At 43.6% G+C, this 144,179-nt stretch overlaps 5 protein-coding genes, 1 non-coding gene and 1 pseudogene across 9 annotated transcripts; 4 read left to right on the top strand and 3 right to left on the bottom strand.

Annotated features, from left to right (window-relative positions):
* Window positions 1–32,282: 32,282 nt before the first annotated feature.
* On the bottom strand, window positions 32,283–58,810 carry LOC129818233 (V-type proton ATPase subunit B-like). Its single transcript, XM_055873976.1, has 4 exons — window positions 58,715–58,810; window positions 36,166–36,248; window positions 33,534–33,963; window positions 32,283–33,458 (listed from the first exon to the last, which is right to left on the bottom strand). The coding sequence occupies exons 3-4, from the start codon at window positions 33,625–33,627 to the stop codon at window positions 33,328–33,330; spliced, it is 225 nt and encodes a 74-aa protein (XP_055729951.1). The 5' UTR covers window positions 33,628–33,963; window positions 36,166–36,248; window positions 58,715–58,810; the 3' UTR covers window positions 32,283–33,327.
* Window positions 58,811–59,000: 190 nt separating this feature from the next.
* Window positions 59,001–82,373, bottom strand: LOC129819164 (RNA/RNP complex-1-interacting phosphatase-like; annotated as a pseudogene).
* Window positions 63,403–63,476, top strand: trnaa-ugc (transfer RNA alanine (anticodon UGC)). The gene has a single exon. It is a non-coding gene; the product is annotated as a tRNA-Ala (tRNA).
* A 10,393-nt stretch (window positions 82,374–92,766) lies between the features above and the next one.
* On the top strand, window positions 92,767–96,708 carry LOC129819105 (caspase-7-like). The gene is made up of 3 exons (XM_055875674.1): window positions 92,767–93,701; window positions 95,049–95,212; window positions 95,317–96,708. The coding sequence occupies exons 1-3, from the start codon at window positions 93,464–93,466 to the stop codon at window positions 95,764–95,766; spliced, it is 852 nt and encodes a 283-aa protein (XP_055731649.1). The 5' UTR covers window positions 92,767–93,463; the 3' UTR covers window positions 95,767–96,708.
* Window positions 96,709–98,675: 1,967 nt separating this feature from the next.
* LOC129818231 (transcription factor 7-like 1-B) lies at window positions 98,676–130,395 on the bottom strand. 2 transcript variants are annotated; one of them, XM_055873972.1, is made up of 12 exons: window positions 129,406–130,395; window positions 129,188–129,266; window positions 128,147–128,298; window positions 102,291–102,374; window positions 101,538–101,655; window positions 101,282–101,375; window positions 101,058–101,144; window positions 100,800–100,916; window positions 100,553–100,718; window positions 100,307–100,414; window positions 100,136–100,223; window positions 98,676–100,004 (listed from the first exon to the last, which is right to left on the bottom strand). In XM_055873972.1, exons 1-12 carry the CDS (start codon window positions 129,589–129,591, stop codon window positions 99,424–99,426), a joined length of 1,860 nt encoding a protein of 619 aa, XP_055729947.1. In that variant the 5' UTR covers window positions 129,592–130,395; the 3' UTR covers window positions 98,676–99,423. The 2 variants fall into 2 exon arrangements, with proteins under 2 accessions (XP_055729947.1, XP_055729946.1); XM_055873971.1 differs by having other exon boundaries at window positions 129,188–129,269; window positions 129,406–130,394.
* Window positions 129,141–141,512, top strand: LOC129818232 (drebrin-like protein B). Of its 3 annotated transcripts, XM_055873974.1 has the most exons (17): window positions 129,141–129,333; window positions 132,280–132,425; window positions 132,556–132,611; window positions 132,818–132,930; window positions 133,159–133,233; window positions 133,333–133,476; window positions 133,556–133,642; window positions 138,373–138,450; window positions 138,697–138,848; window positions 138,950–139,004; window positions 139,125–139,190; window positions 139,478–139,580; window positions 139,806–139,991; window positions 140,377–140,451; window positions 140,556–140,689; window positions 140,843–140,912; window positions 141,136–141,512. In XM_055873974.1, exons 2-17 carry the CDS (start codon window positions 132,343–132,345, stop codon window positions 141,270–141,272), a joined length of 1,614 nt encoding a protein of 537 aa, XP_055729949.1. In that variant the 5' UTR covers window positions 129,141–129,333; window positions 132,280–132,342; the 3' UTR covers window positions 141,273–141,512. The 3 variants fall into 3 exon arrangements, with proteins under 3 accessions (XP_055729949.1, XP_055729950.1, XP_055729948.1); XM_055873975.1 differs by lacking the exon at window positions 132,280–132,425 and having other exon boundaries at window positions 129,142–129,333; XM_055873973.1 differs by lacking the exon at window positions 129,141–129,333 and having other exon boundaries at window positions 131,987–132,425.
* Window positions 141,513–141,889: 377 nt separating this feature from the next.
* On the top strand, window positions 141,890–143,772 carry LOC129818230 (cytochrome c oxidase subunit 5B, mitochondrial-like). Its single transcript, XM_055873970.1, has 4 exons — window positions 141,890–142,040; window positions 142,490–142,560; window positions 142,834–142,933; window positions 143,197–143,772. The coding sequence occupies exons 1-4, from the start codon at window positions 141,944–141,946 to the stop codon at window positions 143,307–143,309; spliced, it is 381 nt and encodes a 126-aa protein (XP_055729945.1). The 5' UTR covers window positions 141,890–141,943; the 3' UTR covers window positions 143,310–143,772.
* Window positions 143,773–144,179: the final 407 nt, after the last annotated feature.

Below are 144,179 nucleotides of genomic sequence, written 5' to 3'. Positions count from 1 at the left end.
AAAATCTGAAATATTGTCTGGATTCACAAGATGTTTGTCTTTCATTTGCCGTACACCATGTATTTTTCATAAATGTTTTATGGTGAGTATTTAGGTATTTCACGTTGGTCTCTGTAATTGTTCTAGCTGCTTCGGTGCTATTTGTGATTGTAGCTGCAATGTAAAACTATGATTTATACCTGAAATATGCACATTTTTCGAACAAAACATAGATTTATTGTATAACATGTTATAAGACTGTCATCTGATGAAGTTGTTTCTTGGTTAGTGACTAATTCTATCTCTATTTGGGGGTTTTGTGCAAGCTACCTGTGCTGTGAAAGAAATGTCTGTGCTTTTTTGTATTTGGTGGTGAGCTAACATAAATATACGTGGTGTTTTCGCTGTAAAACATTTTAAAAATCGGACATGTTGGCTGGATTCACAAGATGTTTATCTTTCATTTGCTGTATTGGACTTGTTAATGTGTGAAAGTTAAATATTTCCGAAAAATATTTTTGGAATTTCAGTGGAATGTGGGGGGGGTTCCGCTAGACAGGTTAACTCCATCATCAAATTTGCTGAGGACACGACGGTGGTGTACCTGATCACCAACGGCGATGAGGTCAGAGAGGGAGGAGGTCAGAGACCTGACAATTTGGCATGGCCCATCAGATCCTTGGGAACTTTTACAGCTGCAGCATCGAGAACATCCTGACTGGTTGTATCACCGTCTGGTATGGCAACTACACCACCCTCAACTGGAATGCCCAACAGAAGGTGGTGCTGCTGGCCCAATGCATAACTGTGGGTGAACTCCCAGCTATCCAGGATGTACATGCCAGGCAGTGTCTGAGAAAGGCCAGGAAAATTGCCATTGACTCCAACCACCCTGGACATGAACTGTTCTCCATGCTCACATCAGGCAGGCGGTAGCGGTTTATCAAGGCTCAGACCAACAGACTCCTAAACAGCTACTATCTCCTGGAAAGAAGACTGTTGAATTGCTAATACCTACTGCTCCACCTCACACCCACGCTGCTGCTAAAATGACTGTTGATTAGATTTATTACTACCACTACGTTAATTGATTATTGACTTCCAAGACCATTAGTATCTTTCTATTTACCCTCGTACTGGTCACTATTACTCCTGTTTACATGTATATATTACCATTAGTATGTATCTATTTATCCTGCTACTGGTCATTATTACTCCTGTTTACATGAATATATTGCCATTAGTATATATTTACCCTGTTACTGGTCACTATTACTCCCGTTTACATGTATATATTACCATTAGTATCTATTTATCCTGTTACTTGTCACTATTACTCCTGTTTACATGTATAAATTACCATTAGAATATTTATCCTGTTGCTGGTCACTATTACTCACACAAACACACTCACACTAACACATACACTAACACACTCAAATGAACACTCTCACACTAACACACTCACACTTACACACTCACACTAACACACTCACACAAACACACTCACACTAACACACTAACACTAACACACTCAAATGAACACTCTCACACTAACACACTCATACTTACACACTAACACTAGCGCACTCACACACAAACAAACTCACACAAACAAACTCACACTAACACACTCACACTAACATATTCACACAAACACACTCACACAAACACACTCACACAAACACACTAACCCACTAACCCACTCACACTAACGCACTCACACACGCACACAATAACACACTCACACTAACATATTCACACAAACACACTCACACAAACACACTCACACAAACACACTAACCCACTAACCCACTCACACTAACACACTCACACAAACACACTCACACTAGCACACTAAAACTAACACACTCACACACACTCACACAAACACACTCACACTAACACACTCACACTAACACACTCACACACTCACATTGACACACACTCACACACTCACACACTCACACAAACACACTAACACTAACGCACGAACACAGTCACACTAACAAACTACCACACTACCACACTAACACACGCACACTCACACTCACACTAACACTCACACACTAACACACTCACACACTCACACAAACACACACTAACACACTAACACACTCACACAAATACACTCACACAAACACACACTACCACACTACCACACTAACACTCACACACTAACACACTCACACACTCACACACTAACACACTCACACAAACACACAATACCACACTAACACACTCACACTAAAACTCACAGACTCACACACTCAAACACTAACACACTAACACACTCACACAAATACACTCACACTAACACACTCACACACTAACACACTAACATACTCACACATACACACTCACACTAACACACTCACATACGCACACTAACACTTGTACACTAACACACTAACAGACTAACACACTCACACTAACACTTACACACTAACACACTCAAACACTGACACTCATATTAACACACTCACACTCACACTAACACACTCACAAAAACACTTGCACACTCAGACTAACACACTCACACAAACACACTCACACTAACACACTCACACGAACACACTCACACTAACACACTCACACTAACACACTCAAATGAACACTCTCACACTTACACACTAACACTAACAAACTCACACTCACACAAACACACTAACACATTCACACTTACACATTCACACTTACTGTAACGATTTTCCTCCTCCTCTCCATTTTCGGAGAAGGAGGAGTATTGAGGGAACCAAGGCGCAGCGGATTGTGAAGACATAATGCTTTATTAAACATAAGACGAAAACACGAACTTACTATAAACTAACAAAATAACAAAACGAAAGTAGACAGACCTGAATGACGAACTTACATACAACGTGAAGAACGAAATGAACAAACCGTATACAGTCCCGTATGGTGCAAACATAGACACAGACACAGGAGACAACCACCCACAAACACACAGTGATAATGCCCTACCTAAATATGACTCTTGATTAGAGGAAAATGCAAACCACCTGCCTCTAATCAAGAGCCATACCAGGCAAACCGAAACCCACATAGAAACAGATAACATAGACTGCCCACCCAAAACACATGCCCTGACCATAAACACATAAAAAACAACATAAAACAGGTCAGGACTGTTACAGTACCCCCCCCTCAAGATGCGCACGCCGGGCGCACAAGCACAAAGTCCAGGGGAGGGTCCGGGTGGGCAGTTGACCACGGTGGTGGTTCCGGCTCAGGACGCTGTCCCCTTACCACCTTAGTCACTCCCCTCTTCTGTCTACCCCTTCTAATGACCACCCAAACATTAGCTTCCCCTAAATAAACAGCTAGCACCGGGACAAAGGGCAGCACCGGGACAAGGGGTAGCACCGGGACAAGGGGCAGCACCAGAACAAGGGGCAGCACCAGGATAAGGACCATCACCGGGACAAGGGGCAACACCGGGACAAGGGGCAGATCCCGGCTGAAGGACTCTGGCAGGTCCTGTTTGGACGGCTCTGGCAGGTCCATGCTGGCTGACGGCTCTCTACGCTCATGGCAGGCTGACGGCTCTTGACGCTCATGGCAGGCTGACGGCTCTCGATGCTCATGGCAGGCTGACGGCTCTCGACGCTCATGGCAGGCTGACGGCTCTCGACGCTCATGGCGCTCTGACGGCTCTGGCTGCTCATGGCTCTCTGACGGCTCTGGCTGCTCATGGCTCACTGACGGCTCTGGCTGCTCATGGCTCTTTGACGGCTCTGGCTGCTCATGGCTCTCTGACGGCTCTGGCTGCTCATGGCTCTCTGGCGGCTCTGGCAGATCCTGTCTGGTTGGCGGCTCTGGCAGATCCTGTCTGGTTGGCGGCTCTGGCAGATCCTGTCTGGTTGGCGGCTCTGGCAGATCCTGTCTGGTTGGCGGCTCTGGCAGATCCTGTCTGGTTGGCGGCTCTGGCAGATCCTGTCTGGCTGACGGCTCTAGCGGCTCCTGTCTGGCTGACGGCTCTAGCGGCTCCTGTCTGGCGGATGGCTCTGTAGGCTCATGGCAGACGGGCGGCTTTGCAGGCTCATGGCAGACGGGCGGCTTTGCAGGCTCATGGCAGACGGATGGCTCAGACGGCGCTGGGGAGACAGATGGCTCAGATGGCGCTGGAGAGACGGATGGCTCAGATGGCGCTGGGGAGACGGATGGCTCAGATGGCGCTGGGGAGACGGATGGCTCAGATGGCGCTGGGGAGACGGATGGCTCAGATGGCGCTGGGGAGACGGATGGCTCAGATGGCGCTGAGGAGACAGATGGCTCTGGCCGGATATGGCGCACTGTAGACCTGGTGCGTGGTGCCGGAACTGGAGGCACCGTGCTACTGACAAGCACCTTCCTACTAGTGCGGAGAGCAGGGACAGGGCACACTGTATTCTCAAAGCCTACTCTATCCCTGATGCGTGGTACCGGCACTGGTGACGCCGGGCTGAGGACAAGCACATCAGGATTAGTAGGGGGAGAATATACAGTGTGTACAGGGCTCTGGAGACGCACTGGTAGCTTAGTGCGTGGGCCCGGAACTGGAGGCACCGGGCTAAATACACGCACCACAGGGAGAGTGCGTGGAGGAGGAACAGGGCTCAGGATACGCACTGGTAGCCTAGTGCATAGTGTAGACACTGTAGGTACTAGGCTGGGGCGGGGAGGTGGTGCCGGAAATACCGGACCGTGGAGGCGTACTGGCACTCTTGAGCATTGAACCTGCCCAACCTTACCTGGTTGAATGCTCCCGGTTGCCCGACCAGTGCGGGGAGGTGGAATAACCCGCACCGGCCTATGTAGGCGAACCGGGGAAACCATGCGTAAGGCAGGTGCCATGTATGCCGGCCCGAGGAGACGCACTGGAGACCAGACGCGTTGAGCCGGCCTCATGACACCTGGCTCAATGCCCAATCTAGCCCTCCCAGTGCGGGGAGGTGGAATAACCCGCACCGGGCTATGCACTCGTACAGGAGACACCGTGCGCTCTACTGCGTAACACGGCGCCTGCCCGTACTCCCGCTCTCCACGGTAAGCCCGGGAAGTGGGCGCAGGTCTCCTACCTGCCCTTGGCCCACTACCCTTTAGCCCCCCCCCAAGAAATTTTTGGGAGTTACTCACGGGCTTTTTCGGCTTCCGTGCCAGACGCGTTCCCTCATAGCTCCGGTTCCTCTCTCCGGTAGCCTCTGCTCTCCGCAGTGCCTCCAGCTGTTCCCATGGGAGGCGATCTCTACCAGCTAGGATCTCCTCCCATGTGTAGACACCCTTTCCATCCAACACATCGTCCCATGTCCATTGCTCCTTCTTTTCCTGTCCCCTTCTCCTTTGACTCCGCTGCTTGGCTCTGGGTTGGTGGGTGGTTCTGTAACGATTTTCCTCCTCCTCTCCATTTTCGGAGAAGGAGGAGTATTGAGGGAACCAAGGCGCAGCGGATTGTGAAGACATAATGCTTTATTAAACATAAGACGAAAACACGAACTTACTATAAACTAACAAAATAACAAAACGAAAGTAGACAGACCTGAACGACGAACTTACATACAACGTGAAGAACGAAATGAACAAACCGTATACAGTCCCGTATGGTGCAAACATAGACACAGACACAGGAGACAACCACCCACAAACACACAGTGATAATGCCCTACCTAAATATGACTCTTGATTAGAGGAAAATGCAAACCACCTGCCTCTAATCAAGAGCCATACCAGGCAAACCGAAACCCACATAGAAACAGATAACATAGACTGCCCACCCAAAACACATGCCCTGACCATAAACACATAAAAAACAACATAAAACAGGTCAGGACTGTTACACTTACACACTCACACTAACACATTCACACTAACACACTAACACACTCACACTAACACACTCACACAAGCACACTCACACTAATGCACTCACACACTCACATTGACACACACTCACACACTCACACACTCACTCACACACCAACACATTAACACACTCACACTAACACAGTCACACACTCACACACTACACACTAACACACTAACATACTCACACAAACACACTCACACTAACACACTCACACACGCACACTAACACTTGCACACTAACACACTAACAGACTAACACACTCACACTAACACTTACACACTAACACACTAACACACTCACACTCATACTAACACACTCACACTAACACTCACACACTAACACACGCACACACTCACACAAACACACACTAACACACTCACACAAACACACTCACACTAACACACTCACACGAACACACTAACAGACTAACACACTCCCACTAACACACTCACACATTAACACACTAACACACTCACACTAACACACTCACACACTCTCACACTCACACACTCACACAAACACACTAACACTAACGCACGAACATAGTCACACTAACACACTACCACACTAACACACTCACACGAACACTTACACACTACCACACTAACACACTCACACTAACACTAACACACTCACACACTCACACACTAACACACTAACACACTCACACACTCACACACTCACACACTAACACACTCACACAAATACACTCACACTAACACACTCACACACTTACACACTAACACTTGCACACTAACAAACTAACACACTAACACACTCAGACTCACACTAACACACTCACACTGACACTTACACACTAACACACTCATACTCACAGACTAACACTTACACACTAACACACTCACACTAACACACTAACACACTCACACACTCACACAAACACACACTAACACACTAACACACTAACACACTCACACTAACACTCACACACTCACACACTAACACACTCACACACTCACACAAACACACACTAACACACTAACACACTCACACAAATAGACTCACACTAACACACTCACACTTACACACTCACACTAACACACTCACACAAACACACTCACACTAACACACTAACACTAACACACTCAAATGAACACTCTCACACTAACACACTCATACTTACACACTAACACTAGCGCACTCACACACAAACAAACTCACACTAACACACTCACACAAACACACTCACACAAACACACTAACCCACTAACCCACTCACACTAACGCACTCACACACGCACACACTAACACACTCACACTAACATATTCACACAAACACACTCACACAAACACACTCACACAAACACACTAACCCACTAACCCACTCACACTAACACACTCACACAAACACACTCACACAAACACACTCACACTAGCACACTAAAACTAACACACTCACACACACTCACACAAACACACTCACACTAACACACTCACACACTCACACACTCACATTGACACACACTCACACACTCACACACTCACACAAACACACTAACACTAACGCACGAACACAGTCACACTAACAAACTACCACACTACCACACTAACACACGCACACTCACACTCACACTAACACTCACACACTAACACACTCACACACTCACACACTAACACACTAACACACTCACACAAATACACTCACACAAACACACACTACCACACTACCACACTACCACACTAACACTCACACACTAACACACTCACACACTAACACACTCACACACTCACACAAACACACAATACCACACTAACACACTCACACTAAAACTCACAGACTCACACACTCAAACACTAACACACTAACACACTCACACAAATACACTCACACTAACACACTCACACACTAACACACTAACATACTCACACATACACACTCACACTAACACACTCACACGAACATACGCACACTAACACTTGTACACTAACACACTAACAGACTAACACACTCACACTAACACTTACACACTAACACACTCAAACACTGACACTCATACTAACACACTCACACTCACACTAACACACTCACAAAAACACTTGCACACTCAGACTAACACACTCACACAAACACACTCACACTAACACACTCACACTAACACACTCAAATGAACACTCTCACACTTACACACTAACACTAACAAACTCACACTAACACTAACGCACTAACACACTCACACTAGCACTTACACAATCACCCTCACACACTCACACAAACACACTAACACATTCACACTTACACATTCACACTTACACACTCACACTTACACACTCACACTAACACACTAACACACTCACACTAACACACTCACACAAACACACTCACACTAGCACACTAAAACTAACACACTCACACAAGCACACTCACACTAATGCACTCACACACTCACATTGACACACACTCACACACTCACACACTCACTCACACACCAACACATTAACACACTCACACTAACACACTAACACAATAACACATTAACACACTCACACTAACACAGTCACACACTCACACACTACACACTAACACACTAACATACTCACACAAACACACTCACACTAACACACTCACACACGCACACTAACACTTGCACACTAACACACTAACAGACTAACACACTCACACTAACACTTACACACTAACACACTAACACACTCACACTCATACTAACACACTCACACTAACACTCACACACTAACACACGCACACACTCACACAAACACACAAACACACTCACACAAACACACTCACACTAACACACTCACACGAACACACTAACAGACTAACACACTCACACATTAACACACTAACACACTCACACTAACACACTCACACACTCACATTGACCTACACTCACACACTCACACAATCACACTACCACACTCACACACTACCACACTAACACAGTCACACTAACACACTACCACACTAACACACTCACACGAACACTCACACACTCACACACTAACACACTCACACACTCACACAAACACACACTAACACACTAACACACTCACACAAATAGACTCACACTAACACACTCACACTTACACACTCACACTAACACACTCACACAAACACACTCACACTAACACACTAACACTAACACACTCAAATGAACACTCTCACACTAACACACTCATACTTACACACTAACACTAGCGCACTCACACACAAACAAACTCACACTAACACACTCACACAAACACACTCACACAAACACACTAACCCACTAACCCACTCACACTAACGCACTCACACACGCACACACTAACACACTCACACTAACATATTCACACAAACACACTCACACAAACACACTCACACAAACACACTAACCCACTAACCCACTCACACTAACACACTCACACAAACACACTCACACAAACACACTCACACTAGCACACTAAAACTAACACACTCACACACACTCACACAAACACACTCACACTAACACACTCACACACTCACACACTCACATTGACACACACTCACACACTCACACACTCACACAAACACACTAACACTAACGCACGAACACAGTCACACTAACAAACTACCACACTACCACACTAACACACGCACACTCACACTCACACTAACACTCACACACTAACACACTCACACACTCACACACTAACACACTAACACACTCACACAAATACACTCACACAAACACACACTACCACACTACCACACTACCACACTAACACTCACACACTAACACACTCACACACTAACACACTCACACACTCACACAAACACACAATACCACACTAACACACTCACACTAAAACTCACAGACTCACACACTCAAACACTAACACACTAACACACTCACACAAATACACTCACACTAACACACTCACACACTAACACACTAACATACTCACACATACACACTCACACTAACACACTCACACGAACATACGCACACTAACACTTGTACACTAACACACTAACAGACTAACACACTCACACTAACACTTACACACTAACACACTCAAACACTGACACTCATACTAACACACTCACACTCACACTAACACACTCACAAAAACACTTGCACACTCAGACTAACACACTCACACAAACACACTCACACTAACACACTCACACTAACACACTCAAATGAACACTCTCACACTTACACACTAACACTAACAAACTCACACTAACACTAACGCACTAACACACTCACACTAGCACTTACACAATCACCCTCACACACTCACACAAACACACTAACACATTCACACTTACACAGTCACACTTACACACTCACACTTACACACTCACACTAACACACTAACACACTCACACTAACACACTCACACAAACACACTCACACTAGCACACTAAAACTAACACACTCACACAAGCACACTCACACTAATGCACTCACACACTCACATTGACACACACTCACACACTCACACACTCACTCACACACCAACACATTAACACACTCACACTAACACACTAACACAATAACACATTAACACACTCACACTAACACAGTCACACACTCACACACTACACACTAACACACTAACATACTCACACAAACACACTCACACTAACACACTCACACACGCACACTAACACTTGCACACTAACACACTAACAGACTAACACACTCACACTAACACTTACACACTAACACACTAACACACTCACACTCATACTAACACACTCACACTAACACTCACACACTAACACACGCACACACTCACACAAACACACAAACACACTCACACAAACACACTCACACTAACACACTCACACGAACACACTAACAGACTAACACACTCACACATTAACACACTAACACACTCACACTAACACACTCACACACTCACATTGACCTACACTCACACACTCACACAATCACACTACCACACTCACACACTACCACACTAACACAGTCACACTAACACACTAACACACTCACACGAACACTTACACACTACCACACTAACACACTCACACTAACACTAACACACTCACACACTCACACACTCACACACTAACACACTCACACACTCACACACTCACACACTAACACACTAACACTTGCACACTAACAAACTAACACACTAACACCCTCAGACTCACACTAACACACTCACACTGACACTTACACACTAACACACTCATACTCACAGACTAACACTTACACACTAACACACTAACACACTCACACTAACACACTCACACTAACACTCACACACTCACACACTCACACACTAACACACTCACACACTCACACAAACACACACTAACACACTAACACACTCACACAAATAGACTCACACTAACACACTCACACACTCACACTAACACTTGCACACTAACAAACTAACACACTAACACACTCAGACTCACACTAACACACTCACACTGACACTTACACACTAACACACTCATACTCACAGACTAACAATTACACACTAACACTTGCACACTAACACACTAACAGACTAACACACTCACACTAACACTTACACACTAACACACTAACACACTCACACTCATACTAACACACTCACACTAACACTCACACACTAACACACGCACACACTCACACAAACACACAAACACACTCACACAAACACACTCACACTAACACACTCACACGAACACACTAACAGACTAACACACTCACACATTAACACACTAACACACTCACACTAACACACTCACACACTCACATTGACCTACACTCACACACTCACACAATCACACTACCACACTCACACACTACCACACTAACACAGTCACACTAACACACTACCACACTAACACACTCACACGAACACTTACACACTACCACACTAACACACTCACACTAACACTAACACACTCACACACTCACACACTCACACACTAACACACTCACACACTCACACACTCACACACTAACACACTAACACTTGCACACTAACAAACTAACACACTAACACCCTCAGACTCACACTAACACACTCACACTGACACTTACACACTAACACACTCATACTCACAGACTAACACTTACACACTAACACACTAACACACTCACACTAACACACTCACACTAACACTCACACACTCACACACTCACACACTAACACACTCACACACTCACACAAACACACACTAACACACTAACACACTCACACAAATAGACTCACACTAACACACTCACACACTCACACTAACACTTGCACACTAACAAACTAACACACTAACACACTCAGACTCACACTAACACACTCACACTGACACTTACACACTAACACACTCATACTCACAGACTAACAATTACACACTAACACACTCACACTAACACACTCACACTAAACCTTACTCACTAACACACTAACACACTCACACAAACACACTCACACACTCACAATAACACTTGCACAATAACACACTAACAGACTGACACACTCACACTAACACACTCACACTAACACACTCACAGACTAACACACTAACAGACTAACATACTCACACTAACACACTCACACGAACACACTAACAAACTAACACACTCACACTAACACACTCGCATGAACACTTGCACACTAACACAAACAAACTCACACTAACACACTAACACACTCACACATTAACACACTAACACAAACACGCTCACACACTAACACATTAACACACTAACACTAACAAACTCACACTAACACACTCACACACTCACACACTCACACATTAACACACTAACACAAACACGCTCACACACTAACACATTAACACACTCACACTAACACACTCACACACTCACACACTAACACAAACATACTCACACACTAACACTTGCACACTAACACACTAACAGACTAACACTCACACAATCACACAACCACACTAACACAGTCACACTTACACACTCACACTAACACATTCACACTGACACACTAACACACTAACACACTTACACACTCACATACTAACACACTAACACACTCACACAAACACACTCACACTAACACACTAACACACGCACACACTAACACATTAACACACTCACACTAACACACTAACACAATAACACATTAACACTTATACTAACACACTCACACTAACACTCACACACTAACACACGCACACACTCACACAAACACACACTAACACACTCACACAAACACACTCACACTAACACACTCACACGAACACACTAACATACTAACACACTCCCACTAACACACTCACACATTAACACACTAACACACTCACACTAACACACTCACACACTCACATTGACCTACACTCACACACTCACACACTCACACAAACACACTAACACTAACGCACGAACACACTAACACACTCACACTAACACACTCACACACTCACATTGACCTACACTCACACACTCACACACTCACACAAACACACTAACACTAACGCACGAACACACTAACACACTCACACTAACACACTCACACACTCACATTGACCTACACTCACACACTCACACACTCACACACTCACACAAACACACTAACACTAACGCACGAACACAGTCACACTAAGAAACTACCACACTACCACACTAACACACTAACACACTAACACACTCAGACTCACACTAACACACTCACACTGACACTTACACACTAACACACTCATACTCACAGACTAACACTTACACACTAACACACTAACACACTTACACTAACACACTCACACTAACACTCACACAATCACACACTCACACACTAACACACTCACACACTCACACAAACACACACTAACACACTCACACAAATAGACTCACACTAACACACTCACACACTCACACTAACACTTGCACACTAATAAACTAACACACTAACACACTCAGACTCACACTAACACACTCACACTGACACTTACACACTAACACACTCATACTCACAGACTAACACTTACACACTAACACACTCACACTAACACACTAACACACTAACACTTACACACTAACACACTCACACAAACACACTCACACTAACACACTCACACTAACACACTCAAATGAACACTCTCACACTTACATACTAACACTAACAAACTCACACTAACACTAACGCACTAACACACTCACAGTAGCACTTACACACTAACACACTAGCACACTCACACTCACACACTCACACAAACACACTAACACATTCACACTTACACTTTCACACTTACACACTCACACCAACACATTCACACTTACACACTAACACACTAACACACTCACACACTCACACACTAACACACTCACACAAACACACACACTCACACAAACACACTCACACTAACACACTCACACACTCACACACTCACACGAACACTTGCATACTAACACACTAACAGACTAACACACTCACATTCACACGAACACACTCACACTAACACTTACACACTAACACACACACTCACTCACACACTAACACTCACACACTAACACACTAACACAGTAACACACTCGCACTCATACTAACATACTCACACTCATACTAACACACTCACACTAACACTTACACACTCACACTAACACACTCACACTAACACACGAACACTTGCACACTAACATACTAACACACTAACACACTCACACAAACACACTCACACTAGCACACTAAAACTAACACACTGACACAAACACACTCACACTGACACATACACTCACACAAACACACTAACACTAATGCACTAACACACTCACACTAACACACTAACACACTCATACTCACACACTAACACACTCACACTAACACACTCACACACTCACACACTCACACTAACACTTGCACACTAACACACTAACAGACTTACACACTCACACTCACACTAAAACGTACACACTAACACACTAACACACTAACACAAACACACTCACACAAACACACTCACACTAATACAATCACACACTCACACTAACACTTGCACACTAACACACTAACATATTAACACACTCACACGAACACGAACACTTACACACTAACACACTCACTCACACACTAACACTTACACACTAACAGACTAACACACTCACACTAACACTTACACATTAACACACTCACACACTAACCCATACATACACACCCACCCACCACTTCTGCTGCTACACCATTTGCTGTTATTATTATTATTACTATTATTATTATTTACCCTGCCACCAGTCATAGCTCCTAATCCCTACCTACAATACATACACATTTCTAACTCATACACTCCATTATCCCTACATATTGTACCTGTGGTACTGGCACTGACCTTGTAAATAGCTTCTTCTCTTATTCCTTATGTCTCTTTATTCTTTATTCATTACACTATATTTAGAATGCTGCACTGTTGGGTAGGGCTTACAAGTTAAGCATTTCAATGTACTTGTGAGTGTGTCAAATAAAATGAACACAGACACACAAAAAACGCACACACGCACACACACATGTACATGCACGCGCATGCACACACACACACAGGTACACACAAGCACACATGAACACACACACAGAGAGCAGCTATAAACAGCGCTGTGTTCTAAGGTAAGACAGTAAGATAACAACATGTGGAGATTTGTACCTGCTCTGTGTATCTCTGAACCAGGTGCTGCACTCAGGTGTTGTGACCAGGCCTGTTGCACTGAGGGAAGTTATAGCCGGTGTTGTGACACCTTCCGTTCAGCTGATAATTTCAGTGTCGAGCTGGTGTTTAATTACCATCAGGTTTAAATGCAGCAGCTGTGGTTACAGCCGCACACATGCACGCACAAATACACACACACAAAGAGAGAGAGAGAAGAGGGGGGGGGGGGGGGGGTAGAGAGATAGAGGGAGAGAAAGAGGGGGCAGACCGAAAGCTATGATTAGAGTCAGGTGAGAGTTCAGACAGGTTAAACAGCTCCACTGATTAGAGTCTTTAAACTGTCTCTTTACCTTGTCAGGGGTTAGACCTGCTGAGGTGTGTGTGCATGTGAATATGCCCATGTGTATGTGTCTGAACTTAGCTCCAACTTGAGAAAATGTTGGCAAAAATGCAGTAAACTTAAATTGATATCTTTGTCTCATATGTTCATTCAACTAGAAATTCATATTCGGCATCTAACCTAAAAATGACTGTGGAACTAGTTTCACACACAGCGCTGTTAACATACAATGTTTTCAACTGACATATTTTACACATATATTGCTGAAATACATTATTACAGTAATTAATATTCAACATGTCCTCACCTCAGATTTGAACTCACAACCTCTTGATTCACAGCAGTCCAATCAGTCCAATCTTCCTGCCTTGTTGGTGTCAAAGACTGATTTTTCATGTATTGCTTCAATTCTCACTTCAAAGTAAATCTCAGCTCTGTTAAAAGTACACTCAAGAAAAAAAGTGTGTATATATCCTAGTGATTCAGGAGTACCATTAAAACAGAGTAACATGCCCCACCAACATTAGACAACTACAGAGAAAAAATACAATTTATGAAATATGTCAATCAAATCAATGACTGAGACAATAGTCAGATGAACTAATAATTGACACAGACATGGTTGTCCTCTCCCTAGGAGTTCATATCCAAGGTGAGGACATGTTGAATAATGATGAATGTATAAATTAAAATGCACAACGTAATCACAACATGGTAGCAGCAAAAACCACTCAAACTTGACCGTTTTATCTTCATTTTCATTCAAAGACTCAGCCATGGACACTTGTACTGACAGTTGTGGCTGCTTCACGTGATGTATTGTTGTCTCTACCTTCTTGCTGTGTGTTTTATCCTATATCCTATATTATTATTTTATTTTTAATCCCAGCCCCGGTTCCCACAGGAGGCCTTTTGCCTTTTGGTAGGCTGTCATTAATTTGTTCTTAACTGAACTGTCTAGTTAAATAAAGGTTAAATAAAAAAATAAGAAAACCTGTGTGTGTGTGTGTGTGTGTGTGTATGTGTGTGTGTGTGTGTGTGTGTGTGTGTGCGTGCGTGCGTGCGTGCGTGTGTGTGTGTGTGTGGAACTACATCGTTCCACAGCCTTTTTTAGGTAAGATGCCAAAATATGAATTTCTAGTTGAATGAACATTTGAGACATGTTGAGCAAACACATCATTTTAGGTTGACTGAATTTTTTCTTAAGTTAAACTAATTTGTTTAAGTTCAGTTAACTCTTGTACTGAAAAGTCCCGTAAACAAAAAAAGTCAGTGAAACCAATGACTTAATAATAATTAGCTGAAATTTTTATTTTTATTTATTTTAACAGCATGTGATGGCCACACACAAGTGCAAACGTGACACACATACACACACACACACATACACACACACACATGCACACCAGTCCTCCTCTGTTGTCTTTGAGAAGGTCTTCATCCAGATATAGAGAGCCAGCCTGAGGACAGACGGAAGGAAGGTCGTCCAAACAGAATCCACTCTGGAAGACAGAACTGTCTAAACCACCTAAAATAACCAGACACAGACAAGGTGACACACAGGATCTGGTCTACTGCTATGTTATGTTCCAGACAGCCAGAAAAGGCCTGCATCTCTTTCCCTCACCAAACATTGTGTACGTAAATGTGTTTTTGTGTGTGTATTTGAACTAGGACCTCCAGACAACACAACACCTGAGGGAAATCTGGGTTGGGTTCAGTCGAGCACACTGTAGCAGAGCAACACAGAACAAAAATATCTCTGTTCTTATTGATCAACTTCATGTATTTGCTTCTTCTTCTAAGTGTTTTATGCCGTTTCGTGCCTACTGAACATGATGACTGAGTAATCTGGCCAATCAGTAGCATTTATTCACAGTAATAAACATGAATTGATTGGTAAATTGGCAGAGTGAGAAGAGAAGACAAGCTTCAAATCAATACAAGTGTTTACATTTCTTCACCAGTTACTTTCAATCAATGTTTCGTTATTTAAAAAGAAAGAATTTGAATGTGCAATTCAAATGGTTTGCAGCAATCAAATCAAATATGTTAGTCTACTGTAGCAGCCAGGTCACTCAAGATCCACAGCGAAATTTGACGTCTGTCCAGGTGTCCAGGTAAGCAGGAATGTCGGGAGAAGACTTCCGGCCACTACGGGCAACAGTGAGCGTTAATACCAAGTAGGCTTGGGGTTTGCTAGGGCAGGGTGGACAGGGATGGCTGATGGGCGTAAGCTGTGTGCCCCAGCTTTGAGGGTTGCGTGTTCAAACCTAGTGCTAGAAAGTCATTTTTTATACATATTTTAACCCATCCCAAACCTTAACCCTTACCTTAACCAGGGGGGGGTGTCATACCAAGAATTAAGATGGTCATACCAAGGATCATTTACCTATTTGATTTAGCGTAGGATCAAATAGGTAAATTAGGATCTCTTAAGGTATACAAAATAAAAAAAAAATTATTTGATGAAACATTGAATTTGAATGTACTGCTATTAGCCCAGAGAAACACACTGAATAACAGCTTCATACATGGATAATGTCACGTTCCTGACCTGTTTTCTGTTGTTTTGTATGTGTTTAGTTAGTCAGGACGTGAGCTGGGTGGGAATTCTATGTTGTGTGTCTAGTTTGTCTGTTTCTATGTCAGCCTAGTGTGGGTTCTCAATCAGAGACAGATGGTAGTCGTTGTCTCTGATTGAGACTCATATATAGGAGGCTTGTTTTGTGTTGGGATTTTGTGGGTGTTTGTTACCTGTCTCTGTGTTTGTGTTCTGCACCAGATAGGTCTGTATCGGTTTTGCACATTTGTTATTTTGCATGTTGTTTGTAGTGTTTCATTTGTTCTGGTATTAAACATGTTTAACACTAGCCGCGCTGCACTTTGGTCCTCTCCTTCACCCCTGGAAGAAAACCTTTACAGAAACACCCACCAAACCCGGACCAAGCAGCGTGGCAACGGGCAGCAGCAACAGCAGCAGCAGTACAAGGAGGAATGGACATGGGAGGAGATTCTGGACGGAGAAGGACCCTGGGCAGAGCCAGAGGAGTGTCGCCGTCCCAAAGCGGAGCTGGAGGCATCAAAAGCGGAGAGGCGTCATTATGAGGCGCTTGCAAGGCAGAGTGGCTGGAAACCCGAGAGGCTCACCCAAAAATGTATTGGGGGGGGGGGGGGGGGGGGCTAAAGGGGAGTGTGGCGAAGCCGGGTTGGATACCTGAGCCAACTCCCTGGGCTTACCGTGGAGTGAGAGGGCGTCGTACTGGTCAGACACCGTGTTATGCGGTAAAGCGCACGGTGTCCCCAGTACGCGTGCTTAGCCCAGTGCGGGATATTCCACCTTGCCGCACTGGGAGGGCTAGGTTGGGCATCGAGCTGGATGTCATGAAGCCGGCCCAACGTATCTGGCCTCCAGTACGTCTCCTCGGGCCGGCGTACATGGCACCAGCCTTACAGGTGGTGTCCCCGGTTCGCCTGCATAGCCCAGTGCGGGTTGTTCCACCTCGCCGCACTGGCAGGGCTACGGGGACCATTCAACCTGGTAAGGTTGGAGAGGCTCGGTGCTCAAGAGCGCGTGTTCTCCTTCACGGTCCGGTATATCCGGCGCCACCTTCCCGCCCCAGCCCAGTACCACCAGTGCCTACACCACGCACCAGGCTTCCAGTGCATCTCCATAGCCCTGTTCCTCGTCCCCGCACTCGCCCTGAGGTGCGTGCCCTCAGCCCGGTACCTCCAGTTCCGGCACCATGCATCAGGCCTATAGTGCGTCTCAGCCGGCCAGAGTCTGCCATCTGCCCAGCGGTGCTTGAACTGTCCGTCTGCCCAGCAGCGCCTGAACTGTCCGTCTGCCCAGCGCCGTCTGAACCGTCCGTCTGCCCAGCGCCGTCTGAGCCATCCGTCTGCCCAGCGCCGTCTGAGCCATCCGTCTGCCCAGCGCCGTCTGAGCCATCCGTCTGCCCAGCGCCGTCTGAGCCATCCGTCTGCCCAGCGCCGTCTGAGCCATCCGTCTGCCCAGCGCCGTCTGAGCCATCCGTCTGCCCAGCGCCGTCTGAGCCATCCGTCTGCCCAGCGCCGTCTGAGTCATCCGTCTGCCACGAGCCATTAGAGCCGCCCGTCTGTCCCGAGCCATTAGAGCCGTCCGTCAGTCAGGAGCCGCTAGAGCCGTCCGTCAGTCAGGAGCTGCCAGAGCCGCCAGCCAGTCAGGAGCTGCCAGAGCCGCCAGCCAGTCAGGAGCTGCCAGAGCCGCCAGCCAGTCAGGAGCTGCCAGAGCCGCCAGCCAGTCAGGAGCTGCCAGAGCCGCCAGCCAGTCAGGAGCTGCCAGAGCCGCCAGCCAGTCAGGAGCTGCCAGAGCCGCCAGCCAGCCATGAGCAGCCAGATCCGCCAGCCAGCCATGAGCAGCCAGATCCGCCAGCCAGCCATGAGCAGCCAGATCCGTCAGCCAGCCATGAGCAGCCAGATCCGTCAGCCAGCCATGAGCAGCCAGATCCGTCAGCCAGCCATGAGCAGCCAGATCCGTCAGCCAGCCATGAGCAGCCAGATCTGTCAGCCAGCCATGGGCCGTCCCTCAGTCCGGAGCTGCAGTCCCTCAGTCCGGAGCTGCCATTCCTCAGTCCGGAGCTGCCATTCCTCAGTCCGGAGCTGCCCCTTATCCTGGTGCTGCCCCTTACCCTGGTGCTGCCCCTTACCCTGGTGCTGCCCCTTACCCTGGTACTGCCCCTTACCCTGGTACTGCCCCTTACCCTGGTACTGCCCCTGACCCTGGTACTGCCCCTGACCCTGGTACTGCCCCTTACCCTGGTACTGCCCCTTACCCTGGTACTGCCCCTTAGTCCGGAGCTGCCCCTTAGTCCGGAACTGCCCCTTAATGCAATGGGGTTAATGTGGAGGGGGGTCATTTGGAGGAAGCTAAGGAGGTGGTTAGAGACTGTGGTGACGTGGGGACCACAACCAGAGCCGGAGCCGCCACCGTGGATGGAAGCCCACCCAGACCCTCCCCTAGACTGTGTAATGGTGCGCCCGGAGTTCGCACCTTAAGGGGGGGTTATGTCACGCCCTGGCCTTAGTATTCTTTGTTTTCTTTATTATTTTAGTTAGGTCAGGGTGTGACATGGGGAATGTTTGTGTTTTGTTGGTTTTGGGTGTTTTTATGGTAAAGGGGTTGTTGGGTATAGTATATGGGTTTGTGTTGAGTGCATGTGTCTAGCGTTGTCTATGTATGTTTAGTTGTCTAGGAGAGTCTATGGTTACCTGAATGAGTTCCCAATTAGAGACAGCTGATTTCGGTTGTCTCTGATTGGGAGCCTTATTTAGGGTAGCCATAGGCTTTCATTGGTTGTGAGTAGTTGTCTATGTGATATGTTTGTAGCCTGTGTATGTGCACGACGTTTATTAGCTTCACGATCGTTTGTTGTTTTTTTGTTAGTTTGTATTAAGTGTTTCGTGTTTATTTTTCGTCGTCTTTAAAATAAAAGAAGATGGCTTATTTTCCAAATGCTGCGTTTTGGTCCGTCAATCTGCCACACGATCGTGACAGGCTAATTGGGCCCAATTTGGACATTTTCACTTAGGGGTGTACTCACTTTTGTTGCCAGCGGTTTAGACATCAATGGCTGTATGCTGAGTTATTTTGAGGGGACAGCAAATTTACACTGTTATACAAGCTGTACACTCACTACTTTACATTGTAGCAAAGTGTCATTTCTTCAGTGTTGTCACATGAAAAGATATACTCAAATATTTACAAAAATGTGAGGGGTGTACTCACTTTTGTGATATACTGTATATCCATTTAAATCAGGAAATAAACAAAATGACATTGACAAAATTATTGACACCATAGACTTAATATTTGTGACTCGTTTCAGGAAACCAGGCGTATGTCGCAAGTCACTACTTCACAGAACAGCCATTTGAACCTAAACTATTTTTGTGTGAAAATGTATTTTTTGGCAGAAATGCCTTCTGGAACATGTGAACTTTCATGTGCCTTAATAACAAACTTGTATTCCGTATGTAAATAAAAATACAACATTTAAATTACGAGCCTAGTTGGTTTAGCCACAGAAAAAGTCAGGAACCTTCATGCTAGCCATGATTGACTGAGATAATTGGTTCAGATTCTTTTGTTTTGTTCAACTGCACCCCAAAGACACCTACAGTACCAGTCAAAAGTGTGGACACACCTAATTTCAGGATTTTTCTTTATTTTTACTATTTTCTACATTGTAGAATAATAATGAGGACATCAAAACTATGAAATAACACTTAATATGGAATCATGAAGTAACCAAAAAAAGTGTTAAACAAATCAAAATATATTTTAGATTTGAGATTCTTCAAAGTAGCCACCCTTTGCCTTGATGACAGCTTTGCGCACTCTTGCATTCTCTCAACCAGCCTCATGAGGTTGTCCCCTGGAATGCATTTCAATTAACAGGTGTGCCTTGTTAAAAGTTCATTTATGGAATTTCTTTCCTTCTTAATGCGTTTGAGCCAATCAGTTGTGTTGTGACACGGTAGGGGTGGCAGACAGAAGATAGCCCTATTTGGTAAACGACCAAGTCCATATTATGGCAACAGCTCAAATAAGCAAAGAGAAACGACAGTCCATCATTACTTTAAGACATGAAGATCAGTCAATCCGGAACATTTCAAGAACTTTGAAAGTTTCTTCAAGTCCAGCGGCAAGTTCAATTGACAACTCTATAGCACTCAGGATATGCACAGGTACATGTTCGCGTTAAATAATTGATATTCATAAAAGTATTGAGTGTTAGTGCACGCTTGAACGCTTGAAGTTGTAACTTCCTACTCCATTGAAAAACTGTGGATTATGGGTCGCATATGGAAGACTACTTTGTGATAGAACCCTGTATGGAAGATATCTACATTACTTTGTGCTAGAACCCTCTATGGTAGATATCCATATTACTTCGTAAGTGAACCCTGTATGGAAGATATCCACATTACTTTGTGCTAGAACCCTCTATGGTAGATATCCATACTACATTGTGCTAGAACCCTGTATGTAAGATATCCACATTACTTTGTGCTAGAACCCTGTATGGAAGATATCCACATTACTTTGTGCTAGAACCCTGTATGTAAGATATCCACATTACTTTGTGCTAGAACCCTCTATGGTAGATATCCACATTACTTTGTGTTACAACCCTCTATGGTAGATGTCCATATTACTTTGTGCTAGAACCCTCTATGGTAGATATCCATATTACTTCGTAAGTGAACCCTGTATGGAAGATATCCACATTACTTTGTGCTAGAACCCTCTATGGTAGATATCCATACTACATTGTGCTAGAACCCTGTATGTAAGATATCCACATTACTTTGTGCTAGAACCCTGTATGGAAGATATCCACATTACTTTGTGCTAGAACCCTGTATGTAAGATATCCACATTACTTTGTGCTAGAACCCTCTATGGTAGATATCCACATTACTTTGTGTTACAACCCTCTATGGTAGATGTCCATATTACTTTGTGCTAGAACCCTCTATGGTAGATATCCATATTACTTCGTAAGTGAACCCTGTATGGAAGATATCCACATTACTTTGTGCTAGAACCCTCTATGGTAGATATCCATACTACATTGTGCTAGAACCCTGTATGGAAGATATCCACATTTCATTGTGCTAGAACCCTGTATGGAAGATATCCACATTACATTGTGCTAGAACCCTGTATGGTAGATATCCACATTACTTTGTGCTAGAACCCTGTATGGTAGATATCCACATTACTTTGTGCTAGAACCCTGTATGTAAGATATCCACATTACATTGTGCTAGAACCCTGTATGGTAGATATCCACATTACTTTGTGCTAGAACCCTGTATGGTAGATATCCACATTACTTTGTGCTAGAACCCTGTATGTAAGATATCCATATAACATCATGCTAGAACCCTGTATGGTAGATATCCACATTACTTTGTGCTAGAACCCTGTATTGAAGATATCCACATTACATTGTGCTAGAACCCTGTATGGAAGATATCCACATTACTTTGTGCTAGAACCCTGTATGTAAGATATCCATATAACATCGTGCTAGAACCCTGTATGGAAGATATCCACATTACTTTGTGCTAGAACCCTGTATGTAAGATATCCATATAACATCGTGCTAGAACCCTGTATGGAAGATATCCACATTACATTGTGCTAGAACCCTGTTTGGTAGATATCCACATTACATTGTGCTAGAACCCTGTATGGTAGATATCCATACTACATTGTGCTAGAACCTTGTATGTAAGATATCCACATTACATTGTGCTAGAACCCTGTATGGTAGATATCCACATTACATTGTGCTAGAACCCTGTATGGTAGATATCCACATGACTTTGTGCTAGAACCATGTATGGTAGATATCCACATTACATTGTGCTAGAACCCTGTATGGTAGATATCCACATTACATTGTGCTAGAACCCTGTATGGTAGATATCCACATTACATTGTGCTAGAACCCTGTATGGTAGATATCCACATTACTTTGTGCTAGAACCCTGTATGTAAGATATCCACATTACATTGTGCTAGAACCCTGTATGGTAGATATCCACATTACATTGTGCTAGAACCCTGTATGGAAGATATCCACATGACTTTGTGCTAGAACCCTGTATGGTAGATATCCACATTACATTGTGCTAGAACCCTGTATGGAAGATATCCACATGACATTGTGCTAGAACCCTGTATGGAAGATATCCACATTACTTTGTGCTAGAACCCTGTATTGTAGATATCTATATTACATTGTGCTAGAACCCTGTATGGAAGATATCCATATTACTTTGTGCTAGAACCCTCTATGGTAGATATCCATATTACTTTGTGCTAGAACCCTGTATGGAAGATATCCATATTACTTTGTGTTAGAACCCTCTATGGTAGATATCCACATTACTTTGTGTTAGAACCCTCTATGGTAGATATCCACATTACTTTGTGTTAGAAACCTCTATGGTAGATATCCATATTACTTTGTGTTATTACCCTCTATGGTAGATATCCATATTACTTTGTGTTAGAACCCTGTATGGTAGATATCCATATTACTTTGTGTTAGAACCCTCTATGGTAGATATCCATATTACTTTGTGTTAGAACCGTCTATGGAAGATATCCACATTACTTTGTGCTAGAACCCTGTATGTAAGATATCCATATAACATCGTGCTAGAACCCTGTATGGAAGATATCCACATTACATTGTGCTAGAACCCTGTATGGTAGATATCCACATTACATTGTGCTAGAACCCTGTATGGTAGATATCCATACTACATTGTGCTAGAACCTTGTATGTAAGATATCCACATTACATTGTGCTAGAACCCTCTATGGAAGATATCCATATTACTTTGTGCTAGAACCCTGTATGGAAGATATCCACATTACTTTGTGCTAGAACCCTGTATGTAAGATATCCACATTACATTGTGCTAGAACCCTGTATGGTAGATATCCACATTACATTGTGCTAGAACCCTGTATGGTAGATATCCACATGACTTTGTGCTAGAACCATGTATGGTAGATATCCACATTACATTGTGCTAGAACCCTGTATGGTAGATATCCACATTACATTGTGCTAGAACCCTGTATGGTAGATATCCACATTACATTGTGCTAGAACCCTGTATGTAAGATATCCACATTACATTGTGCTAGAACCCTGTATGTAAGATATCCACATTACATTGTGCTAGAACCCTGTATGGAAGATATCCACATGACTTTGTGCTAGAACCCTGTATGGTAGATATCCACATTACATTGTGCTAGAACCCTGTATGGAAGATATCCACATTACTTTGTGCTAGAACCCTGTATTGTAGATATCTATATTACATTGTGCTAGAACCCTGTATGGAAGATATCCATATTACTTTGTGCTAGAACCCTCTATGGTAGATATCCATATTACTTTGTGCTAGAACCCTGTATGGAAGATATCCATATTACTTTGTGTTAGAACCCTCTATGGTAGATATCCACATTACTTTGTGTTAGAACCCTCTATGGTAGATATCCATATTACTTTGTGTTATTACCCTCTATGGTAGATATCCATATTACTTTGTGTTAGAACCCTGTATGGTAGATATCCATATTACTTTGTGTTAGAACCCTCTATGGTAGATATCCATATTACTTTGTGTTAGAACCGTCTATGGTAGATATCCACATTACTTTGTGTTATTACCCTCTATGGTAGATATCCATATTACTTTGTGTTAGAACCCTGTATGGTAGATATCCATATTACTTTGTGTTAGAACCCTCTATGGTAGATATCCATATTGCTTTGTGTTAGAACCGTCTATGGTAGATATCCACATTACTTTGTGTTAGAACCCTCTATGGTAGATATTCACATTACTTTGTGTTAGAACCCTATATGGTAGATATCCACATTACTTTGTGTTAGAACCCTCTATGGTAGATATCCACATTACTTTGTGTTAGAACCCTCTATGGTAGATATCCATATTACAGGGATATATTGGGGTAGTGTGGCTGTTACGTAGCTTTGCTTTTGTGCAACAAATGTATACATTTTTCTTATTTTCTTTTGTACAAGGTTAATGCAAGAGCCTTCTGCTCTTTCCAGCCTATAAAAAACCCTAAACTTAGATTCCTGGAGCCACAATTCCCTTCTTCCACTTCACTAACACCTGCTAGTCGCCATTGCCGTCTAATACAACACTGTCTAGGTCTCTCATTCTTACAGGAAACACAAACTTCAAAACATTATTGTTGACATTGTTTTTACCAGTCCCTTTCCATCAATGTTTTGAATGTTGAATGTGTTATTGAAATGGTTGCATTTCAAAGAATGTGTTACTATACAACATGCTAAATGTTTTAGTCAAGTGTGTCTGTGTGCATGTGTGAGTGTGTATGTCCGTGCTTGCGCGTATGTTATGCTGTGATTTGTGATGTCACAGCTGTATTGGTAATGTGTCAGTCATTACTGTCTCCATTGACTCTTGCTCATCACGCTAAATGGGTGTTGATTAGTTGACAGAAGAGCAGTGCTGTGTGTGTGTCAGCATGGCTTCCAGCATGCTTTGTGTCACACTGGCAGTAATGGGATGCTGTCATCTCTGCTTGCATCACTCTCTCTCTCTTTCTCTGTCTCTCTCTTTCAGCCTCTTTTTATCTATCTTGGAGCGGCAGGTAGCCTAGTGGTTAGAGTGTTGGACTAGTAACCGAAAGGTTGCTGGATTGAATCCACGAGCTGACAAGGTAAACATATGTCGTTCTGCACCTGAATGAGGCAGTTAACCCACCGTTCCCCAGTAGAACGCCATTGTAAATAAGAATTTGTTCTTAACTGACTTGCCTAGTTAAATAAAGGTTAAATTAACCTGTCTAGCCCCAGCGTTCCGCTAGCGGAACTCCTCCCACATTCCACTGAAAAGGCAGAGCGCGAAATTCAAAAAATATTTTTGAGAAATATTTAACTTTCACACATTAACAAGTCCAATACAGCAAATGAAAGATACACATCTTGTGAATCCAGTCAACATGTCCGATTTTTAAAATGTTTTACAGCGAAAACACCACATATATTTATGTTAGCTCACCACCAAATACAAAAAAGCACAGAGATTTTTCACAGCACAGGTAGCATGCACGAAACCAACCAAACTAACCAAGAACCAACCAAACTAACCAAGAAACAACTTCAGATGACAGTCCTATAACATGTTACACAATAAATCTATGTTTTGTTCGAAAAATGTCCATATTTGAGGTATAAATCAGTTTAACATTGCAGCTACCATCACAGCTACCATCAAAAATAGCACCGAAGCAGCCAGAGTAATTATAGAGACCAACGTGAAATACCTAAATACTCATCATAAAACATTTCTGAAAAATACATGGTGTACTGCAAATTAAAAACAAACATCTTTTGAATCCAGCCAATATTTCCGATTTTTTAAGTGTTTTACAGCGAAAACACAATATAGCATTATATTAGCTTCCTACAATAGCCTACCACACAACCGCATTTATTCATCAAGGCACGTTAGCGATAGCAATAGGCGCGTTAGCGATATCGAATAAACCAGCAAAAGATATAAATTTTCACTAACCTTCATAAACCTTCATCAGATGACAGTCCTATAACATCATATTACACAATACATATATGGTTTGTTCAAAAATGTGCATATTTAGAGCTGAAATCCGTGGTTACACATTCTGAAAACTTAGCATCTTTTTCCCAGAATGTTCGGATATTTTTCTGACACTCACCTATTCTGACCAAATAACTATTCATAATCTTTACGAAAAAATACATGTTGTATAGGAAATGATAGATAAACTAGTTCTTAATGCAATCGCCGTGTTAGAATTCTAAAAATAACTTCATTACGATATGCAGCTTACGTTATTGCGAGAGAGCCCCCAAAATCTGGGCACTAACTAAAAGTAAACATGTTCGACAGATATATGAAATACCATCATAAATGGGTCCTACTTTTTGATGATCTTCCATCAGAATGTTGTACAAGGGGTCCTTTGGCCAGAACAATCGTTGTTTGGTTTTAGAATGGCATTTTTCCCTCTCGAATGAGCAAGCAAAACTAGCTAAGTGGCGCTAAGCTCTCCTTCGTCACCTTACGCAAAGAACCCAACACGCCTAAACTCCCGAAAAAAATTCAATAATCTAATAAAACTATACTGAAAAAACTAACTTCACGATGATATTATTACATTTATCAAATAAAATCAAAGCCGGAGATATAACACGTCTATAACGAATGCTTTTCAGAAGCCAATACTGGTGACCTTTATGCGCTTCCTGAACAAAGGAATTCTGGGGTCATGTCATTCTAAGCTGTCTCTTTTCACCATAGAAAGAGCTAGAGACCCCATTTCACCTCTCACAGCCTATTGACATCTAGTGGAAGGCGTATGAAGTGCATGTATACTAATAGAATTCAAGCAAACGATTAGGGAGGCCCTGGAACAGAGCCTGGATTTCAGATTTTTCACTTTCTGACAGGAAGTTTGCTGCAAAATGAGTTCTGTTTTACTCACAGATATAATTCAAACGGTTTTAGAAACTTGAGAGTGTTTTCTATCAAATAGTAATAATAATATGCATATTGTACGAGCAAGAATAAAGTACGAGGCCGTTTAAATTGGGCACGATTTTCCCCCAAAGTGAAAATAGCGCCCTCTATCCTCAACAGGTTTTAAATAAAAAATAAAAAATAATAATATTTTGCTGTCTCTCTCTGTCTCTCACCCTCTCTCTCTCTTTGTCTCTCTCTCAGTGAACATAAGATAACCACTAATGGACATACACACATTAATTGCTACTGACTCATACAAACATTTTCCATTTTCAGTAGACTATCTCAGCGTTGATTGACTCTGTAGTTATGATGAAGCTGTAAATATCACCCAACTTTTCCTCAATTCTGCTTACAGCCCCATCCCCCCCCCCACACACGCTGACACAGCTGTTTAGCTGAATATGTAAATTCCACCTCTCCTCTTGCATTTCTCTACTCTGTCCAGTTCTTTCCTCTAACTCTCTTGTTCTCTTTATATTACATAGTTACATAGTTACATAGTTACATAGTTAAATGTGATAAAGCAGCAGCAAAACATGAGTTCTGGAATGTAAACACAGAGAAGAACACACAAACAGCGAGGCCAAAGATCAATATTATTTCTCTAAAGCCACTTAACTGCTCTTCTCTAATTGGTTGTCCTGGGTGAAAAGGAAATACCTGATTATCAGATGAGTCACCAGATAGAGACAGCATGAATGGAGGAAAATTGAAGAGCAATAAGTGGAAAGGTAGGTCAGAAATGATTCACCAATCATGCGCTGTGAGCGGGTGTCAGGAGAAATTAAACTCTGGTCAAGTCACAGTGGTAATAATATACCTGGATAGAGAGAGATAATTATTGTGATAGAGAGAAAATAACTAAATATTTTTAAGTTACAAACACAACTTGATGTAAGGGGCATGTTTCCATATGGACTTCATTGTACACTTTCGCCTCCTCTATCGCTGCTTTCTCTCTCTCTCTCTCTCTCTCGCTTGCTCTCTCTCTCCCTCTCACACTCACACTGACACACACTCTTACTGTCGCTCACTCTCTTTGTCCAGGGTCTACTTGTCATGCAGTGAGGGAGATGTGTAACCTCGCCCTCTCTCACTTTCCTCTCCAATATGTTCATTTCTTGTCATTTACCATCCTAACAAGGCCTTATTCACCACTATCGTCCCCAAGGAGAGGACGACTCCTATTTACATAATTGAAGGAATCAGGACAGACAATACATTACTTAGAGTGAGAGTGAGAGTGTGTGTGTGTGTGTGTGTGCGCGCGTGCCGAGAGTTTCGAACCCTGCTCCTTCAGCACTTGCGGTTCAAACACAGGTCACTCAGACACTAACACACGCACACACACCATGCTAGACACAGACACCCCAGAAACACACTATGCTAGACACAGAAACCCCAGAAACACACCATGCTAGACACAGACACTCCAGAAACACACCATGCTAGACACAGACACCACAGAAACACACCATGCTAGACACAGACCCCAGAAACACACCATGCTAGACACCCCAGAAACACACCATGCTAGACACAGACACCCCAGAAACACACCATGCTAGACACAGACACCCCAGAAACACACCATGCTAGACACAGGCACCCCAGAAACACACCATGCTAGACACAGACACCCAAGAAAAACACTCTCCTGTCCTCTCGTCTCCTTTCCTCTCGTCTCCTTTTTTGCCTACTCTTTCATCTTCTCTCCTCCGCTCTCGTCTCCTCAAATTTCCTCTCCTCCTGTCTTCTCTCATTTCCTCTCCACCACCCTCCTCTTCGCTCCTCTATTCTTGTGCTGCACATTGTCTTTGACCCCTTCAATACAGTGAAAAGCCCATAGAGACTGTGAAAAGGGTTAAGGTTGACTCAATTAAATGTTGATTAAATAGATAATAATAATAATAATAGTCCTCTGACTATTTCCATTCACACTCTACTGCTCTGTCACGTTTTGCCATTTTAGTGGTGTGTGTGTGTGTGTGTGTGTGTGTGTGTGTGTGTGTGTGTGTGTGTGTGTGTGTGTGTGTGTGTGTGTGTGTGTGTGTGTGTGTGTGTGTGTGTGTGTGTGTGTGTGTGTGTGTGTGTGTGTGTGTGTGTGTGTGTGTGTGTGTGTGTGTCTATGTTATCGTCATTACTTTAATTATGTGTGTTATCTTTTTTTCATCACATGCAGACAGCTCATGAATAATTCCATGTGTGTGGGAAAATCATAAGAGTTTATCTACCCTGAAAAACACTTATTGACACACACACACACACACACACACACACACACACACACAAACACAAACACGAACACTAACACATACGGCTGATTAATAAAAAGATACGAGTGACAGAATGGAGGAGAATCTCAGCATGTGACACACCGCATAACAACACTCCTCACACACAGCCATTTGTATGTGTGTGCGTGAGGGTGGGTGTGTGTTGTGATCTATGAGATGTGACAGTGTGTGTCATCATGGCAGACACACTCAGGCTTTGAGGAATGATAAACACACATGCCCTCTGAAAAAGCCACACCACGACAAGACTTACTCTTGTGTCTGTATGTGTGTGTGTCTCTTCTTCTCAGCTGGTATGGCTGATTTACATGCAGTGATTCAGCTCCCTCTAGGACTCAACTGACCCCCTACACACATGCACCTACGTGGACACATGCACACACACACACACACACATACAAACGCACACACCCAAACACACCAGGGAGGATACAGCCCATTTCCGTCCCATAGAGAGGTGTTCAGTGAAGGTGTGAGTCTGGCAGAGCAGGGAGGAAAGCGAGAGGGAGACCGATAAAGAGAGAGAGAGAACAAACTGTCTGTGTGTATGAGGACACTGTGGAACACACAGCACTCTGCACACACATCTCCTCTCGCTCCCCCTTCTCTCCTCGCTACCTTCCTAAATATCAACATTAACCCCTATCCTATCTGTTCTCAGTGGGATTGAAGATCAAACCAGCTTGTTTCTCAGCACGTGTTCAGTAGAGTGCAGTTGTCACGACTTGCAGACAGTCTACCTGTTAGGTGTAGACGTGCCAATTGAAGAGAGAAGAGGTTCATCACATCCGTTATTACACAGACCAACAGCACTACCCTGTGGCCTTATACTGCACTGCATCTTCTTTCCTGTCACAGAGGATTGTGCCTGTAACTGTGTGGCGAGTATTTTCTATTGGGGTATGCGTAAATGGATAGAGAATGTGTGTTTTTTTGTCAGGCAATCATCTCCATTGCATTGTCCATCATCCGTCAATGTAAGACTTCCATTGAAAAAACATTGGCTCAATTATTTTCAGACACAAAATATCTGTATGGCATAAAGAGCCAGGAACCACAGTAGATGGCAAGCAGCGTATTTTCCTTTACTGTACAGACACATTCCAAAAAGCTGAGCTGTCATGTGTGCATTTAGACCGAAACTACACTAAACAACCATACTGAAATGGAGACATATACCAAAATATATTCCAAAGAATATCGAGAAACAAACAGAAATATATCCATCTGCTCTAGAAGTCTTCACTGTAAATAACAAGACATCGTCATTACTAAACCACAGTGTGCATGTTGAAGGAGCAGCTACAATATCACACACAATATAGAGAAATATATAGATGGCACATATAGTTAAATAGGCAGGAATAACAATAGGCATCTGTTAAGTTGCGTGTCTGGTTTTAGTTCATATACGAAAGTAAGTTTAAGCATTTGGATTGACACTGCAAAAACAGCACTGATCTCTTCAAAACATACCAGCAGCAACAACACACAGGCAACATTCTGGTCATAACAAAAGACCATTGAAAATGTCAAAAACATCACTGAGTGAAACGTGCTGTTCGGCGTAATCTCATCTGTCATACACATGCATCATCACTGCATCATCACTGATCTACAGTGCATCTACATATCGTCTTAAATACACACCACACCATCCCTCTGACTTCTGACACGCCATTCACCGACCATCAATTCATCCATCCATCCATCCATCCAGTACATCCATCCATCCAGTACATCCAACGGCTAGGGCCAGGAGGTTTTCCTAACCATGTGATCTGACCAGGGAAACCTCCAGGTCCTAGTACCAGGCTACTTGGCTCTGCTGGTCAGAGAGAATCTCTCTGGCTTAGAAACTAAGATCTCCATCATGTGCTTATCCTACTTCTCTGGTTCATACAGGCTTAATGGTTAGGGCAAGATGTTGTCTGTGTGTGTGCAGAAACATAGCATAGTGTAGTCTGCTGGAGTGACAGTATCGGTACTAGTCATTACGATACAGACAGTACAGAAATGTCAATGTTAGAACAGATACACCCATATATAGAGAGAGAGAGAAGAGGGAAGGGCTTGAGTGGTGTGTAAGTCACTGTGCCTCTCTATGTTGTCATCATTACTTCAAGCGGGGGTAGAACTCTGCCAGGGTGCTCTGAGGGATTCTCTTCAGCATGTCTTTGGGGAAGATTCTCATCAGCTGCCAGCTGATGTCCAGCGACTCAAACACAGTCCTGTTCTCATAGGCTCCTAGAACAGAGAGTGAATGAGATGTTATAAACACACACACACAGCCCCACCCACCGCCCCTATACACCAGTGTACCCTGGGCGATGAAGTTCTTCTCAAACTGCTGTAGGAACTCCAGGTAGAGCAGATCATCAGGCGTGAGAGCCTCCTCTCCCACCACAGCCTTCATCGCCTGCACGTCCTTACCTATAGCATAACACGCAAACTATATATACAAACACACATACACGATCACAGATTTTACTAGCAGAAGTGCTGAACGTTGTTTAGCAGTGAGTGTGTGTGTGTGTGTGCGTGCGTGCGTGCGTGCGTGCGTGCGTGCGTGCGTGCGTGCGGGTGTGCATGTGTGCATGTGTGCATGTGTGTGTGCGTGTGTGCGTGTGTGTGTGTGTGTGTATGCCAGCTGGTTGGAGACATCCGAGTGGTCTATGCGTTTCATCCCTTCTACGATAGCTGACTTCAACAGACGAGAGAGAGACGGCAGAACGTTGATGGGAGGATAGATCTAGAGAGAGGAAATATTCTGTGCCATCATGAACAGCAGATTACGGCACTTTCTCAGTGAATACAATATCCTGAGCAAAAGTCAAATTGGATTCCTACCAAATTATCGAACATAAGATCACATTTATATCCTACACACCCTAATATTCTGATTAATATCTAAAAAATAGCCACCAAATGTTATAATAATTTTAAAACAAGTGACCCCCAATCCAACCATTACCAAGCCCTTAACTGCCAAGAGGTGACCATAGAGAGAGTCCCGTCAGCCAGCCAACAAAGCCTAAGGACAGCACTCAGAAAATCTGGCCCAACCAAATGATCACAAAATAGAAATCAAAATATATCACCTATTGGAAAGAAATCACAAAAAATCGAAGTACTCTAACTTCAATACTATTTGTCTCTAAACAGACAGTACATGGTGGCAGACTGACCACTGTAACTGATTGGAAAATGAGGAAAGCACTATGTACAAACTCAGTGAACACAACCTAGCCATAGAGAATGGTCATCACAGGCAAACCTGGCTGACCAGAGAGGACAGGCTGTGTTCATTCTGCCCCCAGGAAGAGATACAGACAGAGCTGCATTTTCTGTCAAACTGTGACAGATATTCTGACATAAGAAATACATTCTTCCCACAAATTAAAAAACAATACGAAGAATTAGACAACCTAAATGATGAAGACAAACTTAAATAAATAACTTTTTAAGTTTTTTTATTTCATATTTAAAACATACAATCTATTTGCACTGAATCCACAAAACATCTACATCACATCTGTCATTTAACAGACTCCCATCCAGAGAGACCCACAGAAGCAACCAGGGTCAACGCCCTGCTCAAGAGCACGTCGACAGATCTCATACAAGGTAAAAAATGGGGACCTGATCAGCCACCGGCCCAAGCTACCAACCCCCAGGCCACTAGCCCTCCAAGATCCCCTCCACAGTTCCCCCAAGAGCTGCTCCTCAACCATCTGAGATCCCCCCCCCCCCCACACACACACACACACACCAACAACCATAAAAATGAACAAAAGAGAAAAAAGACAAAGACAAAGGAAAACCGAAAACAACAAAGCAAAAAAACAAAAGACATCAAGGACAACAAAAAGCATAACAGCAAGGCCAACTGTATCTGTTTGAGTGCATGTATGACACTATTTACATGTGAGTATATGTGTGTGTCCGTGTATTTGCTCGTGTGTGCATTTGAATGAGAGTGTGTGTATATGCATGTGTACAAACACCTGCGCAGCATCAGCCTCGTGCAAACAGGTATTAGCTGTAACAACACTGCTCCTCAGTGTCATTCAAACTTACTTTTTCTTTTGACTTAATTTTACTTTTATCTTTGACCGTCATTCTAACCCCCACCCAGCAACTCCACTCCCACTTGTCTCCAATTCCACATCCCAACCCTCAGCTTCCCTCAGCCCATCCCATTTATCTCTGTTGGCCACCTTCTTCGGATTTCTATGCACCATATATCTTTCAACTATGCTGTGATTTTAAACATACAATTTGAATCATCTATCTAATCGAATAGATTCCACAGATTGCAAGTTGAAGACAAATACTTTTACTAAGAGTATTAGTATATTAGTAATTGACTGACCCGGTCACTCCAGATCTCCCAACAATACTATTTCTAAGGTCAATTTCAGATTAATGTTATGCATTTTCAGCCATTCCTGAACCTGAGACCAGAAACAGGCAACCTGAGGGCAATACCAGAACAAATGGTCTAATGATTCTGTATCCTCACAACAAAATATGCAGAGCTGCGATGATTGTATGCTCTAAATATTCAACATTTTGTTGGTGGCAAGAATTCTGTACAATAATTTTAACTGAAAAGCACGAAGTCTTGAATCTTGAGTCGTTTTATATATCAACGCATACACCCTGTACCATGGAATTGGTACATCAAAAATCTCATCCCAACTAATAAACAATTTAGAGAAAAAACTAAATGCTGTGTTTTAGCAGCCACATTTGTGGCCTGTCACAACCTGAGAAACAGCCATTGAGAAGTATAGCTTTATTATTCATATTTGCCTATTCTTTATTACAGTCTGAACATCACTTGAGAGAATCGATTTGCCAGACACGTTCAGCTAGTATCCTTTCAATACCCAGAGGAGCTGTTGAAGGTAACACAATCATACTTCTGTGTGTGTCTCTGTGGTGTTACCTGTCTGTTATGCAGCTGTCTGTTCACGTAGATCTGTCCCTCGGTGATGTATCCTGTCAGGTTAGGGATGGGGTGAATGATGTCTGAGAAAGACCACGAGAGAGAGAGAGAGAGAGAAACATTGTCCATAATTGAGCAGTCAGGTAAGCAATGCATCTGGTTCTTTGGTTCTATAGTGTTGAATCTGTGTGCACCATGTTTGGGCATAGTGCGTATAGGGATCTGGGTGATAAACATACCATGTTTTTTGCATAGTGCGTATAGGGATCTGGGTGATAAACATACCATGTTTGGGCATAGTGAGTATAGGGATCTGGGTGATAAACATACCATGTTTGGGCATAGTGAGTATAGGGATCTGGGTGATAAACATACCATGTTTGGGCATAGTGAGTATAGGGATCTGGGTGATAAACATACCATGTTTGGGCATAGTGAGTATAGGGATCTGGGTGATAAACATACCATGTTTGGGCATAGTGAGTATAGGGATCTGGGTGATAAACATACCATGTTTGGGCATAGTGAATATAAGGATCTGGGTGATAAGGGGTGGCAGGTAGCCAAGCGGTTAGAGTGTTGGGCCAGTAAGCGAAAGGTTGCTAGATCGAGTCCCTGAGCTGACAAGGTAAAAATCTGTCAGTCTGCCCTTGGACAAGGCAGTTAACCCACTGTTCCTAGGCTGTCACTGTAAATAAGAATTTGTTCTTAACTGACTTGCCTGGTTAAATAATTTTTTTTTTTTAAAGATAAACATACCATGTTTGGGCATAGTAAGCATAGGGATCTGGGTGATAGACATACCATCATTGGGAACAGGGAGTATAGGGATCTGGCATTGTCTTACTCAACCGATCGTCTTGTAGGACGAGGAGGTTATTATTATTATTATTACTTGACCTGCGCAGAGCCAAGATGGCGTCGCTGTGAGGGAGTGTTTTCTCGCTTGTCAAAGCAACATTGAGGGTTTTTCTTTTCACCTTTATTTAACCAGGTAGGCTAGTTGAGAACAAGTTCTCATTTGCAACTGCGACCTGGCCAAGATAAAGCATAGCAGTGTGAACAGACAACAACACAGAGTTACACATGGAGTAAACAATAAACAAGTCAATAACATAGTAGAAAAAAAGAGAATCTATATACAATGTGTGCAAAAGGCATGAGGAGGTAGGCAATAAATCGAATAATTACAATTTAGCAGATTAACACTGGAGTGATAAATCATCAGATGATCATGTGCAAGTAGAGATACTGGTGTGCAAAATAGCAGAAAAGTAAAAAAATAAAAGCAGCATGGGGGGTGAGGTAGGTAAATTGGGTGGGCCATATACCGATGGACTATGTACAGCTGCAGCGATCGGTTAGCTGCTCGGATAGCAGATGTTTAAAGTTGTTGAGGGAGATAAAATTCTCCAACTTCAGAGATTTTTTGCAATTCGTTCCAGTCGCAGGCAGCAGAGAACTGGAAGGAAAGGCGTCCAAATTAGGTTTTGCCTTTAGGGATGATCAGTGAGATACACCTGCTGGAGCGCGTGCTACCTGTGAGTGTAGCCATCGTGACCAGTGAACTGAGATAAGGCGGCACTTTACCTAGCATAGCCTTGTAGATGACCTGGAGCCAGTGGGTCTGACGACGAACATGTAGCGAGGGCCAGCCGACTAGGGCATACAGGTCGCAGGGGTGGGTCGTATAAGGTGCTTTAGTAACAAAACGGATGGCACTGTGATAAACTGCATCCAGTTTGCTGAGTAGAGTATTGGAAGCTATTTTTAGTAGATGACATCGCCGAAGTCGAGGATCGGTAGGATAGTCAGTTTTACTAGGGTAAGTTTGGCGGCGTGAGTGAAGGAGGCTTTGTTGCGAAATAGAAAGCCGACTATAGATTTGATTTTGGATTGGAGATGTTTGATATGAGTCTGGAAGGAGAGTTTGCAGTCTAGCCAGACACTAGGTACTTATAGATGTCCACATATTCTAGGTCGGAACCGTCCAGGGTGGTGATGCTAGTCGGGCGTGCGGGTGCAGGCAGCGAATGGTTGAAAAGCATGCATTTGGTTTTACTAGCGTTTAAGAGCAGTTGGAGGCCACAGAAGGAGTGTTGTATGGCATTGAAGCTCGTTTGGAGGTTAGATAGCACAGTGTCCAAGGAAGGGCCAGAAGTATACAGAATGGTGTCGTCTGCGTAGAGGTGGATCAGGGAATCGCCCGCAGCAAGAGCAACATCATTGATATATACAGAGAAAAGAGTCGGCCCGAGAATTGAACCCTGTGGTACCCCCATAGAGACTGCCAGAGGACCGTACAACATGCCCTCCGATTTGATACACTGAACTCTGTCTGCAAAGTAGTTGGTGAACCAGGCAAGGCAGTCATTAGAAAAACGAGGCTATTGAGTCTGCAGATAAGAATATGGTGATTGACAGAGTCGAAAGCCTTGGCCAGGTCGATGAAGACGGCTGCACAGTAATGTCTTTTATCGATGGCGGTTATGATATCGTTTAGTACCTTGAGTGTGGCTGAGGTGCACCCGTGACCGGCTCGGAAACCGGATTGCACAGCGGAGAAGGTACGGTGGGATTCGAGATGGTCAGTGATCTGTTTGTTGACTTGGCTTTCGAAGACCTTAGATAGGCAGGGCAGGATGGATATAGATCTGTAACAGTTTGGGTCCAGGGTGTCTCCCCCTTTGAAGAGGGGGATGACCGCGGCAGCTTTCCAATCCTTGGGGATCTCAGATGATACAAAGGAGAGGTTGAACAGGCTGGTAATAGGGGGTGCGACAATGGCGGCGGACAGTTTCAGAAATAGGGGGTCCAGATTGTCAAGCCCAGCTGATTTGTATGGGTCCAGGTTTTCCAGCTCTTTCAGAACATCTGCTATCTGGATATGGGTAAAGGAGAAGCTGGGGAGGCTTGGGCGAGTAACAGCGGGGGAGGGGGGGGGGGGGGTCGGGGCTGTTGGCCAAGGTTGGAGTCGCCAGGAGGAAGGCATGGCCAGCCATTGAGAAATGCTTGTTGAAGTTTTCGATTATCACGGATTTATCGGTGGTGACCGTGTTACCTAGCCTCAGTGCAGTGGGCAGCTGGGAGGAGGTGCTCTTGTTCTCCATGGACTTTACAGTATCCCAGAACTTTTTGGAGTTAGAGCTACAGGATGCAAATTTCTGCTTGAAAAAGCTGGCCTTTGCTTTCCTGACTGACTGCGTGTATTGGTTCCTGACTTCCCTGAACAGTTGCATATCGCGGGGGCTCTTCGATGCTATTGCAGTTCGCCACAGGATGTTTTTGTGCTGGTCGAGGGCAGTCAGGTCTGGAGTGAACCAAGGGCTATATCTGTTCTTAGTTCTGCATTTTTTGAACGGAGCATGCTTGTCTAATATGGTGAGGAAGTAACTTTTAAAGAATGACCAGGCATCCTCAACTGACGGGATGAGGTCAATATCCTTCCAGGGTACCCGGGCCAGGTCGATTAGAAAGTCCTGCTCGCAGAAGTGTTTTAGGGAGCGTTTGACAGTGATGAGGGGTGGTCGTTTGACCGCGGACCCGTAGCGGATACAGGCAATGAGGCAGTGATCGCTGAGATCTTGATTGAAGACAGTAGAGGTGTATTTGGAGGGCAAGTTGGTCAGGATAATGTCTATTAGGGTGCCCATGTTTACGGATTTAGGGTTGTACCTGGGGGGTTACTTGATGATTTGTGTGAGATTGAGGGCATCAAGCTTAGATTGTAGGACTGCCGGGGTGTTAAGCATATCCCAGTTTAGGTCACCTAACAGAACAAACTCTGAAGCTAGATGGGGAGCGATCAATTCACAGATGGTGTCCAGGGCACAGCTGGGAGCTGAGGAGGGTCGGTAGCAGGCGGCAACAGTGAGAGACTTATTTCTGGAGAGATTAATTTTTAAAATTAGAAGTTCGAACTGTTTGGGCATAGACCTGGAAAGTATGACAGAACTTTGCAGGCTATCTCTGCAGTAGATTGCAACTCCTCCCCATTTGGCAGTTCTATCTTGACGGAAAGTGTTATAGTTGGGTATAGAAATCTTAGAATTTTTGGTGGCCTTCCTAAGCCAGGATTCAGACACGGCAAGGACATCAGGGTTGGCAGAGTGTGCTAAAGCGGTGAGTAAGACTAACTTAGGGAGGAGACTTCTGATGTTGACATGCATGAGGCCAAGACTTTTTCGATCACAGAAATCAACAAATGAGGGTGCCTGGGGACATGCAGGGCCTGGGTTTACCTCCACATCACCAGAGGAACAGAGGAGTAGTAGGATGAGGGTGCGGCTAAAGGCTATCAAAACTGGTCGCCTAGAGCGTTGGGGACAAGGAATAAAAGGAGCAGATTTATGGGCGTGGTAGAATAGATTCTGGGCATAATGTGCAGACAGAGGTATGGTGGGGCACGGGTACAGCGGAGGCAAGCCCAGGCACTGGGTGATAATATGAGAGGTTGTATCTCTGGACATGCTGGTCTCAATGGATGAGGTCACCGCATGTGTGGGAGGTGGGACAAAGGAGGTATCAGAGGTACGGAGAGTGGAACTACGGGGTCCATTGCTAACCAAAACAATGATAACTAGCCTGAACAGTATACAAGGCATATTGATATTTGAGCGAGACATACAGTAAGGCATAAAGTGATTGCAGGTCTTGATTGGGAGAGCTAGCTAAAACAACAGGTGAGATAACAGCAGCTAGTCAGCTAACACAGCAACAGCAGGTAAAAATGGCGACGACTAGGCAGAGAGGGTCGGATTAACTACACACAGAGCCTGAGTTAAAACACAGAGCCGACAGATAAAACACAAATAAACAGAATGGAGTACCGTGAATTAATGGACAGTCCGGCAGGCATCAGCTATGTAGCCAAGTGATCATAGTGTCCAGGGGGCAGCCGTAGATGAAGCACACTAAGCTAGCACGCGGCATTTAAAGTTAGTAGCCCGGGGGGTGGTCTAGTCAGACGGAGGGGGTCTGCTCAGACGGAGGCCGGTTGAGGGCACAGCGGATGGGGTATTCGTCTGCAGACCAGACGTGGTCATGTCGACAGAGAATCCAAGCCGGATGGCGATGGCGAAAGAGAGGTTGTGATTGTAGAATTGTGTTTGCTAACTGGTGCTAGCTTCGTGGCAGTGGCGCTAGCTGCGCTAGCTGAGCTAGCTGCAAGCTAGCTGTGAGGATCAGAAGTAGTGGCTCAGGGATTACGGCAGGAATCCGGCGTTGTTGTCGATTGACAGTCCGATGCTGGTAAATTGGTGAGTAATATCCAGGTTAATAACGGGGCTGGTGTCTGTGCAGAAGGTAAAAGCTGCTAGCAGCGGCTAAAAATGGCTAAATAGCTTGTAGCTGATTAGCTGGTTAGCTACTGGGGGTTCTTGAATGTGTTCCAAAGTTAAAAAATAATAGCGATTCCGTATCACATTGGGTGAGGTAGGTTACCGGAAGGTATAATCGAATTAATAATTGAAAAGAGATAGATTTTTTTTTTTTTTATATATATATACAAGAAATACGAAAAATACAAACGTACACGAGAGGACTAAACAAACACGTCTACACTGCTACGCCATCTTGGAACCATGATGACTGCCATCTTGGAACCATGATGACTGTTAACCACCAGGGTTAGGTGGTTAACAGTCTAATATTCGCTATCAATGTTGAAAGAAACTAACTATAACTTGTTTTAGTAACATAGGGCAAGTTTAGAGATAGTTTTTGTCAAGTTGAATGGAAAGAACACGACAGAAAGACAACAGTAGACGGAATATCCAAGCCTCACAGAGGACGGCAGGCATGCTAGCTAGCTACGACGAGAGCCAGAGCTGTATGGATACACCAGATGACGCAAGCTCAAGCAAGAGAAAGAACAAGACAGACCAGGATGAAATCCTTGCAACCTCTTTACCTCAGACTCCTATTAAAAACCACCAGTGAAAAAAGTGAAAGAGAACATTTCCATGTCCGAACTTTTCTCTGCAATCCAGTACCTGTCTACTAAACAACAACATTCTCCAAAGTGTCCATCATAGAGCGGGCTACCGACGAAACATCATAGAAGATCGATAATTTGTCAGAGACTGTGAGTCATCTTCACAAAATTGTGAGCGAGAACAAGGAAAAGATAACGTTCCTAGAGAATGAGCTGAAGAAACTGCAATCCCCAAATAATGACCTGTGTGAGAATATAGGTGAATTTCAAAGGTACTCTGAAAATCCAAGGTGTAAAAGAGGTAGAGGGAGAGGACATTAGGGCAGCAGTCATAAAAAATCCTGGGAAATGTGACTATGTGCATCAAAGACAAGCTAAGTGACGTGATCGACGTGGTACATCAACTTGGGAAACGAAAATATGATGGACCCCCTCGCAAAGTCATCCTGCGCTTCACTATGCGCCATTACAGGGACATCATCTGGAAAATGGCCAGGGGGAACAAGTTTCTGGATGGGAAGAAGCTTCGCATCAAAGAGGCTCTGATACCACAGGATCAGACTGCCAGGGAGAAACTGTGGCCGCTTATACAGAAGGCATGACAAGAGGGAAAGAAGGCTGGGTTCAAGGGCCCACACGCGTTTATCGAAGGAAGAATGATTACTGGGTAACTCTGTTGACATGAACCATACTGGAACTGTGAGTACTGCCAAGAGTTGTTACGGCTTTCATATTCCTCCTCCTCGGACGAGGAGAGGCGAGAAGGATCGGACCAATACGCGGAGTGGTTAGTGTCCATAATTTATTAGTATCGAACTGAACACTATATGAAGCAAGATAACAAATAGAAAATCAAACCGACAAACAGTCCCGTGTGGCACAACGACTACACGGAAGACAAACACCCACAAAACACACGTGAAACCCAGGCTGCCTAAGTATGATTCTCAATCAGGGACAACGATTGACAGATTTCTCTGATTGAGAATCATACCCGGCCGAACACAAACATCCCAACATAGAAAATCAAACATAGACAAACCCACCCAACTCACGCCCTGACCAACTAAATAAATACAAGAAAAAGGAAAACAGGTCAGGAATGTGACATAACCCCCCCCTTAAGGTGCGAACTCCAGGCGCACCAACATACACTCTAGGGGAGGGTCTGGGTGGGCGTCTGTCCACGGTGGCGGCTCTGGCGCTGGTCGTGGTCCCCACCCCACCATAGTCAAACCCTGCTTCCGTGGCCTCCTCCCAATGGCCACCCTCCATGTCAATCACACTATACCAAAGGGCAGCACCGGACTGAGGGGCAGCTCCGGACTGAGGGGCAGCTCCGGACTGAGGGGCAGCTCCGGACTGAGGGGCAGTTCCGGACTGAGGGGCAGCACCGGACTGAGAGGCAGCACCGGACTGAGGGGCGAATCCTGGCTGGCTGGCTCCGGCGGATCCCGGCTGGCTGGCTCCGGCGGATCCCGGCCGGACGGCTCCGGCGGATCCCGGCCGGACGGCTCCGGGCGGATCCCGGCCGGACGGCTCTGGCGGATCCTGGCCGGACGGCTGAGGACAGACGGGCAGCGCTGGGCAGGCAGACAGTTCAGACAGCGCTGGGCAGGCAGACAGTTCAGACAGCGCTGGGAAGGCAGACAGTTCAGACAGCGCTGGTAAGGCAGGCAGTTCAGACAGCGCTGGGAAGGCAGGCAGTTCAGACAGCGCTGGGAAGGCAGGCAGTTCAGACAGCGCTGGGAAGGCAAGCAGTTCAGACAGCGCTGGGAAGGCAGGCAGTTCAGACAGCGCTGGGAAGGCAGGCAGTTCAGACTCAGGCTGTGCTGGAGAGGAGGAAGGCTCTGACAGCGCTGGACAGGTGGGAGCAGCTGGAGAGAGAACCCGGAGAGACAGCCTGGTGCGGGGGGCTGCCACCGGAGGACTGGTACGTGGAGGTGGCACCGGGTATACCGGACCGTGAAGGAGGACACGGCTCTTGAGCACCGAGCCTCCCCAACCCTACCAGGTTGAATGGTCCCCGTAGCCCTGCCAGTGCGGCGAGGTGGAATAGCCCGCACTGGGCTATGCTGGCGAACCGGGGACACCATCTGTAAGGCTGGTGCCATGTACGCCGGCCCGAGGAGACGTACTGGAGGCCAGATATGTTGGGCCGGCTTCATGGCACCCGGCTCGATGCCCAACCTAGCCCTACCAGTGCGGCGAGGTGGAATAGCCCGCACTGGGCTAAGCACGCGTACTGGGGACACCGTGCGCTTTACCGCATAACACAGTGTCTGACCAGTACGACGCCCTCTCACTCCACGGTAAGCACGGGGAGTTGGCTCAGGTATCCTACCCGGCTTTGCCACACTCCGCGTGTGCCCCCCCCCCCCCCCTCCCGATACATTTTTGGGTCTGACTCTCGGGCTCCCAACCGCGTCGCCGCACTGCCTCCTCATACCAGCGCCTCTCTGCCTTTGCTGCCTCCAACTCCACCTTGGGACGGCGATATTCTCCTGGCTGAACCCAGGGTCCTTTGCCGTCCAGGATCTCCTCCCAAGTCCACGAGTCCTGTATCCTCTGTTGCTGCTGTCGCTGCCCTTTACCACTCCGCTTGATCCTTTGGTGGTGGGTGTTTCTGTTACAGCTTTCATATTCCTCCTCCTCGGACGAGGAGAGGCGAGAAGGATCGGACCAATATGCGGAGTGGTTAGTGTCCATAATTTATTAGCATCGAACTAAACACTATATGAAGCAAGATAACAAATAGAAAATCAAACCGACAAACAGTCCTGTGTGGCACAACGACTACACGGAAGACAACCACCCACAAAACACACGTGAAACCCAGGCTGCCTAAGTATGATTCTCAATCAGGGAGAACGATTGACAGCTGTCTCTGATTGAGAATCATACCCGGCCGAACACAAACATCCCAACATAGAAAATCAAACATAGACAAACCCACCCAACTCACGCCCTGACCAACTAAATAAATACAAGAAAAAGGAAAACAGGTCAGGAACGTGACAAGAGTACATTTAATGTACTGCCACAAGTACATTTACAGTTCAAACTACAACTTATGAACCCTTGCCAACTAAAAAAAGGACAAAAATAGATTTTTTATACCGATAACCACCGCTACCTTAGCTGAGCGTAGTTACCGTCGGAGTAACCCCCTCAAGGTTGTTTTATTGTTCACATTACTACTTCTGTTATCTAGTTTGTGTACTTTCTTTTTTTAATGCAGGAATTAATTTTCAACTCACTCCATATTGTTAGTCTGAATGCTAGGGGTTTGAGAGATCTTACAAAAAGGAAAGCCTTATTTTTATATTGTAAACGCAGATGTTGTCCTTCTTCAGGAAACTCATTTGTGTTAAAGTTATTTGAAATTTTGGAAATCACAATGGGGAAAAATGGCCTATTTCAGTCATGGATCAAACCATTCTGCTGGTGTTTTGACACTTATTCACAAGTTTAAAGGCGACATCATAGAATCCACATCTTCACAGGATGGGAGATGGGTCATAGTAACTGTTTAACTTGACAATGCTATTTTCATCATTTGTAATGTATATGGACATAACTCACATGCTCCAAATAAGACCCTTCTTACCCAACTTACCAGAAAATTACAGGATTTATGCAACAAACACTCAGAGGCTTTTCTAATTATTGCAGTGTATTTTAATGAAACACCTGATGAATCTGTTGATCGTTTTCCTCCTAGAACGAGTCAAATCCCTCAAAATAGCAATATCATCACTTCATTACGCATGGATCTCTCCGTTGATGATGCCTGGCGTTATTTCAATCCGGATGCAAAGGGTTATACCTTGACCAACAAAACTATGCCACATACATCTATAATAGATTTATTCCTAATTTCCCCCCTTCTGTTACAATTTGTTATAGATGTAGATCATCAGTTGGCTCCCTTTCTTGATCATTGTAACGTCTGCTTCCAACTCACACTCTCAATCAAACACCCTGAACGCAGCTCACTTTCCAGCCCACTTTCCAGCTCACACTCTCAAACACGTAGATCCCGTGAACGCAGCTCAATCTCCAGATCTCAATCACCTGAATTCTGATCCCCTGTTCACACACCTGAATGTCATTATCACACACTATTTAGTTCAGTTCTTTGCACCCCGTTATTGTGAGGTATTGTTTGTTTTGTGACACACTTCTATTCAGAGCTCTGTTTTTCCCATAATTTAATCCTTTCGTGTATGATAGTTTTTGCCTGCCTCACTAACGACACCTTTTGCCTATTCCCTGTCTGTACTTTAGCCTATCAGATTTCCTGTTATCAAGCCATTGCCTGATTTCCCGGATGACGTAACTAGCCTTTTCCCTGCCTGTACTGTTGCCTTTTAGGACCCCCTGTGTATGACCTTCTGCCGGCCCCTGGACCCAGCTACCTGCCTTCTTCTGTAGTCCATCTCTGGCGCAGGCGCAGGCATTCCTCTAGCAACCCACCTCGACAACATCCGGTGAAATTGCAGAGCGCCAAATTCAAAATACAGAAATAGTCATAATAAACATTCATAAAAAATACAAGCGTTATACATCGGCTTAAAGATTAACTTCTTGTTAATCTAGCCGCCTTGTCAGATTTCAAAAAGGCTTTACGGCGAAAGCATACCATGTGATTATCTGAGGACAGCGCCCCGCTTACAAAAGCATACAAACATTTTACAACCAAGTAAAGGAATTACAAATGTCAGAAATAGCGATAAAATGTATCACTTACCTTTGAAGATCTTCATATGGTTGCAGTCACAAGAGTCCCAGCTACACAATAAATGTTCGTTTTGTTTGATAAAGTCCCTCTTTATATCCCAAAAACTCTGTTTTGTTGGCACGTTTTGTTCAGTAATCCATGGGCTCAAAGGTGGTCAAAACATGCAGGCGAATACATCATAATAGTACCGGTAAAGTTTGTCGAAACATGTCAAACGATGTTTATAATTGATCCTCGGGTTGTCAATTGTCTAAATAATCGATAATATTTAAACCAGACAATAGCGTATTCAATAGAAAGGAAAAACAACGAAGGGCAGGCACTCGGTCACGCGCACAAACCAGCTCTGCATGATTCTACAATCCACTGACAGAAAGGTCTCAGTCTTCTTAATTGTTCAAAAAACAAGCCTGAAACAATGTCTAAAGACTGACATCTAGTGGAAGCCATAGGAACTGCAATCTGGGTACTAACCCATTAGATACTCTATAGGCATTCAATTGAAAAGTACCCACATCTAAAACATCCCACTTCCTGGATGGATTTTCCTCAGGTTTTCACCTGCCATATCAGTTCTGTTATACTCACATACATTATTTTAACAGTTTTGGAAACGTTAGAGTGTGTTCTATCCAAATCTACCAATTATATGCATATCCTACTTCTGGGCCGGAGTAACAGGCAGTTTACTTTGGGCACGCTTCTCATCCAGATGTCGAAATACTACCCCCAAGCCATAAGAAGTTGTAACAATAAACACCTTCTGCGCCCTGCGCTTGAAACCAGCTCTCTGTCTCCCATCGTGTTCATTATAATCATCACTTGATTTCCCTGAATTTACAAGCCACTAAAAAAATCTAAAAGGTACTCGAGGATATTGGAAATTAAACAACACACTTCTTAAAGATCCTATTCTCATTGGAAACATCAAATTGTTAGCCAAATATATTTTTGCAAGAAAAGACTTGTGTCATGGAAGTAGATCAGAATTTAAAAAAATATAAAGTCAGAGTTGTAGCCATTAAATGTGCCAAAGCGGGGATGCACTTAAAGAACCTTAGAGTAAAAGAGTTGATGAGCAAGCTTGACAGTTTTCTAAAGAAATATAATTATCTCAAGAAGTCTCTATTTAAATCTTTACAACTAGAATTAGAACAGTTCTACATGGCTCTGGGAAAGGGTGCCTTTGTCAGATCAAGAGCAAAATGGATTGAAGAGTGGAAAAGAAACATTAGTTACTTTTTTGCACTTGAAAAGAGAAACTACAAAAGAAAATCTATAACTGCACTCAAATGTAATGTGTTATGCAAAGACCCCATTACAATATCAACATTTGTCAATTCTGTAAAGCCTTTGACACAATTGAACATCAATTTTTCTTTGGGTCACTAAAACTCAAACAACTCACAATTTCAGGAAGATGGTTGTGAAAGCTACATTCACCACATTCAGAATTATGTCCCTGTAACTGAGGATGATTTCCACTCAGTTTGCCGATTCACCTGTGTCAACTGAAGAAGTTAGAGAGGCTCTGAATTGAATGAAAAAAGGGAAATCACCTGGCCCTGATAGCCTGTCAGTTGAATTCTATAGACAGTTTTGGGAGTTACTATCAAGGCACAAGGCGAGACCCAGATGCAGACACAGGAGGCAGATGGTTGGAGTCTTACAATGTTTATTAATCCAAAGGGGTAGTCAAGAGAATGGTCGTGGACAGGCAAAAAGGTCAAAACCAGATCAGAGTCCAGGAGGTACAGAGTGGCAGACAGGCTCATGTTCAATGCAGGCAGAATGGTCAGGCAGGTGGGTACAAAATCCAGAAAAAGACAAGTGTCAAAACCGGAGGACTAGAAAAAAAAGAATGCAAAAAGCAGGAGAACGGTAAAAACGCTGGTTGACTTGGAAACATACAAGTCGAACTGACACAGAGAGACAGGAAACACAGGTCTAAATACACTGGGGAAAATTGGCGAAACCTGGAGGGGGTGGAGACAATCACAAGGACAGGTGAAACAGATCAGGGTGTGACAGTAACTAGAAGACCCGATTTTGAATATGTTTCAAGATTGCATTGAAAATGGGGAAATGGTCTCCACTATGAAACAGGGCCATATTTCAATGATTCCGAAGCCCAATAAAGACCCTTCTCTCAATGTTGATTACAAATTTATTGCTCTGGTTTATGCCAAAAGATTAAAGAAAGCAATAGATACCATTATAAATGAACTCAAACAGGATTTATGAAGGGCTGTAACATAAACTCTAACATTCGTTTAGTCTTGGACCTTCTAGATTATTCAGATGCAATTGACTCAGATGCGGTCGTCTTATTTTTGGACTTCTGTAAAGCATTTGACATAATTGAACATGAATTTCTCTTTAGGCCACTTAACTAACGAGTCACCCTCCCGGATCCGGGATCCTCCTCATCAAAAAAGCTGACTAGCATAGCCTAGCGTAACGCGACAGGGATATCATATAATATAATTTCATGAAATCACAAGTTCAATACAGCAAATGAAAGATAAACATCTTGTGAACCCAGCCATCATTTCCGATTTTTAAAATGTTTTACAGCGAAAACACAATATATATTTATATTAGCTCACCACAATAGCCAAACACACAATGCCATGTTTTCACCATGTTTCCACCGCAAAGGTAGCTTTCACAAAACCCACAAATAGAGATAAAATGAATCACTAACCTTTGAAAAGCTTCATCAGATGACAGTCTTATAACATCATGTTATCCTTTTCTCAATAGGGGGTGCTGTTGGCACTTTGTAATAATTTCGTTCCCAAATTAAACTGCCTCGTACTCAATTCTTGCTCGTACAATATGCATATTGTTATTACTATTGGATAGAAAACCCTCTCTAGTTTCTAAACCCGTTTTGAATTATATCTGTGAGTAAAACAGAACTGGAGTTAGAGCAATTTTCCTATGAGGAAGTGAGAATGCTGAAATCTGCCTGTTGTTCTGAGGTCCCTTTATAAATTTGCCTGTCTTCTATTGGTTGAGATGCACTGCATACGCCTTCCCCTGGATGTCAGCGAATAGTGAGAATTGAAATGGTGTTGCTAGGCAGATCTGAGAGCTTATAAATGGGCTGGCAACGTGGGGTCCGTCCTTTCTTCTCTTCACCATGACGCAAAAAGGACCTCTGGATGTCGTTCTAGAAAGCTCCCGTTATAGCCCTTAGATATATCCGGCTCTGTTTTTATTCGATATAGGTGTTAAAGACATCATAATGTTGTTATTTTAAACCGAGTTATATCAGTTTATATCAGTATATTGCGATTTTCAGATATTTATTAGTGCTGCGTTTTAGTGAGTTGGACACGTCTTTGCCACATGGCTAATGTTTACTGCTAATTCCAACGTTGAAGACGACAATCTACAACCGAGCAACGATTATTTTGGAAACAAGACAACTTGCCCAAGATTCTGGTGGGAGTTCATCAAAAAGTAAGAACTATTTATGATGTTAATTCGTTGTTCTGTTGAAAAATGTTAAACTCATATTCCGCCATTAATCTCGGTGCGGTCTCGCTTTAACGCACGCTGTATGTCGTAGTAACGTTAATTTTAAAAATCTAACACAGCGATTGCATTAAGAACTAATGTATCTTTCATTTGCTGTCCAACCTGTATTTTTTAGTCAAGTTTATGATTAGTTATTGATTAGATTAGGTGCCTCTCCCAAGATTTCTCCTGACATATTGTTGGCAGCTTGGCTACTTTTCTCATTGTATAACCACGATTTGTGCCGCTAAATATGCACATTTTCGAACAAACTCTATATGTATTGTAACAAACTCTATATGTATTATAGGTTAGTGAAAAAATGTATATCTTTTGCTGGTTAATTCGTTATCGCTATTGTTGGCCTGAATCAATGCTGTTGTGTGGTTGGCTATTGTAGTAAGCTAATATAATGCTATATTGTGTTTTCGCTGTAAAACACTTAAAAAATCTGAAATATTGTCTAGATTCACAAGATCTTTGTCATTCATTTGCTGTACGCTGTGTATTTTTCAGAAATGTTTTATGATGAGTATTTAGGTAATACACGATGGTCTCTGTAGTTATTCTAGTTGCTTTGGGGAGAGTTGTGATGGTGGCTGCAATGGTAAACTATGATTTATACCTGAAATATGCACATTTTTCTAACAAAACATATGCTATACAATAAATATGTTATCAGACTGTCATCTGATTAAGTTGTTTCTTGGTTAGTGGCTATTTATATCTTTATTTGGTCAAAATTGTGATAGCTACCTATGCAGGAAAAAAATGGTGGGGAAAAAAAGTTGTGTCTTTTGCTATCGTGGTTAGCTAATAGATTTACATATTGTGTCTTCCCTGTAAAACATTTTAAAAATCAGAAATGATGGCTGGATTCACAAGATGTGTATCTTTCATCTGGTGTCTTGGACTTGTGATTTAATGATATTTAGATGCTAGTATTTACTTGTGACGCTATGCTAGGCTATGCTAGTCAGCTTTTTGACTGATGGGGGTGCTCCCGGATCCGGGATTGTGATGAAGTAGAAGTTATACAATACATTTATGTTTTGTTCGAAAATGTGCATATTTAGAGCTACAAATCGTAGTTTTACATTGCAGCCAACATCACAAATAGAACCAAAACAGCCAGAATAATTACAGAGAGCAACGTGAAATACAATAATACTCATCATAAAACATTTATGAAAAATACATGTTGTACAGCAAATGAAAGATAAACATCTTGTGAATCCAGCCAATATTTCCGATTTTTTAAGTGTTTTACAGCGAAAACATAATATATATTTATATAGGCTCACCACAATAGCTAAACACACAACACCATTTATTCACCGTAAAGATAACTTTCACAAAACCCACAAATAGAGATAAAATTAATCACTAACCTTTGAACAACTTCATCAGATGACAGTCTTATAACATCATGTTATACAATACATTTATGTTTTGTTCGAAAATGTGCATGCTTAGAGATACAAATCCTGGTTTTACATTGTGAATACGTTGCTATGATCCACCAAATGGTCCGGAGAAATTTTGGACAGTCACGTACTCTAACCAAAAAACTCATCATAAACTAAATCATACTCATCATACTAAAAAATGTGTTGTGCAGCAAATGAAAGATACACTGGTTCTTAATGCAACCGCTGTGTTAGAATTTAAAAAAGAACTTTAGTACAACATATAGCATGCAATATTGTGAGACAGCGCTCACCAATTCTCCGCCTTGTTGGAGCCAACACAAACCACAAAAATACAAAATAACATCATAAATATTCTCTTACTTTTGATGATCATCCATCAGAATGTTGTGCAAGGAGTCCTAGTTCCAGAATAAATCGTTGTTTTGTTTTAGAATGTCCATTTCTTCTGTCGAATTAGCAACTTTGGCTAGCCATGTGGAGGGCACATGTCCAAGAAATCTTTGCGCCTGGAACGAAAAATTCCAAAATTCCCAATAAATGTTGAATAAACTGGTCAAACTCGGTTGAAAATCCTACTTTATGATATTTTTCTCATATGTATCCAATAAAATCAGAGCCGGAGCATTTCGACGTGTATACCTAACGCTTTTCAGAAGACAATGTGAGGTTCCCTGGTGCGAAGTTGAATACTGACAAAAGAGCGGACCTGTCCCTCCAAAAGCTCTCATTCGGTCTCACATCAAGCTAGACACCCCATTCAACATTCTACTGCCTGTTGACATCTAGCGGAAGGCGTATGAAGTGCATACAGATCCATAAATATAAGCCAGTTGAATAGGCAGGCCCTGACACAGAGCCCCATTTTCAGAATTTTCACTTCCTGTTTGGAAGTTGGCTGCCAAATGAGTTCTGTTTTACTCACAGATATAATTCAAACAGTTTTAGTAACTTCAGAGTGTTTTCTATCCAATAGTAATAATAATATGCATATTGTATGATCCAGAACAGAGTATGAGGCCGTTTAATTTGGGCACGATTTTTTCCCAAAGTGAAAACAGCGCCCCCTATTAAGAAGAAGTTAAACTTTTTGGTTTTGGTGAAAATGTTATCAGTCAATTGCATGTTTTAAAAATATATAAATAGTTATGGGTTACTAAACCTTAATACATCCAAAAGATTCAGTATCAATAGAAGTGTATGACAGGGATGCCCAATTTCGCCATTTTTATAAATTTTGGTTGTGGAACTTCTATCTCTAGATATTCTGAATAATGCATATCTGCATGGCTTAACCATTTGAACAAATAAATCAAAATTTCCCAAACTGGCTGATACTACTCTTTTTTAAGAGACAAAGACCAGGTCGCCCATGCCCTTAATGCTATCACAGCATTCTCTATTGCATCAGGATTAAAACTGAATGTTTCAAAATGTCACGCCCTGACCTTAGAGAGCCTTTTTATTTCTCTATTTGGTTAGGTCAGGGTGTGATTTGGGTGGGCATTCTAGGTTGTCTACAGTGGGGCAAAAAAGTATTTAGTCAGCCACCAATTGTGCAAGTTCTCCCACTTAAAAAGATGAGAGAGGCCTGTAATTTTCATCACTTCAACTATGACAGACAAAATGAGGAACAAAAATCCAGAAAATCACATTGTTGGAGGACAAAGAATGCTGAGTTGCATCCAAAGAACACCATACCTACTGTGAAGCATGGGGGTGGAAACATCATGCGTTGGGGCTGTTTCTCTGCAAAGGGACCAGGACGACTGATTCGTGTAAAGGAAAGAATGAATGGGGCCATGTATCGTGAGATTTTGAGTGAAAACCTCCTTCCATCAGCAAGGGCATTGAAGATGAAACGTGGCTGGGTCTTTCAGCATGACAATGATCCCAAACACACCGCCCGGGCAACGAAGGAGTGGCTTCGTAAGAAGCATTTAAAGGTCCTGGAGTGGCCTAGCCAGTCTCCAGATCTCAACCCCATAGAAAATCTTTGGAGGGAGTTGAAAGTCCGTGTTGCCCAGCAACAGCCCCAAAACATCACTGCTCTAGAGGAGATCTGCATGGAGGAATGGGCCAAAATACCAGCAACAGTGTGTGAAAACCTTGTGAAGATTTACAGAAAACGTTTGACCTCTGTCATTGCCAACAAAGGGTATATAACAAAGTATTGAGATAAACTTTTGTTATTGACCAAATACTTATTTTCCACCATAATTTGCAAATAAATTTATAAAAAATCCTACCATGTGATTTTCTGGATTTTTTTTTCTCATTTTGTCTGTCATAGTTGAAATGTACCTATGATGACAATTACAGGCCTCTCTCGTCTTTTTAAGTGGGAGAACTTGCACAATTGGTGGCTGACTAAATACTTTTTTGCCCCACTGTATTTCTTTGTTGGCCGGGTATGGTTCCCAATCAGAGGAAGCTGTCTATCGTTGTCTCTGATTGGGGACCATACTTAGGCAGCCCTTTTTCCCACATTCAGTTGTGGGATCTTGTCTTTGTTTAGTTGCTGTTTAGCGCTACAGAGCTTTACGTTCGTTTGTATTTTGTTTGTTTTTTTGGTGTCATTTTAAATAAAAGTAAAATGTACACCTACCACGCTGCACCTTGGTCTTCATCTTTCAACGAGCATAACAGAAGATCCCACCACAAACGGACCAAGCAGCGTGGTCAGGAGGAGAGGACACGACGGAAACCCGAGAGGCAGCTGTCTATCGTTGTCTCTGATTGGGGACCATACTGAGGCAGCCCTTTATCCCACCTTCAGTTGTGGGATCTTGTGTTTGTTTAGTTGCTGTTTAGCGCTACAGAGCTTTACGTTCGTTTGTATTTTTATTTTTTTGTGTGTAATTTTAAATAAAAGTCAAATGTAAACCTACCACACTGCACCTTGGTCTTCATCTTTCAACGAGCATCACACTAAATGTGAAATCTTATGTATATATGACTCTGATGATAAAGAAATAGAAGATATTTGTGTAAAGGACTGTGTTAAATATTTAGGAATACATCTGTCAAAAAACCACTTAGTCAGACAACATGAATTTCTCTCCTAAAATTTAGAAAAACAAACTATTTTTAATAATTGGCTACAAAGGGATCTTTCTACACTTGGGAGAGTACTTCTGTCCAAGATAGAGGGACTGTCTCGCTTTGTGTACCCCTCATTATCTTTATTTGTAAATCCCTCTAAATGTAAAGAGATCAACAAGACCTTTCTTGAATTCATCTGGAAAAATAAGTCTCACAAACTAAAGAAGTTAGTCCTCTGTAATAAAAAAGCTGAAGTTCTGGAAGTGTTGGGTTTTGTAACGGCTTTCTTCCTCCTCTTCATCCGAAGAGGAGGAGCAGGGATTTGACCAAAACGCAGCGTTTGAATATGACATAATGAATTTATTTAACAAGACGAAGACGAAACGACATACACTTGATAAACTACAAAACAACAAACGACGTAGACGCACCTGAACATAAGAACTTACACATAACGAAGAACGCATGAAACAGGAACAGACTACATAAACCGAAAAAGAACAAACAAACCGACAACAGTCCCGTGTGGCGCAACGACATACACAGACACAGGAGACAACCACCCACAACCAACAATGTGAAACAACCTACCTTAATATGACTCTCAATTCGAGGAAACGCCAAACACCTGCCTCTAATTGAGAGCCACACCAGGCAACCCTTAAACAAACATAGAAACAGAAAACATAGACTGCCCACCCAAACTCACATCCTGACCAACTACCACATAAAAAACTAACAGAAACAGGTCAGGAACGTGACAGGTTTTCTTGACATAAATAACACTTTCCAGATCAACTGGTTGAAAAGATGTTTGATCAATACTGAATCGATATGGTATTTCATTCCAAATAATGTGTTTAATAAATTGGGAGGTCTTCGTTTTTTACTGAAATGTAATTATATTCCTGAAAGATTACCCGCTAAATTGGCTAGGTTTCACCAACAAGCTTTAATTGCCAGGAAAATATGTTTCCTGCACAATTTTTCCCCACTTAAGCTATTTTGTGGAATAATTCAGACATAACTATAAGGAATAAGTCATTGTTCTACCTCAGCTGGCATGAGAGGAATATTGACTTTGTTCCTGATGTTTTTGACAACAGGGGTAATATTCTTACATGTGAACAATTTGTAGCATTGAAAGAGTTTCCAATACCTTTCAGAGGGTTGATTTATGTGATCTAAGCCATTCCCAGTGGTTTAACTACACTAATGAAAACTCATCTTAGCTTTGGTAATGATCACAAAGCTTATCCAGAACTCAGTTTGGAAGGCGTGGGCTTACTTGAGAAAGAAGAGTTCTCCATTCACGGAACTAATTTACGCCTAGAGGAATATTTTTCTGGAACATGCTAATTGTCTGTAAAAACCTTGGTTAAGGCTTTACAAATATTGTATACCAAACAAATTTAAGGAAGTGCACTTTAAAATTCTACATAAGATATATCCATTGTCCAAATTCGTGGCTATTGATGAGATCTGCGTTTTCTGTGGAAAAAGGTGATAATCTGACTCACTTGTTCTTTGAATGTAAATTTGTGTCTGAATTTTGGGAAAACCTTGCAGAATACTTATTTACCATTATGAACACTACCCATGTTTTTGACATGAAGGATATAATATGTTACTATTGCAATGATAACAAGACCATTGAAATGATTGTGATTTTTTTTATTCTTCTTGCCAAATACTTTATACACAAACAAAAATTCCAGAATTGTATAGCAAAATTACACATATGATTGAATGTTATTATCTTGTTAAGACATTATGCCTAGTGAATAACAACAAGAATAACATCTTCCTGAATAATTCTGAGATTTTTTCAGAGTGAACACAATTCCACTAGAATTGTTACTTATTATAATTTTTTATTATTTTATTGTATGTTTTTAGTATTTTTTGTTCATATCTGTGTTTTGTTTTGTTAGACATGTTTGATGTAACATTGTAAGTTGTTGATTTTTGTATTATAAATAAAAAATAAAAAATAAAATATATTTTTTAAATCTTGTAGGAATATTCCCGAGCATCCGCCAATCAACAATGAAAACATAGTTCCTACTTTTTGGTATCACTGAGCTCTCGCATTAAAAAAAAAAAGTAACCTTTATTTAACTAGGCAAATCAGTTAAGAAAAAATTATCATTTACAATGACGGCCTACCAAAAGGCCTCCTGCGGGGACGCGGGGTTAAAACATATATATATTTTCTAGGACACACGTTCCGCTAGCGGAACCCCTCGACAACATTCCGCTGAAAAGGCAGCGCGGGAAATTCAAAAATATTTTTTTGAATTATGTAACTTTCACACATTAACAAGTCCAATACAGCAAATGAAAGATAAACATCTTGTTAATCTACCCATCGTGCCTGATTTAAAAAAATGCTTTACAGCGAAAACACAACATATGATTATGTTAGATCACCGCCAAGTCTAAAAAATATACACCCATTTTCCCAGCCAAAGATACGAGTCACAAAAAGCTGAAATATAGATAAAATGAATCACTAACCTTTGATAATCTTCATCAGACGATACTCATAGGACATCATGTTACACAATACATTTATGTTTTGTTCGATAATGTGCATATTTATATCCAAAAATCTCAGTTTACGTTGGCGCCATGTTCAGAAATGCCTCCAAAAATTGCAGAAATTGCAGAGAGCCACATCAAATAACAGAAATACTCATCATAAACTTTGATGAAAGATAAATGTTTTACATAGAATTAAAGATACACTTGTTCTTAATGCAACCGTTGTGTCAGATTTCAAAAAAACTTTACGGAAAAAGCAAACCATGCAATAATACGAAATTACATTATAAATATTCCCTTACCTTTGATGATCTTCATCAGAATGCACTCCCAGGAATCCTAGTTCCACAATAAATTGTTGTTTTGTTCGATAATGTCCATTATTTATGTCCAAGTAGCTACTTTTGTTTGCGCGTTTGGTAAACAAATCCAAAGTCACGAAGCACGTTCACTAAAAGCAGATGAAATGTCAAAAAGTTCCGTAACAGTCAGTAGAAACATGTCAAACGATGTATTTAATCAATCTGTAGGATGTTTTTATCATTAATCTTCAATAATGTTCCACCCAGAGAATTCCTTTGTCTTCAGAAATGCGATAGAACAGAGCTCGCTCTCACATGAACGCGCATGATCAGCGCATGTTCAGCTCATGATAGACCTTACTCAATCCCCTCTCCTTCAGCCCCACTTCACAGTAGAAGCATCAGACAAGGTTCTAAAGACTGTTGACATCTAGTGGAAGCCGTATAAAGTGCAAAATGACCCATATCCCACTGTGTATTCAATAGGCGATGAGTTGAAAACCTACAAACCTCAAATTTCCCACTTCCTGGTTGGATTATTTTCTCAGGTTTTTGGAGCGCAGGCATAGGACGAACAGCACCCTCCCAGCGCCCCGGAGACACAGTATGCAGAGCCGGCGCAGGATACCCTGGGCCGAAACGGCGCACCGGAGACCAAACACGCTGAGCTGGCACAGTCCGCCCTGGCTGGATGCCCACTCTCGCATGGCACTTGCGGGGGGCTGGCCTACAGCGCTCCGGGCTATGAGCGCGCACTGGCGACACCGTGCGCTTCACCGCATAACACGGTGCCTGACCAGTACCACGCTGCTTCCGGTAAGCACAGGGAGTTGGCTCAGGTCTATTGCCTGACTCCGCCAATCTCCCCGTGTGCCTCCCCCCCAAAAAAATAATTGGGGGCTGCCTCTCGTGCCTGCTGCGCTGCCTTGCCTCATATCACCACCTCTCAGCTAAAGCTGCCTCCAGCTCTTTTTTCGGGCCGCGATATATTCCCCAACCTGTCTCCAGGGTCCCTTACCGTCCAATTTCTCCTCCCAAGTCCAGGAGGCCTGAACCCTCTGCTCCTCGTTGCCACGCTGCTTGGTCCGTTGGTGGTGGGTAGTTCTGTAACGTTCGTTGTCTGAAGATGAGGAATCATTGGACCAAAACACAGCGTGGTAAGTGTTCATGTTAATTTATTAAAACAGAACACTAAACAAAATAACACAGAGAATGAAACGAAACAGTCCTGTCTGGTACAGACACAAAGACAGAAAACAACTACCCACAAACACAGGTGGGAAAAGGTTACCTAAGTATGGCCCTCAACCAGAGAGAACGATAGACAGCTGCCTCTGATTGAGAACCACACCCGGTCAAACACACAGAAATAGAAAACATAGAACACAAAACAACATAGAATGCCCACACAAAATCACGCCCTGACCAAACAAAAATAGAGACATAAAAAAGGAACAAAGGTCAGGGCGTGACAGCATGTAGACCTATCATCTCATGACAGGTATCCTAGTGGTTAGGGCGTTGGACTAGTAACCGAAATGTTGCAAGATTGAATCCCTGAGCTGACAAGGTAAAAATCTGTCGTTCTGCCCCTGAACAAGGCAGTTAACCCACTGTTCCTAGGCCGTCATTGAAAATAAGACTTTGTTCTTAACTGACTTGCCTTGTTAAAAAAAATTTTTACCTAGCCCGGAGCGCTATAGGCCAGCCCCCCGCAAGTGCCATCCGAGAGTGGGCATCCAGCCAGGGCAGACTGTGCCAGCTCAGAACATCTTGGACACACAGGACACCGGATAAGACAGGAGAAGTCCTCCAGATATAACAAACTGACCCTAGCCCCTCGACACATTAACTACTGCAGCATAAATACTGGAGGCTGAGACAGGAGGGGTCAGGAAACACTGTCCATTATAATCGCACTTTGTTTTACAACAAAATGTGGAACCCTCAAGGGGTGTGAATGCTTTCTGAAGGCGCTGTGTCTATCTATTGGCAGGAATGTCTGTCTTAAAATCATTCTTAGGAGTGGCAGGATATATGACAATTTTTGCTTTTCAAGTGTTCATGACAGCAACCAGAAACTTTATTTTTGACCAGAAACTGTATTTTGCTGGAGCCTTTTAATATGTAATCTGATTATGAAAATCACAGGGCCAGGTTTCTCAAAAGTTATCTGGATTTCACCTATAGGGTATGATGAAATAGAATGAATAGATTGGACAAATGATTGACTCAAATGGGGAGTCCCGTTCAATTCATTCATTCTATTTCTATGCATTTAATCCTATCCGATAGCCAAAATCCAGATAGATAACTTCTGAAAAAATGGGCCCAGAAGACTTTAGAAGTCTTCACATCAGTTCAAAAAGTACTATTTAATTGTTAGTGTAGCATTTACAGTTGGAACAGACCATGGAGTTAAAAGACATAGTGGACGTAAAATCATGAGTCCAGAGGTTGTTCCAACTCACAATTTTCATTATTAGCTTTGATCAAAAACACTCAGAGCAGGACAGTCTGACACGACAGAGTGACCTCTGACCTGCCCTGTCATACTTGATCCATACATGGAACTGAGACAGGGCATTGGCAACAAATGTCTATCTGAAGCAAGTCAGTCAGCCAAAAGTCAGTCAGTCAGTCAGGCACATTATGTAAGTGAACTTCGCTCTCTATAAAAAAACATGTCATCTCTCGATTAAAACCTAAAACCTGTTTTTAAAAGCAAATCAAACAATTCAGCCCCCATGGAACTGTACCAGTCAAACACACCCAGTAAGCTTCATATTTCATTTTTTTAAAGTTAAAGAATACACCTACTGCACTCCCCCGCTCTGCTTCGCTCTCTCCATTAGGAAGTGTCTTCTGCGTGTGTCTGTGTTGTGGGCGGACTCTCCTCTGTGGGCCACTCATCTCTTCAGAGGGGAGGGAGGACGTGTGCCCCTCAGGCTCATTAGGCCACCCCTCGGGGGAGTAATGGGGGAGAATGGGGGAAGGGGGGGCCGGGGGATAGCGATTTCTCCTCCTGTCGTCCTCGTGATGGTGGGATGATCTCCAGTTCTCATCTCTCCTACGGTCTTCCTCTGGGGAGTAGGGCCTCCTCCAGTTGTTCTGTGGCTGGGGGGGGGTCTACACTGGGAGTTGGTGAAGTGAGGGGGACGAGGCAGTTAAAGGTTGGGGTGGGAGGACCACATGCCGAAAGTAGGCAGAGGAGGAGGGAGCAGGTCGTGACCGTGAGTCTGGTAATTCAAACCCCTCTGGTGGAGAGGCCTGGAGAGAGTGAGAGAATATTCAAACAGACACCCAACAATACAGATATATAGAGACATCTGGCTTGAAGTTCAATTAATAATGTGTATGTAATTGATAAAATGTTTTGTTGTAAATGAGGTAAACAGGCATGCCCTGGGTTACTATTGTTAGATGTTATTGTGAGTGTTTTGTTATTGGATTTTGGGACCGTGTTGACCAATTAGATAGGAGACATGGGTACTCTGCCGGCAGTTTTGCATATTTGGGTAAACATAAAAGGATTTGTACCACAGTGGTTGCAATAGGTAACATTCCCGAGCGGAGAGAACATCCCGTTCTGGGACCATTGATTAGGCAATACTCTGAGGGTAATATTGGCAACCCTTGCAAGTGACCAAGATTTTGAAATCTAAAAACAGCGCGAACCGGTTTTCCTCGTCTGTCTCATTCCCCTGTGTGTTCGTGTTCCTATGTGTGTGTGAATGTGATATGAGAGTTGTGTGAGTGTAGAAATCAGTGTTCATCTGAAGTTTGGATAATAACATATAGAAATTAGCATAAGAGATTGGAATTTGTATAATAAACTGACTTAAATTTGGATAATAAGTTTCAATATGTAGCGTTATCCTGGGGTTCCGTCCATCACTGCCCATCATAGAATATGACGGGGTAGTGGCATGTCTATAATTCTGGTGGGAGTGTTTGCAGAGCTGCCATGTAGCAAGGGGGAGTCATTTCAAACGCACATGGAGTGGCTCATTAATGTGAGAACCTAAGATTTCTACATTTATATATTGATTTTGTGAAGATTGTCACGCCCTAGAGATCCTTTTTATGTCTCTTGGTCCACTTCCTTCAAAAGCTGTGACAAAGATATTACTTTTTTTTTTCATTGATGAATTGTATGTGGGCATAGTCGATTACTAGCGATTTGATGAAGTAATGATGGAACTAAACGATAAATAATATACTTACTTGCGCACCCAGACGTAGACGTACGTCGGGTGGGAATATAATAAATCCGAGTTTGAGTTGGACCTGAAGGGGTTAAACCAAGGCCTCATACCTTTTAAAGGTTAATACATTGTGTTATGATAAACTGTAAGGTCTCCTCTTCTAGGAGACACCTGTTTTTAGTGTTGTGCCCTTCAGACACTATCAGAAGGCGGAAACCGCCTACCTTCATACTCCTCCTGTCTGGGCCCCACCGTGGCTATCTGAGGTTCTGAGAACACAAGGCTGTCGCATGCCAGATGAAAACAGCTACCTGTCAGAAGATGCTTAGACCTGTTCACTTCTGAGCTTTTAATTGCTGACAAGATGGTTGCTGCTGTCAAGGGGAGGTTAGATTTATTAAAATGTTGTTGCCAGGGAAAGTCATGCAAGGAGGACTGGGGAGGCTATATGAGTTACAGGATGTCTTAGACATTTTGCAGAACCTGGGGAGAGCTATCATATACTGTACTCTGTACCAACTTCTGCCTACAATTGTATTACTAAAGGAGAATTGTAATACTAAAACAAAGCATGTGTTTCCTTTCCATTACTAATGTATGTTTGATAATTATATAGACCTGATCATCTGTTGAAGAAATTGACCAACCATCCCCTTGATGGATCATTTGATAAGAGATAAGGTTAAAGCATTATATGACTGTCTAAATGCTTATGGGATTTTCTCTGTGTCACGTTCCTGACCTATTTCTGTTAGTTTGTTGTATGTGTTAGTTGGTCAGGACGTGAGTTTGGGTGGGCATTCTATTTTTTCTGTTTCTATGTTGGTTTAAGGGTTGCCTGGTATGGCTCTTAATTAGAGGCAGGTGTTTGGCGTTTTCCTCTAATTGAGAGTCATATTTAGGTAGGTTGTTTCACAGTGTTCGTTGTGGGTGGTTGTCTCCTGTGTCAGTGTTTGTCGCACCATACGGGACTGTTCGGTTTGTTTTGTTCATCGTCTTTTTGTGTAGTCTATTTTCCCTGTTCGTGCGTTCTTTGTGTTAATGTAAGTTCGTCGTCCAGGTCTGTCTACTCCGTTTGTTGTTTTGTTAGTTTATAGTCAAGTTCGTGTTTTTCGTCTTTCTGTAAAAAAATTATGTCATCACAACCCGCTGCGCCTTGGTTCAATAACTACTCCTCCTCTTCGGTTGAAGAGTAAGAGGACTACCGTTACACTCTGTCCAGGTAATACATTTAGAGAAAACTGCCCTTAAGTCCTGGGAAATGTATTTTCCGCAGTAAGAGATGAGTTGCTATATTTATTGAATAGATCCTTTTCCCATACATTTACAGCGGATTAAGATGGAATCTCGATGTAATTTATACCGTCATACAAAGCCAAATTAGGATTTACATTAAACTAATTATCTTTGCGGAGCTAATGTGATGTACTAAAGCAATTTAAGTATGTTGCATGAGAAAAGATAATCTGCTTTTATTATAAGGCGCAAGATCTGGGGGGCCCCGTGTGGCTCAGTTGGTAGAGCATGGCGCTTGCAACGCCAGGGTTGTGGGTTCGATTCCCACATGGGGCCAGTACAAAAAAAAAAAAAAAAAAAAAAAAAAAGTATGAATGTATGTACTTGTAAGTCGCTCTGGATAAGAGCGTCTGCTAAATGACTTAAATGTAAATGTAAATGTAATCTGGTTTCGAGTCAACGTATGTCGATTTAATTTGTTTGACTGCAATGACTGTCAGTAAATCCCCTTTGCACATGTGAAAATCTCTGCAGAAAAACAAAATTGTGTCGTTATTATGTGCCAGATGTTAAGACTACAGACCATTATAATTGGGTTATTTGCGGGACTTATTTCAATAGCATTGGGTCTATGTTACTGACTGTAATTTCAACTGTTGCTATGTTTTTTCTTAGAAAGTTATAGCAGTGTTTGTTGTAAGTGTCACGTTCCTGACCTGTTTTCTGTTGTTTTGTATGTGTTTAGTTGGTCAGGGCGTGAGTTGGGGTGGGTATTCTATGTTGTGTGTCTAGTTCGTCTGTTTCTGTGTTCAGCCTAATATGGTTCTCAATCAGAGACAGCTGTCATTCGTTGTCCCTGATTGAGAATCATATTAAGGTGGCTTGGATTGTGGGTGGTTGTTTCCTGTCTCTGTGTTTGTGGTCTGCACCAGATAGGACTGTCTCGGCTTTCACGTTTGTTATTTTTGTTAGTTGTTAATGTTCATTGTTTATTGTTAAATTAAACATGTTGAACACTAACTGCGCTACATTTTGGTCCTCTCCTTCATCCCAGGAAGAAAGCCGTTACAGAACCACCCACCAAACAAGGATCAAGCAGCGTGGCAACGGGCAGCAGCGACAGCAGCAGCGGTACCAGGAGGAATGGTCATGGGAGCAAATATTTAACGGAGAAGGACCCTGGGCTAAGGTTGGAGAAGATCGCCGCTCTCGGGAAGAGATGGAGGCAGCTAAAGCCCAGGAGCGGTGGTCTGAGGAGGCAGCACGGAAGCGGGGCTGGAAGCCCGTGAAGAAATCCCCAAAATGTATTGGGGGGGGCTAAAGGGGAGTGTGGCGAGGGCAGGTAGGAGACCTGCGCCCACTTCCCATGCTTACCGTGGAGAGCGGGAGTACGGGCAGACACCGTGTTATGCGGAAGAGCGTACGGTGTCTCCTGTACGTGTGCATAGCCCGGTGCGGGTTATTCCACCTCCCCGCACTGAGCAAGGTAGATTGAGCATTGAGCCAAGTACCATGAAGCCGGCTCTACATATCTGGCCTCCAGTACGTCTCCTCGGGCCGGTGTACATGGCACCAGCCTTACGCATGGTGTCCCCGGTTCGCCAACACAGCCCAGTGCGGGTTATTCCACCTCCCCGCACTGGACGGGCTACGGGGAGCATGCAACCAGGTAAGGTTGGGCAGGCTCAGTGCTCAAGGGAGCCAGTACGCCTGCACGGTCCGGTATATCCGGCGCCACCTTCCCGCCCCAGCCCAGTACCACCAGTGCCTACACCACACACCAGGCTTCCAGTGCGTCTCCAGAGCCCTGTTCCTCCTCCATGCACTCTCCCTGTGGTGCGTGTCTCCAGCCCAGTACCACCAGTTCCGGCACCACGCACCAAGCCTCCTGTGCGTCTCCAGAGCCCTGTACGCACTGTTCCTTCTCCCCGCACTCGCCCTGAGGTGCGTGCCCTCAGCCCGGTACCTCCAGTTCCGGTACCAAACACCAGGCCTATAGTGCGCCTTGAGAGTCCAGTGTGCCCTGTTCCTGCTCCCCGCACTCGCCCTGAGGTGCGTGCCCTCAGCCCGGTACCTCCAGTTCCGGTACCACGCACCAGGCCAATAGTGCGCATCGAGAGTCCAGTGTGCCCTGTTCCTGCTCCTTGCACTAGCCTTGAGGTACGTGTCTCCAGTCCGGTACCACCAGTTCCGGCACCACGCACCAGGCCTACTGTGCGCCTCAGCAGGTCAGAGTCGGCCGTCTGCCCAACGCCGCCTGTACTGCTCGTCTGCCCAGCGCCGTCTGAGCTGCCTGCACTGCTCGTCTGCCCAGCGCCGTCTGAGCTGCCTGCACTGCTCGTCTGCCCAGCACCGTCTGAGCTGCCTGTCTGCCCAGCGCCGTCTGAGCCATCCGTCTGCCCAGCGCCGTCTGAGCCATCCGTCTGCCACGAGCCTTCAGAGCCGCCCGTCTGTCCCGAGCCATTAGAGCCGTCCGTCAGTCAGGAGCCGCTAGAGCCGTCCGTCAGTCAGGAGCCGCCGGAGCCGCCAGCCAGTCAGGAGCCGCCGGAGCCGCCAGCCAGTCAGGAGCTGCCGGAGACGCCAGCCAGTCAGGAGCTGCCGGAGACGCCAGCCAGTCAGGAGCTGCCGGAGACGCCAGCCAGTCAGGAGCTGCCGGAGACGCCAGCCAGTCAGGAGCTGCCGGAGACGCCAGCCAGTCAGGAGCTGCCGGAGCCGCCAGCCAGTCAGGAGCTGCCGGAGCCGCCAGCCAGTCAGGAGCTGCCGGAGCCGCCAGCCAGTCAGGAGCTGCCAGAGCCGCCAGACAGTCAGGAGCTGCCAGAGCCGCCAGCCAGTCAGGAGCTGCCAGAGCCGCCAGCCAGTCAGGAGCTGCCAGAGCCGCCAGCCAGTCAGGAGCTGCCAGAGCCGCCAGCCAGTCAGGAGCTGCCAGAGCCGCCAGCCAGTCAGGAGCTGCCAGAGCCGCCAGCCAGTCAGGAGCTGCCAGAGCCGCCAGCCAGTCAGGAGCTGCCAGAGCTGCCCTCCAGTCATGAGCTGCCCTCCAGTCATGAGCTGCCCTCCAGTCATGAGCTGCCCTCCAGTCATGAGCTGCCCTCCAGTCCGGAGCTGCCCTCCAGTCCGGAGCTGCCCTCCAGTCCGGAGCTGCCCTCCAGTCCGGAGCTGCCACCCAGTCCGGAGCTGCCACCCAGTCCGGAGCTGCCACCCAGTCCGGAGCTGCCACTCAGTCCGGAGCTGCCACTAGTTCAGAGTTGTCCCTCTGTCCTAAGCTACCTCTCTGTCCGGAGCGATTTCTCTGTCCTGAGCTACCTCTCTGTCCTGAGCTACCTCTCTGTCCTGAGCTACCTCTCTGTCCTGAGCTACCTCTCGGTCCTGAGTTGTCTCCTCTATTTAGGACGGGCCTTGGTGAAGGTTCCTGGACCATGGTCGGGGACGAGGGTCGCCACTGAAAGGACGCTGAGGGGGACAAAGACAGTGGTGGAGTGGTGTCCTCGTCCACTGCCGGAGCCGCCACCGCGGACAGATGCCCACTCAGACCCTCCAGTTGAGTTTTAGGGGTGTGCCCGGAGTTCGCACCTTGAGGGGGGGGGTTCTGTCACGTTCCTGACCTGTTTTCTGTTGTTTTGTATGTGTTTAGTTGGTCAGGGCGTGAGTTGGGGTGGGTATTCTATGTTGTGTGTCTAGTTCGTCTGTTTCTGTGTTCAGCCTAATATGGTTCTCAATCAGAGACAGCTGTCATTCGTTGTCCCTGATTGAGAATCATATATAGGTGGCTTGTTTTGTGTTGGGGATTGTGGGTGGTTGTTTCCTGTCTCTGTGTTTGTGTTCTGCACCAGATAGGACTGTCTCGGATTTCACGTTTGTTATTTTTGTTAGTTGTCAATGTTCATCGTTTATTGTTAAATTAAACATGTTGAACACTAACTGCGCTGCATTTTGGTCCTCTCCTTCATCCCAGGAAGAAAGCTGTTACAGTAAGATATAAACTGGATGATTTTCCAGCTTGCTTAGTTCGATTTTGAACGACTCTAATCGCCTGATAGAATAGGCTACTAGTAAGGATGTCGTAATTTAAATCACTGAATCAAATATTAATGATATGGACTGAATATATGATCGTTAAAAATTGGAAGTGTTAGTTTCATTACCTGTAGACAAATCAGAAGGGACAGTTACGAAATCTAATGAATTCTAATAATAGCGGATAGGAAATTGCGATAGATCTGTCACCATGATCATAATTTTTAACTATATATGAGTATTAATTATTGCATGATAATACAAGGCTGCAACAGCAATGGATTGATGTTGTGGACAGAAAGAGGCTCTGTCATTGAACTATTAGCTCCCATCTAAATACATTTTTTCCTTATGAATTGACGGATGCATTTTATTTGGCGCATTACATGTTCATTTTAAAGTCATTAATAAGTGTGAAGCAGAGGTTGGTTGTCACACCCTGACCTTAGAGATCCTTTTTATGTCTCTATTTGGTTTGGTCAGGGTGTGATTTGGGGTGGGTATTCTATGTTCTTTAGTTCTATTATTTGTATTTCTATGTTTTGGCCGGGTAGGGTTCTCAATCAGGGACAGCTATCTATCGTTGTCTCTGATTGAGAACCATACTTAGGTAGCCCTTAACTTTGTTTGTGGCACTTAGCCCTTTAGCTTCACGGTTGTTTTGGATTGTTAATTGTTTTTGTTGGCATCATATAAATAAAGGAATATGTACGCTCCCCACGCTGCGCTTTGGTCTACTTCTGTTGACGGCGGTGACATTGGTATTAAAAATATAGAGTAATATTGTTTGGGTAGACTGGAATGCCTTCTAATAATTTGAATGGAAATATGTTATTAGTTATTGGTGGTTTTTGGATAGACTACTAATGCCATGTTTTAGTCCGCTGGTGAAAGTGAGTCGTGCTCGCTGGGCTATAAGGGACGCAGTGGGACATTTGCAGCAGAGGTCTGAATAGTTGAATCGGAAACATTCTTTGATAGTTTCTGATTAGTGTTGCTGGGTTTTATAGTTTAGGTAACACCATTGAATTTGAGCAAGAAGTTATTGTATTCTCAAATGATAATCTATTTCCAATGTGGGGAACAGTGCTTTAAATTAAAGTAGATCCAAGTAAATGTTTTATTTTTACTATTACGCTGATAGGACAGCAGACTTTTTGAAGGTTCTAGATTTGTTAAACAACAGGTTTATATGTTTACTAAATCAATGCAACGGGTTGGAAGTGATGACATTACCGGAAAGGGCCACAATCTAAGGCGATATAGCTATGACCAATGTCATTGGACATTGGTCCAGTAACGACACCAGGATAATTCGACATGGGAGGAAATGGAGCCGATTTTGGGGTTGGACAATCCTTGCGAGAATTAAAGACAATGGAGTCTAAAGGGTAATAAATTAAAAAATACTCCTTGCAAACTCAGAGAACCTTGGGTGTTTTAATCTCGTGATAATGTTTTTGTCATCTTATCCTGAAATAGATTTTCGAAAGGGAACTGGCCCGGCCATTTTTGTTTGTTTTTTCCATATGTTTTGCAAATACCCACTCAAAACACATTTGTTATGAATATTTGTTAGTGGTGTTAATACCGTTTGACTTATTGAGTGACTATTTCATTTGGGTTAGTGGGTTTTCACAGGTTAGTGCCGAGGTATCTTAAAAGGGGCACACACATGGAATTTCTGAAGTTTTTAATTTCTGAAGCCCTATTTGTGATTCGGACCAATGGGAAAAAGAGGGCGTTGCCGTTGAATAAGGGTAGGCTGTCTTAAGTCTATTTTACTATGACTGTATGGGAACATTTTTCTTTTTCTTTCTTTATGGGGTTATTATGGGTAGTGATTCTAATTCGATTTTGTCATTTGAAATGGTTTTGTTTGATTTTTTTTACACATTACTCACATTGCGAGTCTTATGTCAAAATGGAGGAATAGTGATATATAGGAGTGTATCGAGTGATACATGAAGGAGTGTATTGTTGTGTTGCTTGTTCTGTTCTGATTCGATACAAATCTCACCCGATTGGGTTTCGTGGATTGTTGGGATTTCTCCCGATGGGTTAGGGATCTGACTTCCTGATCCTGTGACTCTGTGATGAAGTTGACACTGTGATGGGGAGTATAAGCCAATTTGAAAAAAATGGCTTCAACAGAATGTGTTGTTATTTTCTTTGACATGTGTTTAGAGATTTGTATTAAGAATAATTGGTAAAAGTAATAATTTTTGGGATTTCCTGAATCAGAAATGAACTGAACCAAAGTGTTGTTCTGATCTGTCCTCTCTCGATGTTATCGTGAGGGTGACTACGGTCGGTGTCTTAATAGATGGAAGGAATAATTTGACCACTAGAACGTGTGAACCTCAAAACCCCCTCTAACCGGCTGAAGAAGAGCAAGAAAGGCGTTCAATACGGCCCTGTCCGCACCACTTCTACCGAGAGACCTGAGTCCGAGCCAGCAACCGGTGTACAGCATCCAATCAAAGCTATCAACTGCTTTTTCTCTCAGGAGTGTGACAGGAGTCCATCTGGAGTAAGCATGAGGCATGTTGTCACGGCTCCTCCTCTGCAGTGCAGGGGTGGTTCCTCCTGCAGGCAGAGGAGGGTCGTTAGTGACTGGAGTCACCTGGGCTCTAAGTATTTAAACTATCACTAATCACTTCTCTCTCCCTCTCTGCTCCTCCAGGTATGCTCATGTTTTGTTTGTTCCTTTGTAGTTTTGCATAGTTTTCACTCAGTCATGTTCACACACACATATTCACGCATCCATGCACTTTACATACACCTTACATTCTGATACTTCCACACCTCATTCCTTTTTCTTAGTTTTAAGTTAATAGTTTTGTTTAAAATAAAGAACACTTTTAATTGGCCTATACCTGTTGTTCGTGTCCCCTCATTTTTGTCACAGGCTATGAGCCGGCTTGTGACAAGATCCATTTCAAAACTTCTCTCATGTTGCCGGTATGCTGGTTGGCAAATGGTCAAGATATAATGGGTGGTAAAGGTGGGGGCGGCCCAGGTGAGACGTTGAAATTGAGACATTATAATGGGCCATCCACTTGAACAATGAAGCTATCTGAAGAAGACTATGAACAGACGCCAGAAGATTGAGTGCATGAAGGGGTGGGGGTCAACTTTGCCCAGAATTGATTTAGGCTAGTCTTTAATTTGGGGTATCAAGTTAATTATAGCGGTCTACACACTGCTAAATGTAAAGTAATTTAAATTAAGAATGCATTGGGATACTGATCTGTGGTTATAATCATGATAAGAAAGTGAATACTATAATTATGGATAATCATACTGTGTGTTTATATAAATGTACATTCTGCCAGTGTGTCGATGTGTGCTAAGCTGAGGGTTTTTAAACTTTGAGTACTAGGACTAATGGGAATCACTGAAGCATTGCCATTCAAATTTTGAATGTTGACACTATTCTCAGCATGCCCTGGTGAATGGAGAGGGTAAACTGATCCTGAGAGTGAAACTGATCCTAATCTATTTGACCTATATCCAATTACCAAATTACATTTTTGATGATATTGATCCAAACCTTGAGCACATGGCCCAAATTGATCTGATTGCCCATTTGGTTTGTAAACTTTGTCTTAAGAGGGGCAACTGCAGATGGTGTTTAAAGGGAAGATGTGGTCCCAGAGTCAATGGTCATTACCTGAATATTATTTGATGTAGAGAAGACTGTGCTGACGGCAGAAAGGGATTAAACTCAGTAACCCAAAGGAGGTTATTTACCATGTGTGGCAGTGCCGAGCACCAGAAGGTATTTAAAACAAAAAATAAATTGTAGTCGCTTTTTTCTTTTATTATTTTCATTTTATTGTTTTGTGATTATTTTAACACTGTAAGGATTAAACTGAAGGTTTAGAAGAAACGTAGTTTCTTGATTGGGGAATGTGAGGGCCTTTTCTGTTCAACCTTACTAATGCTTGTGTACTAAAATATCCATCTTTAAGCCTAGGCATTGGGCTTGAGATTGTTTGAGATCGCGCTCCAGCGACTCCTGTAGTGGGCCGGACGCAGTGCACGCTAACCAAGGGGGCCAGGTGCACGGTGTTTCCTCCGACACATTGGTGCGGCTGGCTTCCGGGTTGGAGGCGTGCTGTGTTAAGAAGCAGTGCGGCTTGGTTGGGTTGTGCTTCGGAGGACGCATGGCTTTCGACCTTCGTCTCTCCCGAGCCCGTACGGGAGTTGTAGCGATGAGACAAGATAGTAATTACTAGCGATTGGATACCACGAAAATTGGGGAGAAAAGGGGAGAAATAAATGTTTTTTAAATAAAAAATTTAAAAAATAATGCTGTCTAATACTTGTATGTTTGAGAAAATTGAATTATGTTGATTGAATTTGGCGCCCTGCAATTTCATTCCTCAGTCCGAGACAGGTTAAGTGGAGACAGGGCAGTATTATATTCTGCACACCAATGATAGAGCTATTGTTCTGTTTGGAACCTGTTTCTGGGCGAAAGATTCATGTTTTGTGTGTGTGACCAGTACGACCATACATCATCTGGGCCGACAGTCAAAGGCGCTTGCTTGCCCAACTTGGGGTAACCGTTGAGCTACTGTTAGAGGAAGTATGTCTGGAGTGACTTCCTGTCATTCTGGCCCCCATTATCCTCACTCAGTTGCGACAGACTGAGGCAACCTTTTCACCCAGTTGTCTCCCCTCACACACACATACATAGGGTCACATTTTTTGCAGATCCTTGCATGGGGTATCTTGACTATATAAATGCTCATGTACTCTTTGTACCAGCAGGCTATCACTCCATTTCACCTGTGTGGGTGGTGAAACCAGCATCCTTATTATAATACGTTTATAATAAAAGTAACACCTTGATTGATTAATGACTTTGCCTCTCCTCATTATTAGTTAAAGGTAGAATTTCCACCACAACAGTACCAGCCAAAGGATTGGACACACCTACTCATTCAAGGTATTTTCTTTAATTGTACTATTTTCTACATTGTAGAATGATGGTGAAGACATCAACACTCTGAAATAACACATATGGAATCATGTAGTAACCAAAAAAGTGTCAAACAAATCAAAATATATTTCATATTTTAGATTCTTCAAAGTAACCACCCTTTGCCTTGATGATAGCTTTGCATTCTCTCAATCATCTTCACCTGGAATGCTTTTCCAACAGTCTTGATGGAGTTCCTATATATGCTGAGCACTTGTTTGCTGCTTTTCCTTCAGTCAGCGGTCCAACTTATCCCAAACCATCTGAATTGGGTTGAGATCAGTGATTGCGGAGGCCAGGTTATCTGATGCAGCACTCCATCACTCTCCTTCCTGGTCAAATAGCCCTTACACAGCATGGAGGTGTTTCCTGTGTTTTCCCGTTGAAAAACAAATGATAGTCCCACTAAGCGCAAATCAGATGGCATAGCGTATCGCTGCAGAATGCGGTGGTAGCCATGCTGGTTAAGTGTGGCTTGAATTTTAAATAAATCCCAGACAGTGTCACCAGCAAAGCACCAGCAAAGCACCTCCATGGCATCACACCTTATCCATGCTTCACCTACTCTGCGTCTCACAAAGACACGGCGTTTGGAACCAAAAATCGCAAATTTGGACTCATCAAACCAAAGGACAGATTTTCACTAGTCTAATCTCCATTTCTCGTGTTTCTTGGCCCAAGCAAGTCTTCTTATAGGTGTCCTTTAGTAGTGGTTTCTTTGCAGAAATTCGACCATGAAGGCCTGATTCACGCAGTCTCATCAGTTGATGTTGAGATGTGCCTGTTACTTGAACTCTGTGAAGCATTTATTTGGGCTGCAATTTCTGAGGCTGGTAACTTTAATGAACTTATCCTCTGCAGCAGAGGTAACTCTGGGTCTTCCTTTCCTGTGGCGGTCCTCATGAGAGCCAGTTTCATCATAGCGCTTGATGGGTTTTGCGACTGCACTTGAAGAAACTTTCAAAGTTCTTGAAATTTTCTGGATTGATTGACCTTCATGTCTTAAATTAACGATGGACTGTCATTTCTCTTTTCTTATTTGAGCTGTTCTTGCCAATATATGGACTTGGTATTTTATCAAATAGGGCTATCTTCTGTGCACCACCCCTACCTTGTCACAACAACTGATTGCCTCAAACACATTAAGAAGGAAAGAATTTCCACAAATTAACTTTTAACAAGGCACACCTGTTAATTGAAATGCATTCCAGGTGACTACCTCAGCTGGTTGAGAGAATGCCAAGAGTATGCAAAGCTGTCATCAAGGCAAAGGGTGGCTGCTTTGAAGAATCTCAAATATAAAATATATTTTGTTTTGTTTAACACTTTTTTGGTTACTACATATTTCCATATGCGTTATTTCATAGTTTTGATGTCTTCACTATTATTCTACAATGTAGAAAAGAGTAAAAATAAAGAAAATTCATTGAATGAGTAGGTGTGTCCAAACCTTTGATTGGTACTGTATATAGGGGTTAGAGGTCAAGGATCAGAGTCCTTATGCACAGATTATATACACTGAGTGTACAAACCATTAAGGACACTTGCTCATTATGAACACCTGCTCATAGACTGAAAGCTATGACTCCTTATTGATGTAATTTGTTAAATCCACTTCAATCAGTGTAGATGAAGGGAATGAGATTTTTTAAGCCTTGAGACATGGATTGTCTATGTGTGCCATTCAGAGGGTGAATGGGCAGGACAAAAGATTTAAGTGCCTTTGAACAGGGTATGGTAGTAGGCGCACAGGTTTGTGTCAAGAACTGCAATGCTGGTGGGTTTTTCACGCTCAACAGTTTCCCGTGTGTATCAAGAAGGGTCCACCACCCGAAGGATATCCAGCCAACTTGACACAACTGTGGGAGGCATTGGAGTAAAACATGGGCCATAACATAAAACATCCCTGAGAACTCTTTCGACACCTTGTAGAGTCCATGCCCTGACAAATTGGGGTGGGGGGGGGAAACACACATACAAACCCACTTATCATGTTCACTTATAATGTTCCAAAAGTCATAAAAGTCTACTACCGGGTAGTTTGGCTCCTGGATGCTGATTCATTGAAAGCTTTGGTATGTTTAAGCAATAAGGCTCGAGGAGGTGTGGTATATGGCCAATATACCACGGCTAAAGGCTGTTCTTACGCACAACGCAACACAGAGTGCCTGGACACAGCCCTTAGCCGTGGTATATTAGCCATATACCACAAACCCTCGAGGTGCCTTATTGCTATTATAAACTGGTTACCAAAGTAATTAGAGCAGTAAAAATAAACGTTTTGTCATACCCGTGGTATACCGTCTGATATACCATGGCTTTCATCCAATCAGAATTCAGGGCTCAAACCACCCAGTTTATACTAGGCAAAAATAACACGGCTATGACGGAAAACTACTTGTTTACTGTTCTAATTACGTTGGTAACCTGTTTATAATAGCAAAAAGGCACCTCGGGGGTTTATGTTATATTGCAAATATACCACGTTGCGTCGTGCCTAAGAACAGCCCTAAGCCGTAGTATACTGGCCATATACCCCACAGGCCTTATTACTTAAACATATAGTTAGAGGCGTAGTATATAGGGGTGAGAGGTAGAGCTGGGACGATAAACAAAAAATATTTTGTTGATATCGTTCATTACAACAAATAATGTACAGGGTTCTATTAGAGAAATTTTAAGTTTGAAAATAAATAAGTTTGCTAATATGAGTGACTGTTAATGGGACAGTTTATAGCTTTCATGTTTGTTTACAACAATGTTTACAACATTCAAAGTAGTAGTAGAAATGTTAAGGGTAATATAAAAAAATGTGTACATTTGTTATAACTTGTTAAATTTAGCGTTATCGCGATACTTTGCCCATATCGCCCAGCTCTAGTTAGAGGTCAGGGTGCTTACACAGAGCGGTTGTGGTCGTAATGCCTGTCATAATGTCTGTCATGGTGCTAGTTAGAGATCAGGGTGCTTACACAGAGCGGTTGTGGTCGTAATGCCTGTCATAATGCCTGTCATGGTGCTAGTTAGAGATCAGGGTGCTTACACAGAGTGGTTGTGGTCGTAATGCCTGTCATGGTGCTAGTTAGAGGTCAGGGTGCTTACACAGAGTGGTTGTGGTCGTAATGCCTGTCATAATGCCTGTCATGGTGCTAGTTAGAGGTCAGGGTGCTTACACAGAGCGGTTGTGGTCGTAATGCCTGTCATGGTGCTAGTTAGAGGTCAGGGTGCTTACACAGAGTGGTTGTGGTCGTAATGCCTGTCATAATGCCTGTCATGGTGCTAGTTAGAGGTCAGGGTGCTTACACAGAGCGGTTGTGGTCGTAATGCCTGTCATAATGCCTGTCATGGTGCTAGTTAGAGATCAGGGTGCTTACACAGAGTGGTTGTGGTCGTAATGCCTGTCATGGTGCTAGTTAGAGATCAGGGTGCTTACACAGAGCGGTTGTGGTCGTAATGCCTGTCATAATGTCTGTCATGGTGGTGGGCAGGACCGTCCGGAATATTGTCATGCCGACTGCCAGAGTGGCCTCTGATTGGCTCCTGCTCCGACTTCTCCATCCCATAGTTACTGCAGAAGGAGGGAGAGAGGGATGGATACAGGAAAGTATTGATGACAAACAACGATAGAGATATAAAGAACGACTGACCAACACATACACAATGACAGACAGAGACTACCTTCTCTTTGGCCCAGTCTGCAGGTCTTTCAGGTAGTTCTCTCTCTCTATGGAGTTGGCCCGCGAAGAGTTAAACACTGGAATAACACAGGGAGAGAACATTACACACCCATGCGTGCGTGCACACACACAATTCTTAAAAGGAGGTTCAGTACTCACACTCTCCAGCCTCTTTAGGATCCATCCCATCTACACCTATCAGATACCTGAAGAGAAGAGAGAGTAAGAGGAAGAAAAGAGAGAGAAGTGAGAGAAAGGGAGGAGGAAGAGAGGAGGAAAATAGGCAGGTTATATACTGTAAGCACATGTAGAATCTACCAGACACTCCACAAAATCTGCAAAACGCTCCTTACCTACAGACCAAGTAGTCTGTCCTATTGAGACCATGTCATGTTTTGTCTTTGATCTTCATGTCTTGTCCCTGTGCTTCCCTCTGCTGGTCTTATTAGGTTCTTTCCCTCTTTCTATTCCTCTCTCTCCTCCTCCCTTTTTCCCTCTCCCGCTCTCTCGCTCTATCGTTCCGTTCTTGCTCCCAGCTGGTTCTCATTCTCCTAACGACCTTATTTACTCTTTCACACCTGTCCCCTATTTTGCCCTCTGATTTGAGTCCCTATTTCTCCCTCTGTTTTCTGCTTCTGTCTTTGTCGGATTCTTGTTTGAGGTTAGCTGCTCTGTGTCCTTGTTCCGCCCTGTTGTTGTTTTTGCATTTGTCAGATGTTGCGTGTGAGCAGGTGTCTATGTCAGCTACGGTCTGTGCCTTCCTGAAGCGACCTGCAGTCGATGGTCGCGTCTCCAGTCGTTCCTCTCTACTGACAAGAGGTTTTCAGTTTCCTGTTTTGGATTACCTTTGGATTATATCCAGGAACATCATTGTTTGTTTAAGACTGGAATAAAGACTCTGTTTCTATTACGTCGCTTTTGGGTCCTCCTTCATCAGCATAACAGAAGAATCCGACCAAGAATGGACCCAGCGACTATGGATTCTCTCAACACTACCGTCAAGTTCCAGGGAGCAATGCTCGGCAGACACGAGCAGGAATTGTCTGCTGCTCGTCATGCCGTTGAGACCCTGGCCGCTCAGGTCTCCGATCTCTCAGGACAGTTTCAGAGTCTTCGTCTCGTACCACAAGCTACTTCCTGGTCTTCCGAGTCTCCGGAACCCAGGGTTAATAATCCACCATGTTACTCTGGACAGCCCACTGAGTGTCGCTCCTTTCTCACCCAGTGTGATATTGTGTTCTCTCTCCAGCCCAACACATACTCTGGAGAGAGAGCTCGGATCGCTTACGTCATATCACTCCTTACTGGGCGGGCTCGGGAGTGGGGCACAGCTATCTGGGAGGCAAGGGCTGAGTGTTCTGACGTTTATCAGAACTTTAAGGAGGAGATGATACGGGTCTTTGATCGTTCTGTTTTTGGGAAGGAGGCTTCCAGGGGTCTGGCTTCCTTATGTCAAGGTGATCGATCCATAACGGATTACTCTATAGAGTTTCGTACTCTTGCTGCATCCAGTGACTGGAACGAGCCGGCGTTGCTCGCTCGTTTTCTGGAGGGACTCCACGCTGAGGTTAAGGATGAGATTCTCTCCCGGGAGGTTCCTTCCAGCGTGGACTCTTTGATTGCACTCGCCATCCGCATAGAACGACGGGTAGATCTTCGTCACCGAGCTCGTGGAAGAGAGCTCGCGTTAACGGGGTTTTCCTTCTCCGCATCTCGACCATCTCCTTCCATCGGCTCAGAGACTGAGCCCATGCAGCTGGGAGGTGTTCACATCTCGACTAAGGAGAGGGAACGGAGAATCACCAACCGCCTTTGCTTCTATTGCGGTTCTGCTGGACATTTTGTCATGTCATGTCCAGTTAAAGGCCAGAGCTCATTAGTAAGCGGAGGGCTACGGGTGAGCGCTACTACTCTGGTCTCTCCATCAAGATCCTGTACTACCTTGTCGGTCCATCTACGCTGGACCGGGTCGGCTGCTTCCTGCAGTGCCTTGATAGACTCTGGGGCTGAGGGTTGTTTTATGGACGAAGCATGGGCTCGGAAACATGACATTCCTCTCAGAGAGTTAGGGAGGATCACACCCATGTTCGCCTTAGATGGTAGTCCTCTCCCCAGTATCAGATATGAGACATTACCTTTAACCCTCACAGTATCTGGTAACCACAGTGAGACCATTTCTTTTTTGATTTTTTGTTCACCTGTTACACCTGTTGTTTTGGGTCATCCCTGGCTAGTATGTCATAATCCTTCTATTAATTGGTCTAGTAATTCTATCCTTTCCTGGAACGTTTCTTGTCATGTGAAGTGTTTAATGTCTGCTATCCCTCCTGTTTCTTCTGTCCCCTCTACTCAGGAGGAGCCTGGTGATGTGACAGGAGTGCCGGAGGAATATCATGATCTACGCACGGTCTTCAGTCGGTCCAGAGCCAACTCTCTTCCTCCTCACCGGTCGTATGATTGTTGTATTGATCTCCATCCGGGGACCACTTCTCCTCGGGGTAGATTATTCTCTCTGTCGGCTCCCGAACGTAAGGCTCTCGATGATTATCTGTCTGCTGAAGGCATTCAGATGGATCCCGCTAAGGTCCAGGATGTCAGCGATTGGCCTGTTCCTAAGTCACGTGTCGAGTTACAGCGCTTTCTCGGTTTCGCTAATTTCTATCGGCGTTTCATTCGTAATTTCGGTCAAGTGGCTGCCCCTCTCACAGCTCTGACTTCTGCCAAGTCTTGCTTTAAGTGGTCTGGTTCCGCCCAGGGAGCTTTTGATCTCCTCAAGAAGCGTTTTACATCCGCCCCTATCCTTGTTACTCCTGACGTCACTAAACAATTCATTGTCGAGGTTGACGCTTCAGAGGTGGGCGTGGGAGCCATTCTGTCCCAGCGCTTCCAGTCTGACGATAAGGTCCATCCTTGCGCTTACTTTTCTCATCGATTGTCGCCATCGGAACCCGAGGGGATTCTCCCTGAAGGGCGTGTTGTCGGGTTGACTGTCTGGGGAATTGAGAGACAGGTAAAGCAAGCACTCACTCACACTGCGTCGCCGCGCGCTTGTCCTAGTAACCTTCTGTTCGTTCCTGTCTCTATTCGTCTGGCGGTTCTTCAGTGGGCTCATTCTGCCAAGTTAGCTGGTCACCCCGGCGTTCGGGGTACGCTTGCTTCTATTCGCCAGCGGTTTTGGTGGCCTACTCAGGAGCGGGACACGCGCCGTTTCGTGGCTGCTTGTTCGGACTGCGCGCAGACTAAGTCAGGTAACTCTTCTCCTGCCGGTCGTCTTAGACCGCTTCCCATTCCTTCTCGACCATGGTCTCAGATCGCCTTAGACTTTATGACCGGTCTGCCTTCGTCTGCGGGGAGGACTGTGAGAGCCGCCAATAAACGTAGGATTAAGAGTCCTAGGTATTGTCGCGGTCAGAGAGTGTGGCTTTCCACTCGTAACCTTTCCCTTACGACAACTTCTCGCAAGTTGACTCCGCGGTTCATTGGTCCGTTCCGTGTCTCTCAGGTCGTTAATCCTGTCGCTGTGCGACTGCTTCTTCCGCGACATCTTCGTCGCGTCCACCCTGTCTTCCATGTCTCTTGTGTCAAGCCTGTTCTTCGCGCCCCCGTTCGTCTTCCCTCCCCCCCTCCCGTCCTTGTCGAGGGCGCTCCTATTTACAAGGAACGGAGGATCATGGACATGCGTTCTCAGGGACGTGGTCACCAGTACTTAGTGGATTGGGAGGGTTACGGTCCTGAGGAGAGGAGTTGGGTTCCTTCTCGGGACGTGCTGGACCGTTCGTTGATTGATGATTTCCTTCGTCGCCGCCAGGGTTCCTCCTCGAGTGCGCCAGGAGGCGCTTGGTGAGTGGGGGGGTACTGTCATGTTTTGTCTTTGATCTTCATGTCTTGTCCCTGTGCTTCCCTCTGCTGGTCTTATTAGGTTCTTTCCCTCTTTCTATTCCTCTCTCTCCTCCTCCCTTTTTCCCTCTCCCGCTCTCTCGCTCTATCGTTCCGTTCTTGCTCCCAGCTGGTTCTCATTCTCCTAACGACCTTATTTACTCTTTCACACCTGTCCCCTATTTTGCCCTCTGATTTGAGTCCCTATTTCTCCCTCTGTTTTCTGCTTCTGTCTTTGTCGGATTCTTGTTTGAGGTTAGCTGCTCTGTGTCCTTGTTCCGCCCTGTTGTTGTTTTTGCATTTGTCAGATGTTGCGTGTGAGCAGGTGTCTATGTCAGCTACGGTCTGTGCCTTCCTGAAGCGACCTGCAGTCGATGGTCGCGTCTCCAGTCGTTCCTCTCTACTGACAAGAGGTTTTCAGTTTCCTGTTTTGGATTACCTTTGGATTATATCCAGGAACATCATTGTTTGTTTAAGACTGGAATAAAGACTCTGTTTCTATTACGTCGCTTTTGGGTCCTCCTTCATCAGCATAACAGACCATGAGTAGTACTGTGCAATCCGATCAGCTTATCTGTGAAAGAGAAAGATAATAAATATGTTCAACATCCTCTTGTCTTCCTGCTGATGTGTTCATGATGAACTAATCAGTTTCACTAATCACCTGTGAGGGTGGCTGTGTGTGTCACACCTTCCCAAGTTCTCCCATGTCACCCTGCTCCTCCGCACACTCCACTGGCTTCCATTCGGAGCTTGCCTCCACTACAAGACCATGGTGCTAGCCTATGGAGCAACAAGAGGAACTGCCCCTCCCTACCTTCAGGCTATGCTTAAACCTTACACCCCAACCCGAGTCCTGCCAAGTCAAAGCTCTTCTCTGCTAAGCTAAGTCCTTGCCCATCATCCGAAGACATCTGAAACCCTACCTCATGGAAGAATACCTTAAATAATTCCTTTTGTGAACTAACACTCACATTTGACTTTCTTCCCCCTTACTAGCTCTGACTTTGCTGTTGGCTACTTCATTGGGAAAAAAATGTACCATGATATGTGGTTGTCCCACCTAGCTACAGTATCTTAAGATTAATGCACACTAACTGTTAAGTTGCTGGATAAGAACATCTGATAAATGACTAAAATGTAAATGACTGACCATTGTGTGTGCTGTCTTGTAGGAACCTGCGGAAAGCATGTTTGAAGCTAAGGATTGTGGGATCGCTGGGAACTTCTTGACCTGCTGTGAAGATTTGTCTGGAAGGTCCCACACACACACACACACACACACACACACACACACACACACACACACACACACACACACACACACACTACACTATATACAGTCATTGTGTGTGTGTTTGCATGTGTGTATACCTCAGGATTGTAGTAGCGTGTTGTAAAAGTGAGGTCTATGATCAGTGTCAGGTCCTGTCGTCTTTTTCCAGAATCTGCATCAGCTCCCACGGACCAAACACCTCAGAACACTCTACACGACAAGACAGGGACTGGTACACGAACACACACACACACGAACACACACACGAACACACACACACAAAACCCGTTTTACACAACCCCAGGACTACTGAACACATACAAACACTGACTTAGTTACCTGTACCTGTTTCTGAGGGACTTTAAATAAGATTAACCTTATCCCAGGTATCCTCTTCCCTACTGCCTGGTAGTCTTCCCATCTGTATGGGAGAGCAGGGCATCAATATGACAGAGAGTTAGTCTATAGCGCTGTCCCGTTGCCAAGGTCCAGCATTAGTTAGCTAACGTAAACTCACCCCATTTTGTACAAATGTGCATAACCGCAACATTCAAACGAGGGTACAATGAAAACTAATGGGACTGTAGCGACTGTGTTGACTTCGAAATCGGGAGTGTGAACTACATTTCTATTCAAGCGTTGATCGACATGGTAATGGCTCTATAGTATTGGAGAAAAGTTGAAAAAACGGACCCTCCGTTACATCGTGACGTGTCATGCCGTAACGTATAGGACGCATAAAGCAACTATTTCTGTCTTACAATCTCTCTCCACCAGGTGTAGCACTTCTCTCATCCTTTAACAACAAGAAATGGACAGTAGGGGGTAAGGGGGATACCTAGTTATTTTTTGCGTCATCATTGCATGTGATCATCATTCTCAAAGCCGCTGTTTACTTCTAAGATCCCTTTAGCACCGCCCTAAAAACCCGATTCAAATTCGACACAAACCTTCAAATAGGTATGTAATGACACATTAAATAAACTCTTTATAGTGTTTTATTGACATTTTAGAGGCGATAAGGTAATAAGTTGGACAGATCGAGTGAAAAAAAGCAATTTACCCACACAACATCTCTCCTTCTCATTATCACGCATTAGTTTTGCTTCCCCACCCGCCATTTTTAAAAAGACCCGACGGGGCTCATTGCCTTCTTGAATCATGCCGAAACGGGCAGCGTGGGGGTCATGTAATTGATTCTGTTGGAAAGGGGAGAAATTGGGCTTTACAATGGTATGGACATTACAGTTGATCTGGAAGTATTACGTTTTTGGGGAACTAAAATAAGGTCAATTGTACGGACCAAGGCGATGTACAAAAGGGAGTGGGTTTACGTTACCAGTTTACACGGTAACGTTACATATTTACCTGTCCGGTATCCCATTTTTCTTGTTAGGCATCTTTTTCTTTGGTTTACTCTTGAGTAACGTTACTTATAAAGACAACATAATCTGCAATAAAATGTGTATCAGATACTATAGCAGCAAAACTAACTGCTACGCCAGCCAGCCAGCTAGTTAGTTAGTTAGTTATCTATCTCGGCAACACAGACATACTCTGTTCTGTCCACAAGAGATTAGTCAGCTAGCAGCTACGTCAGCTAGCAACTACGTCACAGTGACAATGAGACAGATATTTCACCGGATGTATAAATGTGAAGCATCCACTTGGCGTTTCCACTCACTACCAAATATGGTATTGAGCGAAAGCCCAGTGGTCGGCAGTGATAGAAGATTGAAGGAAATGGAATATGGCCGACATTCTGCAGTTTCTCATCGATGAAACATTCGATCGCAATACAGTTTTCTGTTCCCAAAACTAAAATATGCTATGAACAGAGTGGAATAGATTTTGTAGACTTTACCCTTTGCCAAAGTTTTTTAAAATCACGTTGTTTAAAAGGAGTGCAAAGGAGAATTGTAGTTATTGCACACGCGCACTTCACAGAGTAGGCGTTCCCCAACGGAAATATGCAGATGTCTGCTAGAACGGACCAAGATCTTGCTAGCTCGTGCTTGGCTCTGCCCACCTTCTTGCTTGTTCTGCCCACTATGACTCATTTGTTCCCATTGGAAACGACTGGCTGTGGTTCATCTTGGTTCAGTTATAGAAATCTTTGTTCTAGTTATACAAATATTTGGCTACGTAGTTCTTCTTCTTCTTCAGGATTTGGTTAGCGGATTGCATCCAACTTTTAAGTGCGTATACGACCATCTACTGTACTGGTGTGTGAGGCCATTCAAGGCCTCCTTACATTAAATTATTGATATGGTAATACAAATTGGAAAACAGGAAGAAGAAAAATCCCTGCCAACTATTAATCCTATATACAAAAAAATAAAAACACCACCCCATTTCACTTTTTTATCCTATCTAGTCCTACTCCAGACCAACGGTCAAACAGGACAGAACACTACCACTCAACACCCCCTGCAACTGTTCTGCAGTAAACCCTCGCAATCCCAAATACTTCTCTGCCGCAGCCACCACAGAACACTACCACTGACATTCATATTCTGACTATCTCTGAAACTCACTTAGACAATACCTTTGATGATACAGTCGTAGAAATACAAGGTTATTACAGTTACAGAAAATACAGAAATGTCAGTGGTGGAGGTGTTACTGTTTATATTCAGAACCACATTCCTGTAAAGATTAGAGAGGATCTCATGTTAAATACTGTTGAAGTTATATGGCTACAGGTTCATCTGCCTCACATAGAGCCCATTCTTGTAGGAAGCTACCACCAAGTGCTAACAGTCAGTATCTGGATAACGTGTGAAATGCTTGATAATGTATGTGATATCAACAGAGTGGTCTATTTTCTGGGTGATTTAAATATGGACTGGCTTTCATCAAGCTGCCCAATCAAGAAAAAGCTTAAAACTGTAACCAGTGCCTGCAACCTGGTTCAGGTTAGCGCCTCTTCAACCTCAGGAGGCTGAAGAAATTTGGCTTGTCACCAAAAGCACTCACAAACTTCTACAGATGCACAATCGAGAGCATCCTGTCGGGCTGTATCACCACCTGGTACGGCAACTGCTCCGCCCACAACCGTAAGGCTTTCCAGAGGGTAGTGAGGTCTGCACAACGCATCACCGGGGGCAAACTACCTGCCCTCCAGGACACCTACACCACCCGATGTCACAGGAAGGCCATAAAGATCATCAAGGACAACAACCACCCAAGCCACTGCCTGTTCACCCCGCTATCATCCAGAAGGCGAGTCAGTACAGGTGCATCAAAGCAGGGACCGAGAGACTGAAAAACAGCTTCTATCTCAAGGCCATCAGACTGTTAAACAGCCACCACTAACATTTAGCGGCCGCTGCCAACATACTGACTCAACTCCAGCCACTTTAATAATGGGAATTGATGGAAATTATGTAAAAATGTACCACTAGCCACTTTAAACAATGCCACTTAATATAATGTTTACATACCCTACATTACTCATCTCATATGTATATGTATATACTGTACTCTATATCATCTACTGCATCTTCCCATCTTTATGTAATACATGTATTACTAGCCACTTTAAACTATGCCACTTTATGTTTACATACCCTACATTACTCATCTCTTATGTATATACTGTACTCTATACCATCTACTGCATCTTGCCTATGCCGTTCTGTACCATCACTCATTCATTTATCTTTATGTACATATTCTTTATCCCTTTACACTTGTGTGTATAAGGTAGTAGTTGTGGAATTGTTAGGTTAGATTACTTGTTGGTTATTACTGCATTGTCGGAACTAGAAGCACAAGCATTTCGCTATACTCGCATTAACATCTGCTAACCTGTCACGATCGCGTTGACATGAACGAGAGGACCAAGGCGCAACATGATTTGAATACATCTTCTTTTTTAATAACAACGACGAAGATGAACACTACACACTTATACAACACTAACGAAAACAACAAACGATCGTGAAAACTTCAAACGTAAGTGCACACACAAACTACTTACGTCGAACTATACATATACACAAACAATGACCCACAAACAGCTAAAGCCTATGGCAGCCTTAAATATGGCTCCCAATTAGAGACAACCGAAATCAGCTGTCTCTAATTGAGAACCCATTCCGGCCACCATAGACTTTCCTAGAACTACACCCAACATAGACACAGCTAGACACATACACTCAACACAAAACCATAAACTACAACAAACACCCCCTCTACCATATAATACCCCAAAATACACACATACCCCATGTCACACCCTGACCTAACTAAAATAATAAATAAAACAAATAATACTAAGGCCAGGGCGTGACATAACCATGTGTATGTGACAAATAAAATTTGATTTGATTTGATTTGGTTATCAGTCAACCTACCAGGGCAGTTACAAACAGCACAGGAATTAAATCATCAACATGTATTGATCACATCTTTACTAATGCTGCAGAAATGTGCTTGAACGCAATATCCAGATCCATCAGATGTAGTGATCACAATATAGTAGCCATATGAAGGAAAACCAAAGTTCCAAAGGCTGGGCCTAATATAGTGTATAAAAGGTCATACAATACGTTTTGTAGTAATTCCTATGTGTTGATGTAAATAATATTTGTTGGTCCGTGGTGTATAGTGAGGAGCAGACAGTTGCACTAGACACATTTATGAAATTGCTTATCCCATTTACTAATAAGCATGTACCCATTAAGAAAATGACTGTAAAAACGGTTAAATCTCTGTGGATTGATGAGGACCTGAAAAATGTTATGGTTGAGAGGGTTGACACAAAAGGAATGGCAAATAAGTCTGGCTGCACAACCGATTGGAAAATGTACTGCAACTTGAAAAATCATGTCACTAAACTGAATAAAAAGAAGAAGAAACTACACTATCATACAAAGATAAATTACATAAAGAATGATAGTAAAAAGCTTTGGAGGACCTCAGCTCCATCTTTCATTGAATCAGACGGCTCATTCCTTACAAATCCGACTGATTGCCAACTACTATAATGATTTTTTCATTGGCAAGATTAGCAAACTTAGGCATGACATGCCAGCAACAAACGCTGACACTACACATCCAAGTATATCTGACCAAATTCTGAAAGACAAGAATTGTAATTTTGAATTCCGTAAAGTGAGTGTGGAAGAGGTGAAAAAAATATTGTTGTCTATCAACAATGACAAGCCACCAGGATCTGACAACAAGGATGGAAAATTACTGAGGATAATAGCGGACTATATTGCCACTCCTATTGCCATATCTTCAATTTAAGCCTATTAGAACATTCTGCTAACTAAGAATAGTAAAGCCCCCTTTACTGGCTCAAATAGCCGACCAATCAGCCTGTTACCAAACCTTGGTAAAGTTTTTGGAAAAAATGTGTTCAACCAGATACAATGCTTTTTTACAGTAAACAAATCGACAACAGATTTTCAGCACGCTTATAGGGAAGGACATTCAACAAGCACAGCACATACACACATGACTGATGATTGGCTGAGAGAAATTGATGCTAAAAAGATTGTGGGGGCTGTTTTGTTAGACTTCAGCGTGACTTTTAACATTATCGATCATAGTCTGCTGCTGGAAAAACGTATGTGTTATGGCTTTACACCCCCTGTTATTGTCAGGACCTGGTGTGAGAAAAAGTCACTAATAAATCGGCAGAACCCAGAAGATGAGGCAGACACAGCAGCACTAGAGACGGTGGTTTAATCAAAGGAAAGATCTTCCGGCAAAAATATAAATCCACAACGTCAAAAGAAAAGCCAAGAGACAAAAATAGATATTTTCCAAAATACAAAGAAAATCCACAAAGTGGTAAGAACAGCAAGGGAAAAAACAAACCTCAAAAGACTAATCCAAAATAAACAAGAACCAAAAACCAGAGAACCTCTGGAGAATCCAACAAGAGAAAAAGTTAACAGCATGGCTGGGGCTGGGTGCTAACGTACAAACACTGAGCAAAGAACTGAGGAACACACAGGGTTTAAATACCAACAAGGGAACGACATACAGGTGCAAACAATAATAAGAGCAAGGAAAAAACAAAAGGTTCAAAAAAGGTGCAATGGGGACATCTAGTGACCAAAACCTGAACAGTTCTGGCCAAAACCTGACAGTTATATTGTGGATAAAGAGTTACCTGTCTAACAAAACACAGAGGCTGTTCTTTAATGGAAGCGTCTCCAACATAATCCAGGTAGAATTAGGAATTCCCCAGGGCAGCTGTCTAGGCCCCTTACTTTTTTCAATCTTTACTAATGACCTGCCACTGGCTTTGAGTAAAGCCAGTGTGTCTATGTATGAGGATGACTCAACACTATACAAGTCAGCAACTACAGCGACTGAAATGACTGCAACACTAACAAAGAGCTGCAGTTAGTTTCAGAATGGGTGGCAAGGAAGAAGTTAGTCCTAAATATATATATTTTTTAAAGCATTGTATTTGGGACAAATCCTTCACTAAACCCTTCTAAATCTTGTAATAAATAATGTGGAAATTGAGCAAGTTGAGGTGACTAAACTGCTTGGAGTAACCCTGGATTGTAAACTGTCATGGTCAAAACATATTGATACAACAGTAGACAAGATGGGGAGAAGTCTGTCCATAATAAAGCGCTGCTCTACCTTCTTAACAGCACTATCAACAAGGCAGGTCCTACAGGCTCTAGTTTTGTCACATCTGGACTACTGTTCAGTTGTGTGCTCAGGTACCACAAAAAGGGACTTAGGAAAATTGCAATTGGCTCAGAACAGGGCAGCAAGGCTGGCCCTTGGATGTACACAGAGGGCAAACATGAATAATATGGATGTCAATCTCTCCTGGCTCAAAGAGGAGGAGAGATTGACTTCATCACTACTTGTATTTGTGAGAGGTATTGACATGTTGAAAGCACTGAGCAGTCTGTTTAAAAGACTAGCACACAGCTCAGGCACCAATGCATACCCCACAAGACATGCCACCAGAGGTCTCTTCACAGTCCCCAAGTCCAGAACAGTACTATATAGACCCATGACTACATGGAACTCTATTCCGCATCAGGTAGCTGATGCAAGTAGTAGACCAGATTTAAAAAACAGATTAAAAATACACCTTATGGAACAGCAGGGACTGTGAAGCAACATAAACATAGGCACAGACACATGCATACACACACACGTTAACATACGCAATATACACACATGTACACATGGATTTTGTGTTGTAGATATGTGGTAGTGGAGTAGGGGCCTGGGTATCCATAATAAATACAAATACAAATATCACTATTTTCTGTAACTTCCGATCCATTTCTGCAGTACAATTGACAACCATGACCATGAATGCTAAAAAGCCCACCTTACTGAAGCACATATTCTTCCCATCACTCTCTCTTGGTCTCTGCCTATCCACAGGAATCCTCTCAGTATCCCTCACCTTGTACCCATCTTCCTCTACCACTCTCTTCACTGCTTCAGCAAAGGACACTTTCTGTACTACTTTAACCCTGGCAACCACAACCTGCCTTTCTCTCACCGGACACTTCCGATCTCCAACCCCATGGGAACACCCACAGCTTACTCACACAACCTTCTCCACTGATACTACACATTCCTTCGTTTCATGCCCTCCTGCACACTTTTCACATCTAGGAATCTCCCTTCTAAACACTGCTGCAACATGCCCATAAACTTGACAGCTAAAACACAGTAGTATTTCCAGAACAAATGCTCTCACAGGGTAACATACACTCCTAACTTGACCTTGTCCGGCAAAGATTCTACATCAAAACTCAACAGGACAGACAATCTCTTCTCCTCGTGAATCTTCCATTTCAACTGATCATCTTCAACACTTAATGCACCCCGTTATCACCCCTTTCAATGACGCCCTGCTCCGGAGAGCAAATCAAGTCCTATTTCTTGTCTCTGATTGCATGATCTGGAGTGCCGGCTCCCTCTGGACTGAAGAAACACAATAAATCATCACTAATCCACTCCGAGTTACTCTCACCAACTCAACCGTCCCCAACCTCTTCTCCACCCAAACTGACACCACATATGGATCAGCCAAAATACAAGGATCCATTCTCTCCACAAAGCTCACTCCCATTGGACCAGAAACATCCTTTTCATCCTCAGGACGAGGCCTGAACTCGGCAGTCCTCACCGCAGGTACTACATCTATGCTATCGTCATGTTCCATCTCAGCTCCTAGAGAAAGAATCCCCCTTTTTGCACTTGATACCAACCCTCATCACCACACCTCTACACTCAGCACCTTCTCAGCAGTCATCACTGCACCTGTCACCACAATTAATTCACCCTCACTCTCATCACATTCCCTTTCCTCAGCTCTTCTAAAAGTTCTGTGCGATCCTCTATTCCATATTCAATTTAAACATATTCCACTTTTCACCTTTTTCCTTTATCCGCCATCTTCACCTTCACCAGATCTTTCCAGAAGGCTGTTGTAAATCCCTCACTCCATATTTATTCATAATGTGTTCTACTTTCTTCCTTTTTTCCTTGTCCGCCATCTTAACGACTTCCTTCAACCCTTCTTCCTCAAAATCATGTTGCTAGGGTTCATTCGGGTTCATTCGAAAAACACCCACAAACTCTTCTAAACAGTTCTTAACATAATTCATGCTTTATTGTAACTGAAAAGAAAGTAACCTAATTTATTTAACAAAAAACTATTTCGCATGAATGAGGGGGTTCGATTAATCTCACCTGTTTTACGCTGGCGCTCCACCCTCCTCACTTTCGCCCCCGATGACGTGACAGCCATTGCCTGGTTCAACCCGGGCCAGTGTAAAAGATTTCCCTTATTGGCTTTCCACGTTTCTGCTGCCGCATGTGGACGACATAAGCAGTATCTCACGACCAGAATGTCTCTCGTTCCCCCTACGGGTTTGGATGTGTCATAGAAAGAGATGTGACAACTGAAACTTCAGTACAAGCATAGCAGATAGACCAATATTCACGTAGTCTGTGTCTAAACACTCTTGGGAGCGTCGCTGGACAGCTATTCTCAGGTCTCTCCAAAGATGTTTGATCGGGTTCAAGTCCGGGCTCTGGCTGGGCACCTCAAGGACATTCAGAAAATTCTTACATTTAAGAATGTGTTCCTGGGGACGTTCAATGCTGCAGAAAAGTTTCGGTACCATTACCCAGATCTGTGCCTCGACACAATCCTGTCTCGGAGCCTGCCTGTTGTGCCCTGTCCCGGGGGTATTGTCGGACGGGTCCACAGTGTCTCCCGACCCTCCTGTCTCAGCCTCCAGTATTTATCCTGTAATAGTTAATGTGTCGGGGGCTAGGGTCAGTCTGTTATATCTGGAGTATTTCTCCTGTCTTTCTCTCTCTCTCTTTTTCTCTCTTTTTTTCTCTCTCTCTCTCAGAGGACCTGAGCCCTAGGACCATGCCTCGGGACTACCTGGCCTGATGACTCCTTGCTGTCCCCAGTCCACCTGGTCGTGCTGCTGCTTCAGTTTCAACTGTTCTGACTGCGGCTATGGAACCCTGACCTGTTCACTGGATGTGCTACCTTGTCCCAGACCCGCTGTTTCAACTCTCTAGAGACAGCAGGTGCGGTAGAGATACTCTGAATGATCGGCTATGAAAGCCAACTGACAGGTGCTGACCTGTTGCACCCTCTACAAACACTGTGATTATTATTATCTAACCTGGTCATCTATGAACATTGAACATTTTGGCCATGTTCTGTTATAATCTCCACCAGACACAGCCAGAAGAGGACTGGCCACCCCTGATAGGTTTCTTTCTAGGTTCTGGCCCTTCTAGGGAGTTTTTCCTTGCCACCGTGTTTCTACACCTGCATTGCTTGCTGTTTGGGGTTTTAGGCTGGGTTTCTGTACAGCACTTTGTGACATCAGCTGATCTAATAAGGGCTTTATAAATACATTTGATGGAGATACCTTTTTTTAAGTAGGGGTGTGAATCAGAAAACCAGTCAGTATCTCGTGTAACCACCATTTGCTCATGCAGCACGGCACATCTCCTTCTTATAGAGTTGATCAGGCTGTTGATTGTGGCCTGTGGAATGTTGTCCCACTCTTCTTCAATGGCTGTGTGAAGTTGCTGGATATTGGCGGGAACTGTAAAACGTAGATCCAGATCCAGAGCATCACAAACATGCTTAATGGGTGACATGTCTGGTGAGTATGCAGGCCATGGAAGAACTGGGAGATTTTCAGCTTCCAGGAATTGTGTGCAGATCCTTGCAACATGAGGCCGTGCATTATCATGCTGAAACATGAGGTGATGGCAGTGGATGAATGGCACGACAATGTGCCTCAGGATCTCTGTGCATTCAAATTACCATCGATAAAATACAATTCTGTTCGTTGTCCATATCTTATGCCTGCTCATACCATAACTCCGCCGCCACCATGGGATACTCTGTTCACAACGTTGACATCAGCAAACCGCTCGCCCACACAAGTCCATACACGCTGTCTGCCATCTGCCCGGTACAGTTGAAACCGGGATTCATCCGCGAAGAGCACAATTCTCCAGAGTGTCAGTGGCCATTTAAGGTGAGCATTTGCCCGCTGAAGTCAGTTACGACGCAAAACTGCAGTCAGGTCAAGACTATGGTGAAGACGACGAGCATGCAGATGAGCTTCCCTGAGTTTCTGACAGTTTGTGCAGAAATTCTTTGCTTGTGCAAACCTACAGTCTCAGACAATCCCGCAGGTGAAGAAGCCGGATGTGGAGGTCCTGAGCTGGCGTGGTTATACGTGGTCTGCGGTTGTGAGGCCGTTTGGACGTAGTGCCAAATTCTCTAAAAGGATGTTGGATGTGGCTTATTTTAGAGACATTAAGATTAAATTCTCTGGCAACAGTGCTGGTGGACATGCCTGCAGTCAGCATGCCAATTGCACGCTCCCTCAAAACTTGGCATTGTGTTGTGTGACAAGACTGCACATTTTAGAGTGACCTTTTATTGTCCCCAGCATAAGGTGCACCTGTGTAGTGATCATGCTGTTTAATCAGCTTCTTGATATGCCACACCTGTCAGGTGGGTGGATTATCTTGGCGAAGGAGAAATGCTCACTAATAGGGATGTAAAAAAATGTGTGTACAAAATTTGAGAGAAATAAGCTTTCTGGGATCTTTTATTTCAGCTCATGAAACATGGGACCAACACTTTACATGTCGCGCTTACATTTTTGTTCAGTGAACATTTCAAGTGCTTGCATTTGATTATTATTAATCAAATACAAACCTTGAATTGATTACTTGTGTACTCACGACCATCCCTAACAACAACTAAAAAGCAAAACATTCCAGTAGACTGTTCTTTCTGGTTATGTATGTGAATATAGCTGGTTAAATTTTCTGAAATTGACAATACCTGAGTAATGTGATTACTCAGAACCACTTACTCCTATTTATATAATGTGACTTTGAGACTGTCTTTGTGAAAGTGAAGCTATTGATGACGGTCTGCCCAGCAAGCCCTTTACAAATGAGATGAGCTGGTTATCCATTGCTATTGTATAGGTTGTGAAATATGGTTAAGTCCATAGATGAGCTAACACGGGTTTCCCTGATATGGCTTTCCCAGCAGACAGAAAAGAACATAGTAGATGAATGGAGGAGGAAATGAGGGAAAAACAGAGAAAGAGCAGAGTTAGGTAATACTGTGACGCAACAGCATGTGATCCTGACATACCGCTTCTGGCCTTCCAGGTGTGTTAGTGTAAAGGGCAGGGCTATTGGCAGTAGCCCATCTGTCTGCAAGTTGGAACAGTGTTCAGCTGCAGTATAAATACATACACACCTGAACCTGACTCATAAACACACAGACTTTACACTGACATTCTAAAGAAGCTGAGACACAGCTTAGGTGGACATTTACGTGCTGGTGGTGTATTCAGGTAGCTTTTACCTGCTGGTGGTGTATTCAGGTGGCTTTTACCTGCTGGTGGTGTATTCAGGTGGATATTTACCTGCTGGTGATGCATTCAGGTGGATATTTACCTGCTGGTGGTGTATTCAGGTGGCTTTTACCAGCTGGTGGTGTATTCAGGTAAATATTTACCTGCTGGTGGTGTATTCAGGTGGCTTTTACCTGCTGGTGGTGTATTCAGGTGGCTTTTACCTGCTGATTGTGTATTCAGGTGGATATTTACCTGCTGGTGGTGTATTCAGGTGGGTGTTACCTGCTGGTGGTGTATTCAGGTGGATATTTACCTGCTGGTGGTGTATTCAGGTGGGTGTTACCTGCTGGTGGTGTATTCAGGTGGATCTTACCTGTTGAACCTTACCCCAAGAGAGAAGTCACTCCATTCGGCACTCTGATCTACGCTCTTTCTATCACATTGGACTTTGTGCACAATATACTAGTACATTTGTCAGAGACAGTGAATCCGACCTAAACCCCCAGAGAGCAAGCAGAGATGACAGAGGCAAGGGATAGGTAGATACTCAAAAGAGACTGGTAGAAACCTTGAGAGGTACCAGACTGCAGCGACCAACTGGACCAATGGTCTCTAGATTTTTGGAAATGGCGCTGTGGAGACGGACAAAGGCTGGCAATGAGGAGTGTAACCGCGCTGTCCTGGTCGCAGTGTCGAACTTTGACCACGGTGTACCACTGTGCAGGAGGCCGGGGGCAGAGAAAGACGCCAAAAGACTCCACCGTACACTGACCAGACTGGGATACAGAGTGGACATACACACTGACCTCACCTCTCATGAGATGTACACACTCTTCAAGACAGGTAACACACACAGACACACACATACCTTAAACACACACACCCCTGCTCTACATCAGCTCTAAAACAATAAAAAATACTTTATATCCTGGTTTTATCCATTTTATCAAACGTATCAGAGTTCTTACATAATGTTAGCAATTAGGGGACGGTCACAGAGTCCACTGCAGCCCTGAATACAAAACAATTGAAAACCTACACTGAGTGTACAAAACATTAAGGACACCTATTCTTTCCATGACATAGACTGACCAGGTGAATCCAGGTGAAAGCTATGATCCCTTATTGATGTCCCTAGGTAAATCAACTTCAATCATTGTAGATGAACGGGAGACAGGTTAGGAAGGAATTTTAACCCCTGAGACATGGATTGTATATATGTACCATTCAGACGGTGAATGGGCAAGACAAAAGATTTACGTGCTTTTGAACAGGGTATGGTAGTAGATGCCAGACCCCACCTTGACCAAACTGTGGGAAGAATTGGAGTCTACATGGGCCAGCATCCCTGTGGAGTCCATTCCCCGACGAATTGATGCTCTTCTGAGGGCAAAAGGGGGAGCACACCTCAATATTAGGAAGGTGTTCTTAATGTTTGGTACAGTCAGTGTATAAACACACATAAACAGTGTACAAAACAAAACATTTAGGACACCTTCCTAACAGATCGTATCTCTTGTCTTGCCCATTCACCCTCTGAATGGCACACACACAATCTATGTCTCAATTGTCTCAAGGCTTAAAAATCCTTCTTTAACCTGTCTCGTCCCCTTCAGGGGGAGGCAGAGGAAAGATTATTTGCCATTCATTGTTATTTACAGTTACTTACAGTAGTAATCATAGGAGATTTGAAATACTGTATGTATGGCGTGCAGACAGAATGAAATGATGACACACACAAACACACACACGCACACTCACGAGACAGAATGTCCTAGTAATAAAGGATGAGACAGTCCTATACACACCTGTTTAATAACTACTGTGCAAATACCTGCGGACATATGCACACACCGTGCTGTGCCCTGCAGACAGGATGACAGATGGATAAGCTAATCTTTCACTAAAGCAAACTGTTCTGAGGAATCGCATACCACCATCACCACATGACCCAACAGGGGAGATAATGTTCTATTAATGTTTCTTCTTCTAACCAGTACAGCCAGAGAGGGATGGGCCGACCCATAGTCTGGTTCTTCTCAAGGTTTCTTCCTTTTAGGGACTGTTTCCTTGCCACTGTGCTGCTGTTAGCTCTTAGTGGGTCTAGGCCAGTAAAGCACTTTCTGACAAAACATTTATAAATTAATACAATTTCATTAATTGATTGATTGATGCATTGATTGATTGCAGAGAGCGAGCGGCCGGTGAAGGAGTGTTTCCTGGCAGTGCTGTCGTCTCACGGGGAGGAGGGCTGTGTGTTCGGGGCGGACGGAAGGCCGGTTAGACTGTCCCACATCTTCTCCTGCTTCAACAACTCACACATGGAGGGAAAGACCAAAATGTTCTTTATCCAGGTCAGTACCATTATCATCAATCACCACATCCACAACAAAAAATCAGTCAGTGATATGACAATCATCATTAGTAATCATCTCTCTCTCTCTCCCTTTCTCCTTAGGCGTGCCGTGGGGGTGAGCTGGATGATGGGGTGACAGTGGAGACGGATTCAGCAGGAAGTGATGTCACTGAGGACACTCTGTCTCAGTACCTGTCCATCCCCATGGATACAGCGGTGATGTACGCCACCACGCCAGGTTACGGGGCCTTCATGCACCCTCTGGGGGCTGTCTTCCTCCAGACACTCTGCATCCTATTGGAGGAGGAAGGGGGCAGGGCCTTGGAGCTGACACGCCTCCTGACACGCCTCTCCCACCGTGTAGCCTTTGGCTTCCAGGCCAAAGGTCGTCTACTGGGGGGGAAGAAGGAAATGCCTTGCTTCGTATCGCGACTGACCAGAGAGGTGTTCCCATTCGCCGAGCGCGGGAAGGAGGGCGGGGCCAATGGGCTTTCTGCAACGACATTGGTCAACCCAGAGTACAACAGACCTCGCAAACCATCTATAAGCTAAACCCAAAGTCTTTGTGAGATCTAAAGACACTTGTCGCTCACAGATTGATAGGGTAGACTTGCTCTGTCAGCTACATTAGTACAGATGATTTTCAATGTGTTGTTAGCCAGAGGGTTGTGAGTTCGTGCAAAGGTTGGGACAGAATTTCCACTCTGTTACTTGTGTGCATGTTCGTGTGCATAATAGAAACAGAACATTGTGAAGATCAGATATCTGGATAAAGGAACAGATCTGGAGGTGTTGATGGTTTCACCACAGAGTAGATGATTATGGCGTCTTCCTTTACAGACAACTGATGCATCTTCAAATATTATAGATAATGAACGGTATACTATGTTACTTGAGTCTATTTCTTTAATTCAAATGGCAACCTATGGCTAAGCTTCTGCTTCTATTTGAAACCATTAAATGTAAGTTGAACACGCATGCTCAATGTTGAGTGTGTTAAAAACGACTTTGCGTGTGACAATATCTTTTTTCATTCATTGCTTTGATAAATATAATGTTCAAGGTGTTTTTAGTATTTTAACTGAGACAATACATGACTGTATTCCTAAGTTGTAGCGCTCTGACTGGTACAGTGAGATGGAGAGTAAGTTGAAGAAGACACAGCTTCACCAGTCCAGGTAGACTAAAAGATTAAAGTCACACTATAGTCTCCTTTTCATCTCATTTACTTAAACAAAAGAAACATCTCAATAAGTGGCCCAGGTATCCTCATGACATGGCACAAGTGGGGTTCTCTATTTCTCAACTATTGTTCCCGCAAGTATGGGTGAGTCCATCAGACCAACTCCTTGAATGGCTGACTCCAAGAAGTTTGAACTTGTGTAATTTTTTGTTGTTGCTAAAAACGTGTTATTTTTTACCCTTAAGTGCGTGTATATTACTGTATAAGTGGGATATTGTTTTTCCAACTGTAAAAGTAAAAAGATTGCTGGATTGTGTCTTTACTCTTTGAACCCACATACTGAGCTGTGAGAAGGACTACAGGCCTTTCCCCAGACAGACAAGACAGGGAAAGAAGAACACATAACATGAACGCCTGTCACCTGATACACTCTGGCACATAATTACCTACCACAAACAAAGCACACTGATAAACCACCTCATAAACACATCTGATTCATATGTACTTCTCAGCACTATCACTTTCCGCTCTCAAGACTCATTTACAGTAATTTTTTATTTATTTAACTAGGCAAGTCAGTTAAGAACAAATTCTGATTTTCAGTGACGGTCTAGGAACAGTGGGTTAACTGTCTGTTCAGGGGCAGAACGACAGATTTGTACCTTGTCAGCTCGGGGATTTGAACTTGCAACCTTTCGGTTACTAGTCCAACGCTCTAACCACCAGGCTACCCTGCCACCCGTAAGACAGACTCTCTGCTGAGGAACTCTGAGGTCATGACCATAAGAGTTACATGTTTAATCATTAACCTGGGAGTTCCTTCAACCAGCTGATTAAATTTAGTAGAGCAACTGATACCATACACCTATGCATTTACATTTTAGCCATTGAGCCGACGCTCTTATCCAGGACTTACAGGAGCAGTTATGGTTAAGTGCCTTGCTCAAGGGCACATAAACATGTTTTACATGGTCGGGGATTCGAACCAGCAACCATTTAGTTACTTGCTCTTAACCCCTAAATTACCTGCTCCGAGTTTACCCAGGGCTGGTACAGACACACACACACACGACGTCTGCGTGCCAAATACCCAAGTTTAGCCTTGTTCCGATTGTAAGACGATTAGATCAGTGACTGTGCACTTTATTGTAGTAATAAAGGAGTTGGGGAAACTTGTTCTTGAACAGATCATATCTAAATCAAATCCAAATCAAATGTTACTTGTCACAAGCGCCAAAAACAAATGGTGTAGACCTTACAAGCCCTTAATTTCTTGAACTACATTTTTGGTTAAAAACATATTTACTAAATAAACTAAAGTAAAAATAAATAAAAATAAGTACATTTAGGTAGGGGTAAAGTGACTATGCATATAAATAAACAGTGAGTAGCAGCAGTGTAAAAACAAAGGGGGCGGAGGTGTCAATGTAAAAAGTCTGGGTGTCCATTTGATAAATTGTTCAGCAGTCTTATGGCTTTGGGGTAGAAGCTGTTAAGGACCCTTTTGGGACCTAGACTTGGCACTCCGGTACCGTTAGCCATGCGGTAGCAGACAGAACAGCATTACTTGGGCGATTGGAGTCTGACAACTTTTTGGGCCTTCCTCTGACAACGCCTAGTATATAGGTCCTGGATGTCAGGAAGCTTGGCCCCAGTGATGTACTGGGCTGAACGCACTACCCTCTGTAGCGCCTTGCGGTCAGATGCCATAACAGGCGGTGATGCAACCGGTCAGGATGCTCTCGATGGTACAGCTGTAGAACTTAAGGATTTGGGGACCCATGCCAAATCTTTTCAGTCTCCTGAGGGGGAAAAGGCGCTGTTGTGCCCTCTTCACAACTGTTTTGGTGTTTGGACCATGATAGTTTGTTGGTGATGTGGACACCAAGGAACATAAGCCGCTCCACTACAGCCCCGTCGATGTGAATGGGGGTGTGTTCGGCCATCCTTTTCCTGTAGTCCACGATCATCTCCTTTGTCTTGCTCACATTGAGATTGTTATCCTGGCGTCTCTGACCTCCTCCCTATAGGCTGTCTCATCGTTGTCGGTGATCAGGCCTACCACCATTATCGCCAGCCAACTTGGTTTTGTAGTCGTGCTTGGCCACTCAGTCATGGGTGAACAGGAGGGGACTAAGCACGCACATTTTATTTGTGCTGGTCAAACATTGAGGTTCATAGGAAACACTCACCTATGATGATGAGATCCATTGAAGATGCAGTGTGTTAATTAGAAAGACTATGCTACCAAAGGCAAGACAACACAGGAACAGACACGTTTCAGAAATAAGTAGATGTTTATTATCAAGACTCAGTCATATGGGGGGTTATAAAAGAATAGGGGAGGGAGGGAAACCAGATCTACACACATTACTACCACAAAGACTGAAACGTACATTGATCTATTTTTCTTAAAAAATGTACCTTTACTTTTTTGTATTTTATACAAGTAGCAAATTGGACAAATTAATACAAAAAAAAGGTAGGATGTTGCAATACCATTTGACAAAAAAAATGTAGTTACATGAAGCCAAGTTAAAAGAGGTGTGGTCAAATATTGACCAATAATTGTTTCCTTTTCATACTAATATAAAACCAGGTCTAATATCTATAAAAGGTTAAAAAAGTTTATTTACAGACAAAAAAAACAATTAAAAAGTAGGAAGAAATTGACCCTAATCCTAAGGCAACAGTGGGTGTTGCAGGCTTTCCCCCCCCAGCCCAGCACTAACATGATTCCGCTAATCAATGAATAATGATCTTCATTTAAACCTCTATTCAAACACTATTTAAATTGTGTGTGGTGCTAGGCTGGAGCATCATGTAGCCCTCAAGGAGTTGTTCACCCCTGCCCACAGAGTAGAGAGGACTCTCCAACACACTGATAGGGGGTCAGATATTTTTTCATCCCACCCATGATTAGACAGGGTTTAGAGGTATCTGTGGTTAGGGGTAGTGTAACGCTTAAGGTTACGGCTGGCCTTAGAGGAATCTGATCATAGATCTGTGGTTAGCGTCTTTGGGTTTTAATTATTATTTCTAGTGACGAGGGAGAGTGGCTGGGACTGGAGCATGGCATGATGGGAGCTCATTGTTGATTGGTGGATAGAGGTGGGAGGAGCTAAGCCAGAGGCAAAGGGGATTGGTCGAGACAGAAGTGATGGAGTCTGTTTGCTGGATGAGCTCATGTGGAGAGAAAATGGGGGATGAGAGGAGGGGGATGAAGATGAAGAGGTATTGGGGGTAGGGGGCGGGGGGAGGTGTGTGTGAGTTAATAAATGTGAATGTGTGTGAGACTGGATGTGGGTGTAAGCCTGACCGTGTGTGTCCCTGTGTGACTGCAGACGAGGGGGTTTGGTGGTGAGGGAGAGGGGCTGGACCTGCTCAGGATGTGTGTGCTCGGAGTGTGAGTGTGTGTGTTCGGTGTGTGTGGGTGCGGGAGCGGCAGGGGAGGCCAGAGCAGTGGTGGGCGTGGCTGGAGAGTCCAGAGAGGAGGCGGGACTAGCCTGGGACAGGTGTGTGTGTGTCAGGTGTGTGTGAGACACACTGGATCTCTCCTGAGTTCCATAGGACACACACGACTTCTTGAGCTGCGCGGAGAAGTGCTCTATAGACAAAATAAAAACACACTGATCAGTCTTGCTGTTACTTTGCAGTTATGTCATTAAGTAGAACAGAGTAGGTCACTTCTCACGTCTTCATATTGCTCTGATCTTGAATGTATTAGGTGGTTCTTACCCTCTGGAGCAGCTGACTGGGGGTGTGTCATCTGTCCCTCTGGAGCAGTCTCTGACCTGCCATCTCTCTTCCTTTTCTTCCTCTTCCCCTGCACACACACACAAAATCACATCACATCCTCCACCACCACACAGCAACCAATCAAATCACTACTAAATAATTACTACTTACGTAGTTGTCTCTAGCTGACCATCCAGGGTACAGTTGGGAGTGTAGCTGTCTCTCCTTGCGGGCCATATCATAGTACTTAGACTGCTCCTCACGAGACAGAGTGTGCCACTGTAGACAGACACACAGGGTTAACACACACACTCCCTTCTGGAGCATAGGTCATTGACCACAACGTTCAGCATGAACGCACACATCATACAAACAATGACCGTTTGTGAGCACGCATACACACACACTGCCACTCACCCTGCGTCCCAGAATCTGGTTGATGGCAGCGCTCTCCTTCAGGGTGCACTCAGCCACCACCTTGGGTCTCTGCTCCTTCATGTACAGCATAAAGGCATTCAGAGGCTTCTTCACGTGAGGCTTCTTCTCCTCCTTCTCTCCGGCCCCCATAGACACAGCACACCTCCTACACACAACACAGAGTTACGGAGTCAGCAACAGGGGTGTGAGAAAGGTGTGTGGTTTAAAGAGCTGTGTGTGTACGTACCCGTGTTGGTTGCCATCTCTCGGTTCCTGTTTGATCGCCGTGGAAACGATGGCAGGGTGGGGGACTGACGTCTGGGGAGGCGGGACCATGTGGGGTGAGAAACGACTGGACACAAAGCTGTCAAACACACACCATACCACAAACATAAATAACAATTAAATGACATGTTTGCAATCTTTACAGAAGTACAGTCTTCACAGTATGTAGTCTCCAGAGGAGTGATACGTGGATGTGTGTAAGTGATTAGGTGAGCTGTACCTGGACATGGAAGAGTTCAAGGCGAGAGCTGCAGGGTAGGATGGTCTAAACCCCCCCACTGGAATACCGTACATGGACTGGCCCTGCCTGGAGACAGAAAACGAGGGAGGGGTAACAGTGTCACTTTTGTAATAGCATATGTTGTGCTAAAAAATGTTGGCAAAATAAACTAAACCATTATTGTATTTATCATGAGAGTTTGAATGGGCGTGTGTGTGACTCACAGCCAGCTCAGCGGGTGTGTCATGTGTTCCATGCCTCCAGGAGAGAGAGGGTAGTAAGGAGAGAGCTCTGCTGGGTGGGGGGTGGGGGGAAGACCTGGAGAGGGGAGAGCAACATATAAATCTGTTGTTATATAGCAACAAGTGTCATCTGACAGATATCAAACGTAAAATGTGAATCACCTAGAATTTAACATTAATACTGAGTATTCCAGACAAAAGCAGAAAGAGGGATGAGAGAGGAGAGGAACTTTCATACCCGTGTCAGCTGAGAGGTGAGGAGGGGGTGTCCGTGGGGGGAAGGGGTCTGGACTGTAGGACAGGAGTGGGGAGAAGGGGGACAGATGACTATGCTGCACCACTGGTACCTTATTGGACTAGAGAGAGAAAGAGAGGGAGATAGAGAGGGATTAGATTTGGAACAGCTATACAATGCTTTCAAATCGACATGAGCCTTGGCCCTAGGGCCTGGGGTTGTTTCTGGGCTGACTGACTGTATCAGTGAGAGGGAGCGAGTCCTCCACCAGGTCTTCAGGGATATCCTCAGATACCCAACACACACTCCGTTACATACACACACTCATCTCATACACACGCGCGGTCCTGGTCTCTTTTTCAGAACACACACAGCCATCGCTACACACACCACCCGGAGGTGCTAAAGTCCTCATTGTCTCTGGACGGATTAACACCATTCAGCTTTAACATTCCTGCGTCTGTCTGTCTACAGCAGGTTTGAGGGAGGTCAGGAGGGTGTGTGTGTGAGTGAGCATGGAGGGTGAGGGAGGACACAATTCAGGTCACCCGAGTGGCATGTGTGGATATTCCAGGAGACTGATAGTAGCAGAGCAGGGTAACTAACCACAGTAAGTTTTGTAATACAAACAAGGTATTTCAGTAAAGTATGTAGCTAGAAGCTTACTTGCTACGTACAGTTGTCCTTTTACATGTTATGTGTCAGGGCAAGTGATGTCACTGCACAGTCACTAGACTGTAGTGCACACACACTCACCATGTGAGCAGGGGAGGGAGAGCGAGGGTCTTTTAAAGCAGAAGTTCCAGGAACATCCAGCATGGGCCACTTCATCTGTAGATACTAGAGAGAGCGAGCGAAAGTGATTTAAAACATACGACTTTGATTCATTGTTTGCATGCACTACATATTAAAAAAGATTTAATGGACAAATATGACATATCGTGAAACGGGTATGAAGAGGGGTGTCTGTGGAGGGACGTACGAGGGAGGATGTGTGTGCAATAGGTGTGTGTTACAGAGTGTGAGAGGTTGAGAGAGTGAATTCCGATGACTCTCCACATGGGTCAGATTAATGTATGCAGACAGACACACACACCCCCCCCCCCCCCTATGTGGTGAGTGTATCAGTCAGGCCCCAGCTGCACGTCTCTCTACATTAGGGTTTATGTGTGGGAACGATTGCTTTTAGAAAAGCCAGCGCTTAAACATAGTGTTTCCCCTAGGATTTCTTTTCTGCAACCGTGGCAAATTTAGCAGGGTGGAACGGGGGGAGTGGTAGTGGGCATGGGCAATGGGCATGGGCAGTGGTGCAGTTTTAGAGGCCCTCTTGGCTACGGACTAAAATAAAATGTTTTTTTATTTCAACTTTATTTTAAAACCAATTTCCTGCAATTATACACATTTTACCATGAGGAAGATAGAATATTATACAGTTTTGAAGCTTGTTTCCTGCAATTTTATACATTTGTCATGGGGGCTAAGAGACAAATTGCAGTTTCAAAGCTAATCTCCTGCAATTCTGCAATGGTCATGGCTTATGCCTTGCTCTTATGCTATCTGAGTTACTGAAACAAATCAATGTGGGGCCCATGCCGTGACATTTTTGGAATTTCAGATTCTCCCTGACTGTAGTTTTTATTTTGGTGATTGTTAGTTCTCAAATATAATCTAATTTTAAAAACTGTATTGCTCTCAATCTTTTCTACATACTTTAAATCTGGTTTTAGCCGTTTAAGCTTCCACTGAAAATGTTTTACCTTCCGAAACCCTGGCCACAATTTAGCAGCTGCAGTGCACCACTGCTAAATGCATATAAGGGAAACACTGACGTAAACCACAACAGCTCAGGGGTCAGTCTCCACTCAAAGGAAGTGAGACAGGAAGGAAGAAGTGATAAGCGAGGGGGCTAAAAATGGACATGGCAATTTGCAGGAGTAGAGAGGTCTAGTATCTGTGTAGGGACAAGAATCTTGAGGTGGAAAGTGACCTAGAGGTCGAGAGAGGAGTAGTAAGATGTGCCATAGAGGGGGAGAGAACGTGTGTGACGGGTATAATGCAGGGGTTCTCAAAGTTGACAGGGGTCTGCGGATGTACTGCAGGGAGTAGATTATTTTTAGAATTAATATTACTAACAGATCAAACAAATGTTGGCCAAGGGCTCCGTGGAATAAGTTTAGAGTGTAATACAATATTATTAATCTACAGTTTGTGTAAACCTTGGCCACCTGGGCCTGGGATGGATATTGATATGCAAAAATGACAGGCATAAATGTACTGCAATTTCAACTTTAAAACTGCAAAGTTCTCTCTCTGCCCCATGATAAAATGTGAAGAATTGCGGAACATTTGTTTAACGCTCTCTCCATTTCCAAGAGATGGGCCTTTAAAATGTTCCATCCCAGGGGCCGAAACTTGGTTCGTCCAGCCTTGCACTTCCAAAGTCATAGTAGAACTCCTTGTGTTGTGATTATGAGGGGTCACTGATGAATTCGCCATCACAAAATGGGTCCCAGTTTGTTCACAGCAGACCAACATGCTACATTGAGTCGCTGACTACAGTTGAGGAAAAAACTAACATAGCACACACAATAAGGGTCCCATTGTGTAGCAGGTCAAATAAAACAAAAATAATGAGGACCACAAGAACATAGGTGTTTGCCTGTGCAGGGAGTGTGTGTTCACTGCACAAGGAGAGAAAGTGTGTGAGGCTGAGCAGCTCTTCCTCCATACTCTCTATTGTTACCTCTCTCTCTCTCTCTCACCCCCCCCCCCCCCCCCCCAAGGCCCCAGGAAGTTCTGGCTGTGAGCTCTAACTGAAACCAGCTGTTAGAAATACCATACTGATGAAGCCTACACATATATACACACACACTCTCCCTTTCTCCTTTTCTTTATCCCTGAACAATAATGAGTTAGCTGCTCTATCATGAAGTCACTGCACAGCTGGAGGCTAAACATACTGCTTCTTATAAAACACCAAGACACAAACCACACACCAACACCCCCCACCCTCCTTAATTTATCATAATAGGTTTCATAAGCAGTTTTGTAAACACTATTCACAATAAATAAAAAGCTGTAAACAGCAGTAGGTAGCATCATTTAGCTTTCTTTGTATGTTGCAAAAACATTTGATTGCAGAATACAACAGAATCCTTTTTGACGTTCAGCGAGAGAAACAAATGAATTTAAGTACACGTCAGTTTCTCTCTGCAAACTAGTTAGGTAAAAAAAAATATATATACACTACCGTTCAAAAGTTTGAGGTCACTTAGAAATGTCCTTGTTTTTGAAAGAAAAGCACATTTTTGTCCATTAAAATAACAGCAAATTGATCAGAAATACAGTGTAGACATTGTTAATGTTGTAAATGACTATTGTAGCTGGAAACAGCTGATGTTTTATGGAATATCTACAGAGGCCCATTATCAGCAACCATCACTTCTGTGTTCCAATGGCACGTTGTGTTAGCTAATCCAAGTTTATCATTTTAAACGGCTAATTGATCATGAGAAAACCCTTTTGCAATTATGTTAGCACAGCTGAAAACTGTTGTGCTGATTAAAGCAGCAATAAAACTGGCCTTCTTTAGACTAGTTGAGTATCTGGAGCATCAGCAATTTTGGGTTCGTTTACAGGCTCAAAATGGACAGAAACAAAATAACTTTTCTGAAACTCGTCAGTCTATTCTTGTTCTGAGAAATGAAGGCTATTCCAGACGAGACATTGCCAAAAAACTGAAGATCTCGTACAACGCTGTGTACTACTCCCTTCACAGAACAGCGCAAACTGGCACTAACCAGAAAAGGAGGAGGAGCGGGAGACCCCGGTTCACAACTGAGCAAGAGGACAAGTACATTAGAGTGTCTAGTTTGAGAAACAGACGCCTCACAAGTCCTCAACTGGCAGCTTCATTAAATAGTACCCGCAATACACCAGTCTCAACGTCAACAGTGAAGAGGAGACTCAGGAACTCTGCCTAGGAGGCCAGAATCCCGCTGTCCAGTGTCTGTTCTTTTTTGCCCATCTTAATCTTTTATTTTTATTGGCCAGTCTGAGATATGGCTTTTTCTTTGCAACTCTGCGTAGAATACCAGCATCCCGGAGTCGCCTCTTCACTATCTTTCTCACATTGAGGGAGAGGTTGTTGTCCTGGCACCACACTGCCAGTTCTCTGACCTCCTCCCTATAGGCTGTCTCATCGTTGTCGGTGATCAGGCCTACCACTGTTATGTCATCAGCAAACTTAACAATGGTGTTGGAGTCGTGTTTGGCCACGCAGTCGTGGGTGAAGAGGGAATACAGGAGGGGACTAAGTACACACCCCTGAGGGGCCCCAGTGTTAAGGATCAGCGTGGCAGATGTGGTGTTGCCTACTCCTACCTCCTGGGGGCGGCCTTTCAGGAAGTCCAGGATCCAGTTGCAGAGGGAGGTGTTTAGTCCCAGTCCTTAGCTTAGCGATGAGCTTTGTGGGCACTATGGTGTTGAACACTGAGCTGTAGTCGATGAACAGCATTCTCACATAGGTGTTCCTTTTGTCCAGGTGAGAACGGGCGGTGTGGAGTGCGATTGAGATTGCATCATCTATGGATCTGTTGGGGCGGTATGCGAATTGGAGTGGGTCTAGGGTGTCGGGGAGGATGCTGTTGATGTGAGCCATGACCAGCCTTTTAAAGCACTTCATGGCTACCGACGGGAGTGCCACAGGGCGGTAATCATTAAGGCAGGTTACCTTCAACTTCCTTGGGCACAGGGACTATGGTGGTCTGCTTGAAACATGTAGGTATTCCAGACTCGGTCAGGAAGAGGTTGAAAATGTCAGTGCAGACACTTGACAGTTGGTCCGCGCATCCTCTGAGTACACGTCCTGGTAATCCGTCTGGCTAAGCTGCTTTGTGAAAGTTGACCTGTTTAAAAGTGTTGTTCACATCGTCTACCGAGAGCGTTATCACACAGTTGTCCAGAACAGCTGGTGCTCTCGTGCATGCTTCAGTGTTGCTTGCCTCGAAGCGAGCATAAAAAGGCATTTAGCTCGTCTGGTAGGCTCACGTCCCTGGGCAGCTCGCATCTGGGTTTTCCTTTAAATTCAGTAATAGTTTTCAAGCCCTGCCACATCCGACGAGCGTCAGAGCCGGTGTAGTAGGATTCAATCTTAATCCTGTATTGACGCTTTGCTTGTTTGATGGTTTGTCTGAGGGCATAGCGGGATTTCTTATAAGCTGCCGCTCCTTGAAAGCGGCAGCTCTAGCCTTTAGCTCGATGCGGATGTTGCCTGTATTCCTGGGTTTCTGGTTGGGATATGTATGTACAGTCACTGTGGGGAGGACATCATTGATGCACTTATTGATGAAGCCGATGACTGAGGTTGTGTATTCCTCAATGCCATTGGATGAATCGCGGAACATATTCCAGTCTGTGCTAGCAAAACAGTCCTGTTGCGAAGCATCCACATCATCTAACCACTTCCGTATTGAGCGAGTCACTGGTACTTCCGGCTTTAGGTTTTGCTTGTAAGCAGGAATCAGGAGGATAGAATTGTGGTCAGATTTGCCAAATGGAGGGCAGGGGAGAGCTTTGTATGCATCTCTGTGTGTGAAGTAAAGGTGGTCTAGGATTTTCTTCCCATGTTTGCACGTGACATGCTGGTAAAAATGTGGTTAAACGGATTTAAGTTTGCCTGCATTCAAGTCCCTGGCCACTAGGACCTCCGTTTCTGGGTGAGCATTTTCTTGTTTGCTTATGGCCTTATACAGTTGGTTGAGAGCGGTCTTAGTGCCTGCCTCGCTTTGTGGTGGTAAATAGACGGCTACAAATAATACAGACGAGAAGTCTCTTGGTAGATAGTGTGGTCGACACCTTATCATAAGGTACTCTACCTCAGGCGAGCAATACCTTGAGACTTATTTAATATTAGACCTCGCGCACCAGCTGTTATTGACAAAAATGACACACACACCCATCCCTCGTCTTACCAGAGGTAGCGTCTCTGTTCTGCCGGTGCATGGAAAATCCTGCCAGCTCTATATTGTCCGTTTCTTCGTTCAGCCACGTCTCGGTGAAACAGAAGATATTATAATTTTTAATGTCCCGTTGGTAGGATAATCTTAAATCGTAGGTCATCAATTTTATTTTCCAATGATAGTACGTTAGCAAGAAGAACGGATGGCAGTGGGAGTTTACTCGCTCGCCTCTGGATTCTCAGAAGGATCCCCAATCTGCATTTTTCCGGCATCTTTTCTTCACACAAAAGGTGTGGATCTGGGCCTGTTCCAGTGAAAGCAGGATATACATCTCATCGGACTCGTTAAAGGAAAACGTTTCTTCCAGTCCGCGGTGAGTAATCACTTTCCTGATGTCCAGAAGTTATTTTCATTCATAAGAGATGGCAGCAGCAACATTATCTACACAATAAGTTAAAAAATAAGATAAATTGCAGAATTGGTTGGGAGAATGTAAAACGTCAGCCATGTTCTTCGGCGCCATCGTCATATCTCCTGCCTAACTCTAAAGGCTTCTGCAAGCTTCCCATCCGAAACAGTTTATGCATATATTATGACGACATTTTGTGACGTTTTGGCATCAGGCAAGAATTTTTCCCTCGAGGCAAGCCAAAGTCTATGCCCCTTCGTTGGTGATTGGTCAACAGTAGGGACTCCTCAATGAAGTGTTTGTCGTCATTCAACGAGACATGACTCGTTTTCATGCACATTTCTTCACTTCACCAAACATGGAAGTTAAATCTAACATTGAGTGACTAAGATCTCCTCAGCAAAAACATCACAATTCATGACAGATTCCGAGTTCTTAGATTAAGTCTAATTATTTTGAGGAAGTGGATACTGGCCACGGTGTCTCAAGACGGACAAACAGTACTACTGCCGCTTTTTATTGTTTTCCAAGCGAAGTTCTTTTCAAATGAAGGTCGAAGGTACACTATATATACACAAAAGTATGTGGACACCCCTTCAAATTAGCGGACTCTGCTATTTCAGCCACACCAGTTGCTGACAGGCGTTTAAAATAGAGCACACAGCCATGCAATCTCTATAGACAAACATTGACAGTAGAATGGCCTTACTGAAGAGCTCAGTGACTTTCAGCGTAGCAGTCATAGGATGCCACGTTTCCAAATGTCTGCACTGCTAGAGCTGCCCCGGTCAACTGTAAGTGCTGTTATGGTGAAGTGGAAACATCTAGGAGCAACAATGGCTCAGTGGTAGACCACACAAGCTCACAGAAAGGAACAAACGAGTGACGAAGCGCGTAAAAATCGTCTGTCCTTGGTTGCAGCACTGACTGCCAAGTTCCAAACTGCCTCGGGAAGCAACATCAGCACAATAAATGTTCGTAAGGAGCTTCATGAAATGTGTTTCCATGGCCGAGCAGCCGCACACAAGTCTAAGAAGACCATGCAAAGTGCCAAGCGTCAGCTGGAGTGGTGTAAAGCACACCGCCATTGGACTATGGAGCAGTGGAAACGCGTTCTTTGGAGTGATGAATCACTATTGCTCTCGTGGCTGAATGGAAGCAAGTCCCCGCAGCAATGTTCCAATATCTAGTGGGAACCCTTCCCAGAAGAGTGGACGCTGGCCAACAGGGAAGTTCTTGTCCCTTCGCGCCCTAGCGACTCCTGTGGCGGGCCAGGCGCAATGCACGCTGACACGATCACCAGGTGTACAGTGTTTCCTCCGACACATTGTTGCAGCTGGCTTCCGGGTTAAGTGGGCATTGTCAAGAAGCAGTGCGGTTTGGCTGGGTTGTGTTTCGGAGGACGCACGGCTCTCGACCTTCGCCTCTCCCGAGTCCGTACGGGAGTTGCAGCGATGGGACAAGACTAACTACCAATTGGATACCATGAAAAATGGGGAGAAAATGCAGAAGGAAAGAAAAATAAGGAAAAAAGGGCGCATGTTAAAAGGGGAAAGGGTTCCTGAACAACTCTCCCTGGGTTTACAGTATCCATGGGAAACAGCTTTTCGGGTTTCCCTGGTCCTGGAGAGCTAGACTTAAAGATGCAGCCCAGGATCTTAAGCACAACAAATTTGCAACATACACTTTAAAAAAATTGTCAGTATGATATGTTATTCTAAATAATAATCATAGCAGGACGTAACATCATACGAAACAGATGTAGTACTTTTTTTTTTTTAAACGGGACCCATTTTGGCTCGTGAGCACCACTTTGAAAATTACTGGCTGAAATTATATAAAAGTTTTACTTCCAGTCCTGGAGAGGAGATATCTCCTTTTGTGACTGAATCTGATTTCACCCCTAGAGTTTTTGGTCCATATTTCGGTGAGGATAGATGGTATGCTATGGTTCAGCTAAACCAAATAAAATGTCATTGGTAAAATACACATGTTTAACCGATGTTATGGCGGGTGTAGCGGAATGCTTGCGTTTCTAGCTCCAACAGTAAAGTAATATATAACAAGTAAAATCTAACAATTTCACAACAATACAGTCAAATCCAAAGTAATTAAGAATAAAAAAATATTTGGACGAGTAATGTCGGAGCGGCATAGACTAAGATACAGTAGAATAGAATACAGTATATACAGTTGAAGTCGGAAGTTTACATACACTTAGGTTGGAGTCATAAAGACTTGTTTTTCAACCACTCCACAAATTTCTTGCAAACAAACTATAGTTTTGGCAAGTCGGTTAGGACATCTACTTTGTGCGCGACACAAGTAATTTTTCCAACAATTGTTTACAGACATTATTTCACTTATAATTCACTGTATCACAATTCCAGTGGGTCAGAAGTTACATACACTAAGTTGACTGTGCCTTTAAACAGCTTGGAAAATTCAAAAAAATGATGTCATGGCTTTAGAAGCTTCTGATAGGCTAATTGACATCATTTGAGTCAATTGGAAGTGTACCTGTGGATGCATTTCAAGGCCTACCTTCAAACTCAGTGCCTCTTTGCTTGACATCATGGGAAAATCAAAAGAAATCAGCCTCAGAAAAAAAATGTAGACCTCCACAAGTCTGGTTCATCCTTGGGAGCAATTTCCAAACACCTGAAGGTACCACGTTCATCTGTACAAACAATAGTACGCAAGTATAAACACCATGGGACCACGCAGCCGTCATACCGCTCAGGAAGGAGACGTGTTCTGTCTCCTAGAGATGAACGTACTTTGGTGCGAAAAGTGAAAATCAATCCCAGAACAACAGCAAAGGACCTTGTGAAGATGCTGGAGGAAACAGGTATAAAAGTATCTATATCCACAGTAAAACAGGTCATATCGACATAACCTGAAAGGTCGCTCAACAAGGAAGAAGCCACTGCACCAAAACCGACATAAAAAAGCCAGACTACGGTTTGCAACTGCACATGGGGACAAAGATCGTACTTTCTGGAGAAATGTCCTTTGGTCTGATGAAACAAAAATAGAACTGTTTGGACATAATGACCATCGTTATATTCGCAGTAAAAAGGGGGATGCTTGCAAGCCGAAGAACACCATCCCAACCGTGAAGTACACCATCCCAACCGTGAAGCACGGGGGTGGCAGTATCATGTTGTGGAGGTGTTTTGCTGCAGGAGGCACATTACAAAATAGATGGCATCATGAGGGAGGAAAATGATGTGCATATATTGAAGCAACATCTCAAGACATCAGTCAGGAAGTTAAAGATTGGTTGCAAATGGGTCTTCCAAACGAACAATGACCCCAAGCATACTTCCAAAGTTGTAGCAAAATGGCTTAAAACTTCTTATGGCTGCAATCCCGGTAACGGGATCGATATCACAAAAACAAAAAAAAGTGCAGGCCGCCAAATTCAAAAAACAGAAATCTCATAATTAAAATTCCTCAGACATTCATGTGTCTTACCACTGCTGGCTTGCTTCTGAAGCTAAGCAGGTTTGGTCCTGGTCAGTCCCTGGATGGGAGACCAGATGCTGCTGGAAGTGGTGTTGGAGGGCCAGTAGGAGGCACTCTTTCCTCTGGTCTAAAAAATATCCCAATGCCCCAGGGCAGTGATTGGGGACACTACCCTGTGTAGGGTGCCGTCTTTCGGATGGGACGTTAAACGGGTGTCCTGACTCTCTGAGGTCACTAAAGATCCCATGGCACTTATCGTAAGAGTAGGGGTGTTAACCCCGGTGTCCTGGCTAAATTCCCAATCTGGCCCTCAAACCATCATGGTCACCTAATAATCCCCAGTTTACAATTGGCTCATTCATCCCCCTCCTCTCCCCTGTAACTATTCCCCAGGTCGTTGCTGCAAATGAGAACGTGTTCTCAGTCAACTTACCTGGTAAAATAACGGTAAAATAAAATAAATAAAAAATATAATTTTAAAAAGGTAATCTTGTTGTTAATCCCACCAAAGTGTCCGATTTCAAATAGGCTTTTCGGCGAAAGCACTACAAACGTTTATGTTAGGTCACCACAAAACCACAATAAGGAGCCATTTTTCCAGCGAAAGATAGCTTTCACAAAAACAAGAAATAGAGATAAAATGAATCACTAACCTTTGATTATTTTCATCAGATGACACTCATAGAACTTTATGTTACACAATACATGCATGTTTTGTTTGATTAAATTCATATTAATATAAAAAAATCTGAGTTTACATTGACGCGACTAGATTCACTAGTTGCAAAAACATCAAGTGACTTCACATAGCCACATCGTTTCAACAGAAATACTCATCATAAATATAGATGATAATACAAGTTATACACATGGAATTATAGATATACCTCTCCTTAATTCAACCGGTGTCAGATTTCAAAAAACTTTACGGAAAAATAAACCATGCAATAATCTGAGACGGAGCTCAGAACAATAGCCAAATTAGCCGCCATGTTGGACTCAACAGAAACCAGAAAAAACATGATAAATGTTTCCTTACCTTTGATGAATTCATCAGAATGCAGTCCTAGGAATCCCAGGTCCACAATAAATGCTTGATTTGTTCGATAATGTCCGTTATTTATGTCAAATTAGCTACTTTGGTTAGCGCGTTTGGTAAACAATTCTAAAGTCACAAAGCGCCTCCACTATAACGTGACGAAATGTCCAAAAAATCCGTAACAGTCAGTAGAAACATGTCAAACGATGTACTGAATCAATCTTTAGAATGTTGTTAACATACATCTTGAATAACGTTCCAAACGGAAAATTAAATTGACTTCAGAAGAGTGGTGAAACAGAGGTCCTCCTCATGTGAAGGCGCATGGTGAATGCGTGATCAGCCCGTGGAAGTGATTACTCATTCCTGTCTCCTTCGGCCCCCCTTCACATTAGATTCATCAGACAAAGTTCTATTGACTGTTGACATCTAGTGGAAGCCGTAGGAAGTGAAAACTCATCAATGACTCGCTGTGATTTCAATGAGAGCTTGGTTGAAAATTGGCACCCCCAGAAAAAATACAAACAGGAAGTGGAACTTTTCAGGTTTTTGCCTGCCATATGAGTTCTGTTATACTCACAGACATTAATTCAAACAGTTTTAGAAACTTCAGAGTGTTTTCTATCCAATGTGAATAATAATATGCATATATTAGCAACTGGGAATGAGGAGCAGTCCGTTTAATATGGGCACCTCTGTGCACCTTTCATCCAAGCTACTCAATACTGCCCCTTCAGCCATAAGAAGTTAAGGACAACAAAGTCAAGGCATTGGAGTGGCCATCACAAAGCCCTTACCTCAATCCTATAGAACATTTGTGGGCAGAACTGAAAAAGCATGTGCGAGCAAGGAGGCCTATAAACCTGACTCAGTTACACCAGCTCTGTCAGGAGGAATGGGCCAAATTTCACCCAACTTATTGTGAGAAGCTTGTGGAAGGCTACCCGAAACGTTTGACCCAAGTTAAACAATTTAAAGGCAATGCTACCAAATACTAATTGAGTATGTAAACTACTGACCCACTAGGAATTTGACGAAATAAATAAAAGCTGAAATAAATCATTGTCTCTACTATTATTCTGACATTTCACATTCTTCAAATAAAAAGTGGTGATCCTAACTGACCTAAGACATTTAATCTTAGTAAAAATTCCATGTCTGGAATTGTGAAAAACTGAGTTTAAATGTATTTGGCTAAGGTGTATGTAAACTTCCGACATCACCTGTACATAAGAGATGAGTAATGCAAAATAAGTAAACATTATTAAAGGGACTAGTTCCCATTATTTAAGTAGCCAGTGCAAATTGAAATGGTTTAGGGTGTCAGGTAAGGTAGAGGTGAAATGATCCTTGACTAGTCTCTCAAAGCACTTCATGATGACAGAAGTGAGTGCTACGTGGCAATAGTCATTTAGTCGTTACCTTTGCTTTCTTGGGTACAGGAACAATGGTGGCCATCTTGAAGCATGTGGGGACAGCAGACTGGGATAGGGAGAGATTGAATATGTCCGTAAACACACCAGCCAGCTGGTCTGCGCATGCTCTGATGCGGCTAGGGATGCCGTCTGGGCCAGCAGCCTTGCGAGGGTTAACAAGCTTAAAATGTCTTACGTTGGCCACAGAGGAGGAGAGCCCACATTCCTTGGTAGCGGGCCGCTTTTGTGGCACTGTGTTGTCCTCAATGCAGGCGAAGGTGTTTAGCTTGTCCGCAAGACGTCGGTGTCCGTGACTAGGCTGGTTTCCCCTTTGTTGTCCGTGATTGTCTGTAGACCCTGCCAAATACGTCTTGTGTTGAATTGCGACTCCACTGTCTCTATCCTGACGTTTTGCCTGTTTAATTGCCTTACGGAGGGAATAACTACACTGTTTGTATTTGGCCATATTCCCAGTCACCTTGACATGAGTAAATGCAGTGGTTCACGCATTCAGTTTTGCACAAATGCTTCCATCTATCCACGGTTTCTGGTTAGGGTAGGTTTAAATAGTAAGAGTGGGTACAACATCTCCTATACACTTCATGAGAAACTCAGTCACTGTATCAGTGTATCCATCAATGTTATTCTCAGAGGGTACACGGAACATACCCCAGTCAACATGATCAAAACAATCTTGAAGTGTGAATTCCGATTGGTCAGCCCAGCGTTGAACAGTCGCTAGCACGGGTACTTCCTGTTTGAGTTTCTGCCTATAGGAAGGGAGGAGCAAAATGGAGTTGTGATCAGATTTGCCGAAGGGAGGGCAGGGGTGGGCTATGTAGGCATCTCAGAAGTTGGAGTTGCAGTGGTCGAGTGTTTCAGCAGCTCGAGTACTACAGTCAATGTGTTGATAGAACTTCGGCAGCGGTTTCCTCAAAATGTCTTTGTTAAAATCCCCAACAAAAATAAATACGGCCTCAGGATATGTGGTTTCCAGCTTGCATAAAGTCCAGTGAAGGTCTTTGAGGGCTGTCGTGGTATCGGCTTGAGGGGGGAATATACATGGCTGCGACTATAACCGAAGATAATTCTCTCTTCGGAGGTAACACGGTCGGTATTTGATTGCGAGATATTGTAGGTCGGGTGAACAAAAGTACTTGAGTTACTGTATGTTATCACAATCACGCCATGAGTAGTTGGTCATGAAACATACTCCCCCGCCCTCCTTCCCAGAGAGATATTTATTCCTGTATGCGCGATGAACTGAGAACCCACCTATACGGACTCAGACAGTACATCCCGAGAGAGCAATGTTTCCGTGAAACAGAGTGTGTTACAATTCCTGATGTCTCATTGGAAGGAAATCCTTCCAGATAAGTCCACTCCGAACACCTCTTCTCCTCTGGCGATGTTTTGGATCAGCCTCTGGAATCAGTTAACCTGTCTAGCCCCGGGGTAGCTCCCCCCGCACATTCCACTGAAAAGGCAGCGCGCGAAATTCAAAAAATATTTTTTTGAAATATTTAACTTTCACACATTAACAAGTCCAATACAGCAAATGAAAGATAAACATCTTGTAAATCCAGCCAACATGTCCGATTTTTTAAATGTTTTACAGCGAAAACAACACGTATATTTATGTTAGCTCACCACCAAATACAAAAAACACAGACATTTCTTTCACAGCACAGGTAGCTTGCACAAAACCCACAAATAGAGATAGAATTAGTCACTAACCAAGAAACAACTTCATCAGATGACAGTCTTATAACATGTTATACAATAAATCTATGTTCTGTTCGAAAAATGTGCATATTTCAGGTATAAATCATAGTTTTACATTGTAGCTGCAATCACAAATATCACCAAAGCAGCTAGAACAATTACAGAGACCAACGTGAAATACCTAAATACTCATCATAAAACATTTATGAAAAATACATGGTGTACAGCAAATGAACGATAAACATCTTGTGAATCCAGCCAATATTTCAGATTTTTTAAGTGTTTTACAGCGAAAACACAATATAGCATTATATTAGCTAACCACAATAGCCAAAAACACAACCCATTTATCAGAAGCAAAAGTTAGCGATCGCAAAAAAACAGAAAAAGATATATAATTTTTCACTAACCTTGACAAACTTCATCAGATGACAGTCCTATAACATCAGGTTATACAATACACTTATGTTTTGTTCGAAAATGTGCATATTTAGAGCTGAAATCCGTGGTTATACATTGTGAAAACGTAGCAACTTTTTCGTAGCAATATATTTCTGACACTCACCTAATCTAATCAAAGAACTCATCATAAACTTCACAAAAAAATACATGTTGTACAGCAAATGAAAGATACACTAGTTCTTAATGCAATCGCCGTGTTAGAATTCTAAAAATAACTTTAGTACGACATACAGCTTACGTTATAGCGAGACAGCGCCTGCAATGAGGGCGGAAAATAGTACTAAACATTTTCCACAGAAATACGAAATAACATCATAAATGGTTCCTACTTTTGCTGAGCTTCCATCAGAATCTTGTACAAGGGGTCCTTTGTCCAGAACAATCGTTGTTTGATTTTAGAATGTCCTTTTCTCCTGTCGAATTAGCAACCAAAGCTAGCCAAGTGGCGCGAAGCTGTCCATCTTCACCAAACGCAGAGAACGGAAAAAGCCAAAACTCCCGATAAAATTTCAATAATCTGATAAAACTATATTGAAAAAACATACTTTACGATGATATTATCACATGTATCAAATAAAATCAAAGCCGGAGATATTAGCCGTCTATAACGAAAGCTTTTCAGAAGGCAATCCAGGGTTCCTTCCCGCGCCTTGCTGAACAAAGGAAATAGTGGTCACGTCATTCCAAGAGCTCTTGTTCGACCTCAGATCAAGCTAGACACCCCATTCCACCTCTCACTGCCTCTTGACATCTAGTGGAAGGCGTATGAAGTGCATGTATATCCATAGATTTCAAGCAAATGAATAGGGAGGCCCTGGAAGAGAGCCTCGATTTCCGATTTTTCACTTCCTGACTAGAAGTTTGCTGCAAAATGAGTTATGTTTTACTCACAGATATAATTCAAACGGTTTTAGAAACTTGAGTGTTTTCTATCCAATAGTAATAATAATATGCATATTGTACGAGCAAGAATTGAGTACGAGGCAGTTTAATTTGGGAACGATTTTTTACAAAGTGAAAATAGCGCCCCCCGATCCCAAAGAAGTTAAACTGCCTTGGGGGGTACGAACAAAGGATCCAATTCGAGAAAGTCGTATTCCTGGTCATAATGCTGGTGAGTTACCGCCGCTCTGATATTCAAAAGTTATTCCCGGCTGTACGTAATAACACAAAAAAAAATCTGGCCTAATAATCTAATAAATAACACATACAGTCGTGGCCAAAAGTTGAGTGACACAAATATTAATTTTCACAAAGTCTGCTGCCTCAGTTTGTATGATGGCAATTTGCATATACTCCAGAATGTTATGAAGAGTGATCAGATGAAGTCCCTCTTTGCCATGCAAATAAACTGAAACCCCCAAAAAACATTTCCACTGCATTTCAGCCCTGCCACAAAAGGACCAGCTCACATCATATCAGTGATTCTCTCATTTACACAGGTGTGAGTGTTGACAAGGACAAGGCTGGAGATCACTCTGTCATGCTGATTGAGTTCGAAAAACAGACTGGAAGCTTCAAAAGGAGGGTGGTGCTTGGAATCATTGTTCTTCCTCTGTCAACCATGGTTACCTGCCAGGAAACACGTGCCGTCATCATTGTTTTGCAAAAAAAGGACTTCACAGGGAAGGATATTGCTGCCAGTAAGATTGCACCTAAATCAACCATTTATCGGATCATCAACAACTTCAAGGAGAGCGGTTCAATTGTTGTGAAGAAGGCTTCAGGGCGCCCAAGAAAGTCCAGCAAGCGCCAGGACCATCTCCTAAAGTTGATTCAGCTGCGGAATCGGGGCAACACCAGTACGGAGCATGCTCAGGAATGGCAGCAGGCAGGTGTGAGTACATTAGCACGCACAGTGAGGCGAAGAATTTTGGAGGATGGCCTGGTGTCAAGAAGGGCAGAAAAGAAGCCACTTCTCTCCAAGAAAAACATCAGTGACAGACTGATATTCTGCAAAAGGTACAGGGATTAGACTGCTGAGGACTGGGGTAAAGTCATTTTCTCTGATAAATCCCCTTTCTGATTGTTTGGGGCATCCAGGAAAAAGCTTGTCCGGAGAAGGTGAGCGCTACCATCAGTCCTGTGTCATGCCAATAGTAAAGCATCCTGAGATCATTCATGTGTGGGGTTGCTTCTCAGCCAAGGGAGTGTGCTCACTCACAATTTTGCCTAAGAACACAGCCATGAATAAAGAACGGTACCAACACATCCTGGATGGTTGGGAGAGCAACTTTTCCCAACCATCCAGGAACAGTTTGGTGACGAACAATGCCTTTTCCAGCATGATGGAGCACCTTGCAATTAGGCAAAAGTGGCAAAAATAACTAAGTGGCTCGGGGAACAAAACATCAATATTTTGGGTCCATGGCCAGGAAACTCCCCAGACCTTAATCCCATTGAGAACTTGTGGTCAATCCTCAAGAGGCGGGTGGACAAACAAAAACCCACAAATTCTGACAAACTCCAAGAATTGATTATGCAAAATGGGCTGCCATCAGTCAGGATGTGGGCCAGAAGTTAATTGACAGCATGCCAGGGTGGATTGCAGACGCCTTGAAAAAGAAGGGTCAACACTGCAAATATTGACTCTTAGCATCAACTTCATGTAATTGTCAATAAAATCCTTTGACACTTATGAAACACTTGTAATTACACTTCAGTATTCCATAGCAACATCTGACAAGAATATCTAAAGACACTGAAGCAGCAAACTTCGTGGAAATTAATATTTGTGTCAGTCAACTTTTGGCCATGACTGTACAAAAACAAAATATTGTAAAGTTGCCTAGGAGCTAGAAGCACGGCTGCACTATCTGTCGGTGCCATCTCTGGCTATTCTACAGTTAACCATTTAAATGTAATGACAAAATGTTGATTTCCGCCTAAATAGACATACCCAAAAGTTACTGCTATTCATGTGTAATTCCATGATTCTGACATGCTAAAACTTGGTATATTTGGAAGACATCTGTGAGATGAGGAAATAAGATAGGAAGATCAGAAGATAGGGGTTACATAGTTCAGAATACACAAGATCACGCACACACAAAATAACCGTTTATTTTTATTTATTTTGAAAGTCATCTTTCAATGACAATCTATTGGTGAATTGATTCCCAGAGCTGTAAACACATTAGATGGCTTCCACAACATGTGAACAATCAGGAAAAAAACTGGATTGATAGACCTAAACTAAAAATGGACAGATGGTTTTAGTAAGTGGTGTTAAGTGTGGTTACGGGACGTTTTCGAAGTGTCCCTAAACCTCTCCAAAGTGGCATATATTGGTATTTTCTTCTTGAACTGCACTGTTGGTTAAGGGCTTGTAAGTAAGAATTTCACGGTAAAGTCTACACTTGTTGTAGTCGACGCATGTGACAAATAAGGTTTGATTTGATTCGTCTGTAAATAAGACAATTCCAGTGCCATTACATATTTGCAATCCCTAAATGCTATTTGTTCAGCGTAAAAACACAATTTCTACCATATCAACCTCACTTAAACATTGTGGTGGTGTTATGGGTTATCCAGAGTACATTCAAGTGTCCTTTCAACCTCTCCAAAGTGTCCGAATGTGGTAATTGCACTGTGGATGTGCCTAAAAGTTATTGTTCACTATAAAAACAAAATCTCTACAACACCAACATCTCTCAAACATTGTGGTAGTGTCGGGGGACATACAGGGCATATCCAAGTGTTTTTCAACCTTCCAAAGTGCCTGAAAGTTTAGCCTAGGCATATCCAATGTATTGGTCCCACATACAAATGATCAAGTTCCAGTCAAAACTTTGGACACACCTACTCATTCCTGGATTTTCTTTATTTTTTTACATAGTAAAATAATAGTGACAACATCAAAACTATGAAATAACACATATGGAATCATGTAGTAACAAAAACAAAAGTGTTAAACAAATCAAAATATATTTTATATTTGAGATTCTACAAAGTAGCCAACCTTTGCCTTGATGACAGCTTTGCACACTTGACATTCTCTCAACCAGCTCCATGAGGTAGTCACATGGAATGCATTTCAATTAACAGGTGTGCCTTATTAAAAGTTAAGGAAAGAAATTCCACAAATTAATGCATTTGAGACAATCAGTTGTGTTGTGAGAAGGTAGGAGCGGTATACAGAAGATAGCCCTATTGGGTAAAAGACTAAATCCATATTAATGGCAAGAACAGCTCAAATAAGCAAAGAGAAACGACAGTCCATCATTATTTTAAGACATGAAGGTCAGTTAATACGGAACATTTCAAGAACTTGCAGTCACAAAAACCATTGCGCGCTATGATGAAACTGGCTCTCATGAGGACCGCCACAGGAAAGGAAGACCCAGAGTTACCTCTGCTGAAGAAGATAAGTTCATTAAAGTTACCAGCCTAAGAAATGGTCGAATTGCTGCAAAGAAACCACTACTAAAGCACAACAATAAAAAGAAGAGACTTACTTGGGCCAAGAAACACAAACAATGAACATTAGACCAGTGGAAATCTGTCCTTTGGTGTGATGAGTAAAAATGTGCGATTTTTGCTTCCAACCGCCGTGTCATTGTGAGAGACAAAGTAGGTGAAAGGATGATCAACGCATGTGTGGTTCCCACCGTGAAGCATGGAGGTGGTGGTGTGATGGTGCCACTGTCTGTGATTTATTTAGAATTCAAGGCACACTTAACCAGCATGGCTACCACAGCATTCTGCACCGATACGCCATCCAATCTGGTTTGCGCTTAGTGGGACTATCATTTGTGTTTCAAAGGGACAATGACCCAACACACCTCCAGGCGGTGTAAGGGCTATTTGTCCAGAAGGTGAGTGATCGAGTGCTGCATCAGATGACCTGGCCTCCCCAATCACCCGACCTCAACCTAATTGAAATGGTTTGGGATGAGTTGGACGGCAGAGTGAAGGAAAAGCAGCCAACAAGTGCTCAGCATATGTGGGAACTCCTTCAAGACTGTTGGAAAAGCATTCCAGGTGAAGCTGGTTGAGAGAATGCCAACAGTGTTCAAAGCTGTCATCAAGGCAAAGGGTGGCTAATTTGAATAATCTCAAACATAACATTTGTTTGATTTGTTTAACACTTTTTTGGTTAATACATGATTCTATATGTGTTATTTCATCATTTTGATGTCTTCACTATTACTCTATAACGTAGAAAATTGTAAAAATAAAGAAAACCCTTGACTGAGTAGGTGTGTCCAAACTTTTTACTGATACTGTACATAAAAAACGGACTTGGTTACACACGTGTCCTTCACAAAAAAAGGTGCAAAAATAGAAATAAGCTTTACTATTTACAAATGGCAGTCGTGCTTGTTTTACATCCCAGGTGTAGATGATTAGACTTCACTTTCACCGTAGCTAGTGCATGTCGTGAGTCTTTGAAGCAGTCCCTCTCTACCAGGAAACAAAAAGCAAACTGGCATTTCGGACAGAAGATCTGGCATTTTACCCTCCACCCTTGTTTTGTGCATAGCTTGTAGATTTTCCTTTGGTCATGTGTGTTAGATAGTGGCGCTCACCTTGAGTGTGTGGTCTTGTGATGGTTGTGAGGTTGCTTTGGGCCCCCAATTCAGCTATTTCCAACACCAGCTGCTCTCGGAAGGCCAACTGGGAAAGAGGAGCTTGACCTTTTGCTTTGGCCATATGCTTGTGGAGAATGAAACTATTTACTGTAGCAATGTCCACAAAGTGTAAAAAAAAAAAAAATCTACCACTTCCTGGTCTTGTGGAGGACCTGGTAGTAGCCTATCAGAACATCAGATAGGTCGACACCCCCCACGATAACATTGTAGTCCTTCACAGAAACAGGAATGGGGATATTCTTCCTTTTTCATCCTCCTTGAGACATGGTTGTTATTGAATGCCTTATGCTGTGTGGTGAGTATGGTTACTTCCATAGTGATCTTCCATTTCACAAAAAGCAGCTTGTTAGTCCTGATCGACCGTATGGTCCCCCTCTCTGCTGTCTTTGTCATGTTGTTTACCTTGGTCTAGGGGAAACCAATTCTGTTAGGATGAATGGTGCCACAAGACATTATTTTCTTTTTCAAGAGGTCTATTAAAAGTGGATGTGGAACCATCAGATGGGGTGATTGACACAGCAGGTGTAGATGTTGACCGGCGGCGGCTCTTGCTGGGGAGGGATGGCTTCCAAATGGCATCATCCAAATCCTCTGATTCCTCCACTCTGTTGTGAATTAAATAAATGGATATATTGTTGAAGACACAGAATTACAGTTGACTATATTTATAAAATATTACTGTAAAGTAAACACACTAAGCCTAAACTGTATATACAGTGACTCACATAGGTGTGAAGTACACAAAATGCAAACAGTGAGAACCACAAATAAACAATGGCTAGGAGAGTTTAGTGGCCTCTCCAAAGTTACAAGGATGAAACTTAGAACAGTGAACTAATATGAAACATAGGCCTATGTAACAAGTCATTTCTATGTAAACTAAATCCAAAGCACAAATAGCAGATCCAAAGCACAAATAGCAGAAAGCTTATCAAAAATTAAATGCATTTCGTAAATTATCGATATAAAGTCATGAAAATAATTTACTTACAGAGCTAAAAGTGGATCCAATCCTTCTAGAAAGCAATCTTCCTCGGCTGAGTCGAAATAATCGTCGCCCAAATCGCTTCCCCGATCCGAGATTGGTATACATAGCTGCCTTTTTTCGAGCTTCGTGTTCGATATTCTAAACCCCCCCCCCTTTTTTTTTCTTCATTGAGAAGCGATATTTTATGCCAAAGCGATGAAATTATAGAGAGGAAATCTGTTTACAATGTAATGTAGCGTGCTCGGTGCGTCTCGTCTCTGAGCCAGGTAGAAATAGTTTGCATTACGCATAAAAGGTTCTAGGCCTTGCTTTGTCCCACCCAGGCCAACGGCATATCCCTGAAAAGCTTATCCCATTGGCTACAAGACTGTCAAGGTGCCATAGTGGCCCTGTGTAATGGATGCCTACGGCATGTAGCAGGTGACGTCATATTTTTGATTAGCAAATAGTCACTTTGTGGACATTCGATGTTGCCATTAAGTCATACATCATCAGATAACATTGGTAATAGGCTAGATTTGTTCCTACCAACCTAAGGATTAATTTCATACCCCCATGTAGCTATAGGTCAAACACAAACCAAATGGAAGCTTACCTTGTAAGATGTTTGCTGTTTGATGAAAACATTGTGTAAAATAAACATTTTGACTCTCGGGGCTGGTGATCAATAACAGTATGTCACAGACTGACAAATAAGACATCATCATGATCTGCAGAGTCCCGGCTCTCGGTGGTGTGAATCGACGTATTCTGTGTTTATTTCGTTTATGCTCCACAGCGCTAACAGGAATGTAGGTAGCAACTATCTTGAAATTAGGTCATTGGCTTGGCCTGCCCTTATACATTCGTATGCCCATATATTGTAGTAAGTCAAATCAAAATGTATTTGTCACGTGCGCCGAATACAACAGGTGTAGACTTTACAGTGAAATGCTTACTTACAGGATCTAACCAATAGTGCAAAAAATGTATTAGGTGAACAATAGGCAAGTGAAAAAATAAAACAGCAGCAAAAAGACAGGCTATATACAGTAGCAAGGCTACATATAGACACCGGTTAGTCAGGCAGATTGAGGTCACACCAAAGATTTTAAGGCACAGATCAATAACCAAGATACTCAGCTTTCTGCAGACACCCTGCTTTTGCAGCTATGGGCTACCGTTCTCATTGAACTGAATTGAATAAAAAATAAAAAATAAAATAGGCTCCCCAAATATGGGGACTTTAAATTTAAGTAGGGATGCATGATATCAGAATCGGACGATATTAGCCAAAAATGCCAACATCGGACCAATGTCTAGTTTAACACCGATGTCAAAGCTGACATGCAAACCTATATAACGTTAGGTAGATGACGTAATGACGCCACGAAAAATACAATGCTACACGCGCAACACAGTATTCCTAACCTGGCCCACAATGTCTGCTGTGTGGATCTACTTTGAAGTTTCAAAAGGAAGATAACAAAAAGGCCATATGCAACATTTGTGCTGCTATTATTTCCTGAGGGGAGAAAGTGAAATCTTTCAATACCACAAACCTAATTACTCATTTGAAAGTGCATCACCCCCAGACGTTCAGCAACACCCAGAACAAAAGGAGAAAAAAAACTAAGTGCACACTTCCAACAACTTGTCCAACAACAAAGTTCAAGTTGAGCAGTCATTTGAAAGAGTAAGAACAGGGGCCTCCCGGGTGGCGCAGTGGTCTAGGGCACTGCATCGCAGTGCTAACTGCGCCACCAGAGTCTCTGGGTTCGCGCCCAGGCTCTGTCGCAGCCGGCCGCGACCAGGAGGTCCGTGGGGCGACGCACAATTGGCATAGCGTCGTCCGGGGTAGGGAGGGTTTGGCCGGTAGGGATATCCTTGTCTCATCGCGCTCCAGCGACTCCTGTGGCGGGCCGGGCGCAGTGCGCGCCAACCAAGGGGGCCAGGTACACAGTGTTTCCTCCGACACATTGGTGCGGCTGGCTTCCGGGTTGGAGGCGCGCTGTGTTAAGAAGCAGTACGGCTGGTTGGGTTGTGCTTCGGAGGACGCATGGCTTTCGACCTTCGTCTCTCCCGAGCCCGTACGGGAGTTGTAGCGATGAGACAAGGTAGTAATTACTAGCGATTGGATACCACGAAAATTGGATTAAAAAAAAAATAAATTAAAAGGAAAAAAAAGAAAGAGTAAGAACATTTCAGCGAGACACCTCAAAGGTAAAATCCATTAACGCCAAGATAATGGAATTCATTGCCCTTGACAATCAACCGTTCTCTGTCGTGGATGGTGTTGGCTTTCGCCGACTGGTCGGGCACCTCGAGCCCCGGTACACACTACCAAGCAGGCACTATTTTTCAGATGTTGCCCTACCGGAGTTACACAGTATCGTTGAAACGCACATTCATGAGCTACTTGCTATGGGCATCACTGCTATTAGTTTCACAACTGACATTTGGACCATCGATATCAGCCCCGAGTCTAACAGCACAGTGGGTCGACAAGGATTTCGTACTGAGGAAAGCCTTATTGCATGCTCGAGAATGTGCTGATTCTCATACTGCTGCTGCCATTTCAATGGCATTTGAGAACATGTTAGAAACTTGGAAACATGAAAACACTCCTAGCTCCATTTGTACAACTGACTGGAGAAATAAGCTCATCAACTGCGCCTGGAGCAGATGTGACACCCTCTGTCATGGCATTGAAACGCCTGCTCAACAAAACTTGCAAAAGTACTCTACTAGAGGCCGTGAACAAGTAACTTGTGTCATTCTCTCCGAGCCTCTTTACTGTGTTGCCAGCATGCTCGATGCTAGGTACAAGGACCGCTACTTCGATGCAGACAAGAAACAGGGTTTACATGACACAGCCGGACAAGATGGAAACGGACACAGTGACAGTGCGCACTGAAGAGACCCGCTGACAGAAGAGGCCACGGACAGACAGAGCTGAAACTTCACTGCTTGACATGTATGATGACATCCTGGTTGAGAATGAAACGATTGAACAAATTAACGAAACAGCACAGCTAGTAAGTGAAAGAAATAGGTTTTGATTATGTTTTACTGGTAATGGGGACATGTGTAAATGGCAACAAAATAATGTTTTGGTCAGTGTTTGTTTCAACTATAACTGTACTAGAATGCTAAAAAGGCAGCAAAAAAAAATATTATCGGGTATCGGTCAAAAATGTAATAATGGTGCATCCCTACATTTAAGGGGTTAACATTAGTATGTTTATCTTCTCTCAGACCGAGAAGTGGGCATCTCTATCACCATCTAATAGGGGAGGAAGGCTGGGGGAGGAGGAAGGAGTATCAACCACTGTGTGGGGATGATCTCCTATTGAGAACAGTATTAGGTCCATTCAGCTTCTCCACCTCCTCCTAATGACAACAATATCCCATTAATACCTGGGGAGGGGAATGGAAAGGCAGGCAGACAGGGTGTGTGTGTGGAGTTAATGTATACAAAAAAAGAGCAACTACTACCAGTTGTGTTGAAGGGAAACATTTCCACATCAGACTTAGATCGGAATGTTAGCTTTTTGTCTACTTACACATACACGATTCAGAGTGAAGATACCCGATTTCAAGTTTTCATAACTATTGGCATTCTGCCTTTTTGGATGTCGATTATGGCCGATTACATTGCAATCCACGAGGAAACTGCGTGGCAGGCCGACCACCTCTTACACCAGTGTAGCGTCAAAATGACCTTGTGGGCTGCAAGGAGCCAAGATAAGTTGCTAGCTAGCATTAAACTTATCGTATAAAACAAATAAAAAAATCTTCACATAATCACTAGTTATCATCAACCATGTGTGGTTATTACTAGGTTAACTAGCTTGTCCTGCTTTGCATATCATCAATGCGGGGGCCTGTTAATTTATCATCGAATCACAGCCTACTTCAACTTCGCCAAACAGGAGATGATTTAACAAAAGCGCATTCGTGAAAAAAGCACGTAAGTTTCACAAATGCACCTAACCATAAACATCAATGCCTTTCTTAAAATCAACACACAGAAGTATATATTTTTTTAAACCTGCATATTTAGTTAAAATAAATGCATGTTAGCAGGCAATATTAACTAGGGAAATTGTGTCACTTCTCTTGCGTTCAGTGCAAGCCGAGTCAGGTTATATGCAACAGTTTGGGCCGTCTGGCTCGTTGCAAACTGTGTTTCTTCCTAACAAAGACCGTAATTAATTTGCCAGAATTGTACATAATTATGACATAACATTGAAGGTTGTGCAATGTAACAGCAATATTTAGACTTAGGGTTGCCACCCGTTCCGACAAAATACAGAATGGTTCCGTACTTCACTGAAAGAATAAACGTTTTGTTTTCGAAATTATAGTTTCCGGATTTTACCATATTAATAACCAAAGGCTCGTATTTCTGTGTGTTTATTGTAATTAAGTCTATGATTTGATATTTGATAGAACAGTCTGACTGAGTGGTGGTAGGCAGCGACAGGCTCGTAAGCATTCATTAAAACAGCACTTTACTGAGTTTGCGAGCAGCTCTTAGCAATGCTTGAAGCACAGCGATGTTAATGACTTCAAGCCTATCAACTCCTGAGATTAGGCTGGCAATACTAAAGTGCCTATAAGAACATCCAATAGTCAAATGTGTATGAAATACAAATGGTAGAGAGAAATAGTCGACGCATCATAATTCCTATAATTACAACCTAAAACTTCTTAACTGGGAATATTGAAGAACTGGGAATATTAAACCACCAGCTTTTATATGTTCTCATGTTCTGAGCAAGGAACTTAAACGGTAGCTTTTTTACATGGCACATATTGTACTTTTACTTTCATCTCCAACACTGTGTTTTGCAATATTTAAACCAAATTGAACATTTCATTATTTATTTGAGACTAAATAGATTGTTATGTATTATGTTAAAATAAAAGGGTTCATTGTTCATTCAGTATTGTTGTAATTGTAATTATTCCAAATATATATAAAAAACGGATGATTAATCGGTATCGGCTTTCTTTGGTCCTCCAATAATCGGTATCGGCATTGAAAAATCATAATCGGTCGACCGCTAGCCTCAATCCCAAAACACAGAAAGGAAACAAACAAAAAAACAACATTAGCTACAACTGTAGCAGAGTTACACATGGATGGTGATGATATACTGTAGCCTCTCTCTCCCCCCTCGCTCACTCTGTCACACACATTCCAGCAACAGTGGTTTATCAGGGCTGTGTCGAGGCCTGTCTGCTGCGGTAGTGCCAGTGTGTTAACACACCATTAATCGCTATGAGATACATCATACGGCTCAGAGTCAGAGCGCACACACACACAACTCATAATTCACTGTCCCTTATAACACACTTATGACAGACATCCCACACAGTCGATACACACACCGCCAGACACCACACACAGACCATACACCACACACAGACCATACACCACACACAGACCATACACCACACAGACAGCTATGTTAGTACAGCAGCCTTACTTGCAAAAATTATAAGAACAATAACAGTGGCCGTATGTGATGCATGTTCCTGCGTGCATGTGACTGACTCACCGTCCTGGCGCCGGGTGAAAGGTAGGGGTTGCCAAGGTTCCCCAAGTGTCCCAGGTTGGCTAGGCTACCCAGGTCAGGGATCATCAATAAAGGATAGCCAGCGTACAGAGATGCCTTGAACAACCCACTGTCGTGTTGCTGTCTCCTCAGAGCTGGGAGAGAGGGAGAGAGAGACACTGTATATTGACATAATGACATTTGAAATGTCTTTATTCTTTTGGAACTTCTGAGAGTGTAATGTTTACTGTTAATTTTCATTTATTTAACTTTTGTTTACTATCTACTTCACTTGCATTGGCAAGGTTAACATATGTTTCCCATGTCAATAGATCCCTTAATTGAATTGAAAAAAATTGAGACCGAGTTAACTTCAACAACCACTGACCAACTGCCTCCTCAGAGCTGGGGGATAGACTAGGGATGGGTTGTTGTCAATCTATTATAATCTGTTTAGTTGCTTTGTTAGCATGTAAGACAGTGACTTCTCTTGTCAACAGGGCTCATTGAATTGAGAGAGAAAGGGAGGGTGTGGGAGATAGGGGGGGGAAATGAGGCTTGAGAGAGGAGGATTCTGGAGGAAGAACTGAGCGATTTCCACTAGATGTTCCAGCTGCAAAGTCATAATTGGCTATAACACAAAAATGTATATAATCAAACATTTGCTTTTTGGTCTTAATTTAAGTTTAGGCATTCGGTTTTGCAGTGTGTTTAAGGTTATGTTTAAAATCAGATTGTATGACTGTGCCAGCTAGTGACCATTCTGCAGAGCTGCCGCCAAGGCAAGAATGCTTGTGGTTGTTGATTTATTGCTATATGCTCTGTGTTTCTTGTAAGGGGTGTAAGATGACCTAACTCTTTCAATACAGATTTTTTAAATGAATTGAGAAATAAAGGAATGGACTGGGAGGGAGAGAAAGGAGGAGAGGATGAAGAGGGGGATATAGAGAAAAGTGGGGGGAGGGGGACACTCATATGAAGGATCAAAGTGAGAGTTACAGGTATACAGTGTTGTAGTTTTACTATGAGTTTGTGGTGTTTTACCTTCTGCAACGAACTCTCTCTGTCTGACATAACTCTCCCAATCCGGTATGTGATGCTGGGGACGTCTATGACTGACTGCCTGCTGACAAATACACACAAACGTTGTTTGCCAAAAAACACTGGAGATTGGTAGCTAGAAGAAAAAGGTTAGTACCGTAGTTGTTTATATAGTGATTCAATCGTCTGTCCCTAGCTGGCTAGTTAGTAAAGTTAGCTACCTCGGAGTCAGACGAACTGCTGTTGTTCTCCGTCTCGTTGACCAGTGAAGACTTGACATCGTCCAGGTCCCGCTCAGAGGACACATTCTCGGCGGTCTTTTCCTCCTGCTCCCCCTCATCTTTAAACGAGATCAACTCGTCGTTGGCTCCCAAATCATCTCCTCCTCCTCCGTTCAGCTGCGGCATCTTGAATTTCTAAAAACACACTCACTGTTGTCTTGCCGTGGAAGTGATGTCGTACCCACCGAGTTTCAAAACACCCTGCTAACGTTAGCTAGCTAGTACACTGTATTATTTGGATTTCCAGTGGTTGTAACGAGATTAGCCATAAACAAGACTGGTTGTTGCAAACTCTGCAAAAATAAGCATCCAACGACTGTTCATTGTTAGCTAGCTAACGTTAGTTAGCCATGCTAAGCTAACTAGTTAACTAGCTAGTCGATTCCTGGAGTTGTTCCACTCGTTTCTTGTCGCGTCTTTTATTTTGGGCTAGAAAAACAGGCTAACGTTACAACCCACATCGACGATTCCACGAATAATCGGATACTGGTGTAAAAACAACTAGCAATCTCTTAAAACTGAAAGGGAAAACGAAAACAATGGAAAGTTGTACGTCGCAGAAGTTTAAAACACGCACGCACATAAGTTTGTCCTCCTGCACATAGGTTGTCCTCCTACTTAACGTTACCCTCCCGAGTAAAATCAGCCCGAAGAAAAGTCAGCTCACAAGCCTACTTTCTTAATTATTTTGTCGTCCATTATCCTTCAAAAATAGAAAATGCAATCCTTGCGAGTTTGAGAAAAAGTTGAGAAAAACAAAAAGTCGCTGGTTGTGTAGCGTGTTTATGGTCGCGTGGGAAATAATACAAGTCGCTTGGTGTTTCTGAGGTGGAGTGGAAGGAAGAGCTAGGCCGCCGCCGGGAGACTGTGGGTGGGGGAGGAGAGAAACGGGAGAAGGGAGACTGAGGGAAGACTGGGGGTGGGGGAGGAGGGAAAACGGGAGACTGGAGGAAGAAAGTGGGTAGGGGGGTGTTTGGGCAGAGTAATTCCAGTCCAGCTATCAACGATGTATGTGTCAATGGCGCCAGGAGTTTTTCCCATCTGATTTCTTGAGCTGAAAAAAAATATTGGTCAGGGGGAAAGTATATCTATGCAATGTCTGGATTCCCAGCCAGATCACCCGTGATACAGTGGTATAAGGCACTGTATCTCAGTGCAAGAGGCGTCATTACAGTCCCTGGTTCAAATCCAGGCTGTATCACATCAGGCTGTGATTGGGAGTCCCATAGGGTGGCGCACAATTAAAAATACAAATCAGTTTTCCTCCGCACTGAATATCGCTCAGTTTTACTGTTGTTTCACCACACTGAATTATATTGGATTCCAGCTGGCTTCATGTGCATATTCATAGGAGAGAACTGAAGGATGTAATGGTAGGCTAATGATTATGATGAAGATAATGGTGTTGATAATGCCCGCTCTTCTTCTCTCTTTAATCTTTGTGTGTGTACTTTTTTCTGTGGGACTGTAACCCGAGCCCTCCCTTGGTCTGTTATCAGCTCTAACACCCCCCCATATATGTTTATGTGACTGCAGGTCCTTGCTACAAAATTGACACTCAACCCTCTAGCAAACCACAGGCATTTCCAAGCTAACATAATACTATTGCACAATAGTGTGTTTGTGCATGTGTGTGTGATGGGGGTGTTGGGAATGATGAGTGTCATGCCCCCCTCCCTCATAATAAAACCACCCACCAACGAGCAAAGGAGACAAGGGCTTAGACTGCATCTGAAATAGTGTGTGTGTGTGTGTGTGTATTTGTGTCTACGCCTCTATGTCTGTCTGTGTACATTGGTGAAAAGGAATTCCCTCTTTTGTTCCTGAGAAAGCTAGTGTATGTTCAGTATGTGTGTGTGTGTGTGTGTGTGTGTGTGTGTGTGTGTGTGTGTGTGTGTGTGTGTGTGTGTGTGTGTGTGTGTGTGTGTGTGTGTGTGTGTGTGTGTGTGTGTGTATCTGTGTGCATGTGTAAAAGAGGAAGCTGTAGGGTGCTCATCTACACACAGAGAGAGAGAGAGCATGCACGAGAGAGAGAAAGAGAGAGAGAGAGGGATGGCAGGGATAGAAAAGGAGGGAGAGAGGGAACTGCTCACCAACAGCAAAGAGATAATGAGATAGAGAGTATTTGATAGGATAGAGAAAGAGTGGAGATCTACTTATCAACAAGGCTGATGTTTGTGAACCTTCTGTAGTCTAACCAGCAATCACCTTCAGTGCCTTTACAGTAGACTCTTCCACCACCTGAATAGTTAGCAGGAAGCATTTAGTCTGCCAACCTGCTTGTACTGAAGAACTTGCGGTACTGCAGCACCAATCTAAAATATTTGACTTTTCCGGTTCTGCCCTGACCGGTTTCTTTCTTTCTCTCTTTCTCTCTCTCTCTCTCTCTCTCTTTCCCTCTTACTCTCTCACACACACACACACACACACACACACACACACACACACACACACACACACACACACACACACACACACACACACACACACACTGCCCCGACAAGTTTCAGAGGGGTGTGTGTGTAGTAGTTCCTTCGTACTGAATCAGCTCGGACAGCCTGTGTGTGTTAGCGGTCCTCTTTCCTTGATTTCTCTAGGTAGAATATTTAAATCTTACTTTGACACAGAGAGGAGACCATTCTTTTGCCGATTTGGTCCTGATCCATCCCAGTTTTGACAAAGCTGAAAGAATCCCCTTGGTACAAGACTCACTTGTCATTGGAAGTTCTACCTTTACCCACTAGAGTGCTCTTTCATCATTCAGTATATCTCAGCTACTCCAACTGAAGAGACCATTTCTTATTTCCTGGATAGAGTTTTGGTGCTGCGTTTTCTTTGACGCGGTGGATGCCACGGCACAGATAGACACACAGGAGAATGTCGGTGAATCTCAGTAAAAATGGAGCAGCGCTCACGGCCGCGTATAAAGAAGTGGTGGATGTGAAGTCTGATACCAACTGGTGAGCAAGAACTGAGAGAAGGATTAGATCAGTTGATTTGGTATCACAGTTGTACCTGTATGTGTGTGTTTGTGATTCAGCAATGACAAGAGAGAGAGAATCTTCCAGTTGTTTTTCTGTCTGTCTACAGGGCTCTGTTCACCTATGAGGGGAACACCAATGACATCCGCCTGGCAGAGAAGGGAGGTGAGTGTGGGTCTGCAATATGAGTTGTTTGTGCATGTGTGTAATGGGGGGGGGGGGGGGGGGTTCAGGGAACTTGTTGTATGATAACTGAAAACTGAAGATACACCACACCACGTAGGCTTTAGTTTAGCTGGCTGACATGGTCATCAGTAACGTTGACGACCCACGTTCGATTTGTGTGTTTGTGTATGTGTATCTGTATGTAGACGGCGGTCTGGAGGAGATGGTGGAGGAGTTGAGCAGTGGGAAGGTGATGTATGCCTTCTGTCGTGTCAAGGACCCCAACTCTGGCCTGTGTAAATATGTCTTCATCAACTGGGTAAGTAGCACACACACACACACACACACACACACACACACACACACACACACACACACACACACACACACACACACACACACACACACACACACACACACACACACACACACACACACACACACACACACACACACACACACACACACACACACCACCCTCGAAGCATAACGATCACTAGAGACCTTTGTCAGATCAGCCATTCACCTTTGTGTGTGTGTGTTTTAGACAGGTGAAGGGGTAAAGGACTCTCGGAAAGGACAGTGCGCCAACCATGTCATTTCCATGGGTAACTTCCTACGGGTGAGTTTTACCTGCTTTAAAGAGAGAGATGCTCCAAAATGTTAATTCTCTAAAATCGCGCTGTGTAGACTCTCTCTCTTACCAATCTCTTTCCTGCAGGGTGCCCATGTGACCATCAATGCACGGGGAGAGGATGACGTGGAGCCAGAGAGCATCATGGGTAAAGTGGCCAAGGCGTCGGGGGCCAACTTTAACTTTCGCAAAGAGACACAGAAATACAGTGACGTACCCAGTGGACCTGTGGTGAGAACACACACACACTCACGCACACACACAAGCATACACACACACACACACAGAGTAATGTGTTGTTGTGTTTCAGGGGTCGATGTACCAGAAGACTAATGCTGTGGATGAGATTCTGCAAACCAAAGAGACACAGAAATATGACATACCCAGAGGGCCTGTGGTGAGAACACACACACACACACACACACACACACACACACACACACACACACACACACACACACACACACACACACACACACACACACACACACACACATACAAGACAGTGTAGTTATTCCCTCTTCAAGGCAATCAAACAGGCAAAACGTCTACAGACAATCACGGACTACAAAAGGAAAACCAGCCACATCACGGACACCGACCTCTTGCTTCCGGACAAGCTAAACACCTTCTTCGCCCGCCTTGCGGATAACACAGTGCCACCGACGCGGCCCGCTACCAAGGACTGTGGGCTCTCCTTCTCCGTGGCCGTCGCGAGTAAGACATTTAAGCGTGTTATCCCTCACAAGGGTGCTGGCCCAGACAGCATCCCTAGCCGCGTCATCAGAGCATGCGCAGACTAGCTGGCTGGTGTGTTTACGGACATGTTCAATCTCTCCATATCCCAGTCTGCTGTCCCCACATGCTTCAAGATGGCCACCATTGTTCCTGTACCCAAGAAAGCAAAGGTAACTGGACTAAATGACTATTGCCCCTTAGCTGTCTCTTCTGTCATCATGAAGTGCTTTGAGAGGCTAGTTAAGGATCATATCACCTCTACCTTACCTGTCACCTTAGACCCACTTCAGTTTGCATACTGCCCCAATTGATCCACAGACGATGCAATCGCCATCACACTGCACACTGCCCAATCCTGTCTGGACAAGAGGAATACCTATGTAAGAATGCTGTTCATTGACTATAGCTCAGCATTCAACATCATAGTACTCTCCAAGCTCATCATTAAGCTTGAGGCCCAGGGTCTGAACCCCACCCTGTGCAACTGGGTCCTGAACTTCCTGACGGGCCGCCCAGGTGGTGAAGGTAGGAAACAACACATTCACTTCGCTGATCCTCATAACTGGAGCCCCACAAGGGTGCGTGCTCAGCACTCTTCTGTACTCCCTGTTCACCCATGACTGCGTGGCCAAGCACGCCTCCAACTCAATCATCAAGTTTGCAGATGACACAACAGCAGCAGGCCTGATTACCAACAATGACGAGACAGCCTACAGGGAGGAGGTGAGGGCTCTGGGAGTGTGGTGCAAGGAAAATAACCTCTCACTCAATGTCAACAAAACAAAGGAGATGATCGTGGACTTCAGGAAACAGCAGAGGGAGTATCCCCATATCTACATCGACGGGACCGCAGTGGAGAAGGTGGAAAGCTTCAAGTTCCTCTGCGTACAAATCACTGACAAACTGAAATGGTCCACCCACACGGATAGTGTGGTGAAGAAGGCGCAACAGCGCCTCTTTAATCTCAGGAGGCTGAATAAATTTGGCTTGGCACCTAAAACCCTCACAAACGTTTACAGATGCACAATTGAGAGCATCCTGTTGGGCTGTATCACCGCCTGGTACGGCAACTGCACAGCGCGCAATCGCAGGGCTCTTCAGAGGGTGGAGCGGTCTGCCCAATGCATCACCAGAGGCAAACTACCTGCCCTCCAGGACACCTACAGCACCTGATATCACAGGAAGGCCAAAAAGATCATCAAGGACAACAACTACCCGAGCCACTGCCTGTTCACCCCGCTATCATCCAGAATGCGAGGTCAGTACAGGTGCATCAAAGTTCGGACTGAAAGACTGAAAAACAGCTTCTATCTCAAGGCCATCAGACTGTTAAATAGCCATCACTAGCACATTAGAGGCTGCTGCCTATATACAGTTGAAGTCGGAAGTTTACATACACTTAGGTTGGAGTCATTAAAACTCGTTTTTCATCCACTTCACAAATTTCTTGTTTACAAACTATAGTTTTGGCAAGTCGGGTAGGACATCTACTTTGTGCATGACACAATACATTTTTCCAACAATTGTTTACATTCAGATTATTTACCTTATAATTCACTGTATCACAATTCCAGTGGGTAAGACGTTTACATACACTAAGTTGACTATGCCTTTAAACAGCTTGGAAAATTCCCCAAAATTATGTCATGGCTTTAAAAGCTTCTGGTAGGCTAATTGACATAATTTGAGTCAATTGGAGGTGTACCTGTGAATGTATTTCAAGGCCTACTGTAACGGCTGTCATATTCGTTCTCCTCCTCAGACGAGGAGGAGCATGGATCGGACCAACACGCAGCGAGGTATGTAGACATAATGATTTATTAAATGAAGACGAAACACTTAGAACACTTGAATAAACTACAAAATAACAAACGACGTTAAACAGACCTGAACTTGTGAACATAAAAAACAATGAACGCACGAACATGAAAGCACGAACGAGACGAGACAGTAAGGTGTGGTGTAACAGACACAGACACAGCAACATCACAACATCACCCACAAACAAACAGTGAGAACAGCCTACCTTAATATGGTTCTCAGTCAGAGGAAACGTCAAACACCTGCCTCTAATTGAGAACCATATCAGGCAACACATTTAACCCAACATAGAAACACATAACATAGAATGCCCACCCCAACTCACGCCCTGACCAACTAAACACATACAAAAACAAGGAAAACAGGTCAGGAACGTGAGACCTACCTTCAAACGTGAGACCTACCTTCAGTGCCTCTTTGCTTGACATCATGGGAAAATCAAATGAAATCAGCCAAGACCTCAGAAAAAAATGGTAGACCTCCACAAGTCTGGTTCATCCTTAGGAGCAATTTCCAAACGCCTGAAGGTACCACGTTCATCTGTACAAACAATAGTATGCAAGTATAAACAGCATGGGACCACGCAGCCGTCATACCGCTCAGGAAGGAGACATGTTCTGTCTCCTAGAGATGAATGTACTTTGGTGCGAAAAGTGCAAATCAATTCCAGGACAACAGCAAAAGACCTTGTGAAACAGGTACAAAAGTATCTATATCCACAGTAAAACGAGTCCTAAATCAACATAACCTGAAAGGCCGCTCAGCAAGGAAGAAGCTACTGCTCCCAAACCGTGATAAAAAAAGCCAGACTACGGTTTGCAACTGCCCATGGGGACATGTGGAGAAATGTCCTCTGGTCTAATGAAACAAAAATAGAACTGTTTGGCCATAATGACCATCGTTATATTTGGAGGAAAAAGGGGGCGGCTTGCAAGCCGAAGAACACCATCCCAACCGTGAAGCACAGGGGTGGCAGCATCATGTTGTCGGGGTACATTGCTGCAGTAGGGACTGGTGCACATCACAAAATAGATAGCATCATGAGGGAGGAAAATTATGTGGATATATTGAAGCAACATCTCAAGACATCAGTCAGGAAGTTAAAGCCTGGTCGCAAATAGGTCTTCACAATGAACAATGGCCCCAAGCATACTTCCAAAGTTGTGACAAAATGGCTTAAGGACAACAAAGTCAAGGTATTGGAGTGACCATCACAAAGCCCTGACCTCAATCCTATAGTAAATTTGTGGGCAGAACTGAATAAGCATGTGCGAGCAAGGAGGCCTACCAACTTCACTCATTTACACCAGCTCTGTCAGGAGGAATGGGCCAAAATTCACCCAACTTATTGTGGGAAGCTTGTGGAAGGCTATCCGAAACGTTTTACCCAAGTTAAAAAATTTAAAGGCAATGCTACCAAATACTAATTGAGTGTATGTAAACTTCTGATGAAAGAAATAAAAGCTGAAAGAAATAATTCTTTCTATTATTATTCTGACATTTCACATTCTTCAAATAAAGCGTTGATCCTAACTGACCTAAAACAGGGAATTTTTACTAGGGTTAAATGTCAGAAATTGTGAAATACTGAGTTTAAATGTACTTGGCTAAGGTGTATGTAAACTTCCGACTTCAACTGTACATAGACTTGAAATCAAATCAAAAAATGGAACAATAGTCACTTTAATAATGTTTACATATTGTGCATTACTCATCTCATATGTATATACTGTATTCTATTTTATTCTACTGTATCTTAGTCTATGCCGCTCTGACGTTGCTTGTCCATATATTTATATATTCTTAATTCCATTCCTTAACTTAGATTTATGTGTATTGAGTTGAGTTGAGTTTATTTTATTTTTACAGGGATATTGGGTATATATTGTGAAATTGTTATATATTGCTTGTTAGATATCACTGCACGGGTGTAGCTAATAACACAAGCATTTCGCTACACCCACAATAACTTCTGCTAAACACGTGTATGTGACCAATCAAATTTGATTTGATTTGACACACACACACAAACTGCTGTAATGTTTTTATTTTTTTATTTCACCTTTATTTAACCAGGTAGGCCAGTTGAGAACAAGTTCTCATTTACAACTGCGACCTGGCCAAGATAAAGCAAAGCAGTGCGACACAAAGAACAACACAGAGTTACACATGAAATAAACAAACGTACAGTCAATAACACAATAGGAAGAAAAATCTATATACAGTGTGTGCAAATGAGGTAAGATTAGGGAGGTAAGGCCAATAAATAGGCCGTAGTGGCGAAGTAATTACAATTTAGCAATTAATCACTGGAGTGATAGATGTGCAGAAGATGAATGTGCAAGTAGAGATACTGGGGTGCAAAGGAGCAAAATAAATAAATAACAATATGGAATGAGGTACCTGGATGGGCTATTTACAGATGGGCTATGTACAGGTGCAATGATCTGTGAGCTGCTCTGACAGTTGATGCTTAAAGTTAGTGAGGGAGATATGAGTCTCCAGCTTCAGTGATTTTTACAATTCGTTCCAGTCATTGGCAGCAGAGAATGTGTTGTTGTGTTTCAGGGGTCGGTGTACCAGAAGACTAACGCTGTGGATGAGATTCTGCAAACCAACAAGGACAACTTCTGGGCCCAATCTCAGGTAGACCTTCTCAGATAGCCAAGCCTACATTTTATTTGTCTTATGTAACTAGTAAGCTACATTGAAGTGCTTGCTCTTAAGACATAACAAAATTCCAGACAAAAGTAATACTATACTATATTGTTATCTCCCTATTCCTAATGTGGTATGTAATCCTGTTTTGAGTTACTCTGCTGCTGGTTCTTTGGGAGTTTGGTTCCAACAGAAGGTTACATTTCTCACACTTTCTCTCTCTCTCTCTCTCAGAGAGATGAGGAGGTGCGTCAGAAGGAGGAGAGCAAGAGAGTGGAGGAGGAGAGGCAAAGGGTGAAAAGAGAGCGAAAAGAGAGGGATGAAAAGGAGGCTGCAGAGAGAGAAATGAGGGCAAAGGAGAGAACCTCTCAAATCGACCAGGCAAAGTCAGTCATCACACATGCGCAAACACACACAAACCCATGCTCAATAATATAATATTGTCTGTGTGTGTGTCCGTTTGTGTGTGTGTGTTTGTGTTTGACAGGACTTACCAGAAGCAGCAGGAGTCAGGGTATAGAGACCAGGAACAACATCAGCCGGTGAGCCTTCTATGTGGTACTATGTGTGATTTCTATGCGTTGCACAAAATGCTTTTGTGAGTTGCAGTATTCCACACTTATTTGTGTGTGTGTGTTTTTCTGTGTGTGTCTGCTTTTTAGGAGCAGCAGGACATTGAGCGTCAGAACTCTCAGAGGATAAGACCTGCATCTGTACAAAATGCAAACGTGAGAGTCTGCACTCACTGTGTGTGTGTGTGTGTGTGTGTGTGTGTGTGTGTGTGTGTGTGTGTGTGTGTGTGTGTGTGTGTGTGTGTGTGTGTGTGTGTGTGTGTGTGTGTGTGTGTGTGTGTGTGTGTGTGTGTGTGTGTGTGTGTGTGTGTGTGTGTGTGTGTGTGTTCAATATGTCATAATTTACTGAACTTTGTGTGTGTGTGTGTGTGTGTGTGTGTGTGTGTGTGTGTGTGTGTGTGTGTGTGTGTGTGTGTGTGTGTGTGTGTGTGTGTGTGTGTCAGGAGGCAGCACGTCTGATCTCCCAGAGGTCCTTGAACCCCAGAGAGCTGTTTAAAAAGAGAGAGCAGAGTGCTTCACTGGACAGCACGCCCAGCTCCAGACCTGGTAAAATCACCTAGAATGTTGTAATAGTGTTGTATAGATAAGCAACAAGGTGGGAATCGATATAGAAAACTGGTCAACGCTAAACACACTTAATAACTTAAATGAAGTTATCAATATATCCTTATGACATATCAATAACACATTCTGCCCCCCCCCCCCCATAACACATATTCCCCTAGCCCCAATAACATATAGCACGTATTATTCCCCTCCCTCCTCCCTCAGGGAAGCTGCAGAGCCACTTCCTGGCTCAGAAGTCCACTGAGCAAGAAACACCCATCGAACCACGTTCCCCACAATACCCTGCTTTTCTTCACCCAGAAGCCCCGGCTCCACTGCTCCCAAAAACACCTGCTCTGCTCTCAGTGCCCAAGGCACAGGCAGCCCCACTCTCACCTGTCCAACCCGCAGGTAATACATGCACCCACCCACACCTGTATCATAGATAACCCTTTAACCCCTGCTCCACTGCTCAGAATACCCTGCTCCACTGCTCCCAGAAGCAGCTGCCCCACTCTCGCCTGTCCAACCCACAAGTCAGACACGCATGCACACATGAATGCACACACACATCTGTATCATAGCTAAGCCTTTAACCCCTTACTTCCCTACTCCCAGAAACCCCTGCTACTGTGTTCCTACAGCCTGAGGCACCAGCTGCCCTACACTCACACGACCAACCCATAAGCCAAACACGCATGCATACAGGCATGCAGCTAACTCTTTCCACCACAGGCTGATTCATGTCGTAGTGATAAGGCTGTCTAAATAATATGTGTGTGTATGTGTGTCACAGAGTCTTCCTTCACTGAAGAGGAGTACTGGTCAGATGATTTTGATGATGATACACAGGACACAGCGCCAGAGGACGGTAGGCCTCCACCTCACACACACACGCAAACTAATTTCCACTCTCACATTGTTAGCACTTAAAAACTACAGCTGGTGAGGGTTTTTAAATATTGAATCTCTCAGAGCCAACAGTTGCCGGCCTGGTTCAGGGTAGAGAGGGGCACATTGGCCAGGATGAGGTATACGAGCTCCTGCCATTGGCAGCAACAAATGAGGAGGATAACATTTATGATGATATCTACCAGGACACACCCACAGTAAGTCTACAGGAAGTATGATGGCGTTGCTCTTAGCCATGTTATCAAATATTATTCCAAATAGGTTGGAAAATTCTGTGGTGTTATGACTCCACTGTTTTATTCCTCTTCAAATCTTCTTTAACTCCCTATCACTTGAACAATCTCTCTCAGGTGCTGGAGCAGAGAAAGGAGGCCAGTGGACAGGATGTGCATGCCAGGGCTCTGTATGACTACCAAGCCAGTGAGTGTTGCCCAGCTCTGGGTTCAAATCAAGTCCCTCTTTTTTTCTAATTTCATCTTCTTTCATCTTATCCTTCTTTGCTTTTCTAATCTTCTCTGATGTCCCAAGTCATATTCCTTCCCTTCTTCCATCTCTTTTGGCACCACTCATCCCTATCTCATCTCTATCCATAAAGTTGTATTGAATTTAATCTTCTTTCATCCTTCTCTCCTCTCCTCCTCAGCTGACGACTCTGAGATTACCTTTGATCCTGATGACATCATCACAGGGATAGACATGGTGGATGAGGGTTGGTGGAGAGGCTACGGACCGGATGGACACTACGGAATGTTCCCGGCCAATTACGTTGAGCTCCTGTAGTTCCAAAGCCCTCCCACATGCCTGTACAACCAATTAGAGCATCAGTTAGATCATTCTACTGTATTTTAATGTACAACAGAGCAATTCTAGTCTTTATGATTGTCTGGTTTTAGTCAGGTCTCAGACTAGTAGTCTTCCATGGGATTATGGGGATGTTTGGGGTTTTATATGTGTCTTGAAGTTGTCAGACTTTTGCTTTTGATCCACTTTTCAATAAATAAAGATGCATGTCCAACTGTTTCCATGTGCTTAATCTTTTCTGCCATTTGAAGCCTCGTGAGTTCCAGATTATTTATGCTCATCCCTCTTCTATGAAATGCGGATGGTGTATTAATTTGGACTAATCTTGCCTAGTCTAATAAAGGTTAAATAAAAAATAGATTATTAACAGATGATGTCATGTAGGCCTACTGAATGGACTGCAATGTTTTCTTAGTTGTTTTTGGGAACGAAAGGTTGAATAAGTTTGCATGATAAAGTATATGCATAACCTACCTTTTCAGGTAACGTTAGTCAACCACCAGAGCCTTGAACGCGTCTATTTTTTTTAAAATACAAGAGCACAGACGTCAGAATAATGCGACTGTCACGTAATGTTAAACGTCATCAGTGTGCTGCCAGTTGTATTTCGACCTCATATTATACATCAGTGCTTTCGACCAGAAGGAGAAATGGCTGCAAGGTTATTGCTTCGCTCGGCCGTCAGGGCCGCTACAACTTGCCGGGCCGCCCCGGTCCCTGCTCTCACCCGCGGCATGGCGGTTGGTGGTGAGTCGGTAATGTGGAGGTTTTGGGCAGAAGCCATGGAAGCATCGTATTTGACATATGGATGTCCTGCCAAGGACAGGCGATGCATTGCCAGGCAATGGCGCAAGGTTTCCTAGCCAAGTTATCACAATATTCGTTGTATCAAAATACAATTTTCAATCTGTCCACATTTTGTTCTCATTAAGTAGCTAGCTGAGTAGATGTTTTCATGTCCTATATTGAGCTATTTTGCTTTATATAGCGACCTTTGTCAAAGTCAAAGATGGTACCTTAGTTTAGGGTTCTAGCTAGCGCGTTAGCGAGCTATCCGTGTCGACTTTATCATCGAATGTGCTTAGCGCGGAAGTAGCCCACTGCTAATTTTGCTAGCTAATAAACTAGCTAATGCCAACTAAGTGACTAGCCAACTAACTAGTTAACCTTGCTAGCTAACACTGACATGTTTTCAGGCATCCCCACCGACGAGGAGCAGGCCACTGGTCTGGAGAAGATCGTTATGAAGGCTGCGCAACAGGGCGCGGTGAGTCTAGATTACATTTGTTTGAAATTAATATTATTTGCGTCAACTGTGTTGCCCTGGCCAACATTTACGTAACACCGGTAGTTTAACATGTCAAGTATTAATTAGTTTGGCAGTAATCTCACTCTCTTCTCTCAGCATTGGCTCGACATGCCTCTAACTTTTTCTAGACACATTTAGGATCCTTAGAAGGTTTCTGTGTGCTTTGTTCTCCATGTCACCAAGTCATACCTAGGTCTAATACTGAACCTGTCTTGTGTGATTTCTTTCCAGGACCCATACAGCATGTTGAAGCCCAAAGAGTATGCTGGCTCAAAGGCCGACCCCCATCTGGTGCCCTCCATCACCACCAAGAGGATTGTAGGCTGTGTCTGTATGTGACTAGTTTTATATTAGTCTTTCTACAGCTGTCTGGTAGTTTTGTGGCCAGAAGCTGTACCACTCTGATTTGTCATGGCCGTCTGAGGGTTGTTCTTCCTACTCATATCTAATGTCTCCTTCAACTGATCTATCCCTCCCTCCTATCTTTCTCCCTCTCCCTCCCCTCCCTTTCTCCCCCTTCTTTCTCCCCCTTCTCTCTCCCTTTCTCCCCCTTTCTCCCCCTTCTCTCTCATTTTCTCCATCCTCTCTCTCTAGGTGAGGAGGATAACACTGCAGTGGTGTGGTTCTGGCTCCATCAGGGCGATGCTCAGCGCTGTCCCTCATGTGGCTCCCACTACAAACTGGTGCCCCATGAGCTGCCCCACTAAAATACACCAACACACACCCTCTTATATATATACACACATGACCTAGTACCTTTACATTACATTCACTGAAAGATTCCAGCTTCTTTAGGATGAAGGGGGTTAGATGGTGATGTCAATTCTCAATGTTCTTTCAGGAAGTGTATTTGCACTGGGAGTTAGTTGTGTTAAATTAGAATGTTGGGCCTCTGTGTGTACCCTTTGGTTTCTTTTAATCATGTGTTCGCTGTCCAATTTATCTTTCTCATCCTAACGTCTACTTGAAAATCTATCTAACCTGCTAACCTCAATGTCAGTCTGTGATCACAGGACCAGTTATTGTTTAAAACTTACCGAAGGCCTAGGCCTAACGGTGTGGGACGCAATGTTATTTGTCAAGCAATTCCATTCAAACAGCAGTTTACGGTGATGTATGTACTGTACACTTGGTCTTATCAAATCAATAAAGTCTACACCTTAACTCCTCTTACTGTTTCGGTGGTGATGTAGAATAGTGTGATGGTTTAGGTCAGGGGTGGGCAAAATACAGCCTATGTTAAAAATTAAAATAAATAATACTAAATCCCTAAAACCAGATGCAAAGTATGTAGAAATAGACCTATATAATTAGACATGAGTGACAGTTTTCTAGGCTGTAAGTTGATTTTGACCAGCAAATCTGTCCACATAAAATCAGTGGCACTCTGTTAAATTTTGATATCCCAATGTGGCCCTCGAGCCAAAATTAAGATTATTTAGCTGATCTGGATCTGAGAAGCCGGCGCATATAATGGTGTATTCATTCAAGGACTATGCTTGTCGCACTTATTTTGACAGTTTTCATTGTGGTGCCATGTGTAATGTATAGTACCCTGCTTCTTGTAAGAGCAAGCT

Source organism: Salvelinus fontinalis, chromosome 21, assembly GCF_029448725.1.
Source record: "Salvelinus fontinalis isolate EN_2023a chromosome 21, ASM2944872v1, whole genome shotgun sequence".
NCBI lineage: Eukaryota > Metazoa > Chordata > Actinopteri > Salmoniformes > Salmonidae > Salvelinus > Salvelinus fontinalis.
The sequence above is the reverse complement of the archived record's forward strand: the minus strand, read 5'-3'. Positions and strand labels throughout refer to the sequence as shown.

What these genes read in the sequence shown, in the direction of transcription:
- LOC129818233 (XM_055873976.1), bottom strand. Translation starts at nt 33,627, where the DNA reads ATGAAGGCTGTGGTGGGAGAGGAGGCTCTCACGCCTGATGATCTGCTC. An exon ending in GAAGAACTTCATCGCCCAGG is followed by an intron (nt 33,459 to 33,533) that starts GTACACTGGTGT and finishes TCTCTGTTCTAG; the next exon opens with GAGCCTATGAGAACAGGACT.
- LOC129819105 (XM_055875674.1), top strand. Translation starts at nt 93,464, where the DNA reads ATGGTCTCTAGATTTTTGGAAATGGCGCTGTGGAGACGGACAAAGGCT. An exon ending in GTACACACTCTTCAAGACAG is followed by an intron (nt 93,702 to 95,048) that starts GTAACACACACA and finishes GATTGATTGCAG; the next exon opens with AGAGCGAGCGGCCGGTGAAG. An exon ending in CCAAAATGTTCTTTATCCAG is followed by an intron (nt 95,213 to 95,316) that starts GTCAGTACCATT and finishes CTTTCTCCTTAG; the next exon opens with GCGTGCCGTGGGGGTGAGCT.
- LOC129818231 (XM_055873971.1), bottom strand. Translation starts at nt 129,591, where the DNA reads ATGCCGCAGCTGAACGGAGGAGGAGGAGATGATTTGGGAGCCAACGAC. An exon ending in ACACACCCGCTGAGCTGGCT is followed by an intron (nt 101,145 to 101,281) that starts GTGAGTCACACA and finishes TTCTGTCTCCAG; the next exon opens with GCAGGGCCAGTCCATGTACG. An exon ending in ACCAGATTCTGGGACGCAGG is followed by an intron (nt 100,415 to 100,552) that starts GTGAGTGGCAGT and finishes GTCTGTCTACAG; the next exon opens with TGGCACACTCTGTCTCGTGA.
- LOC129818232 (XM_055873974.1), top strand. Translation starts at nt 132,343, where the DNA reads ATGTCGGTGAATCTCAGTAAAAATGGAGCAGCGCTCACGGCCGCGTAT. An exon ending in CCATGGGTAACTTCCTACGG is followed by an intron (nt 133,234 to 133,332) that starts GTGAGTTTTACC and finishes TCTTTCCTGCAG; the next exon opens with GGTGCCCATGTGACCATCAA. An exon ending in CTCACCTGTCCAACCCGCAG is followed by an intron (nt 139,992 to 140,376) that starts GTAATACATGCA and finishes TGTGTGTCACAG; the next exon opens with AGTCTTCCTTCACTGAAGAG.
- LOC129818230 (XM_055873970.1), top strand. Translation starts at nt 141,944, where the DNA reads ATGGCTGCAAGGTTATTGCTTCGCTCGGCCGTCAGGGCCGCTACAACT. An exon ending in AGGCTGCGCAACAGGGCGCG is followed by an intron (nt 142,561 to 142,833) that starts GTGAGTCTAGAT and finishes ATTTCTTTCCAG; the next exon opens with GACCCATACAGCATGTTGAA. An exon ending in GAGGATTGTAGGCTGTGTCT is followed by an intron (nt 142,934 to 143,196) that starts GTATGTGACTAG and finishes CTCTCTCTCTAG; the next exon opens with GTGAGGAGGATAACACTGCA.